Source organism: Staurois parvus, unplaced genomic scaffold (assembly GCF_062004578.1).
Source record: "Staurois parvus isolate SC_StPar_1 unplaced genomic scaffold, SC_StPar_1.0 ptg001525l, whole genome shotgun sequence".
In the NCBI taxonomy this organism is placed as follows: Eukaryota; Metazoa; Chordata; class Amphibia; order Anura; family Ranidae; genus Staurois; species Staurois parvus.
In genome coordinates this window covers 278077-409994 of record NW_028319321.1, presented here as the reverse complement: position 1 = coordinate 409994, position 131918 = coordinate 278077, and the positions used below count along the sequence as shown (strand labels likewise).

Here is a 131918-nt window from a genome sequence, read left to right as displayed (position 1 = left end):
GATCATACCTCCTCTGAATTCAGTTCCCGCAGGAAGATGGATGACAATTGCTGATCGTACCTCCTCTGAATTCAGTTCCCTCAGGAAGATGGATGACAATTGCTGATCGTACCTCCTCTGAATTCAGTTCCCGCAGGAAGATGGATGACAATAGCTGATCGTACCTCCTCTGAATTCAGTTCCTGCAGGAAGACGGATGACAATCGTTGATCGTACCTCCTCTGAATTCAGTTCCCACAGGAAGATGGATGACAATCGCTGATCATACCTCCTCTGAATTCAGTTCCTGCAGGAAGATGGATGACAGTCGCTGATCATACCTCCTCTGAATTCAGTTCCTGCAGGAAGATGGATGACAGTCGCTGATCATACCTCCTCTGAATTCAGTTCCTGCAGGAAGATGGATGACAGTCGCTGATCATACCTATTCTGAATTCAGTTCCTGCAGGAAGATGGATGACTGTCGCTGATCGTACCTCCTCTGAATTCAGTTCCCGCAGGAAGATGGATGACAATTGTTGATCGTACCTCCTCTGAATTCAGTTCCTGCAGGAAGATGGATGACAATCGCTGATCATTACTCCCCTGAATTCAGTTCCTGCAGGAAGATGGATGACAATCGCTGATCGTACCTCCTCTGAATTCAGTTCCCCCAGGAAGATGGATGACAATCGCTGATCGTACCTCCTCTGAATTCAGTTCCTGCATGAAGATGGATGACAGTCGCTGATCGTACCTTCTCTGAATTCAGTTCCTGCAGGAAGATTGATGACAATACTCTCTAGGAGGTGTTAGGAATGACGGGTCCGGGGCCTATTCCTTACATCAGCCAGGTGACCATACTGCCATATATCATTGTATTATATTGTAATCCAAACAGGGAGGAGGAAGGGGGGAGAGTTCATGGACAGTCCATAGAGGGATAAAACAGGGGTGCAGACACTCATGGTTCCAGCAGGGATGTTCTGGTTCACAGCGAATGACAGGGGTGACCCTGCTCAGCACACAGCAACAGCGGGTAATCCGGGCCCCAGAGTATTAGGCAAAGTATAGTGAGGCCCCCCAGCAGATAGTCCTGACCCAGGGTATTAACACAGTGTCAGCGATACTGCCAGCCCTGGAGTATTAGCAGAGTGTCAGCGGTACTCCCAGCCCTGGATTATTAGCAGAGTGTCAGTGGTACTCCCAGCCCTGGAGTATTAGCAGAGTGGAGGTGGTACTCCCAGCCCTGGAGTATTAGCAGAGTGGAGGTGGTACTCCCAACCCTGGATTATTAGCAGAGTGGCAGTGGTACTCCCAGCCCTGGAGTATTAGCAGAGTGGAGGTGGTACTCCCAGCCCTGGAGTATTAGCAGAGTGGAGGTGGTACTCCCAGCCCTGGAGTATTAGCAGAGTGGAGGTGGTACTCCCAGCCCTAGAGTATTAGCAGAGTGGCAGCGGTACTCCCAGCCCTAGAGTATTAGCAGAGTGAAGGTGGTACTCCCAGCCCTGGAGTATTAGCAGAGTGAAGGTGGTACTCCCAGCCCTGGAGTATTAGCAGAGTGGCAGCGGTACTCCCAGCCCTGGAGTATTAGCAGAGTGGCAGCGGTATCCCCAGCCCTGGAGTATTAGCAGAGTGGCAGCGGTACTCCCAGCCCTGGAGTATTATCAGGGTGTCAGCGGTGCTCCCAGCCCTGGAGTATTAGCAGAGTGTCAGCGGTACTCCCAGCCCTGGAGTATTTGGAGTATGAGCAGAGTGTCAGCGGTACTCCCAGCCCTGGAGTATTAGCAGAGTGGCAGCGGGTGCTCCAAGTCCTGGGAGTCTTAGTTCTGACCTGTTCAGGGGGGAAGAAGAGTCTCTTGCAGAGTGCCCAGCGGTTATTTTGGCAGAGGTCTGGTCCCCACTCGGACCTCCCAACGAGCAGCGGTGGCGGCAGGCAAAGAAGACTCCGGCCGGGTCCTGCGATGGCCCTTTTAAGGCCGCCCAGGATGCTTCCCGGTTGCCCCGGCAACGTCCAGCCCAGCCCCACGTTGCCAGGGCAATGAGGCACGCCCCTTTGACTCAGGCCACACTCTCATGAACGCGGCCTTTGTCTTTGGCGGTGCAGAGTGCGGGAAGCCCCTCTGACTGCACTCTGCCCATCGGGGTTGCGCGGAGACATCCTGGTGGGCTGCCACCGGGGTCTCTTGGTGGGGGATCACAGCTCCCCTGCCTAGATTTCCGGAGGGGCTGTGATCCTTGCCGCAGGGGTCCCCTCCCCTCATCCTGCACGGCCTGCTTTAAAGGCTGTGTGCAGGATGGGGGGGATGCAGCGAGGGGGAGGGAGAGCACAGGGACAGCCAGTCCACGTGACGGGGTGTTGGGGTGATAAAACACATGGGAAATCTTATATACAGTCAATGTCCACTTAGAAAGTGCAGTTTCGGGAAGTTGCAGGAACTGAGACTTCTGTCAAAAGTTCACAATGATGGTAAAAATTATTGTAGGCCCAAAATATCTATCACACTAGTAACAAAAATACAATTCCAGTATCTATCCCGCCATTTGTAGACGCTGTAACTTTCACAGAAACCGATTCATTTACACGGATTGGGATTTTATTTTTAGCAAAGACAAGGAGCAGAATACATTCTGGCCGAAATTTATGGCAAAATTTTTTTTCACATTTTTTTTTACTGCACATGATTAACCACTTGCCCTCCAGAGGATTTACCCCCTTCCTGACCACGCCTCTTTTTGCTATTTGGCGCTGCACTAATTCAACTGATAATTGCGCGGTCATGCAATGCTGCACCCAAACAAAATTTACGTCCTTTTTTTCACACAAATAGAGCTTTCTTTCGGTGGTATTTGATCACCTGTGCGCTTTTTATTTTTCATGCTACAAACAAAAAAAGACCGAAAATTTTGAAAAAAAAACTAAATTTTTTTAATTTCTGCTATAAAAAATATACAGTAAACTCAAAGTTAGTCATAAATTTAGGCCAAAATGTGTTCTGCTCCATGTTTTTGGTGAAAAATCTCAATAAGTGTATATTGATTGCTTTGTGTGAAAGTTATATCTACAAACTATGGGATAGATAATGGAATTTACACCATTTATTTGATATACAGCTCTGTGCTAGTTTGACTAACAATTGCGCGGTCATACAATATGGTACATAAATGAAATTTACGTCCTTTTTTCACACCAATAGAGCTTTCTTTCAGTGGTATTTTATCACTTGTGCTCTTTTTATTTTTGCCACTATACACAAAGGAAGTTTTGAAAAAAAAAACAATATTTTCTCATTTCTTTCATAAAAAATATCCAAAAAACTAAAATGTTGTCATAAATTTAGGTCAAAATGTATTCTGCTCCATGTTTTTGGTTAAAAATAATCCCAATAATTGTATATTGATTGCTTTGTGTGAAAGTTATAGCGTCTACAAACTATGGGAGAGATAATGGAATTTACACAGCTTTTACTTTCTGACTGCCCATCATATTTCCTGAGGTGCTAACATACCAGGATAGTACAAACACCCCCAAATGACCCCTTTTCAGAAAGTAGACACCCTAAGCTATCTGCTGAGAAGATATTGAGTCCATGAAAGATTTATTTTTTTCCACAAGTTTTTAGAAAACTACGAAAACATTTTTTTAACCCAAAGTTGTCATTTAAATGATATATTTGTCACACAAGCCATGGGCATATGTGGAATTACACCCCAAAATACATTCTGCTACTTCTACTGAGTATGGGGGTACCACATGTGTGAGACTTTTACAGAGCCTAGCCACATACAGGAGCCTGAAATCCAATGACCACTTTGAAAGCCTGAAGGTGCATAGCATCCTCATTTCACTTCCTCACTACCTATCACAGTTTCAAAGGCTCTGACATGCAGGATAGCACCAACCCCCCCAAATGACCCCTTTTTGGAAAGTAGACACCTGAAGGAATTTAAAAAGAGCCATGGTGAGTATTTTGCAAATCTCATTTTTTCTCACAAGGTTTTTAAATATAAAAAAAAAAAGAAAAAATATGTTTTTGTTTTTTTTTCTTCAATTTTCAAAAACTTGTGGCAACAAACGAGATCTGAAAAATACTCACCATGCTTCCTATCAAATTCCTTGGGGTATCTGCTTTCCAAAAAGGGGTCATTTGGGGGGAGGTTTGGTGCTATCCTGGCATTTCAGGGCCTCCAAAACTGTGACAGGTAGTCAGGAAGTGTAATGTGGAAATAAAGCCCTTAAAACCCCATTTTGGGGTCCTGTACTTGGCTAGACTGCCAAAACGTCTCTCACATGTGGTATCCCCATACTCGGGAGAAGTAGCAGAATGTATTTTGGGGTGTAATTCCACATATACTCATGGCATGTGAGCAATAAATCATTTAAGTGACAATTTTGTGTAAAAAAAAAAGTTTGTTTGTCAAACACCCTAGTGAATAAAATGGTAGGTGCTGCAATTTTTTATGTCACATAGTACTGAAATTTTCTGTCACATTGTACTCGCGCAGCAATCTTTCAAACACAATTTAAAAATAAAAATACACTTTTTCTACTTTTAATGCACAAAAACACAATATATTGTCCAATTATTTGGTAAAATATAAAAGATGATAGTATGCCGAGTAGATACCAAACATGACATGCTTTAAAACTGTGCATGCCCCGTGCAATGGTGACAAACTGCATACGTTTTTAATATCCATAGTCAACTCTTTAAAAGCCTTTACAAGCTACCATTTTAAATTTACAGAGGAGGTCTAGTGTTAGAATTACTGCCCTTGATCTGACGTTCGTGGTGATACCTCCCATGCATGGTGCAACTGCTGTTTCCATACTGACACAGGGTCAATGCTCACAAACGCAGGTGCGCGTGTGTGTGATAGTATTTTTTTTTTTGTAACTTATTTTGATTTTTTTAATTATTTTTACACTGTCCCTTTCATTTTTTTATCACTTTTAATGCTATCACAGGGAATGCAAATATCCCCTATAACCTCAATGGGCATTGTCATATATTCTTTTTTGAGAAATCTGGGGTCTATCAGACTCTGGATATCTCCTCTGCCCTTACATTATCTAATCAAACCAAGATCAGTGTGATCGGATACTTTCCCAATTTACAAATGGCGCTGTTTATAACCTGCGAAACTGAAGTGATGAAATGCTCATAGCGTCCGATTTCTTAGACTATAGAGATGATTGGCATCATTCTGGTCTCCAATCAGCTCTATGGTCAGCTGGCAGAAACACCGGCTGCATTCTCAGGTTCCCTCAATGGCACGGGACTGCCAAAGAAGGCTGTGGAAGGCAGCAGGGGAGGGGGGGGCATCATCTCCTGATGCTTGTTAAAGAAAACCTGCAGCTAATTAGCCACTAGGATTGCTTTTACATGAAAACCAATCACTGGCTGAAAAAATTGATACCAGGATGAGGCCTGCAGCTGTAAGCATTATCCTGGTATAACCAAAGTCCAGTGATATACCAGTACATCGCTGGTCCTTGTTGGGTATATATGCTATGTTCTTTTTTTTGTATGTAGACTGTGGGCTGAATGAAAAAAAGAGAAGAAATCTCTGCCAGAAAAAGTGTATGGTATGCCCACCATTAGAATATACCGCCCTGCATCCACCCACTTCTAATGGTGGGCACACATTAGGTCACATAGTGCCACATGCCTCAATTCCAAGATTGAACAAATGTCTAAATAGTGGCACGCTTGAATAAAAATTGTCCACGTATAAGTGGTACCCCATATGGAAAAAGGATGACACCAAGTCCCAAACTATCTTGCCACTGCTCCTCATGTAGTCTGGGCATCCAGGGGGCTCCACATGACTATCTTTTCCTTCGTACATCTGAAACTTATAAGTATAGCCTGTTGCCCTCTCACAGGTCTTCTACATCTTGACCCCATATCTGGCACGCTTGCTGGGGAGAAATTGTTTGAATGCAAGGCGGCCAGAAAAATTAATGAGGGACTCATCAACGCAGATGTTTTGCTGGGGAGTATAGACATCTGCAAATTTTTGGTTAAGGTGATTTGCGACGGGCTGAATTTTGTGGAGCCGGTCAAATTCAGGGTCACCTCAAGGACAACTCAGTGTATTGTCATTGAAATGCATAAAACACATTATACTCTCATATCTATGCCTGGCCATGGCAGCAGAGAACACGGGCTATGATGAATCGGGTCTGTAGACCAATACAACTGCAAATCGTTTTTCTTTAGTAATGCCCATGTTGAGGGTTAGGCCCAAAAATGTTTTAATTCGGAAACTGTATTGAGCTTCCATGCGAATGGTCTGGCAAGGTTTGAATTTGGGTTGGTGGCGATAAATTGTTTCTGCATATAAATTGCTTTGATCCACAATCAATGCATACAGATCTTCTGTGAAAAACAGCTCCAAAAATCAAGGGGAGTTGTCAGGGTCCTGTCCACGGCAGGAGTTCTGGAAGATCTGGCATTTCTGCCAATACTCTACATGGCCGCAGAAGGATACATCAGCCTCAGTCTGGTGCCAGATGGCCTTTATAAGGAGGCTCATCACTTCCTCTGGTTGCTGGATGATCTCTAGCTCCCCGTGCCCTATTCCTGTGTTTCTGACTTGTGATCTCCTGTTACCGACTTGGTTTGTTCCTGGACCTGTCTACTCTGATTTACCCCTGACTTCGGCTTGGCTTACGAATACTCTCTTTCTCACTCCTCTGTGAATGACCTTGGCTTTCCCATCTGTCTACGTCTGCTCTGATTCCCAGCTCGTACCTGACCTTGGCTTGAACCGACTATTCCGTAAACATCCAAATCCCGGAAGGGCTTGCATACCACGCACAGGCACCTCCTGTCTGCAGACCTATCTCCGTGCACCAGCTGTGCTTCTGAGTGGACCACCAACCAGCACTCCTACAGGTGACCTGTGCCACTTTGGGCCTGACTCCCGCTGTCCCACTCTCAGGGGAGTCCAGAAGTTAGCTGCAAGGGAAGCCCTCTCTCCATTGGCCTCCATCACCAGGTATGTGATAGGAGTAGTTAAATTTGCTGTTTCCACCTGAATTCCGAGTTGGGCAGTGAATGGGGGAAGTACGAGTGCTGCAGAATTTGTGTGCTGCTAATCGGGATTTCAAGCACATCTGGAAGGACACCATGGGTTCTACAGGCCTGTGTTCAACTTTGGTTGTGCTCGCCACTGCACCAGCTTGTACTGTACTTATGGGACTTGTGTCTTGGAAATTCGCTTTAACGAATTTCTCCTTACCGTGAGTACTCGCAGTTGGATGCGCAGAAATCCCCCATAAAGCTGTGCGAATCTCGTTTACCACGACTGCAGCCAAACTACACGATTCCTGCCCATCCAAATACTTTGGTTCTGTTGAATTTGTGGGTGATGGAGCTCCGTTACCCTAGAATGATCACACGACACTCTAAGGCTGGTTGCAACTCACATAAGGGCCGGCTTTAGGCTCCGCTCTCTGTTTTTATTAAGAATACACACATGCCCCCCACATGAATAAAGTCAAACCCTCCCACCGAACAATACAATGGGGATTGCCTATACAGAGGATATACATTCCAATTGGAGCATAGCCTTTGCTATTATCTATCACTGGTCCTCCCCCATGAGTCTTCTGAGGTCAGCAGACTTCCTCCCCTTCCCCCCTATGAGCCATCTGAGGTCATATTTCCTGTCCTACTAGCTTCTATTGGTATGCAAAATTCTCTGCACAAGCACTCCCTAAAAATATCAGTCTGTACCTGGATGGGCCCGATACGATCTTTATTAAAACACATCCATCCGAGATACAGTTCAGATTAGTAATGGGTTGTAAGATATGCATAAGCCTACACGTGGAGTTCACACCGCTTGCGCATTGCGTTATGAAGCCCACGCGGTACCATGCTGCTGATATGTGGATACAGGCCCACGGTCTACTGACAGCAGCATTCGCATGGAATGCCGTGGTGGTATACACGCCGGTCTATAAGCGCAGATCTGCCATCTCATCCATTACCAAGCCGAGTACTGTAATACATACATTGTACATGCGCATGGCCCAATTGCAGCCTTCAGAGCTTTAATTAAGCCACACGAGAGACATATGAATAACACGAATACATGACACATTTAAAGTTCGACCAACAATACAAAATTTCCATGACATTCCCTCCTGTTTTATCATATTCTCCTCGTGTCCCTTCTTGATCTTCTTCAGCTTGATGGGTGTAGTCTCAAACTTCAAAGAGTTCCTGTAGTTGTCCCTGAGAATAAAGCTCCACGGGGTACCTGAAACAACAAGACCCGACGCAGACTCGACGCAAACAGGCTTGATTGAAGCGATGATCCTCAAGAGCGTTGGAACCTTCACTACAGGAAGGCTCTTGCAAAAACCACAAACAGACTTGTGGTATGAATAAAGCTTGTGATCCCACGGTGGTCTGGGGAGATCCAGCAACAGATTCTCAAATTGCCCCTGCAGACGGGGCCACACAAGGCTGGTCTCGACCCAGACAGTTTTCCAAATCGCAGACACAAACAATGATGAGGCTTGAAGCTTGCTTGAAGGTCTTGGAGAATGTGGTCTTCAGAGAGATAAATTAGAGGGAAGCCAGGACGTAATCTGTAGAGAAGGTGGATGGTTGGTGAGGTCTTCCTCCGATCAGTGGTTGGAGTGGGATCCCAGGAGCGGGCATGGAGATGTGGTCGTCTGCCCGAGCTTGGTTTACACGGTCGATGAGGCAACAGGAACATCTCACCGCGGCATATAAAAGGCAGATGAAAAAGAGAAGCATCAGGATATACACTCCCACTTCCTTCAACCAAGATCCGATGGAGAACAGGAAATCTCCCAATCCTCCCAAACCCTTGAACGGATTCCAACCCTCACTAGCTATAGCTCTAGATTTTCCCTGTAGTTCACTAACTTTGTCCATATGGGCCTGGACCTTGTCATCGGTGTCTTCTATCCAAGTACAACAATCCTCTCCGATGAACTCACAGAACCCCCCTTTGGCGGCTAAAAGATAATCGAGGGCCATCTTCTCCTGAAGCACTAAAATTCCCATCTGCCGTTGTTCTTGGGCAATTTCTCTGACAGCCTCTACGGTCTCGTTAAACATACTATCCACGATGACAGAAAAATTGTTCAGGCGCTTCATAAGTTCTATTCCCCATCCTGTCCATGAGGGGAACCAAGCCCATGCCTGGTCGCCCTCAGAGAACAGCTCCCTGCGAACTCTCCCTGCCATCCTTACCTTCTTGTGGACCATCAACTCTTCATGGTCCATCACTACATAGGATGCGGGGACTAGCTTTATGAGGGCACACGAACCTTTCGCGTTCTGGGGGAATGTTCTATAGGCTGCCGAACCACACAGAAAATAGTATGGACCTGTCAGAGCAGAGCAGGAAGAGTTCCTCGTTCGGCCTCTGGTACTGAGCAACAGTTGCACAGACTGGGGGATTGCTCCCTCAGTCTGCACATCACATCCGTCCTTCCAACACACGTGGTCTGGTCGGTCAGTGTGGTTACTCAGAAGGGAAGTCTGGTTAGTCAGATTGACAGTTATACCTCCCTCGCAGGTGGTAATCCCAACAAACTTGTTACCTGTGCCAAAGCTGATGTTAAAGCACACCTGAGGGCTGCCTAGCTGCCCAGTTACCCATAATGGACTGGTGAGGGCCCTACAGGAGCTAGAGCTAATATTGGTGCTGAAACTGATGTTACCTGCTAAAAATGTGTCATTAAGTTCTACCGACAAATGTCTACGTGGGGGCTGACCAGGGGTCCCTTGCTTTTTCATGCCGACGCGGATGTCATATAGGGTATGAACAGCGGCCATTGCGGACATGTGATGACTGGGTGGGGGCTTAGAGCATACCCAACAGTTGGTTTTGTTGGCGGTTCTGGCTAAACGCAGGTGCATTTTAAATAAAAGGTTGGGGTATCTGCCGTCTTTTCCTCCGTTCACACACATGTATGACATACAAACAAAAAGAAAAAGGAAAATGACACCCCTCATTCTCTGGTGTAGCTGAGAAGCTTCTTGCAGTGGCTTGCGTGCACCCAGTTGTCTCGTCCCTCGAGCTTGAGTGAGGTAGGTGTCGTCAGCTGGACTTGGTATGGTCCGGTGAACCGTGGCTCGAGTACGGTTCTTTGATGTTTCTTTAGGACGACCCAATCACCTGGCTCAATAGAAAGAACACCTGTTATTGTATTTGGATCGGGGAGCGATTCGCGAACCCGATGGTGTATCTTCTGCAGCTCCCGTTGCAGAGATTGCACATAACCTGTAAGCTGTGAATGCAAAGACGACAACTGTTGAGGAAAGTACAACCCTGTTTTGGGAGGTCCCCCAAACAACACCTCGTAGGGTGACAGCCCATGTGGTTGCCGAGGGGCATTCCGGATGGAATAGGGGGCAATGGGGAGACACTCAGGCCAAGGTTTTTGGGTATCGGAAGACGTTCAACCTTACCGCTACTCTCGGGGTGATATGGGGTGTGTCGCCGCTGACTCCAGTTCCACCAAAGAGATGCAGTCGTGTCCTTTGGAAGAGAGATTAGTAGTGGACAAAGAAGACATGTTAGCAGAAGAGGTGTTAGTATTGTTAGTCGTGTTGCAAAATTCAGCACTGTCATTGCTGTCCTCCCCCCCCTTCTCATCTTCCGACACAGGAAGAAGAGAAGCTGGGTTAAGAATAGTGCATCGTTTGATAGTGAGGTTAGTAGGGGTTAGGAGGGTTTTCCCCTGAGAGGGGTACCTTGCCTTGGATGTCCTGTTTTCGCAGGACCGTTCTTGCTGCACCGGTGTCAGTGAGGCAAGGGAGGGGATATTTTAATTCCTCTAGAAAAAGATGGATCTGGGCCGACACCGATTTGTCAACTTCCTATGAGAATTCATAGGAGTTACTTACCATGGTGGTCATAGGGGCGGAGGACTCATCAGGAATGAACTGCCACCGACCTTTAGGTAATTGGGGACAGCTCCTCCTCATGTGCCCCGTTTGGTGGCACTGGAAGCACCTGGGTGGGGGCCTATCCTTCCTGTGACCCAGATCCCTTGGTTTTTCGTGTGGGGTCTGGGACATAAGAACTTTGGCCTTGTCTTGTTTTCTTCTATCCATTTCCCTCTCTATTGCCGCAAGAGTGGAAAGGATAGCAGGGATAGACATCTCATTATATTCGGGTCGGGCCAGAACCAGCCTTTCCCGAATTTTAGTATCGATGCCTTCCAAAAATTTGGCCCGCAACAGAATGTGCGTCGCGGTCACCTTTACCCCTTCAGTTGGAGCATCAGGTCCAACTTCCAGATCCGCATCCAGTGCCGCCTGCTTGAGACGGCGCCAGAAGCAGGCGCTTTCCTCATTAGGACCCTGGGTGAGCTTCATCATGTCCGTAGTAGAGGTAGCACCATACATTTCTGGAAGCTTTGCCTTTAGCTGTGTACAGAACTCTTTGCCCCCTGAAGTCATCTCCTCATGCGTGGTTATAGAGCACCCTGCAATCACTGTACTGGCCACTTCCATGCCCACCTTTGCCCGTAGGATCTGTGCACAATCTGACCCGCTCATACCATAGCTGAACTGGTTTTGTCCAAACATTCGAGCAAATCCTCTCGGATTGACTCGATAGTCCGGGAGCTCAGCCAGAATAGTGCGGATCTCTGCCGGGGTGAAGGGGACATGCCAAACTACCCGTTCCCCTAAAGTCCGTTCCCCCCGTGCATTGGGAGGACCTTCAAATTGCTGCACCCTGACTGGATAGGCCTCGGTCCGGGAAGAGTGCAAGGGCTGACCCAGCATCATCGGTGGGCTTAGATTAACCACCTCGCTTACTGCACCTTCAGGTTTGAGGTCCCTCAGATCAGGGTATAGCTGGGGGGCAGGGGTCTGATCAGTGGTTCGTAGCGCTTTGATGCAATCCGCCCTGTTTTTTAACCGGGTGTCTATTCCCCTTGATTCACAGATAGTCTGCAAATCGGTTGTTGAGAAGGCTTCATAGTTGGAAACAGAAGGAGCTGGGGTGAAGCAGGGAGAAGGGAGAGGTAGAGGCAGAGGCATAGAGACAGAAGACACAGAAGGTATGTCAAGAGTGACGTCACTAACAGAAGAGACAGGTGCAGTTATACTTATCTCAGCCACTGTTGGTTGTTGGGGAACCCCAGCAGACCCTGATCCTGCCTGCCTTAGTAGAGTCAGCCCTGAAAGAGCTTCCTCCACCTCTGACACTGGATCCTCCTGTTTTATTCCCTCTGGAGGCCAGGTATACATCACCTGGTTCTTCCGGACAGACACCAGTTTATGTATGCCCTGCTTCCCTAATCGGATTGACCTGTGAAGCCATAGCTGTGCGATCTCTAGTTCTGACGCCTGCATCCGTGGTTCAAATTCAGAGATGAATTTTTCCCACCTCCATGCGTCAAATGTACCTTCCCGGGGAATTTCCCATCTGGTACCCTTCGACCATTTATTCCACCTTTTGAGGGGTTCTGTAGACTTCCCCCCCAAACTCACCTTCATCAGTTGTGCAGCTGTCCTTACCCTGAAGAGGGCTGGTTCCCCCTCTCTCTTCATGGACTGACTACTGCCCATCGTGACTAGTCACTGGTATATATCCCGCGTCCGGGTACCTGTTTACCCCCTGGAGCACTCGGTGGGATCCTACCGAGAGGCCTGATTCCACCACTTTCCCAGCACAGCGTAATTTATGTGATACTTATCGATCACCCGAAGCGCATCAAGTGGCGGTCAGACTGAGAGCACACCTCCCACTCCCACAGCGCAATTTGTGTGATCCTGACCACCCGAAGTGTTTGTGGTAACCAGGCTAAGCGTTACACTTCCCTGGACCGCCCACTCACACAGCGCAATTTATGTGGTTCTCATCACCCACTGTGTTTGGCAGGCCACACCGCACAATGATGAAAGTGGCTTTTCTCTCCCTGCACACAGTAGCTAACACAAGTCAAAACAAAAAGAGGGGTTCTTGGATGTTACTTAGGGGTCACTGGTTGGGCAGAAACCTGCTAACTGACCTTTAGGAAATTTGTGTAAAAAGAAAAAAACTTTCCTAATACACACAGAAAAACCCTTTTTCAACCTGAAAAACTGTTAAAAAGGACAAAGTGGATCCTTATGAAAAACACGGGACGTTTCACAGTAAAACAATTACACAGAGGTAAACCGAAAAACTGCGCCAAAAGTAACCTTGTTGCTGACTCAAAAATCACTCCTATCAGCACCGCTAAACGATCCACGTTATACACGCAATCTTTACTGCAACCACCTAGAACCGTTTACACAAAAAGTCTGCTGGACGTGAAACACGCGACACAGCAGCTTAAAACAAACCCGCTTTACAATAAGGAACTACTTTTAACAGGAAAAACACAAGAAAAACATAATCACTATACAAGAAATCTATGTGCAAAAACCCAGACTACACCGCGATCATTAAATGTGGAACACATGAAGGGAAAACTCGCTTAATACACTTTAAATTGGCAGGCAATACGCAAATTTAAAGCTAAAAGCAAACAAATGAAACTGTAAAAAATTTGGATTAAAAACACAATATGGGTCAAATGCATATAGGAAACTTCATGCACATTGCATAGAGATTACTGCACATTTGGTAGCCAACAAAATGGCCACCAAACAAAAGGAGTCCATGTGGTTTGTCAAGAAGATGACCCCCCACAGAGGAGCACATTGCAGATACTAGAATGACCCCCCACAGAGGAGCACACGGCAGACTCTAGCCTCAAAATTGCCTCTTACATAAAACAGACTTTTAGACAGAACATACACTGGACAATTACACAACAATATGAAGTACACATACAACACAATTTGGGCACAATCACAGAACGGACATAAAACACCAACATATCACACTAACATGCACATGTAACAAAAAGGACCCCCTGCTGCATGCTTGCTGGGAGCAGTGGTACCACAAAACATTGTACAGATCACATACACACAGAGATCTTACAACAGTTAACAATTAACCTAAGCCTTTCAGCACTGTAATAATTACCTCACGTGGAGGGGGGTAAAGCAATCACCACAGTACCTACAGCCCACAAATACTTACCTAACACTATGCAACAACTTTTACCCACTAAAACATATACCCGTTTAATTTTTGGTTGGAAGATTTTTAAACTTGACCAAATCCAGCCAACCAAAACCCACCCCCCCTGCTGCTCTCAGCAGAGACAAACCCTCGTCTTTTCACCCACAAATCAAGAGTTTAGGACAAAAAACGAGGTCCTTGTTAAGCGGTATTTCTTGTTAGCTAACAGAGAGCGAAATCAGCCACACGAACACGCAAAAAGCGATCCTCTTAATGGCAGAGAGACCTGAAATGTGCCGGCATACTTTTTGCTAGTTCATGATGGCCATTCCCCCCTCGTTCTAGGTTAGCTACGCAAGAATACGCGTTAGTATCCACCAGGCTCGCCAAACTGTCTTGGAAATTCGCTTTAACGAATTTCCCCTTACCGTGAGTACTCGCAGTTGGATGCGCAGAAATCCCCCATAAAGCTGTGCGAATCTCGCTTACCACGACTGCAGCCAAACTACACGATTCCTGCCCATCCAAATACTTTGGTTCTGTTGAATTTGTGGGTGATGGAGCTCCGTTACCCTGGAATGATCACACGACACTCTAAGGCTGGTTGCAATCCACATAAGGGCTGATTTTAGGCTCAGCTCTCTGTTTTATTAAGAATACACACATGCCCCCCACATGAATAAAGTCAATCCCTCCCACCGAACAATACAATGGGGATTGCTTATACAGAGGATGTACATTCCAATTGGAGCATAGCCTTTGCTATTATCTATCACTGGTCCTCCCCCATGAACCTTCTGAGGTCAGCAGACTTCCTCCCCTTCCCCCCTATGAGCCATCTGAGGTCATATTTCCTGTCCTACTAGCTTCTATTGGTATGTAAAATTCTCTGCACAAGCACTCCCTAAAAATATCAGTCTGTACCTGGATGGGCCCGATACGATCTTTATTAAAACACATCCATCCCAGATACAGTTTCAAGTTGGTAATGGGCTGTAAGATATGCATAAGCCTACACGTGGAGTTCACACCGCTTGCGCATTGCGTTATGAAGCCCATGTGGTACCATGCTGCTGATATGTGGATACAGGCCCACGGTCTACTGACAGCGGCATTCGCATGGAATGCCGTGGTGGTATACACGCCGGTCTATAAGCGCAGATCTGCCATCTCATCCATTACCAAGCTGAGTACTGTAATACATACATTGTACATGCGCATGGCCCAATTGCAGCCTTCAGAGCTTTAATTAAGCCACACGAGAGACATATGAATAACACAAATACATGACACATTTAAAGTTCGACCAACAATACAAAATTTCCATGACAATCTGCTCACCATCCTCCACCATGTATCTGCTCACCATCCTCCGCCATGTATCTGCTCACCATCCTCCGCCATGTATCTGCTCACCGTCCTCCACCATGTATCCGCTCACCATCCTCCACCATATATCTGCTCACCATCCTCCACTATGTATCTGCTCACCATCCTCCACCATGTATCTGCTCACCATCCTCCACCATGTATCTGCTCACCGTCCTCCACCGTATATCTGCTCACCATCCTCCACCATGTATCTGCTCACCATCCTCCACCATGTATCTGCTCACCATCCTCCACCATATATCTGCTCACCATCCTCCACCATATATCTGCTCACCTCACGCAGTGTGATTATACAATGTTACGGTCTAACTGCACTTTTGGTCCCATATGGACTCAGAAGATCAGCTTGCTGAATGAAGACTCCAAAGTAATCTCCCTCCTGATATGCGTCTTTGTATCAGCCGTATTCCTCATTAATAAGAACTCCACATGGTGCTTTATCCTTTTACACTTTTATTCATCAATTACACATAAGAAATGCTCTCACGTTCCGGAGGTCTATATTGCACCAGGTATGATGAACATCCAGTGATGTACTGATCAGACACAAGGTGGCAGTATCATCTCAGCAGCAGAGTCCTGCACATGCTCAGAACAGACACCATCCATCATGTGATGCAAGGCAAAGCACGGGGCCCCTTAGTGAATGCTATTGCCTGCTGTAATGTCCTTCCAAGGGCCGGATAGAGAGTACTACAACCGCTGTCCCGATGAATGGCAACATCATGACGTCATCCGCACACTCCTCCCCGATGGATGGTGTCTGTTCTGAGCATGTGCAGGACTCTGCTACTGAGATGATACTGCCACCTTGTGTCTGATCAGTACATCACTGGATGTTCATCATACCTGGTGCAATATACACCTCCGGAACGTGAGAGCATTTCTTATGTGTAATTGATGAATAAAAGGATAAAGCACCATGTGGAGTTCTTATTAATGAGGAATACGGCTGATACAAAGACGCTTATCAGGAGGGAGATTACTTTGGAGTCTTCATTCAGCAAGCTGATCTTCTGAGTCCATATGGGACCAAAAGTGCAGTTTGACCGTAACATTGTATAATGTGCAGTCACACTGCGTGAGGTGAGCAGATACATGGTGGAGGATGGTGAGCAGATATATGGTGGAGGATGGTGAGCAGATACATGGTGGAGGATGGTGAGCGGATACATGGTGGAGGATGGTGAGCAGATACATGGTGGAGGATGGTGAGCAGATACATGGTGGAGGATGGTGAGCAGATACATGGAGGATGGTGAGCGGATACATGGTGGAGGATGGTGAGCAGATACATAGTGGAGGATGGTGAGCAGATACATGGTGGAGGATGGTGAGCAGATACATGGAGGATGGTGAGCGGATACATGGTGGAGGATGGTGAGCAGATACATGGTGGAGGATGGTGAGCAGATACATGGTGGAGGATGGTGAGCAGATACATGGTGGAGGATGGTGAGCAGATACATGGCGGAGGATGGTGAGCAGATACATGGTGGAGGATGGTGAGCAGATATATGGCGGAGGATGGTGAGCAGATACATGGTGGAGGATGGTGAGCAGATACATGGTGGAGGATGGTGAGCAGGTACATGGTGGAGGATGGTGAGCAGATACATGGCGGAGGATGGTGAGCAGATACATGGCGGAGGATGGTGAGCAGATACATGGTGGAGGATGGTGAGCAGATACATGGTGGAGGATGGTGAGCAGATACATGGAGGAGGATGGTGAGCAGATACATGGTGGAGGATGGTGAGCAGATACATGGTGGAGGATGGTGAGCAGATATATGGTGGAGGATGGTGAGCAGATACACGGCGGAGGACGGTGAGCAGATACATGGTGGAGGATGGTGAGCAGATACATGGTGGAGGATGGTGAGCAGATACACGGCGGAGGATGGTGAGCAGATATATGGTGGAGGATGTCTCTGCACGGGAATTCATAACAGATGCACATATTTTTCATTATCCAAAAGGAGGGCTCACTGAATGAACACTTTATTGATTGAACTTGATTTTTTGAATGACTTTTTTTTGATTCTTTATTTTTTGTGTTTTTTGTTTATATATATATATATATTTTTTTTTTTTTTTTTATTTCAATATTAATATTTTTTTCTACTATTTTATCTTATAATATATATTTTTTTATTCTTTCACTTTGTTTTTTGGTTATATAAGGATTGTGCCATTGTTTCATGTAGCGCAGCATTTTTTCACTTCACATTATGATTGTATAATTTCCCGCACTGAGACATGGGTTGTGTGCACTAGCGGCTACAGTATTTAATTGTAATTTTTGTTGTTTTCATTTCACCATAGTTAGCGCTAGAGTTATTCAATTTATTTTAGATATCACTGCTCATGAGATTGGTCTCTTTCAGTTGGGTTTTGGGGGTGGTAAAAATGGACAGCTGAGCCAGTGTTTCTGCTCTCAAACTGTAAAATAACAGCCAGATGGGGCTATTAACAGGCCGTGTCTGCAGCATTATTAACTCGGGGTGCAGAGTCTGACAAGCAGCACCTCTTATCAAGCTCCCCCACTGGGCCCAATGGGGCCACACCACCACTACGTACAATGCACACAATTACAATGTGGTAGTGAGCCATTGTAGGGTGAAATCAGGTGGTGGGGGTGGTAATAACATGTCCTCATTCCCTGTCAGATGTCCTCTGAAAAGTCCTGTGAATGGAAGGAGAGAGCCTGAGATGGGCACAGGGGGGATTTCTGGGGGTCCTGGCTTGGAGTGAAGGACAGGTGAACATCTCCTGGGTTTGCAGAGTGGAGGCGCTAACACAGGAAGGACTTGGCTGGGTAGCAGAGTGGAGGCGCTAACACAGGAAGGACTTGGCTGGGTAGCAGAGTGGAGGCGCTAACACAGGAAGGACTCGGCCGGGTAGCAGAGTGGAGGCGCTGACACAGGAAGGACTCGGCCGGGTAGCAGAGTGGAGGCGCTGACACAGGAAGGACTTGGCTGGGTAGCAGAGTGGAGGCGCTAACACAGGAAGGACTCGGCTGGGTAGCAGAGTGGAGGCGCTAACACAGGAAGGACGTGGCTGGGTAGCAGAGTGGAGGCGCTAACACAGGAAGGACTCGGCTGGGTAGCAGAGTGGAGGCGCTAACACAGGAAGGACGTGGCTGGGTAGCAGAGTGGAGGCGCTAACACAGGAAGGACGTGGCTGGGTAGCAGAGTGGAGGCGCTAACACAGGAAGGACTCGGCTGGGTAGCAGAGTGGAGGCGCTAACACAGGAAGGACTCGGCTGGGTAGCAGAGTGGAGGCGCTAACACAGGAAGGACGTGGCTGGGTAGCAGAGTGGAGGCGCTAACACAGGAAGGACTCGGCCGGGTAGCAGAGTGGAGGCGCTAACACAGGAAGGACTTGGCTGGGTAGCAGAGTGGAGGCGCTAACACAGGAAGGACTTGGCTGGGTAGCAGAGTGGAGGCGCTAACACAGGAAGGACTTGGCTGGGTAGCAGAGTGGAGGCGCTAACACAGGAAGGACTCGGCCGGGTAGCAGAGTGGAGGCGCTAACACAGGAAGGACTCGGCTGGGTAGCAGAGTGGAGGCGCTAACACAGGAAGGACGTGGCTGGGTAGCAGAGTGGAGGCGCTAACACAGGAAGGACTCGGCTGGGTAGCAGAGTGGAGGCGCTAACACAGGAAGGACGTGGCTGGGTAGCAGAGTGGAGGCGCTAACACAGGAATGGAATGGAAGGAGAGAGCCTGAGATGGGCACAGGGGGGATTTCTGGGGGTCCTGGCTTGGAGTGAAGGACAGGTGAACATCTCCTGGGTTTGCAGAGTGGAGGCGCTAACACAGGAAGGACGTGGCTGGGTAGCAGAGTGGAGGCGCTAACACAGGAAGGACTCGGCCGGGTAGCAGAGTGGAGGCGCTAACACAGGAAGGACTTGGCTGGGTAGCAGAGTGGAGGCGCTAACACAGGAAGGACTTGGCTGGGTAGCAGAGTGGAGGCGCTAACACAGGAAGGACTCGGCCGGGTAGCAGAGTGGAGGCGCTGACACAGGAAGGACTCGGCCGGGTAGCAGAGTGGAGGCGCTAACACAGGAAGGACTCGGCTGGGTAGCAGAGTGGAGGCGCTAACACAGGAAGGACTTGGCTGGGTAGCAGAGTGGAGGCGCTAACACAGGAAGGACTCGGCTGGGTAGCAGAGTGGAGGCGCTAACACAGGAAGGACTCGGCTGGGTAGCAGAGTGGAGGCGCTAACACAGGAAGGACTCGGCTGGGTAGCAGAGTGGAGGCGCTAACACAGGAAGGACTCGGCTGGGTAGCAGAGTGGAGGCGCTAACACAGGAAGGACTCGGCTGGGTAGCAGAGTGGAGGCGCTAACACAGGAAGGACTCGGCTGGGTAGCAGAGTGGAGGCGCTAACACAGGAAGGACTCGGCTGGGTAGCAGAGTGGAGGCGCTGACACAGGAAGGACTCGGCCGGGTAGCAGAGTGGAGGCGCTGACACAGGAAGGACTCGGCCGGGTAGCAGAGTGGAGGCGCTAACACAGGAAGGACTTGGCCGGGTAGCAGAGTGGAGGCGCTAACACAGGAAGGACTCGGCTGGGTAGCAGAGTGGAGGCGCTAACACAGGAAGGACTCGGCTGGGTAGCAGAGTGGAGGCGCTAACACAGGAAGGACTCGGCTGGGTAGCAGAGTGGAGGCGCTAACACAGGAAGGACTCGGCTGGGTAGCAGAGTGGAGGCGCTAACACAGGAAGGACTCGGCTGGGTAGCAGAGTGGAGGCGCTAACACAGGAAGGACTCGGCTGGGTAGCAGAGTGGAGGCGCTAACACAGGAAGGACTCGGCTGGGTAGCAGAGTGGAGGCGCTAACACAGGAAGGACTCGGCTGGGTAGCAGAGTGGAGGCGCTAACACAGGAAGGACTTGGCTGGGTAATCATATACAGTAAATTGTTCCTATGCTGATTCACAATTGTGTAAATATGGTGATAAGGTGGGTAAGCAAAGGGTCTTTTCAACCAACTCATGTAGCCTCCCTAAAGGATACTTCTGCTGCCCTTGTCTCCTCCCCAGAAGAAACCAATAAAATACTGGAAGATATTTGTGCCACTCTATATCTAGATCCAAGACCTTCAGGTGACCACAAAATTCCTAGACTCACTTCATTTACTCACTATTGGCCCCTCCCACCTGCAATCTGTAAATGCCCCTATTTCATTAAAGGAAGAGTCTGAGGTGATTAAAGGCTTACCTAGTGGGAAATCACCTGGTCCTGATGGCTACACACCAGCATTGTATAAGATGATGGACTCTCTTCATCCCTCAACTACTGACAGTATATACGAGGTTTGGGAGGGGGGCCCATACCTTCCAATGGGTCACCAAGACAATATAAAATTGATTTCTAATAAGGGCAAGGACCCACTTGAACCGGAGGCATACCGACTCCTATCCCTCCTAAATGTGAACACTAAAATACTCTCTGAAATAGTAGCATCCCTCTTGGCTGCAATATTACCCTCCCTTACCCATACTGCCCAGGCTGGCTTTATTAATGGTAGACCAGTGGCTTCCAACATTCAGAAAGTTATTGCAGTGCTGGAACAAGGCAAGGTACACCCGTCTGAGGATCGAGCTATTATTACATTGGATGCTGGAAAAGTCTTGGATAATGTCAGCTATCATTGGCTTGCTCTGGTTCTTCTGATGGCTTTTCAGCAGTATGGATTCTGCACCTTCACCCAGGGTGGTAGCTGCAGGTCTCATATCAGGTGAAATATTGCTGCACGAAGGGTACTCACCAGGGTTGCCCCCCCTTCACCTCTTCTTTTCAACCTTGCCCTGGAACCTTTCTCCCGTTACCTTTCCTCCAGAGCCCCAATACATAGGATTCAGACAGGTCAAGAAGAACTCTGTGTAGTCCTATTTGCCGATGATATTCTTATATTTTATGGCGGATCCTGTGGCAGATATTCACATTCTCCATCAGGTCTTCACAAGCTGCCTACAGTGCTCTGGCCTTCCAATCAATTCTGCTAAGAGTGGAATACTTTCCTTTTCTCAAACCAACACCCTTCCCTGGGCCCAGCAGTCTCTCTTCACGTAGCAAATGTTCAGATCACATATTCAGGCATTACGATAGGGAAGCAGCCATCCTCGGTCTATCATTACTACCCTCCACTGATATCTAAAATAGGAAATGAGATGGAAACATGGATGTACCTTCTCCTATCGCTTTTTGGGGGATGCCACCTGTTCAAAATGGTGAGCTTTGCTCTCCTATTGTACCCTCTTCAAACAATTTGGTTACTGCTTAAACAAGGGGAGCAAAAAAAGAGGGTGGAGCAAACTTTCCCAATATTCGATTGTATGACCTTGCCTGTTTATTGTGTATAGGGACAGATTGGATACTTCAGGCTTCCTCATACAACAATTATGATTTGGAGTTGGCAGTGAGGCAACCATATGACTTAGCTGCACTCCTGCATTGCAAAATACAATTGTTCCCCACAAGTATTCAACACAACCTTCTGATACGGGATCTGATTCTTACATGGAGGGACATACAGAGCAAACTGGGCCTGTCACCCCATGTCTCCCAATATTTGCCCATAAGAGGCATTACAATGTTTCCAGAAGCTGTTCAATATGCGGCTTTCAACATTTGGAGTTCTAAGGGGCTCTCCTGCGTTGCCTCCCTGTATGACGCATATTTGAACCATCAGGAACTTTGAAATCTTTCCCAACCCTTGCATCAACTTATGCCCTGCCAAGCCATCCCTCTCTCTACTACCTACACCTCTCAGGTTGTATAAACTGGTGCTGCCCAGCCAAACAACAATGTTCTCAAACTTCCATATCGGATCGCTTCCTACAGGAATGGAAATACTCCATATCTGACATCTATCGACCTTTAAACTCTCTCTTTACTAAACCTCTACATCCCACATCTGTGAAATCTTGGAGCAAGGTCATACCGGGGGAGAACCTGGTGGGCAACATACTGGAAGGATAGAACAAAGTGCAAAGACTTGTGGTGAATGAATCCTGGAGAGTCTCAATGTAAGCCCTTCCATGGGACCATCATCCCATTTCTATCCACTAAGAACTCTCCACAAATCCACTATATAGCGAGCACCGCCCTCTCTCTTCCACCGATTTCAGGAATGGCCCCGCATCTCAACCTTTTGGGAACAAGTGTTAGCCTACATCTCAGGAGTTTGTGGCTGCTCACTCCCCATGGCCCATGGACCCTGTTCTTCTACTCTTCGTCTCCGCTACAACTCTCCATTCAGCTCAGAAAACCCACATTCACAAATCCCGCAGGAGCTTGCGGTGGATATTATTATGTTTACTGGTGGCCCACAGGGCTATTCGTAAGAAATGGACTATCACCTTGTCCCCCACCATCACAGACACTGAAAAAGATCTACGTCTTCTGATTTACAGAGGGAAGGTAGACATGGAGCTCAACAACCAAGCCTCAGTCAGACATTTCCATAATAGATGGGACACTTTTATTGCAGCAACACTTACATCCTTGGAGCAATCCTCTATGTTGTCTTCTTTTACTTCTATGGATGGGTTGGTGAAGGTGGTTACATTGTAGAGATCAGACAGCCGTGTATGGAACACGCATTGAGGACACGCATACATACCAGGTGTTACTTGCTCCCCATCTGGCCGTGTATACCTTGGTTTTCTGGTTCATGACGTTGTCATTCTTTTGCTCTCCTGATGTGTCTGTGCGCACTCATGGCCGAACCTTACTTCCTTGGCTTTATCATGACATCTAGGAACATTATGACATTCTGCTCCTCTCACTTATTGGAGTTGGGAACAAAGTCTCAGGAGAGAGTCCATCCATGTTTTCTGATCAGGTATCACACCCGGTCACACCTCCAGGTCAGTTCCTGCCAGAAGATTCCTTCCTCTTTCTTTATTGGAGAGATTATAATTATTTCATTGGTTACTGTGATTTATCTTTTATTCAGAAGTCATGGCAAGAAGTATGAGCTACTCGTCTCCTCTTTCACCCCAGACATATTGCTTCTTTGTATATCTCTTTAGAAAACTCAATAAAGAATGTTAAAAAAATGTACTCAGCCAATGACAGGTAATGACTCCATTTTTATTCTTCTCCTGCTATCAATGGCCAACCCGGTCCTACACTTCATCCATGTCTTTGGGGACCTCTGATCTCCTTATGAACTGTTCCTTCCATGATGAAGATCAGCCATAGAGTATATCTGAGGTGTATATCAGGGTGTGCTCTTCCCCACATGAGAGCTGGGATGTCCAGCAACATTCATCTAGAAGACATTTCCCGCACTCAAGGCACTAATACACCTCCAGGGTTGTGTGGGGCCCCTGATGTACAGGAAGACAGGACTTCCGTGAGGAACATTTCCCTCACTCAGGACAGGAATGTGGCTTCTCCCCCATGTGAGTTCTCTGATGTCTGTAAAGATCAGACTTCTGCAAAAAACATTTCCCGCACTCAGAACAAGAATATGGATTTTCTCCTTTATGAAATCTCTGATGTGTGTTAAGGCCGGATCTCCCTGAAAAAAATTTCCCGCACTCAGAACAGGAATACGGCTTCTGTCCAGTGTGCAATCTCTGATGTGTGTAAAGATGGGACATCTGTGAAAAACATTTCCCGCACTCAGAACAGGAATAAGGCTTCTCCCCAGTGTGAGATCTCTGATGTATGTAAAGATGGGGCTTCTGTGAAAAACATTTCCCACACAGAGGACAGGAATGTGGCTTGTCCCCAGTGTGCAATTTCTTATGTCTGTAAAGATTAGACTTATCTGAAAAACATTTCCCGCACTCAGTACAGGAGAACCTCTTCCCTGTGCCGGCTCTGTCCCGCACAGTCTGAGGTTCCTCAGGATACGAGGAATCCGATGGTCCATCTACACTGGGTGGTGCCGGATGGACATTGGAGGGAGCCGAGTTTTCTCCTGGACTATACTGTGTGATGTCCTCATCTTCTACTTTCCAGTCTGGAGACAAAGTGAGACAATCCTCGGAGGTTTTCCTCATCTCCCGGCCATGGACTAAAATACAAAGACAAAGAGGATTACTAGACAGGAGCTGATTGGTTCCCCCAAACCAGGACTCCGCCCACATCAGGCAGCTTGGTCTCTGAGGAGCTTACAATTCCACCCTCACGGGAACTAGGAAATGGCTCCTCTGATCTCCTACCAGGTCATTTCTTTATTCATGGACCTTAGTCAGAGAGTGAGGAAACAACCAGAACTGTCTTTTATAGGAGGGACAGTGATGAGGGGATTATAGGACGAGGGTCCCCACCCCCTCTATCACTCATCGCCATCTTCCCAACACAAGAAGTACTGCACTTCCTTATTTAGTCCATGATTTAGTCATGAAGAACAGCGGGGCTGAGCCCCACCAGAGGTCAGAGAGTGAGGATGGGGGGAGAACAACCAAGATGAAGACTGGACTGATCCTGAAGACCACCATCATTGGGGTATTGACTCCTCCCTCATTATCACTTTCTGTTTAAGGGTCCAAAGTTGGAGGATGTTATCACATTATTATCACCATGTAAAAGTCTGTGCTCCAATCACATCATCCGATATAAAATGTCCAGCTGGGAGGAAATGGGGGGAACAGAGGAGAAGACATATTATGTGTATATATAGCAGTGGGGGGAGGGGGAGAGCAGAAGTCAGGACTATGGAATGTACAACATAGAGTATATAGTGCAGAGGTCAGGAGTATGTAATGTACAACATAGAGTATATAGTGCAGGGGTCAGGAGTATGTAATGTACAACAGAGTATATAGTGCAGGGGTCAGGAGTATGTAATGTACAACATAGAGTATATAGTGCAGGGGTCAGGAGTATGTAATGTACAACATAGAGTATATAGTGCAGGGGTCAGGAGTATGTAATGTACAACATAGAGTATATAGTGCAGGGGTCAGGAGTATGTAATGTACAACAGAGTATATAGTGCAGGGGTCAGGAGTATGTAATGGACAACATAGAGTATATAGTGCAGGGGTCAGGAGAATGTAATGGACAACATGGAGTATATAGTGCAGGGGTCAGGAGTATGTAATGTACAACATGGAGTATATAGTGCAGGGGTCAGGTATATGTAACATGCAATATACTATTTAATATACAGTATAAGGGTCAGGAATCAAATTATAGGTATTTAGAGGGAGTTTAAATGTTTACTGTAGACAAGTTGCAGAGATCCCACACCGCTGCCTCCCATCTCCTGAGACTGCACTCAGTGACTTGGGTCTGAGACACTACAGACATATCCCTCCACCCAGCACAGCCAGCAGACAAGCAGATCTTGCTAGATCCGGCCATTGGTAAGAACCCCAAGACACATGCCCCAAGTGCCTAGGTAGAGCAACACCTATGAAGAAGATGAACATTTTGCTGCCAGCTGAACCCCAGAATCAATATAAAAGCAGTCTAGATACATAAATTGTGTCCCATGTGCTGATATTGCAGTGGTTACTCTACTCTGGACCAATCAGAGAGCAGTACTGTCACGATCAGAGCAGAAGACCACCTGGGACTGTAACCTCAGGATCTATAGTGGACCAGTGGAAACAACTAAACAGGTGTAGCTGGGTACCGGTCCTCACATATACAGGAGCAGTGTGACCGCACACAAGAGTTGCAGGATCTAAGGGGCCATCCGGTCTTCACCAGAGCCACTGGAGGGGTGGATGTTGTGCGGCATGGCAGCCCCCAGGTTGCGGCTCTCTAACACACCCGTGCAGGCACAGTGCAACCAAATAGCATGCTGGAAGGACACGCGGTACACACAGGATACTAGGAACCAAGGTCACCTACTGCAGCAACCTAGGAAGGGGCTCCGGGGAGAGGATGCAGGGAACACGTGTAAAGTGCAGGAGAGGGAGGGATGCTGAGCAATGGTGCAGAGAGAGAGACTCAGCAAGATGGAAAGGGCTGCAGGCAAACAACAGGAAACAATGCTGAGAAGGACACACACAGCAACAGGAAATGAGGGGATCCACGGACAGAAACCAAAGGGAATATAACTGCACAGCCAGAGGGAAAACACAGAGAACAAAGACAGGATCCAACAGCACACAGAATATGGGAATACTCAAGCAGCAGTGAACACCACAGGAACCAGAGGGGTCCGGCTTCCACATGAAGACACGTTGCTGGAACACTAACACACAGGTGCAAAGACTTGATAATACCTAGGTTCAGGGGGGATAGGCAGGAACCCGAGCAACACGGACAGGAGGCAAAACCTGGTGCTGGATCAATGTGAAGGGAAGCATGACAAGTATGGGTGGAGGAATGGATTTAGTGTTCATGACCCACCTGTGCTGATCTCTGTAGGAGTGTCCTCCTCTATAAATGTCCCCGTTATTCCATCCTCCTCCATAGACTGCTGATCATCCCTCACATACGCCTCTTCTTCTTCTGCTTTCACCTCAACTTTTATATCTATCAGATCTTCACCCTAAACCAAGAAAATGATAGAAGATGTTCTCTGTAAAATATAAGGTCACATAAAAACTCCATATATTGTCCCAAGTCCATGCTCCCCGCCCCACCAACCTTGTAATGGTGAGGGATGGTGTGACCTCCCTGTGTGGAATCCTGGGAATACAGAGGACGGGGACATCTCTCTGGTGGGTTCCTGGTATTAGGTGGCTCCATCATATCCTTGTGTCCTTCTGAAAACTCCTCCATCACTCCATACTCCTCATCCTCCTCTTTATACTCTTCTTTAACATCAATATTATCATCCCCGAGGATTCCACTCTGAAAGATATAATAAAACATTCATTGTAACAAACATGCTGTGTATAAATCACAACTACCAATAATTGTCATCATCTACCTGATGATGGTGAGGGATGGTGTGACCTTCCTGTGTGGAATCCCGGGAATACAGAGGACGGGGACATCTCTCTGGTGGGTTCCCATGACTGGATCCATCTGTAGGAAACACACACACTGACTGAATCCATTGTTTCTATGTGTTTATCAGATGATGGGGGATCTAGGTGGATCCTCCGTACTGCTCTCTCCTTTACAATAAAGTCTCCTCTTACCCGGTGATGTGAGGGGCGGCTGATTGTCCATCATGACGTCCTTGTAGAGATCCTTGTGTCCTTCTAAATACTCCCACTCCTCCATGGAGAAATAGACAGTGACACCCTGACACCTTATAGGAACCTGACACACACAATGATACAGTCACCATCCAGACACATCCCTTGTCTGTTACTGGAGAATGTCCCAGAATTCCCGGCACCGCTCACCTCTCCTGTCAGCAGCTCAGTGATCTCTCTGGTGACTTCTAGAATCTTCTTCTTCTTTCTCTCTTCTATCAGGGAGGGAGGTGGAGGCAATGTGATGTCATATGATCTCCAGACTTCACAGGAGGAAAACTCTACATCTGAACACAAAGAGTCACATCAAATGATATTCCCAGAATCCTCCTTACCTCTCCATTCAGGTCTCCATTTATTAAAGCCCCACTTCAGGCTGAGGTATAATTCCCCCCACAGGACCCCCACACTACGCAGGGTATAGGCTTGTTGCAGCATTCTGATGTCATTACATACAACGCAGGACCAACAGTCCCATTTTACATGTGAGGATACCAAGGGGCCCCACATCCTAAGAGCATCAGAAAAAATCAGATGGAGGGACATTGGGAGGAGGAGCTGTGAGGTCAGTGTGATGTCATAGGATTCTCTGACTCTGGATGGAGGGACATTGGGAGGAGGAGCTGTGAGGTCGGTGTGATGTCATAGGATTCTCTGACTCTGGATGGAGGGACATTGGGAGGAGGGGCTGTGAGGTCAGTGTGATGTCATAGGATTCTCTGACTCTGGATGGAGGGACATTGGGAGGAGGAGCTGTGAGGTCAGTGTGATGTCATAGGACATATAGACTCTGGATGAAGGGACATTTGGATGGGGAGATTTGAGGGGTCCTCTATATGCGGCTTCCATACAAACCAAATCCTTGTTCCTGGGTGCGTCCTACCTCTCCTAAACTGAAGAGTGACCTTTGACCTTTACCATCCAGAAATCTGTCCGGAATCTGTGGAAGTAAGCTGTCATGTGATCAGGTGACGTGCGGAGGAACGGAGTGTAAATAGCAGACAATTGTCTCCAGAGCCCCTAATGGTGGGGATGGATTTGGTGGCGTGCTGGTGCCAAGTTTCCTCCCCCCAGGGTCACTGCAGGTGTGGAGAAAAGCTGTGTAAGAGGATATGGAGGAGAGATGAGGAGGAGATCCAGGAATCAGGAGAAAGGTCAGGGCAAGCAACAGACGAGCGCATCCAAGAGACCAAGCCGGGGTCACTACACAGAAAATCAATCCAAGGAAACAACAGGCAGGACGAGGAATAGCAAGAAGGAGCTGAGAGACAAATGAGAATATTGCTCAGCCAATGGGAGATGATCTCAGCATGACTTCCATCATGAAGGAGATGAGGGGGAAGTCACTGAAGGTGACCATAGATCCATGGAAATTCAGCTGGTTCAGCAGGGATCGCTCACATTTCCATCCATGTGTAGCCACTGCCGGATAAAAGCCACTCCCCCAGCAGCTGCAGCCAATAGCTTCAGTGCTGATCTGTGTATTCTGAGAGCGGAGGAGTCCCCCATTGTCAGAATACAAGAGTGCAGCGGGGAGGATTCCCCCATCCACCTCCAATGTGTGGATGGGGGAATCACTTCAGTTTTTATGGTCATCCCGCTGGCTGAACGATAAAACTGAACCATGTAGGCCAGCTTTGGGAGCAAATATATTATCATCAACTCCTCCCCCTGAAGGGGTTCATCTACGTATTACCTCCTCTGCCGCCAGATCCAGGAATGTCTCCTATATGGTATAGGATATATGGAGGTATATATGTAACGGAACGTTTTGGGCTGAGAAGAGGATGTTCTATAATTCATGTGATTTCATGTTTTCTGTGTGGCTAATGTCTATGTTTTCTATCATGTGATGACGTTGTTACCGATCCAGAAAGGTTTGTTACATAGTTGTTTAAAATGCATTTGAGAAAGGAACTTATAAGGACGGTTTTGCCCTTATTGAAAATGGCCGACATGGCCTCTGGCTATTGAGAGGCATTTAAATAAAAGAGCGGCTGAAGAGACGTCCGTATCCCTTCAGATGAAGTCCGGAAGAGACGAAACACGTTAGGGGATGTGACGTCAAGACGCACACACGCTAACCGGAAGTGTCACCGCGGCCATTTTGTTGGTTTGAAACATATGGTTTTCAGCCATTGATTGCTGGTTATATTAGAGAGCTACTGAAAGAGCTGGAAGTTCCTTTTTTCAGATGTAAGTTGCTGATAAATGTGTCCCGTTGCCTTGGTGATCCGTCTAAAAGAGTCTTCTTATCTTTGTGAGGACCTTGGAAGTCTCATCCCGGAATGAAGGAATGGGAGGAGTTTTCATTCCAGAGTATTGAATAAGCGTACAAATACTATTGTTTGTTGGGTCACGGAGTGCACAGTGTAGGAACGGTCACGGAGTGCGCACAGTGTTGGAATGGTCACGGAGTGTACACAGTGTTGGAACAGTCACAAAGTGCACACAGTGTTGGAACAGTCACGGAGTGCACACAGTGTTGGAATGGTCACGGAATGCACACAGTGTTGGAACGGTCACAGAGTGCACACAGTGTTGGGACGGTCACGGAGCGCACACAGTGTTGGGACGGTCACGGAGCGCACAGTGTTGGGACGGTCACGGAGCGCGCACAGTGTTGGGACGGTCACGGAGCGCGCACAGTGTTGGGACGGTCACGGAGTGCACACAGTGTTGGGACGGTCACGGAGAGCACACAGTCTTGGGACGGTCACAGAGTGCACAGTGTTGGGACGGTCACGGAGCGCACACAGTGTTGGCACGGTCACAGAGTGCACACAGTGTTGGGATGGTCACGGAGCACACAGTGTTGGGACGATCACGGAGCGCGCACAGTGTTGGGACGATCACGGAGCGCGCACAGTGTTGGGACGGTCACGGAGCGCGCACAGTGTTGGGACGGTCACGGAGCGCGCACAGTGTTGGGACGGTCACGGAGCGCACAGTGTTGGGACGATCACGGAGCGCACAGTGTTGGAACGGTCACGGAGTGCACACAGTGTTGGAACGGTCACGGAGCGCACACAGTGTTGGAATGGTTACGGAGTGTTCACAATTTGTGTATTATATATATATATTTTTTTTTTTTTTTTGTGTTTTTGCACATTTTTGAATGTTTGTGATTTGCAGGAATTAGAGGATTATTTATGTATATAAGGGGAATGCACTATATAGTTTATTTCTTTGTTTTGAGGTTTTTCGTGGAACAATTAGGATTATTATCCTTCTTACTGGAGGGAAGTCTGGAATTTGGACTTTTGGATTTTGTTGGACACATTTGAATTGGACATTTTTTGATTGTAATTGGTGATCATTTTTAATTATTTTAATTGTATTTGAATTTTACACAAAAAGTTATTTTATTATATTGTACTTTCTGGGGAGAAAGTGTGACTTTTTGGTGGGATTTAGTTTAGGAGTCACGGATTTATTTTGTTATATATTGAAGAGGACTGTCATTGCCAAGTCAGCTCTGATGAAGAAGGGACTCGAAACGCGTCGACTCTGAGAAACTTCCCTCGTGTTTAGACTCACGCTGGTCTCTGATTGGTCAAGTCTCACCAAGGACTTTACACGCGTGTTATACTTCTCTGTGAGGATATTTTCACATCCAATAAAATCACATTTTACTGAGGTAATGCACAAGGTTGGTGCGCTTTTTGTTTCACTTTCCAGTATTGGTGGGGCTTCCCCAGCCTTGTTTAGAGCCGCACAACCTTTGATGCCTTGGTGGGGAATTTCTTCAAGTTCCGGGTCCATCTATCCACCCTTGTTCTGGGCCATAGAGGGCAGGAGGGGTTGTTTTGTGTTTACACCTGCAGTCCCATTACTCCAGTCACTTTCCGGGTCGTTACCATCCCCCATTATTATCACTGTCCCAGCCCTTTCCATATGTGGGAGGAGCTGAGTCTCCACCTCCTCATTAACAGTGGGAGGCCTATAACAAACTCCAATGATGACCTTTGTAGTACCGCCCCCCATGTGCAGTTCCACCCATAATACTTCAGCCTCATCACACTCTCCATCAACTAGGTCCTCTTTCACACTCGCTCTGAGATCACTTCTCACATAGAGACAGACTCCACCCCCTTTCCTATTTCCCCCGTCTCTCCGAAAGAGAACCTAGCCAGGAATATGAATGGCCCAGTCATGTGAGGAATGAAGCCAAGATTCAGCAATACCAATTCAATCCTAGTTCTCTTCATGCACCAAACCTTCCAACTCACCTATTGTGCTGGGCACACTTCTGGCATTGGGGAACAAACACTTTCATTCACTGACACCTTGTTCATTCACTGACACCTTGTTCATTCACCGACACCTTGTCCATTCACTGACACCTTGTCCATTTACTGACACCTCGTCCATTCACTGACACCTCCTTCATTCACTGACACCTCCTTCATTCACTGACACCTTGTTCATTCACTGACACCTTGTCCATTCACCGACACCTTGTTCACACGGATTTTGTGTATTTTTTTATTTTCATACAAATGGTACCAATTCCACTGGTTGTAACATGGGAACCTTCTTACCATCTGCCATAGCCCTCCCCCCATCTTTCCCCATTCCACCCCCCAATAAGTACTGTCATGTCTGATCTGTCTACCCCATTTTAACTGAATTCTCCCTCCCCCCTCCATCCTAGTTTATATACTCCTTCAGTCTTCCCATAAACCCCTCCCCCAGCACAGCAGACCCCCTTCCATTTAGGTGCAAACCATCTCTAGTATATAGGCTGCACCCCAATGAGAAGTCAGCCCAGTGCTCTAGGTCAGGACTTCATTTTTATTCTTCCCCTGCCATCAATGGCCGACCCGGCCCCACACTTCATCCATGTCTTTGAGGACCTCTGATCTCCTTATGAACTGTTTCTTCCATGATGAAGATCAGCCATGGAGTATATCTGAGGTGTATATCAGGGTGTGCTTCTTCCCCACATGAGAGCTGGGATGTCCAGCAACATTCATCTAGAAGACATTTCCCGCACTCAAGGCACTAATACACCTCCAGGGTTGTGTGGGACCCCTGATGTACAGGAACATAGGACTTCAGTGAGGAACATTTCCCTCACTCAGGACAAGAATACGGCTTCTGCCCCGTGTGAGATCTCTGATGTCTGTAAAGACTGGACTTCACTGAAAAACATTTCCCACACTCAGGGCAGGAATACAGCTTCTCCCCTGTGTGAGATCTCTGATGTGTGTAAAGATGGGACTTATCTAAAAAACATTTCCCACACTCAGGACAGGAATACGGCTTGTCCCCCGTGTGAGATCTCTTATGTTTGGAAAAACTGGACTTATCTGAAAAACATTTCCCGCACTCAGGACAGAAATACGGCTTCTCTCCTGTGTGACATCTCTGATGTGTGTGCAGACTGGACTTCAATGAATAACATTTCCCACACTCAGGACAGGAATACGGCTTTTCCCCCGTGTGAGATCTCTGATGTCTGTAAAGATGGGACTTCTCTGAAAAACATTTCCCACACTCAGGACAAGAATACGGTTTCTCCCCCGTGTGAGATCTCTGATGGATGTAAAGAATGTGCTTCAGTGAAAAACATTTCCCACACTCGGGACAGGAATACGGCTTCTCCCCTGTGTGAGATCTCTGATGTTTGTGCAGACTGGACTTCTCTGAAAAACATTTCCCACATTCAGGACAGGAATACGGCTTCTCCCCCGTGTGAGATCTTTTATGCACATTAAGATTGTATGTAGAACTGAACCTCTTCCCGCACTCAGTACAGGAGAATCTCTTCCCTGTTGGAAGGCCAGCCGGGTCCCGCACAGTCTGAGGTTCCTCAGGATACGAGGAATCCGATGGTCCATCTACACTGGGTGGTGCCGGATGGACATTGGAGGGAGCCGGGTTTTCTCCTGGACTATACTGTGTGATGTCCTCATCTTCTACTTTCCAGTCTGGAGACAAAGTGAGACAATCCTCGGAGGTTTTCCTCATCTCCCGGCCATGGACTAAAATACAAAGACAAAGAGGATTACTAGACAGGAGCTGATTGGTTCCCCCAAACCAGGACTCCGCCCACATCAGGCAACTTGGTCTCTGAGGAGCTTACAATTCCACCCTCAAGGGAACTAGGAAATGGCTCCTCTGATCTCCTACCAGGTCATTTCTTTATTCATGGACCTTAGTCAGAGAGTGAGGAAACAACCATAACTGTCTTTTATAGGAGAGACAGTGATGAGAGGATTCTAGGACGAGGGTCCCCACCCCCTCTATCACTCATCACCATCTTCCCAACACAAGAAGTACTGCACTTCCTTATTTAGTCCATGATTTAGTCATGAAGAACAGTGGGGCTGAGCCCCACCAGAGGTCAGAGAGTGAGGATGGGGGGAGAACAACCAAGATGAAGACTGGACTGATCCTGAAGACCACCATCATTGGGGTATTGACTCCTCCCTCATTATCACTTTCTGTTTAAGGGTCCAAAGTTGGAGGATGTTATCACATTATTATCACCATGTAAAAGTCTGTGCTCCAATCACATCATCCGATATAAAATGTCCAGCTGGGAGGAAATGGGTGTAACAAAAGAGAATCCATATTATGTGTATATATAGCAGTGGGGGGAGGGGGAGAGCAGAAGTCATGACTATGGAATGTACAACATAGAGTATATAGTGCAGGGGTCAGGGGTATGTAATGTACAACATAGAGTATATAGTACAGGGGTCAGGAGTATGTAATGTACAACATAGAGTATATAGTGCAGGGGTCAGGAGTATGTAATGTACAACATAGAGTATATAGTGCAGGGGTCAGGAGTATGTAATGTACAACATAGAGTATATAGTGCAGGGGTCAGGAGGATGTAATGTACAACATAGAGTATATAGTGCAGGGGTCAGGAGTATGTAATGTACAACATAGAGTATATAGTGCAGGGGTCAGGACTATGTAATGTACAATATAGAGTATATAGTGCAGGGGTCAGGAGTATGCAATGTACAACATAGAGTATATAGTGCAGGGGTCAGGAGTATGTAATGTACAACACAGAGTATATAGTGCTGGGGTCAGGAGGATGTAATGTACAACATAGAGTATATAGTGCAGGGGTCAGGAGTATGTAATGTACAACATAGAGTATATAGTGCAGGGGTCAGGAGTATGTAATGTACAACATAGAGTATAGAGTGCAGGGGTCAGGAGAATGTAATGTACAACAGAGTATATAGTGCAGGGGTCAGGAGTATGTAATGTACAACAGAGTATATAGTGCAGGTCACATGACAGTTGTATACAATGGATGGCTTAATTTTTTTCCCAAAAGAAGAACAAAAATTTTGAAAAAAAAACCCCACATTTTTCTTTGTTTCTGTTATAAAAGTTTGCAAATAAATAATTGTTCTTCATAAATTTAGGCCGAGATGTATTCTGCTACATGTCTTTGGTGAAAAAAATCCAAATTAGTATTTATGATTTAGTCTGAAGGGAAGTTATAGAGTTCACAAACTATGGGAGATATCTGAAAATTGATCGATCCTGAAGTACTGACGGCCAATCTAATTTCTAGAGGTCTAAGATTGTCAGGACAGTACAGATATCTCCCAAATGTCAGGACAGTACAGAAATCCCCCAAATGTCAGAACAGTACAGATATCCCCCAAATGTCAGGATGGTGCAGATATCCCCAAATGTCAGGAGGGTGCAGATATCCCCCAAATGTCAGGACGGGACAGATATCCCCCAAATGTCAGGACGGGACAGATATCCCCCAAATGTCAGGACGGGACAGATATCCCCCAAATGTCAGAACGGTACAGATATCCCCCAAATGTCGGGACGGTACAGATATCCCCCCAAATGTCGGGACGGTACAGATATCCCCCAAATGTCGGGACGGTACAGATATCCCCCAAATGTCAGGATGGTACAGATATCCTCCAAATGTCGGGACGGTACAGATATCCCCCAAATGTCAGGACAGTACAGATATCCCCAAATGTCAGAAAAGTACAGATATCCCCCAAATGTCAGGACAGTACAGATATCCCCCAAATGTCAGGACAGTACAGATATCCCCCCAAATGTCAGGACGGTACAGATATCCCCCAGTTTTTACTTTGGGTACAATGTTGTATGATCGCGCAGTTGTCATGCAAAGTGTGAGAGCGCTGAAACCTGAAAAATGGCCTGGGCAGGAAGGGGGAAAAAGTGCCCGGTATGGAAGGGGTTAGTGGGGTACCCCAAGGTACAGTGTTGGGACCCCGACTTAATAATATATTTATAAACAATATAGGGTCTGATATTAAAAATCCCAAGGGGGATATGATCACCATGTATAATACATAAGGGGGGATATGATCTCCATGTATAATACATAAGGGGGGGATATGATCTCCATGTATAATACATAAGGGGGGGATATGATCTCCATGTATAATACATAAGGGGGGATATTATCTCCATGTATAATACATAAGGGGGGATATGATCTCCATGTATAATACATAAGGGGGATATGATCTCCATGTATAATACATAAGGGGGGATATGATCTCCATGTATAATACATAAGGGGGGATATGATCTCCATGTATAATACATAAGGGGGATATGATCTCCATGTATAATACATAAGGGGGATATGATCTCCATGTATAATACATAAGGGGGATATGATCTCCATGTATAATACATAAGGGGGGATATGATCTCCATGTATAATACATAAGGGGGGGATATGATCTCCATGTATAATACATAAGGGGGGATATGATCTCCATGTATAATACATAAGGGGGGATATGATCTCCATGTATAATACATAAGGGGGATATGATCTCCATGTATAATACATAAGGGGGATATGATCTCCATGTGTAATACATAAGGGGGGATATGATCTCCATGTATAATACATAAGGGGGGGATATGATCACCATGTATAATACATAAGGGGGATATGATCTCCATGTATAATACATAAGGGGGGATATGATCTCCATGTATAATACATAAGGGGGGGATATGATCTCCATGTATAATACATAAGGAGGATATGATCTCCATGTATAATACATAAGGGGGGATATGATCTCCATGTATAATACATAAGGGGGGGATATGATCACCATGTATAATACATAAGGGGGATATGAACACCATGTATAATACATAAGGGGGATATGATCTCCATGTATAATACATAAGGGGGGATATGATCTCCATGTATAATACATAAGGGGGGGATATGATCTCCATGTATAATACATAAGGGGGGATATGATCACCATGTATAATACATAAGGGGGATATGAACACCATGTATAATACATAAGGGGGATATGATCTCCATGTATAATACATAAGGGGGATATGATCTCCATGTATAATACATAAGGGGGGATATGATCTCCATGTATAATACATAAGGGGGGATATGATCTCCATGTATAATACATAAGGGGGGATATGATCTCCATGTATAATACATAAGGGGGGGATATGATCTCCATGTATAATACATAAGGGGGGATATGATCTCCATGTATAATACATAAGGGGGATATGATCTCCATGTATAATACATAAGGGGGGATATGATCACCATGTATAATACATCACCTGAGCTCCGACCTCACTGACAACAACCTTCTTGACCCTTTACAGTCTGGATTTCACTCTCTACACTCCACTGAAACTGCCCTACTAAACCTCACTAATGATCTACTAATTGCTAAAACCAATGGCCACTACTCCGTACTCATCCCAACCAATGGCCACTATTCCATACTCCTATTACTTGATCTCTCTGCAGCTTTTAATATGGTTGACCATCCCCTCCTCCTCAAAAAACTCCACTCTCTTGGCCTTCGAGACTCTGCTCTCTCCTGGTTCTCCTCTTACCTATCCCAATGCTCCTTCAGTGTTACCAATAACTCTGCCTCCTCCTCCTCACTCCCTCTCTCTGTTGGGGTCCCTCAAAGTTCCGTCCTTGGGCCCCTGCTCTTCTCCATCTACACCTCCTCCCTTGGTCACTTGATAAACTCCCATGGCTTTAAGTACCATCTCTATGCTGACGACACACAAATCTCTCTTTCTACTCCTCACCTCACCCCTTCAGTCTCCTCCTCACCTCACCCCTTCATTCTCCTCCCGCATTACTAACCTACTAAGTGACATATCGACATGGATGTCACTCCACTTCCTCAAACTCATTCTTTCCAAAACTGAGCTCTTAGTATTCCCTCCAGCCCGTGCCCCCTCCCCTGACTTCTCCATCAAGATCAATAATACAACCATCATTCCCTCCCCTCATGCCAGGGTACTAGGTGTAATCCTAGACTCCCATCTGTCCTTTCACCCCCAAATCCAATCACTGTCCAAATCTTGTAGACTTCACCTCCGCAACATCTCCAACCTCCGCAACATCTCCAAGATACACCCGTTCCTAACCTCAGAAACCACTAAGCAACTTATACACCCCCTTGTTATATCTCAACTTGACTATTGTAACTCCCTCCTCATTGGCCGACCTCATCGCAGGCTATCCCCTCTTCAGTCTATCATGAATGCTGCTGCCAGACTCATCCACCTTACTAACCGTTCTGTATCTGCACCCCTCTCTGCCAATCCCTCCACTGGCCTCCATTCAGTGTCCTCCACCCCTCTCTGCCAATCCCTCCACTGGCCTCCATTCAGTGTCCTCCACCCCTCTCTGCCAATCCCTCCACTGGCCTCCATTCAGTGTCCTCCACCCCTCTCTGCCAATCCCTCCACTGGCTTCCCATTGCCAAATGGATAAAATTCAAAACATTAACAATAACGTATAAAGCCATTTATAACTCCGCCCCAAGTTACATCAGCAATCTTGTCTCCAAATATCACCCAAGCCGTACTTTCCGCTCCTCGCAAGACCTCCTACTCTCTAGCTCCCTGGTCTCCTCCTCCCATGCTCGTCTCCATGACTTCTCCAGAGCTTCCCCCATCCTGTGGAACTCTCTACCCCAATTTATCACACTATCACCTACTCTGCCCACTTTCGGCAATGTCCGAAAAACCTCTCTCTTCAGGGAAGCCTATCCTGCCCTCAGCTAATACTGGAATCTTCTACTCTTCCAACCAGTCCATCCCCCACAGTTACTACCTTTTGTACCACTAGCCCCTCCCTCCTAGATTGTAAGCTCCAAGAAGCAAGGCCCTCTTAACCCTCTTGTATTGAACTATTGTTGCTGCATTGTCTCCCATTATATTGTAAAGCGCTGAGCAAACTGTTGGCACCATAAATCCTGTATAATAATAATAATAATAATAATAATAATAAATGACCCACCTGTGCTGATCTCTGTAGGAGTGTCCTCCTCTATAAATGTCCCCGTTATTCCATCCTCCTCCATAGACTGCTGATCATCCCTCACATACGCCTCTTCTTCTTCTGCTTTCACCTCAAATTCTATATCGATTGGATCTCCACTCTAAATCAAGGAAATGAGAGAAAATATCATCTGTAAAATGTAAGGTCACATAAAATATCCACACATTGTCTTTACAAGTCCATGTTCTAGATGCTCCATCCCACCAACCTTGCAATGGGGAGGGATGGTGTGACCTTCCTGTGTCGAATCCCGGGAATACAGAGGATGGGGACATCTCTCTGGTGGGTTCCTGGTATTAGGTGGCTCCATCATATCCTTGTGTCCTTCTGAAAACTCCTCCATCACTCCATACTCCTCATCCTCCTCTTTATACTCTTCTTTAACATCAATATTATCATCCCCGAGGATTCCACTCTGAAAGATATAATAAAACATTCATTGTAACAAACATGCTGTGTATAAATCACAACTACCAATAATTGTCAATCATCTACCTGATGATGGTGAGGGATGGTGTGACCTTCCTGTGTGGAATCCCGGGAATACAGAGGACGGGGACATCTCTCTGGTGGGTTCCTGTAGCTGGATGACTCCACCATGGTGTCCTGGTACAGATCTTTGTGTTCTTTTAGAAGCTCTGACTGCTCCATCCCCCCATCCTCATCCTCCTCCTCTTTTATCTCTTCTTTAGCCTCAACTTTAGGATCTCTCAGGTTTCCACTCTGAATATATAATAAAAATGACATCAATGGTAACAATGCAGATAATGTACAGATCCTAATGATACTATCAGTGATTGTTCCTCATCTACCTGATGATGGTGAGGGATGGTGTGACCTTCCTGTGTGGAATCCCGGGAATACAGAGGATGGGGACATCTCTCTGGTGGGTTCCCATGACTGGATCCATCTGTAGGAAACACACACACTGACTGAATCCATTGTTTCTATGTGTTTATCAGATGATGGGGGATCTAGGTGGATCCTCCGTACTGCTCTCTCCTTTACAATCAAGTCTCCTCTTGTCTTGGAAATTCGCTTTACCGAATTTCTCCTTACCGTGAGTACTCGCAGTTGGATGCGCAGAAATCCCCCATAAAGCTGTGCGAATCTCGCTTACCACGACTGCAGCCAAACTACACGATTCCTGCCCATCCAAATACTTTGGTTCTGTTGAATTTGTGGGTGATTGGAGCTCCGTTACCCTGGAATGATCACACGACACTCTAGGGCTGGTTGCAACTCACATAAGGGCTGATTTTTGGCTCAGCTCTCTGTTTTATTAAGAATACACACATGCCCCCCACATGAATAAAGTCAATCCCTCCCACCGAACAATACAATGGGGATTGCTTATACAGAGGATGTACATTCCAATTGGAGCATAGCCTTTGCTATTATCTATCACTGGTCCTCCCCCATGAACCTTCTGAGGTCAGCAGACTTCCTCCCCTTCCCCCCTATGAGCCATCTGAGGTCATATTTCCTGTCCTACTAGCTTCTATTGGTATGTAAATTCTCTGCACAAGCACTCCCTAAAAATATCAGTCTGTACCTGGATGGGCCCGATACGATCTTTATTAAAACACATCCATCCGAGATACAGTTTCAAGTTAGTAATGGGTTGTAAGATATGCATAAGCCTACACGTGGAGTTCACACCGCTTGCGCATTGCGTTATGAAGCCCACGTGGTACCATGCTGCTGATATGTGGATACAGGCCCACGGTCTACTGACAGCAGCATTCGCATGGAATGCCGTGGTGGTATACACGCCGGTCTATAAGCGCAGATCTGCCATCTCATCCATTACCAAGCCGAGTACTGTAATACATACATTGTACATGCGCATGGCCCAATTGCAGCCTTCAGAGCTTTAATTAAGCCACACGAGAGACATATGAATAACACGAATACATGACACATTTAAAGTTCGACCAACAATACAAAATTTCCATGACATTCCCTCCTGTTTTATCATATTCTCCTCGTGTCCCTTCTTGATCTTCTTCAGCTTGATGGGTGTAGTCTCAAACTTCAAAGAGTTCCTGTAGTTGTCCCTGAGAATAAAGCTCCACGGGGTACCTGAAACAACAAGACCCGACGCAGACTCGACGCAAACAGGCTTGATTGAAGCGATGATCCTCAAGAGCGTTGGAACCTTCACTACAGGAAGGCTCTTGCAAAAACCACAAACAGACTTGTGGTATGAATAAAGCTTGTGATCCCACGGTGGTCTGGGGAGATCCAGCAACAGATTCTCAAATTGCCCCTGCAGACGGGGCCACACAAGGCTGGTCTCGACCCAGACAGTTTTCCAAATCGCAGACACAAACCATGATGAGGCTTGAAGCTTGCTTGAAGGTCTTGGAGAATGTGGTCTTCAGAGAGATAAATTAGAGGGAAGCCAGGACGTAATCTGTAGAGAAGGTGGATGGTTGGTGAGGTCTTCCTCCGATCAGTGGTTGGAGTGGGATCCCAGGAGCGGGCATGGAGATGTGGTCGTCTGCCCGAGCTTGGTTTACACGGTCGATGAGGCAACAGGAACATCTCACCGCGGCATATAAAAGGCAGATGAAAAAGAGAAGCATCAGGATATACACTCCCACTTCCTTCAACCAAGATCCGATGGAGAACAGGAAATCTCCCAATCCTCCCAAACCCTTGAACGGATTCCAACCCTCACTAGCTATAGCTCTAGCTTTTCCCTGTAGTTCACTAACTTTGTCCATATGGGCCTGGACCTTGTCATCGGTGTCTTCTATCCAAGTACAACAATCCTCTCCGATGAACTCACAGAACCCCCCTTTGGCGGCTAAAAGATAATCGAGGGCCATCTTCTCCTGAAGCACTAAAATTCCCATCTGCCGTTGTTCTTGGGCAATTTCTCTGACAGCCTCTACGGTCTCGTTAAACATACTATCCACGATGACAGAAAAATTGTTCAGGCGCTTCATAAGTTCTATTCCCCATCCTGTCCATGAGGGGAACCAAGCCCATGCCTGGTCGCCCTCAGAGAACAGTTCCCTGCGAACTCTCCCTGCCATCCTTACCTTCTTGTGGACCATCAACTCTTCATGGTCCATCACTACATAGGATGCGGGGACTAGCTTTATGAGGGCACACGAACCTTTCGCGTTCTGGGGAAATGTTCTATAGGCTGCCGAACCACACAGAAAATAGTATGGACCTGTCAGAGCAGAGCAGGAAGAGTTCCTCGTTCGGCCTCTGGTACTGAGCAACAGTTGCACAGACTGGGGGATTGCTCCCTCAGTCTGCACATCACATCCGTCCTTCCAACACACGTGGTCTGGTCGGTCAGTGTGGTTACTCAGAAGGGAAGTCTGGTTAGTCAGATTGACAGTTATACCTCCCTCACAGGTGGTAATCCCAACAAACTTGTTACCTGTGCCAAAGCTGATGTTAAAGCACACCTGAGGGCTGCCTAGCTGCCCAGTTACCCATAATGGACTGGTGAGGGCCCTACAGGAGCTAGAGCTAATATTGGTGCTGAAACTGATGTTACCTGCTAAAAATGTGTCATTAAGTTCTACCGACAAATGTCTACGTGGGGGCTGACCAGGGGTCCCTTGCTTTTTCATGCCGACGCGGATGTCATATAGGGCATGAACAGCGGCCATTGCGGACATGTGATGACTGGGTGGGGGCTTTGAGCATACCCAACAGTTGGTTTTGTTGGCGGTTCTGGCTAAACGCAGGTGCATTTTAAATAAAAGGTTGGGGTATCTGCCGTCTTTTCCTCCGTTCACACACATGTATGACATACAAACAAAAAGAAAAAGGAAAATGACACCCCTCATTCTCTGGTGTAGCTGAAAAGCTTCTTGCAGTGGCTTGCGTGCACCCAGTTGTCTCGTCCCTCGAGTTTGAGTGAGGTAGGTGTCGTCAGCTGGACTTGGTATGGTCCGGTGAACCGTGGCTCGAGTCCGGTTCTTTGATGTTTCTTTAGGACGACCCAATCACCTGGCTCAATAGAAAGAACACCTGTTATTGTATTTGGATCGGGGAGCGATTCGCGAACCCGATGGTGTATCTTCTGCAGCTCCCGTTGCAGAGATTGCACATAACCTGTAAGCTGTGAATGCAAAGACGACAACTGTTGAGGAAAGTACAACCCTGTTTTGGGAGGTCCCCCAAACAACACCTCGTAGGGTGACAGCCCATGTGGTTGCCGAGGGGCATTCCGGATGGAATAGAGGGCAATGGGGAGACACTCAGGCCAAGGTTTTTTGGTATCGGCCATGATTTTGGAGATCCTGTTTTTAAGGATTCCGTTGAGACGTTCAACCTTACCGCTACTCTCGGGGTGATACGGGGTGTGTAGCCCTTGGTTGATGTGAAGGGCTTTACATACCTCTGCAAAGATCTGTCCAGTGAAGTGTGACCCCCTATCGGACTCGATGGTTTCAGGTAGACCCCAGCGGCACACAACCTCAGACAGGATTTTCTTCGCCGTGGTACTAGCGTTGGCACATGTGACGGGCCACGCTTCAGGCCAGCCTGAAAACATATCTACACAGACCAAGGCGTATTCGTACGGCCCACTCTTTGGTAACGAGATGTAATCGATCTGGATGCGTTGGAAGGGGCGTTCAGGTTTTGGTGAGTGCCTTTGGGGTATTACTACCGTTCTGCCAGGGTTGTGTAGGGCACAGACTAGGCAAGAAGCTGCAAAGGTAGCTGCAGCAGTACTGAACCCAGGTGCAATCCAATGCTCGTCTACCAACGCACACATAGCCGTCTTAGATTGGTGCCCAGGGTAGTGAGCCAAGTGGGCCATCATGGGGAAAAGGGACTTTGGCAAACACCATCTTTTGTTCAGGCACCAAATGTCATTCGACCCTTGGGAGGCTCCTGCTGCTGTCCATCTAGCCTTCTCCTGCAAACCCGCCTGTGATTGCAGTTTTTTAAACTCGTCTAATGAAACCTCTGAAGGGATGGCCAGCATCAGAACCCCCGTTTCCTGAACCAGTGCACCGGCCTTTGCGGACCGATCTGCCAAAGCGTTTCCACATGCCTCCACACTAGTCTCAGTGGTATGAGCTTTCACCTTAAGAACAGCAATCTCCCGTGGCAGGCCGAAGGCAATGAACAACCTGTCAATCAGTTCTGCATGCTTCACCGGTTTACCTGAACTTGTGAGAAATCCCCTCGCTTTCCAGATGGGACCAAAGTCATGTGCAATACCAAACGCGTACCTCGAATCCGTATAAACATTAATCCTCTGACCTTCATGTAACTCACATGCCCTGGCCAGTGCCCACAGCTCAGCTTCCTGAGCTGACATATGTGCGTTCAGAGAGCCCTTTTCCACAACGTCACTTTCCGTCGTGACCGCGTAACCAGTGTGTGGCTTACCGTCTTGGGTGTAGTACCTGGACCCATCGACAAAAAGATTTTTCGCTTCCGGTATTGGCGTTTCCTTCACTGGGCTGATCGCCGCTGACTCCAGTTCCATCAAAGAAATGCAGTTGTGTCCTTTGGAAGAGAGGTTAGTAGTGGACAAAGAAGACATGTTAGTAGAAGAGGTGTTAGTATTGTTAGTCGGGTTGCAAAATTCAGCACCGTCGTTGTTGTCCTCCCCCCCTTTCTCGTCTTCCAACACAGGAAGAAGAGAAGCTGGGTTAAGAATAGTGCATCGTTTGATAGAGAGGTTAGTAGGAGTTAGGAGGGCTACCTCGTATTTGGTCAATCTTGCTGCAGAGAGATGTTTAGTTTGGACCTGGTTTAGGATCTCTTGCACCGAGTGCGGAGTGTAGAGTGTGAGGGGTGAATCCAAAACGATGTCACCCACTTTTTGGACAAGGACAGCACAAGCAGCCACTGCCCTCACACAACCCGGGGACCCTTTGATGACTGGGTCCAGAGCGGTCGATAGGTACATGATGGGGCGGTATTTGGTTCCGTGAAGTTGGGTTAGTACTCCGGTTGCATGGCCCTGACTTTCATGACAGAAAAGGTAGAAAGGTAGGTCATAGTTGGGTAGACCTAGGGCTGGTGCTATTGAGAGTTCCTGAGTCAAATCTTGAAGAGTTGACCAGTCGTCATCTGACATTTGAAATGGTGTTTTGGATGTCAGCTCATACAGGGGACCAAGTTTGTCCGAGATGTTGGGGACCCAATCTCTGCAGTAGTTGATAAGGCCGAGGACGGCTCTCAGCTGACGGTGGTTTTTGGGTCTCTTTAGGTCTTGCAATGTCTGCACTCTTTGGGTTGTTAGGTGCCTGGTGCCCTGAGAAATACAATGCCCCAAGAAGATGACTTTTTCCTGGCAGAGTTGTAATTTCTCCTTGCTGGCCTTGTTGCCCGTTGACGCCAGATGGTTGAGTAATGAAACAGTATGTTGATAACAATCCTTTTTAGTGGGACAGCAGAGGAGCAAGTCATCAACATACTGTAACAACACCACCTCTGGATTCATTGGGGTCCACTGATCTAACACGATTTTCAGCTTGCAGCTGTATTCCGAGGGACTGGTTACTGCTCCCTGGGGGAGACGGGTCCAGGTAAGTTGTCGGCCCTGGAAGGAGAAGGCAAAAAGGTACTGACACTGGGGATCCAGGGGTACCGAGAAAAACGCGTTTGACAGATCAATGACGGTAAAAAATTTTGCATTGGGTGGTACGGTTGCCAGCAGGGTGTGTGGATTGGGCACCAAAGGGGCATCACTGATGATGATTTTGTTTACCGCTCTCAGGTCATGTACCAGCCGGTAGGTGGTCGGTTGACCAGGTGCTGTCTTTTTTGCTACTGGGAATAATGGTGTGTTACATGGCGACTGGGTTGGGGTGAGGACCTTTATCTGTAGATAATGGTCGATCTGGGTTTTTAGGCTGTCCATTTGAGCTACACTTAAAGGATATTGTGGTAGTTGTGGTAACACGCTTCCTGGTCTGATGTTGACTGTAGTTGGAGGTACCGGCAAGAGACCCACATCATATTTATCTGCTGCCCAAACTTTGGGGTCAACTTCAGCCAATACGTCCAACTCCAGACAATATGTAGCCTCGGTGAGATAAGGTAGGGCCAACAATGTGCACAGTCTTTCTTCCGACAGGGCACTACTCACCACAACACCCGATGGGGTGAACTCAATGACAGCTTGAATGTCTGACAAGATGTCCGCTCCCAAAAGATTGATGGGGACGTCATCTGAGACCAGCACTGACCTGACAGCCTCAGTGTGCAGACCTAACCTGAAATGGAGTGGTTTGGTGGACTGTAGAGACACTGTTTGACCTGTGAGACCTACCGTCGGTGTGTTTGCCCCTGAGAGGGGTACCTTGCCTTGGATGTCCTGTTTTCGCAAGACTGTTCTGGCTGCACCGGTGTCGATGAGGCAAGGGAGGGGATATTTTAATTCCTCGAGAAAAAGATGGATCTGGGCCGACACCGATTTGCCAACTTCCTATGAGGATTCATAGGAGTTACTTACCATGGTGGTCATAGGGGCGGGGGACTCATCAGGAATGAACTGCCACCGACCTTTAGGTAATTGGGGACAGCTCCTCCTCATGTGCCCCGTTTGGTGGCACTGGAAGCACCTGGGTGGGGGCCTATCCTTCCTGTGACCCAGATCCCTTGGTTTTTCGTGTGGGGTCTGGGACATAAGAACTTTGGCCTTGTCTTGTTTTCTTCTATCCATTTCCCTCTCTATTGCCGCAAGAGTGGAAAGGATAGCAGGGATAGACATCTCATTATATTCGGGTCGGGCCAGAACCAGCCTTTCCCGAATTTTAATATTGATGCCTTCCAAAAATTTGGCCCGCAACAGAATGTGCGTCGCGGTCACCTTTACCCCTTCAGTTGGAGCATCAGGTCCAACTTCCAGATCCGCATCCAGTGCCGTCTGCTTGAGACGGCGCCAGAAGCAGGCGCTTTCCTCATTAGGACCCTGGGTGAGCTTCATCATGTCCGTAGTAGAGGTAGCACCATACATTTCTGGAAGCTTTGCCTTTAGCTGTGTACAGAACTCTTTGCCCCCTGAAGTCATCTCCTCATGCGTGGTTATAGAGCACCCTGCAATCACTGTACTGGCCACTTCCATGCCCACCTTTGCCCGTAGGATCTGTGCACAATCTGACCCGCTCATACCATAGCTGAACTGGTTTTGTCCAAACATTCGAGCAAATCCTCTCGGATTGACTCGATAGTCCGGGAGCTCAGCCAGAATAATGCGGATCTCTGCCGGGGTGAAAGGGACATGCCAAACTACCCGTTCCCCTAAAGTCCGTTCCCCCCGTGCATTGGGAGGACCTTCAAATTGCTGCACCCTGACTGGATAGGCCTCGGTCCGGGAAGAGTGCAAGGGCTGACCCAGCTTCATCGGTGGGCTTAGATTAACCACCTCGCTTACTGCACCTTCAGGTTTGAGGTCCCTCAGATCAGGGTATAGCTGGGGGGCAGGGGTCTGATCAGTGGTTCGTAGCGCTTTGATGCAATCCGCCCTGTTTTTTAACCAGGTGTCTATTCCCCTTGATTCACAGATAGTCTGCAAATCGGTTGTTGAGAAGGCTTCATAGTTGGAAACAGAAGGAGCTGGGGTGAAGCAGGGAGAAGGGAGAGGTAGAGGCAGAGGCTGAGGCATAGAGACAGAAGACACAGAAGGTATGTCAAGAGTGACGTCACTAACAGAAGAGACAGGTGCAGTTATACTTATCTCAGCCACTGTTGGTTGTTGGAGAACCCCAGTAGACCCTGATCCTGCCTGCCTTAGTAGAGTCAGCCCTGAAAGAGCTTCCTCCACCTCTGACACTGGATCCTCCTGTTTTATTCCCTCTGGAGGCCAGGTATACATCACCTGGTTCTTCCGGACAGACACCAGTTTATGTATGCCCTGCTTCCCTAATCGGATTGACCTGTGAAGCCATAGCTGTGCGATCTCTAGTTCTGACGCCTGCATCCGTGGTTCAAATTCAGAGATGAATTTTTCCCACCTCCATGCGTCAAATGTACCTTCCCGGGGAATTTCCCATCTGGTACCCTTCGACCATTTATTCCACCTTTTGAGGGGTTCTGTAGACTTCCCCCCCAAACTCACCTTCATCAGTTGTGCAGCTGTCCTTACCCTGAAGAGGGCTGGTTCCCCCTCTCTCTTCATGGACTGACTACTGCCCATCGTGACTAGTCACTGGTATATATCCCGCGTCCGGGTACCTGTTTACCCCCTGGAGCACTCGGTGGGATCCTACCGAGAGGCCTGATTCCACCACTTTCCCAGCACAGCGTAATTTATGTGATACTTATCGATCACCCGAAGCGCATCAAGTGGCGGTCAGACTGAGAGCACACCTCCCACTCCCACAGCGCAATTTGTGTGATCCTGACCACCCGAAGTGTTTGTGGTAACCAGGCTAAGCGTTACACTTCCCTGGACCGCCCACTCGCACAGCGTAATTTATGTGGTTCTCATCACCCACTGTGTTTGGCAGGCCACACCGCACAATGATGAAAGTGGCTTTTCTCTCCCTGCACACAGTAGCTAACACAAGTCAAAACAAAAAGAGGGGTTCTTGGATGTTACTTAGGGGTCACTGGTTGGGCAGAAACCTGCTAACTGACCTTTAGGAAATTTGTGTAAAAAGAAAAAAACTTTCCTAATACACACAGAAAAACCCTTTTTCAACCTGAAAAACTGTTAAAAAGGACAAAGTGGATCCTTATGAAAAACACGGGACGTTTCACAGTAAAACAATTACACCGAGGTAAACCGAAAAACTGCGCCAAAAGTAACCTTGTTGCTGACTCAAAAATCACTCCTATCAGCACCGCTAAACGATCCACGTTATACACGCAATCTTTACTGCAACCACCTAGAACCGTTTACACAAAAAGTCTGCTGGACGTGAAACACGCGACACAGCAGCTTAAAACAAACCCGCTTTACAATAAGGAACTACTTTTAACAGGAAAAACACAAGAAAAACATAATCACTATACAAGAAATCTATGTGCAAAAACCCAGACTACACCGCGCTCACTAAATGTGGAACACGTGAAGGGAAAACTCGCTTAATACACTTTAAATTGGCTGGCAATACGCAAATTTAAAGCTAAAAGCAAACAAATGAAACTGTAAAAAATTTGGATTAAAAACACAATATGGGTCAAATGCATATAGGAAACTTCATGCACATTGCATAGAGATTACTGCACATTTGGTAGCCAACGAAATGGCCACCAAACAAAAGGAGTCCATGTGGTTTAGTCAAGAAAATGACCCCCCACAGAGGAGCACATGGCAGATACTAGAATGACCCCCCCACAGGGAAACACACGGCAACGCTAGAATGGCCCCCCACAGGGAAGCACACGGCAGCCTCTAGCCTCAAAATTGCCTCTTACATAAAACAGACTTTTAGACAGAACATACACTGGACAATTACACAACAATATGAAGCACACATACAACACAATTTGGGCACAATCACAGAACGGACATAAAACACCAACATATCACACTAACATGCACATGTAACAGAAAGGACCCCCTGCTGCATGCTTGCTGGGAGCAGTAATACCACAAAACATTGTACAGACCACATAACACAGATCTTACAACAGTTAACAATTAACCTAAGCCTTTCAGCACTGTAATAATTACCTCACGTGGAGGGGGGTAAAGCAATCACCACAGTACCTACAGCCCACAAATACTTACCTAACACTATGCAACAACTTTTACCCACTAAAACATATACCCGTTTAATTTTTGGTTGGAAGATTTTTAAACTTGACCAAATCCAGCCAACCAAAACCCACCCCTCTGCTGCTCTCCGCAGAGACAAACCCTCGTCTTTCACCCACAAAATCAAGAGTTTAGGACAAAAAACGAGGTCCTTGTTAAGCGGTATTTCTTGTTAGCTAACAGAGAGCGAAATCAGCCACACGAACACGCAAAAAGCGATCCTCTTAATGGCAGAGAGACCTGAAATGTGCCGGCATACTTTTTGCTAGTTCATGATGGCCATTCCCCCCTCGTTCTAGGTTAGCTACGCAAGAATACGCGTTAGTATCCACCAGGCTCGCCAAACTGTCTTGGAAATTCGCTTTACCGAATTTCTCCTTACCGTGAGTACTCGCAGTTGGATGCGCAGAAATCCCCCATAAAGCTGTGCGAATCTCGCTTACCACGACTGCAGCCAAACTACACGATTCCTGCCCATCCAAATACTTTGGTTCTGTTGAATTTGTGGGTGATTGGAGCTCCGTTACCCTGGAATGATCACACGACACTCTAGGGCTGGTTGCAACTCACATAAGGGCTGATTTTTGGCTCAGCTCTCTGTTTTATTAAGAATACACACATGCCCCCCACATGAATAAAGTCAATCCCTCCCACCGAACAATACAATGGGGATTGCTTATACAGAGGATGTACATTCCAATTGGAGCATAGCCTTTGCTATTATCTATCACTGGTCCTCCCCCATGAACCTTCTGAGGTCAGCAGACTTCCTCCCCTTCCCCCCTATGAGCCATCTGAGGTCATATTTCCTGTCCTACTAGCTTCTATTGGTATGTAAATTCTCTGCACAAGCACTCCCTAAAAATATCAGTCTGTACCTGGATGGGCCCGATACGATCTTTATTAAAACACATCCATCCCAGATACAGTTTCAAGTTAGTAATGGGTTGTAAGATATGCATAAGCCTACACGTGGAGTTCACACCGCTTGCGCATTGCGTTATGAAGCCCACGTGGTACCATGCTGCTGATATGTGGATACAGGCCCACGGTCTACTGACAGCAGCATTCGCATGGAATGCCGTGGTGGTATACACGCCGGTCTATAAGCGCAGATCTGCCATCTCATCCATTACCAAGCCGAGTACTGTAATACATACATTGTACATGCGCATGGCCCAATTGCAGCCTTCAGAGCTTTAATTAAGCCACACGAGAGACATATGAATAACACGAATACATGACACATTTAAAGTTCGACCAACAATACAAAATTTCCATGACATTCCCTCCTGTTTTATCATATTCTCCTCGTGTCCCTTCTTGATCTTCTTCAGCTTGATGGGTGTAGTCTCAAACTTCAAAGAGTTCCTGTAGTTGTCCCTGAGAATAAAGCTCCACGGGGTACCTGAAACAACAAGACCCGACGCAGACTCGACGCAAACAGGCTTGATTGAAGCGATGATCCTCAAGAGCGTTGGAACCTTCACTACAGGAAGGCTCTTGCAAAAACCACAAACAGACTTGTGGTATGAATAAAGCTTGTGATCCCACGGTGGTCTGGGGAGATCCAGCAACAGATTCTCAAATTGCCCCTGCAGACGGGGCCACACAAGGCTGGTCTCGACCCAGACAGTTTTCCAAATCGCAGACACAAACCATGATGAGGCTTGAAGCTTGCTTGAAGGTCTTGGAGAATGTGGTCTTCAGAGAGATAAATTAGAGGGAAGCCAGGACGTAATCTGTAGAGAAGGTGGATGGTTGGTGAGGTCTTCCTCCGATCAGTGGTTGGAGTGGGATCCCAGGAGCGGGCATGGAGATGTGGTCGTCTGCCCGAGCTTGGTTTACACGGTCGATGAGGCAACAGGAACATCTCACCGCGGCATATAAAAGGCAGATGAAAAAGAGAAGCATCAGGATATACACTCCCACTTCCTTCAACCAAGATCCGATGGAGAACAGGAAATCTCCCAATCCTCCCAAACCCTTGAACGGATTCCAACCCTCACTAGCTATAGCTCTAGCTTTTCCCTGTAGTTCACTAACTTTGTCCATATGGGCCTGGACCTTGTCATCGGTGTCTTCTATCCAAGTACAACAATCCTCTCCGATGAACTCACAGAACCCCCCTTTGGCGGCTAAAAGATAATCGAGGGCCATCTTCTCCTGAAGCACTAAAATTCCCATCTGCCGTTGTTCTTGGGCAATTTCTCTGACAGCCTCTACGGTCTCGTTAAACATACTATCCACGATGACAGAAAAATTGTTCAGGCGCTTCATAAGTTCTATTCCCCATCCTGTCCATGAGGGGAACCAAGCCCATGCCTGGTCGCCCTCAGAGAACAGTTCCCTGCGAACTCTCCCTGCCATCCTTACCTTCTTGTGGACCATCAACTCTTCATGGTCCATCACTACATAGGATGCGGGGACTAGCTTTATGAGGGCACACGAACCTTTCGCGTTCTGGGGAAATGTTCTATAGGCTGCCGAACCACACAGAAAATAGTATGGACCTGTCAGAGCAGAGCAGGAAGAGTTCCTCGTTCGGCCTCTGGTACTGAGCAACAGTTGCACAGACTGGGGGATTGCTCCCTCAGTCTGCACATCACATCCGTCCTTCCAACACACGTGGTCTGGTCGGTCAGTGTGGTTACTCAGAAGGGAAGTCTGGTTAGTCAGATTGACAGTTATACCTCCCTCACAGGTGGTAATCCCAACAAACTTGTTACCTGTGCCAAAGCTGATGTTAAAGCACACCTGAGGGCTGCCTAGCTGCCCAGTTACCCATAATGGACTGGTGAGGGCCCTACAGGAGCTAGAGCTAATATTGGTGCTGAAACTGATGTTACCTGCTAAAAATGTGTCATTAAGTTCTACCGACAAATGTCTACGTGGGGGCTGACCAGGGGTCCCTTGCTTTTTCATGCCGACGCGGATGTCATATAGGGCATGAACAGCGGCCATTGCGGACATGTGATGACTGGGTGGGGGCTTTGAGCATACCCAACAGTTGGTTTTGTTGGCGGTTCTGGCTAAACGCAGGTGCATTTTAAATAAAAGGTTGGGGTATCTGCCGTCTTTTCCTCCGTTCACACACATGTATGACATACAAACAAAAAGAAAAAGGAAAATGACACCCCTCATTCTCTGGTGTAGCTGAAAAGCTTCTTGCAGTGGCTTGCGTGCACCCAGTTGTCTCGTCCCTCGAGTTTGAGTGAGGTAGGTGTCGTCAGCTGGACTTGGTATGGTCCGGTGAACCGTGGCTCGAGTCCGGTTCTTTGATGTTTCTTTAGGACGACCCAATCACCTGGCTCAATAGAAAGAACACCTGTTATTGTATTTGGATCGGGGAGCGATTCGCGAACCCGATGGTGTATCTTCTGCAGCTCCCGTTGCAGAGATTGCACATAACCTGTAAGCTGTGAATGCAAAGACGACAACTGTTGAGGAAAGTACAACCCTGTTTTGGGAGGTCCCCCAAACAACACCTCGTAGGGTGACAGCCCATGTGGTTGCCGAGGGGCATTCCGGATGGAATAGAGGGCAATGGGGAGACACTCAGGCCAAGGTTTTTTGGTATCGGCCATGATTTTGGAGATCCTGTTTTTAAGGATTCCGTTGAGACGTTCAACCTTACCGCTACTCTCGGGGTGATACGGGGTGTGTAGCCCTTGGTTGATGTGAAGGGCTTTACATACCTCTGCAAAGATCTGTCCAGTGAAGTGTGACCCCCTATCGGACTCGATGGTTTCAGGTAGACCCCAGCGGCACACAACCTCAGACAGGATTTTCTTCGCCGTGGTACTAGCGTTGGCACATGTGACGGGCCACGCTTCAGGCCAGCCTGAAAACATATCTACACAGACCAAGGCGTATTCGTACGGCCCACTCTTTGGTAACGAGATGTAATCGATCTGGATGCGTTGGAAGGGGCGTTCAGGTTTTGGTGAGTGCCTTTGGGGTATTACTACCGTTCTGCCAGGGTTGTGTAGGGCACAGACTAGGCAAGAAGCTGCAAAGGTAGCTGCAGCAGTACTGAACCCAGGTGCAATCCAATGCTCGTCTACCAACGCACACATAGCCGTCTTAGATTGGTGCCCAGGGTAGTGAGCCAAGTGGGCCATCATGGGGAAAAGGGACTTTGGCAAACACCATCTTTTGTTCAGGCACCAAATGTCATTCGACCCTTGGGAGGCTCCTGCTGCTGTCCATCTAGCCTTCTCCTGCAAACCCGCCTGTGATTGCAGTTTTTTAAACTCGTCTAATGAAACCTCTGAAGGGATGGCCAGCATCAGAACCCCCGTTTCCTGAACCAGTGCACCGGCCTTTGCGGACCGATCTGCCAAAGCGTTTCCACATGCCTCCACACTAGTCTCAGTGGTATGAGCTTTCACCTTAAGAACAGCAATCTCCCGTGGCAGGCCGAAGGCAATGAACAACCTGTCAATCAGTTCTGCATGCTTCACCGGTTTACCTGAACTTGTGAGAAATCCCCTCGCTTTCCAGATGGGACCAAAGTCATGTGCAATACCAAACGCGTACCTCGAATCCGTATAAACATTAATCCTCTGACCTTCATGTAACTCACATGCCCTGGCCAGTGCCCACAGCTCAGCTTCCTGAGCTGACATATGTGCGTTCAGAGAGCCCTTTTCCACAACGTCACTTTCCGTCGTGACCGCGTAACCAGTGTGTGGCTTACCGTCTTGGGTGTAGTACCTGGACCCATCGACAAAAAGATTTTTCGCTTCCGGTATTGGCGTTTCCTTCACTGGGCTGATCGCCGCTGACTCCAGTTCCATCAAAGAAATGCAGTTGTGTCCTTTGGAAGAGAGGTTAGTAGTGGACAAAGAAGACATGTTAGTAGAAGAGGTGTTAGTATTGTTAGTCGGGTTGCAAAATTCAGCACCGTCGTTGTTGTCCTCCCCCCCTTTCTCGTCTTCCAACACAGGAAGAAGAGAAGCTGGGTTAAGAATAGTGCATCGTTTGATAGAGAGGTTAGTAGGAGTTAGGAGGGCTACCTCGTATTTGGTCAATCTTGCTGCAGAGAGATGTTTAGTTTGGACCTGGTTTAGGATCTCTTGCACCGAGTGCGGAGTGTAGAGTGTGAGGGGTGAATCCAAAACGATGTCACCCACTTTTTGGACAAGGACAGCACAAGCAGCCACTGCCCTCACACAACCCGGGGACCCTTTGATGACTGGGTCCAGAGCGGTCGATAGGTACATGATGGGGCGGTATTTGGTTCCGTGAAGTTGGGTTAGTACTCCGGTTGCATGGCCCTGACTTTCATGACAGAAAAGGTAGAAAGGTAGGTCATAGTTGGGTAGACCTAGGGCTGGTGCTATTGAGAGTTCCTGAGTCAAATCTTGAAGAGTTGACCAGTCGTCATCTGACATTTGAAATGGTGTTTTGGATGTCAGCTCATACAGGGGACCAAGTTTGTCCGAGATGTTGGGGACCCAATCTCTGCAGTAGTTGATAAGGCCGAGGACGGCTCTCAGCTGACGGTGGTTTTTGGGTCTCTTTAGGTCTTGCAATGTCTGCACTCTTTGGGTTGTTAGGTGCCTGGTGCCCTGAGAAATACAATGCCCCAAGAAGATGACTTTTTCCTGGCAGAGTTGTAATTTCTCCTTGCTGGCCTTGTTGCCCGTTGACGCCAGATGGTTGAGTAATGAAACAGTATGTTGATAACAATCCTTTTTAGTGGGACAGCAGAGGAGCAAGTCATCAACATACTGTAACAACACCACCTCTGGATTCATTGGGGTCCACTGATCTAACACGATTTTCAGCTTGCAGCTGTATTCCGAGGGACTGGTTACTGCTCCCTGGGGGAGACGGGTCCAGGTAAGTTGTCGGCCCTGGAAGGAGAAGGCAAAAAGGTACTGACACTGGGGATCCAGGGGTACCGAGAAAAACGCGTTTGACAGATCAATGACGGTAAAAAATTTTGCATTGGGTGGTACGGTTGCCAGCAGGGTGTGTGGATTGGGCACCAAAGGGGCATCACTGATGATGATTTTGTTTACCGCTCTCAGGTCATGTACCAGCCGGTAGGTGGTCGGTTGACCAGGTGCTGTCTTTTTTGCTACTGGGAATAATGGTGTGTTACATGGCGACTGGGTTGGGGTGAGGACCTTTATCTGTAGATAATGGTCGATCTGGGTTTTTAGGCTGTCCATTTGAGCTACACTTAAAGGATATTGTGGTAGTTGTGGTAACACGCTTCCTGGTCTGATGTTGACTGTAGTTGGAGGTACCGGCAAGAGACCCACATCATATTTATCTGCTGCCCAAACTTTGGGGTCAACTTCAGCCAATACGTCCAACTCCAGACAATATGTAGCCTCGGTGAGATAAGGTAGGGCCAACAATGTGCACAGTCTTTCTTCCGACAGGGCACTACTCACCACAACACCCGATGGGGTGAACTCAATGACAGCTTGAATGTCTGACAAGATGTCCGCTCCCAAAAGATTGATGGGGACGTCATCTGAGACCAGCACTGACCTGACAGCCTCAGTGTGCAGACCTAACCTGAAATGGAGTGGTTTGGTGGACTGTAGAGACACTGTTTGACCTGTGAGACCTACCGTCGGTGTGTTTGCCCCTGAGAGGGGTACCTTGCCTTGGATGTCCTGTTTTCGCAAGACTGTTCTGGCTGCACCGGTGTCGATGAGGCAAGGGAGGGGATATTTTAATTCCTCGAGAAAAAGATGGATCTGGGCCGACACCGATTTGCCAACTTCCTATGAGGATTCATAGGAGTTACTTACCATGGTGGTCATAGGGGCGGGGGACTCATCAGGAATGAACTGCCACCGACCTTTAGGTAATTGGGGACAGCTCCTCCTCATGTGCCCCGTTTGGTGGCACTGGAAGCACCTGGGTGGGGGCCTATCCTTCCTGTGACCCAGATCCCTTGGTTTTTCGTGTGGGGTCTGGGACATAAGAACTTTGGCCTTGTCTTGTTTTCTTCTATCCATTTCCCTCTCTATTGCCGCAAGAGTGGAAAGGATAGCAGGGATAGACATCTCATTATATTCGGGTCGGGCCAGAACCAGCCTTTCCCGAATTTTAATATTGATGCCTTCCAAAAATTTGGCCCGCAACAGAATGTGCGTCGCGGTCACCTTTACCCCTTCAGTTGGAGCATCAGGTCCAACTTCCAGATCCGCATCCAGTGCCGTCTGCTTGAGACGGCGCCAGAAGCAGGCGCTTTCCTCATTAGGACCCTGGGTGAGCTTCATCATGTCCGTAGTAGAGGTAGCACCATACATTTCTGGAAGCTTTGCCTTTAGCTGTGTACAGAACTCTTTGCCCCCTGAAGTCATCTCCTCATGCGTGGTTATAGAGCACCCTGCAATCACTGTACTGGCCACTTCCATGCCCACCTTTGCCCGTAGGATCTGTGCACAATCTGACCCGCTCATACCATAGCTGAACTGGTTTTGTCCAAACATTCGAGCAAATCCTCTCGGATTGACTCGATAGTCCGGGAGCTCAGCCAGAATAATGCGGATCTCTGCCGGGGTGAAAGGGACATGCCAAACTACCCGTTCCCCTAAAGTCCGTTCCCCCCGTGCATTGGGAGGACCTTCAAATTGCTGCACCCTGACTGGATAGGCCTCGGTCCGGGAAGAGTGCAAGGGCTGACCCAGCTTCATCGGTGGGCTTAGATTAACCACCTCGCTTACTGCACCTTCAGGTTTGAGGTCCCTCAGATCAGGGTATAGCTGGGGGGCAGGGGTCTGATCAGTGGTTCGTAGCGCTTTGATGCAATCCGCCCTGTTTTTTAACCAGGTGTCTATTCCCCTTGATTCACAGATAGTCTGCAAATCGGTTGTTGAGAAGGCTTCATAGTTGGAAACAGAAGGAGCTGGGGTGAAGCAGGGAGAAGGGAGAGGTAGAGGCAGAGGCTGAGGCATAGAGACAGAAGACACAGAAGGTATGTCAAGAGTGACGTCACTAACAGAAGAGACAGGTGCAGTTATACTTATCTCAGCCACTGTTGGTTGTTGGAGAACCCCAGTAGACCCTGATCCTGCCTGCCTTAGTAGAGTCAGCCCTGAAAGAGCTTCCTCCACCTCTGACACTGGATCCTCCTGTTTTATTCCCTCTGGAGGCCAGGTATACATCACCTGGTTCTTCCGGACAGACACCAGTTTATGTATGCCCTGCTTCCCTAATCGGATTGACCTGTGAAGCCATAGCTGTGCGATCTCTAGTTCTGACGCCTGCATCCGTGGTTCAAATTCAGAGATGAATTTTTCCCACCTCCATGCGTCAAATGTACCTTCCCGGGGAATTTCCCATCTGGTACCCTTCGACCATTTATTCCACCTTTTGAGGGGTTCTGTAGACTTCCCCCCCAAACTCACCTTCATCAGTTGTGCAGCTGTCCTTACCCTGAAGAGGGCTGGTTCCCCCTCTCTCTTCATGGACTGACTACTGCCCATCGTGACTAGTCACTGGTATATATCCCGCGTCCGGGTACCTGTTTACCCCCTGGAGCACTCGGTGGGATCCTACCGAGAGGCCTGATTCCACCACTTTCCCAGCACAGCGTAATTTATGTGATACTTATCGATCACCCGAAGCGCATCAAGTGGCGGTCAGACTGAGAGCACACCTCCCACTCCCACAGCGCAATTTGTGTGATCCTGACCACCCGAAGTGTTTGTGGTAACCAGGCTAAGCGTTACACTTCCCTGGACCGCCCACTCGCACAGCGTAATTTATGTGGTTCTCATCACCCACTGTGTTTGGCAGGCCACACCGCACAATGATGAAAGTGGCTTTTCTCTCCCTGCACACAGTAGCTAACACAAGTCAAAACAAAAAGAGGGGTTCTTGGATGTTACTTAGGGGTCACTGGTTGGGCAGAAACCTGCTAACTGACCTTTAGGAAATTTGTGTAAAAAGAAAAAAACTTTCCTAATACACACAGAAAAACCCTTTTTCAACCTGAAAAACTGTTAAAAAGGACAAAGTGGATCCTTATGAAAAACACGGGACGTTTCACAGTAAAACAATTACACCGAGGTAAACCGAAAAACTGCGCCAAAAGTAACCTTGTTGCTGACTCAAAAATCACTCCTATCAGCACCGCTAAACGATCCACGTTATACACGCAATCTTTACTGCAACCACCTAGAACCGTTTACACAAAAAGTCTGCTGGACGTGAAACACGCGACACAGCAGCTTAAAACAAACCCGCTTTACAATAAGGAACTACTTTTAACAGGAAAAACACAAGAAAAACATAATCACTATACAAGAAATCTATGTGCAAAAACCCAGACTACACCGCGCTCACTAAATGTGGAACACGTGAAGGGAAAACTCGCTTAATACACTTTAAATTGGCTGGCAATACGCAAATTTAAAGCTAAAAGCAAACAAATGAAACTGTAAAAAATTTGGATTAAAAACACAATATGGGTCAAATGCATATAGGAAACTTCATGCACATTGCATAGAGATTACTGCACATTTGGTAGCCAACGAAATGGCCACCAAACAAAAGGAGTCCATGTGGTTTAGTCAAGAAAATGACCCCCCACAGAGGAGCACATGGCAGATACTAGAATGACCCCCCCACAGGGAAACACACGGCAACGCTAGAATGGCCCCCCACAGGGAAGCACACGGCAGCCTCTAGCCTCAAAATTGCCTCTTACATAAAACAGACTTTTAGACAGAACATACACTGGACAATTACACAACAATATGAAGCACACATACAACACAATTTGGGCACAATCACAGAACGGACATAAAACACCAACATATCACACTAACATGCACATGTAACAGAAAGGACCCCCTGCTGCATGCTTGCTGGGAGCAGTAATACCACAAAACATTGTACAGACCACATAACACAGATCTTACAACAGTTAACAATTAACCTAAGCCTTTCAGCACTGTAATAATTACCTCACGTGGAGGGGGGTAAAGCAATCACCACAGTACCTACAGCCCACAAATACTTACCTAACACTATGCAACAACTTTTACCCACTAAAACATATACCCGTTTAATTTTTGGTTGGAAGATTTTTAAACTTGACCAAATCCAGCCAACCAAAACCCACCCCTCTGCTGCTCTCCGCAGAGACAAACCCTCGTCTTTCACCCACAAAATCAAGAGTTTAGGACAAAAAACGAGGTCCTTGTTAAGCGGTATTTCTTGTTAGCTAACAGAGAGCGAAATCAGCCACACGAACACGCAAAAAGCGATCCTCTTAATGGCAGAGAGACCTGAAATGTGCCGGCATACTTTTTGCTAGTTCATGATGGCCATTCCCCCCTCGTTCTAGGTTAGCTACGCAAGAATACGCGTTAGTATCCACCAGGCTCGCCAAACTGTCTTGGAAATTCGCTTTACCGAATTTCTCCTTACCGTGAGTACTCGCAGTTGGATGCGCAGAAATCCCCCATAAAGCTGTGCGAATCTCGCTTACCACGACTGCAGCCAAACTACACGATTCCTGCCCATCCAAATACTTTGGTTCTGTTGAATTTGTGGGTGATTGGAGCTCCGTTACCCTGGAATGATCACACGACACTCTAGGGCTGGTTGCAACTCACATAAGGGCTGATTTTTGGCTCAGCTCTCTGTTTTATTAAGAATACACACATGCCCCCCACATGAATAAAGTCAATCCCTCCCACCGAACAATACAATGGGGATTGCTTATACAGAGGATGTACATTCCAATTGGAGCATAGCCTTTGCTATTATCTATCACTGGTCCTCCCCCATGAACCTTCTGAGGTCAGCAGACTTCCTCCCCTTCCCCCCTATGAGCCATCTGAGGTCATATTTCCTGTCCTACTAGCTTCTATTGGTATGTAAATTCTCTGCACAAGCACTCCCTAAAAATATCAGTCTGTACCTGGATGGGCCCGATACGATCTTTATTAAAACACATCCATCCCAGATACAGTTTCAAGTTAGTAATGGGTTGTAAGATATGCATAAGCCTACACGTGGAGTTCACACCGCTTGCGCATTGCGTTATGAAGCCCACGTGGTACCATGCTGCTGATATGTGGATACAGGCCCACGGTCTACTGACAGCAGCATTCGCATGGAATGCCGTGGTGGTATACACGCCGGTCTATAAGCGCAGATCTGCCATCTCATCCATTACCAAGCCGAGTACTGTAATACATACATTGTACATGCGCATGGCCCAATTGCAGCCTTCAGAGCTTTAATTAAGCCACACGAGAGACATATGAATAACACGAATACATGACACATTTAAAGTTCGACCAACAATACAAAATTTCCATGACACTCTTACCCGGTGATGTGAGGGGCGGCTGATTGTCCATCATGACGTCCTTGTAGAGATCCTTGTGTCCTTCTAAATATTGATATGTATCATCAACATGTGTGTATCATCATCTGCTGGAGATAAAAAAACATCACAGTGACAATGGAGGAAGAGGACGGACATGACGGGGGGTTACTGGGTGTAAATAGAACATAACATCTTATTACCTCCTCTGCTGCCAAATCCAGCAATGTCTCCGATCTGCTTCGCACCATATGGAACTTCCTGTCTTTATTCCAGATGACTTCCTGTCTGTTCCTGACATCACTTCCTATCAGTACCTGACATCACTTCCTGACTGTACCTGACATCACTTCCTATCTGTATTCCATAGAGAAGTCCTGTCTGGGTAGTAGAAATGAGATCCCCATCTTGTGGAGTTTAGAGGAACTGCAGCCCCGATAAACGTCCCCTAACCTCTTGCCGAACAGCCACTGCATTAAAATGGTGGCAGGGTGGCACAGCTTTTTTTTAAAACGTGCTCCACACTCCCAAGGTTTTTCTCGGGCAGGGGGGGTGTACGCACGCCCCCGCCAACTCGCGGCTGTCACCATTTGATCCCCGAGGGATCAATCATTCAGTTTCAGCCAGTGATGTCCGGCTGAAATCGGATGATCGGTCCCTGTCCTATCCTGTCCTTTGTTGACAGTTACACAGGACAGGATATGATGTCATTCTTCTCTGCCTGGGCACATTCCTTACCAGAGAGAGAAGACATACAAATTGTAAGTAAAACAGCACATACCCACAGTTAGAACACACCTAGGTCACATTTAACCCCCTGATCGGCCCCCCAGTTAACCCCTTCACTGCCCTGTCACCAGTGTCATTGATTATAGTGAACAGATTTTTACTGATCACTGTATTAGTGTCACTGGTGACTTCAGATAGCATTAGTGTCAGTTAGCGCCCCTCCCAGATAGCGTCAGATTGCCGCTAGTACACCAGTAATCACATTTGACCCCTTTATTGCCAGGAACACGCTCACTTGCACTCTAAACCTCCATTGCTAGTATAGTGTCTGAGCGGATCAATATCTTTGATCAGATTAGCGCTATACCAGCGTTCACACTACTATAGTATCCCCAAAAATGCAGCGTTAGCGGGATCAGCCCCGGCACCTGCCAGCACCTGCCTTTATCCCCTATGCCCCCCCTTCTCCCCCAGCAAGTGCAGTGTCAGTAGATAACTGTCACTTGATACATTACACACAAAACCGCAGTGTTCACAGAGTCAGGCCTGATCTCTGTTAGCACTTGTCGGTAAATTTTTTGTAGCGGTTCAAGCAGTCCCTGACAGCCAGGCGCTCTTTTTCCCGTGAGTCACACTAGGTACCTATAAATTTAGTGGCCAAAATGTCCAAGCAAAGGTACACTAGTGACGAGGCCTACAGGATTCTGAGCATGTCAGATGAGAGCGAAAGGGAAGACTCCCTGACAGAATCAGGCTCAGAATACAAATCTGTAGACAGCAGCGGCACCCTGACAGATCACTCAGATGACGGAGAAGAGGTTCCTGCTAAGGTCAGGCATACCCAACCCCGTTTCTCAGGTTGCTGAGGTGATACAAACGCATGATGACTCTCATATGCAGCAGAGTGCCAGTACTAGTGCCACACTACTTTTTGGTGAACTGGCGAGCACCAGCGGCCTAGTACATCCTGGTCTTTCACATACCAGCACTGCAGTATGACTTGGTGACATGGCGAGTCCCATAAGTGCAGTACAAGCTGGTGTGGTGGTGAGCACAAGTATTGTCCCGCAGCCACCAAAAATTTGCACACAGGCCCGTAGAGCCGATAGTATCCTTCCGGGTGTGCTTGCAAATCCTGATTGGCAGCCCACAAATTCTGCAGCACCCGTACTTCCCCAATTCACTGCCCAACCCAGAATTCAGGTGGAAACAGCAAATTTAACTCCTCCCCTTGATTTTTTGGAGCTGTTTTTCACGGAAGATCTCTATGCATTGATTGCGGATCAAAGCATTTTATATGCACAACAGTTTATCACCACCAACCCAAATTCAAACCTTGCCAGACTGTTCACATGGAAACCTATTACAGTTTCTGAATTTAAGTTTTTTTTGGGCCTAACCCTCAACATGGGTATTACTAAAAGAAATGAATTGCAGTTGTATTGGTCCGCAGACCCGATTCATCATACGCCGTGTTCTCTGCTGTCATGGCCAGGCATAGATATGAGAATATAATGCGATTTACGCATTTCAATGACAATACAATCTGTCATCCTCGGGGTGACCCTGAATTTGACCGGCTCCACAAAATTCATCCCCTTGTAAATCACCTTAACCAAAAATGTGCAGATGTCTATACTCCCCACCAAAAAAATCTGTGTTGATGAGTCCTTCATTCATTTTTTAGGCCACCTTGCATTCAAACTATTTCTCCCCAATAAGCTGGCCAGATATGGGGTCAAACCTGTATATCAGACCTGTGATTTGGGGGGGTTGGTGCTATCCTGGTATTTCAGGGCCTCCGAAACTGATAGGTAGTGAGGAAGTGAAATGAGGAGGTTATGCACCTGCAGGCTTTCAAAGTGGTCATTGGATTTCAGGCTCCCTGTCATGGAGTGCCTGCTCCTTGTCCAAACCCCCCCCGGTGCCTGTGTCTTTCCCGTGTCCCCTCACCCTCTCCTCATCCTGTTGCAGCCTTTGAAGATGGGCTGCACAGGATGAGGGGGGTCACCTCACCCCCCTGCCCCTCGTCACCTCCTCACATCCTCACGCAGCCTGTGAAGGCAGGCTGCGCAGGATGAGAAGGAAGTGACCCCTGTGGCGGACCTCTCACCTCTATGGACATATAGACAGAGAGAAGTGACACCCCACTGAGGGATTCTGGTGCGGGGCCGCTAACCCAGCGCTGCACACCCCTGGTGAGTGCAGTGCAGGGCACAAGAGTTTCCCGTGACTGTACTCTCAGACAGACAAAGGCTCTCAAGAGCATGGCCCCTGTCAAGGGACGTGCCTCATTGCCCGGCAACACGGCGTTGGGCTGGCCATTGCCGGGGCAACCTGGAAGCATCCCGCACAGCTTTTAAAAGGTCAGCTTGAGACCAGGCTTGCTCTCTTCCTCCCGCTGCTGTCCCTGGGGCCACCACAGTCATGGGAGGTCTGGGTGGGGCCCGGGCCTCTGCAGGCATCCCCACTGCGTGCTCTGCATGAGCCCCCTTACCACAGGTCAGACCCCATGGCTAAGACTCCTGCTGCTGTCCCTGGAGCCACTGTGGTTGTGGGAGGTCCGGGTGGGGCCTGGGCCTCTGCAGGCATCCCTGCTGAGTGCTCTGCATGAGCCCCCTCCTCAAAGGTCAGACCCATGGCCATGACTCCCGCTGCTGTTCCTGGCTGCTACGAGGGCCCCTGCTGCTGATTGTTGGGCCCTGGAGAAGCTGGCCACTGTGAGGGCCGCTGTCTGTTGCTGAGGGTCCCTGGGAAGCCATCCTGTCTGCAGATCACTGGTCCCCTGGGAAGCTGTCCCATCTGCTGATCATTGGGCCCCTGGGAAGCCATCCCATCTGCTGATCGTTGGGCCCCTGGGAAGCCATCCTGTCTGCTGATCGTTGGGCCCCTGGGAAGCCATCCTGTCTGCTGATCGTTGGGCCCCTGGGAAGCTGTACTGCCTGCTGACCGCTTTGTCCCTGGAAGCTGCCTGCTGCTGAGCGTCTGCAAGTCGCCTATCCCTCTGGAAGCCTCCTGCTGTTGAGCACCTGCAAGACACCTATCGTAAGTGTCCCTAGAAGCCATGAACTGTCCCTGTTGTGCGCACAGACCACCCGTGTCTTGAACTGTCCCTGGTGTGCGCACCGACCCCCGTGTCCTGAACTGTCCCTGTTGTGCGCACAAACTACCCGTGTCCTGAACTGTCCCTGTTGTGCGCACCGACCACCCGTGTCATGAACTGTCCCTGTTGTGTGCACAGACACCCAGGTCATGAACTGCCCCTACTACACGCCTAGACTACCCTTACTTGAACTGCCCCATGGCGTGCCCAGAGTATAGCTAACTGTGATGCCCCTGAGTGCTTGAGCCATCGCTACCCATTGAGTCCCCATGAGCCCGATGTCCCTAGAAAGCTGGGTGGGAACTGTGCTAGGCCAGACTCCACAGTTGGAGTCCCTTTGAGTCCCCGTGAGCCCGATGTCCCTAGAAAGCTGAGTGGGAGCTGTGCTAGGCCAGACTCCACAGTTGGAGTCCCGTTGAGTCCCTGTGAGCCTGATGTCCCTAGAAAGTTGGATGGGAGCTGTGCTAGGCCAGACCCCACAACTAAAGTCCCATTGGGTCCCCGTGAGCCTGTTGTCCTTAGTATGCTGTGTTGAGGCCAGACGCCAAAGCCAAGCTCCCCTTGAGTCCCCGTGAGCCCACTTACCGTGGGTGTCCCTACAAGCCGCATGTCGCGGAGTGCCATGAACTGTCCTGATTGAGTGTCTTTCAGAGTTCAATAAAGCTTTGTGTGTTTCCCATCTTCTTCATGGGTTCTGTCCTGCCTACGCTTCCGTTACACTCCCGTATGTAGCTAGGCTCCCAAAACGTCTCTCACATGTGGTATCCCCATACTCGGTAGAAGTAGCAGAATGTATTTGGGGTGTAATTCCACATTTACCCATGGCTTGTGGGAGCAGTATGTCATTAAAGTGACAATTTTGTGTAAAAAAAAAAACTTTTAGAAAAAAATAAATCTTCCCTGGACTCAACATGCCTTTCAGCAGATAGCTTAGGGTGTCTTCTTTCTGAAAAGGGGTCATTTGGGGGTGTTTGTACTGTCCTGGTATTTTAGCACCTCAAGAAATGTGATGGCAGTCAGAAAGTATAAGTTGTGTAAATTCCATTATCTATCCCATAGTTTGTAGATGATATAACTTTCACACAAACCAATTAATATGCAGTAATTGGGATTTTTTTTTACTAAAGACATATAGCAAAATACATGTTGGCCTAAATTTATGACAAAATTTGAGTTTATTGGATATTTTTATAACAGAAATGAGAAAATATTTTTTATCCAAAAGATAGAGAATTAAAGTTCCGATTTCCAGAATCCCATGGTTGGGAGTTTGGTTGTATGAGTTTGTTTTTGGAGTAGGTGGTAGAAGGTAGAGAGATGGGAGCTGGAAGGTGTAGAGCTGTTGAAGAGTGTTATGAGGCCCATGGGCTGAGTGTTCTCACACCAGTGCAGGTGAGGTAGCATATGTCTAATTCTGAGGAATTTGTAGAAATCTTTCTGGTCCAGAAAATAAGTGAGGCTGGGATCCTGAAACGTTCTTATGTACAGTAAGTGTTGTTCAGCAGATCTTTGACAGAGTAAATGCCCTTTGTGTACAAGTTTACAGGTATATATCTTCAGATAGGAGTTCCAATGTGAGAAGAGAAGGCATTGCAGAACTTTTTGCGGTATGTCCAAAGAGGATTACGCCAAAGAGTTCCACATTCATATGATTGGTGTTTTGGTGTCCAGGAATTCTGGTCAGTTTCTATCATTGCACCATGGAGAGTATTCTTCCCATCCACACTGCAGTGTAGTATGATGGCTGTAGGGTGGAGGATAGGAAGTGTCGGTCTCGGGAGGAGAAATAAAGCACAGCGGATCATAGGTACAGATCTATTGAATTTGGACACAGCTATGCCAGCAGACTAAAAAAGAGAGCAAATGGCAGAGTGATCCATCCCGGTTACAGTGTGTTTGTATCTATGATAAATGACAGGCTAAACCCACCTGGAGACTTTCTCCACACCTGGAGTGTGCTGAGTTCTTGGAGAACGTCTACACAGTGTTTCCAGATTGGCTTTATCACCCCAACGAGCTCGCTCCAGTTCATGGATGTCATCATTATGTTTGGAGGATCTCACCAGTCAGGAGCCTTTCCTGTCATCCTACATGTTCCCTTCTGAGGATTGTTCTATCCTTCCAAACAAATGTATGAAATCATGGATGAGTCCTCCTTCTATGTGATCTAGAAGATCTTCAATCACAATGTCTTTATGGATGAAGTGGATGGCCCAGTTTATATATTATTTATTGCTTTACAGCTTTATTCCCTCCAGGATTCATTCTTTATTTATAGAACCATTCAAGGAAGTGTTCTTACTGTGAGAGATCTCCACCACCATTCCTCTGTGACCATTACATCCTTGTCATTTATGTCTAACATCTTCATTATGAGTGGATTGATAGATATTTTTATGCATTAAAGAATATTTTTACATTTTCTTCACCAAAAAGATTTGATTTCAGAGGGAATCTGTTTTAATTTGTCTTCTATATGTAATAAAATATCTTTGTTAAAGTGTTGGTTCCATAAGAACTAGAATGATTTGTTCTTCCTTATCTTGTGTTATATTTGAATTTCCCTGGTAGCCGTGTAAGGCAGATATTTTACAGGAATGATTATTCAGGCTCCATTCACACCAATGCATTTTTTTTAGTGCTTTTTGCTTTTCTCAGAAACGCACAACAGTCCACTTAACATGGTTTCCTATGGGCCATGTTCACATCTAGGCTTTTTTGAGCTGCTGTGTTTTTGGAAAGGGCCCGGGACATTTTAAAAAGCAAAATGCAATATATATTTTCTACAATAGAGTTCAATGGAGAATCTCTTGAATTGTATGGTTGTGCATTTTTGCATTTTTATTCTGCCCAGGAAAAAAAAAATCCACTTTGAAAACTGAAAAAAACGCAAAATGCGCCACAAAGGTATCACAAACGTATCAAAGTGCAAGTGTACAATCCAAACGCACACGTTCCTGCATTAAAAATGGCTGTGCGTATAAGTGGGTGCTGCAGTGACCATCGGCTGGAACCAAACAGAATCAGCGAGGGAGAATGTCACCAGCACACCGAGGATCACCAATATGGGGCCAAACGTTTTAACAAATGATCACATAGTTACAGCAAGGCAATGCTTTGGAGACTCGCATGACTCCTCCGTCACATGCCTGATGAAGGCTTCCTGCGAGACTCTGATACATTGCCTTGCAGTAACTATGTGATCGTTCATTAAAACGTTTGGACCCATATTGGTGATCCTCGGTGTGCTGGTGACATTCTCCCTTGCAAACATATCAAAAACACATAAAAAACTCAAAATGAACTGCGAAAAGCACTGCAAAAAGAACAAAAAACAAACTACAAAGCTGTGAACAGAGCCTTACAGATGTTTCTCGGGGCTGCAGTTCCTCTGAGTTCCAGAAGGTGGTGATCTCACTTCTTCCCAGACAGGACTTCTCTATGGAAGACAGACAGGAAGTGATGTTAGGTAAAGACAGGAAGTGATGTCAGGCAGGAAGTTCCAGGTGGTTTTGAAGTATAAAATAGACGTTACCAGAAGTGGCAGCAGAGGAGGTAATAAGATGTTATTTCCTATTTACACCCAGTAACCCCCCGTCATGTCCATCCTCTTCCTCCATAGTCATGTCTGTCCTCTTCCTCCATAGTCACAGCTGTCCTCTTCCTCCATAGTTATGTCCATCCTCTTCCTCCATCATCATGTCCGTCCTCTTCCTCCATAGTCACGTCCGTCCTCTTCCTCCTTAGTCACGTCCGTCCTCTTCCTCCTTAGTCACGTCCGTCCTCTTCCTCCTTATTCACGTCCGTCCTCTTCCTCCATAGTCACGTCCGCCCTCTTCCTCCATAGTCACGTCCGTCCTCTTCCTCCATAGTCACGTCCGTCCTCTTCCTCCATAGTCACGTCCGTCCTCTTCCTCCTTAGTCACGTCCGTCCTCTTCCTCCATAGTCACGCCCGTCCTCTTCCTCCATAGTCACGTCCGCCCTCTTCCTCCATAGTCACGTCCGCCCTCTTCCTCCATAGTCACGTCCGCCCTCTTCCTCCATAGTCACGTCCGCCCTCTTCCTCCATAGTCACGTCCGCCCTCTTCCTCCATAGTCACGTCCGTCCTCTTCCTCCATAGTCACGTCCGTCCTCTTCCTCCATAGTCACGTCCGTCCTCTTCCTCCATAGTCATGTCCATCCTCTTCCTCCATAGTCACTGTGACATCTTTTATCTCCAGCAGATGATGATACACACATATATAGTGTGGGAACCCAGATGAACCCCTTCAGGGGCAGAACATTCCCCCACTTCCGGGGCCGGAACATTCTCCTCATTGTGGAGATAAATTCTAGTAATATGGTCCTCTAAACAAACAGCACTGACAATAAATAGACAAGACAAGGACCATCCTGACCATACATGGCCTACAAAGGGCAATGATGACACTACACAGGCAGCCAATGGGCAATCATTACACTATGCAGCCAACACAATGATGGAGTGCCGGGGTCAGGAGTATGGAGCATAGAGCCCCTTACATTGCTGCTCAGGAGGAAGGAAACATTCCCCAGCCGGCCATGAAGAATATGTTCCATCGTTGGTGTCAGAGGTAGGAAAATACTGAGGGGTCTGAGGGAAGTAGAGGAGCTGAGGGGTCTCTGAGGAAGTAGTGGGACTAAAGAACTCTGGATCCTCTGAGGGTTTCCTGCATCTGAAGGACTCTGGGACCTCTGAGGAGGAGGAGCTGAAGAGCTTTGGGATCCTGTTAGGAAGTAATAGGGCTGAACAACTCTGAGAGGTTAGTGGGGCTGAAGGACTGTGGGGGCCTCTGAGGGGGTATTTAGGCTGCAAGGCACTGAGGTAAGAGGGGGCTTTAGGTCTCATAGGAACTCTTGGTCTCTGATGGTCCTCCCACCCCACCTTCACTTACTTTTCTGACCTCCTTAAAGATCTCCTGCCAGCACGTGTAGGAAGTCTTCACCTCTCCATCTCACTGGTCAAGACACAAAATAGAACAAAGAAGGACACTTGGTCCTTGGGGAGGTCTGTATGCATAGCATTAATGCTTAATGGGCGGACAGTCCAATACCTTCCCATACCACAGAATCTGGCAGTGCCCGGTGTTGGAAGTCAGAGCCAGAAAAAGCCACTGCGACTGTACAATGTCCTGGAAATGTCAGAATACTTGGCAACAAAGAGATCAAACCCTTCCCCCTGCTGTCCTCCTCCTACCCACACATAGATGAGATGAGAACAGGCTCCTCCCCCACAGCTCTCTACTCCACCAGCACCATCCTCCTGCTACCCAATCCCTTCTCTTACTGAAGAGAGTGACAGTGACATCACTCCTGTCAGTCAGCAGGCTGCCGGAGATTGGAGCCTTGCAGCTGGAGTTCTGCCAATTATCCTGATTATCCAGCAACTCCGGCCAAAAGTCATCAAGTTCCCCTTCCTGGACCTCATGATGAGCCGACATTGACCTCACAGCACTGCCTCAGAGCAAACTAGTCAAAGGAAGGATCAGATTTATCATTCCTTGTCTGCAGATCTAAAACTCATCAAAACCAGTTCAGAGACCAAACAAACCCAACAGAGAAAAGGGGATTTCTGATCTGACAGGTCAAGAGGGTCCCGGGACCTTGAAAATTTAGTAAACCCTAAACAGTCCAAACTAAATGTCTTCCCATGGGGGGAGTAGTTCTTCAATGTCTAGCAACCCTCCTATTCCCCCCTCACATCCACATCCTATTATTGTGTGACCAATACCATCCAAATCATTCTTACTTTCATTTCCCAAAGTTATCCGTCTACAAGGAGACCTGTATAGATCACATGATGGCACCAATGAGGATGGAGGAGGACCGGAGTCACATGACTGAGAAGATACTAAACCTCACCCTGGAGATCATCTACCTGCTGACCGGAGAGGTGAGGAGGATTCTGGGAGGTCACATGACATCACTCTTATCTCTATTAATAAAACACAGACCTGACCGGAGAGGTGAGGAGGATTCTGGGAGGTCACATGACATCACTCTTATCTCTATTAATAAAACACAGACCTGACCGGAGAGGTGAGGAGGATTCTGGGAGGTCACATGACATCACTCTGATCTCAATTAATAAAACACAGACCCGACCGGAGAGGTGAGGAGGATTCTGGGAGGTCACATGACATCACTCTTATCTCTATTAATAAAACACAGACCTGACCGGAGAGGTGAGGAGGATTCTGGGAGGTCACATGACATCACTCTTATCTCTATTAATAAAACACAGACCTGACCGGAGAGGTGAGGAGGATTCTGGGAGGTCACATGACATCACTCTGATCTCAATTAATAAAACACAGACCCGACCGGAGAGGTGAGGAGGATTCTGGGAGGTCACATGACATCTCTCTTATCTCTATTAATAAAACACAGACCTGACCGGAGAGGTGAGGAGGATTCTGGGAGTCTAACATGATATTCCTATTGGTTCCCCAATACAGAGATTTCCTCCTCTGAAGTCAGGTGATCATATGACCATCACAGTGCCTCCATGTGACTCCCTAAAGCCTGAGAGACACAACATGCAGAAGATTCTAGAAGTCACCAAGAAGATGATGGAGCTGCTGACAGGAGAGGTGAGCGGTGCCGGGAATTCTGGGACATTCTCCAGTAACAGACAAGGGATGTGTCTGGATGGTGACTGTATCATTGTGTGTGTCAGGTTCCTATAAGGTGTCAGGGTGTCACTGTCTATTTCTCCATGGAGGAGTGGGAGTATTTAGAAGGACATAAGGATCTCTACAAGGACGTCATGATGGACAATCAGCCGCCCCTCACATCACCGGGTAAGAGGAGACTTTATTGTAAAGGAGAGAGCAGTACGGAGGATCCACCTAGATCCCCCATCATCTGATAAACACATAGAAACAATGGATTCAGTCAGTGTGTGTGTTTCCTACAGATGGATCCAGTCATGGGAACCCACCAGAGAGATGTCCCCGTCCTCTGTATTCCCGGGATTCCACACAGGAAGGTCACACCATCCCTCACCATCATCAGGTAGATGAGGAACAATCACAGATAGTATCATTAGGATCTGTACATTATCTGCATTGTTACCATTGATGTCATTTTTATTATATATTCAGAGTGGAAACCTGAGAGATCCTAAAGTTGAGGTTAAAGAAGAGATAAAAGAGGAGGAGGATGAGGATGGGGGGATGGAGGAGTCAGAGCTTCTAAAAGAACACAAAGATCTGTACCAGGACACCATGGTGGAGTCATCCAGCTACAGGAACTCATCAGAGAGATGTCCCCGTCCTCTGTATTCCCGGGATTCCACACAGGAAGGTCACACCATCCCTCACCATCATCAGGTAGATGATGACAATTATTGGTAGTTGTGATTTATACACAGCATGTTTGTTACAATTAATGTTTTATTATATCTTTCAGAGTGGAATCCTCGGGGATGATAATATTGATGTTAAAGAAGAGATAAAAGAGGAGGATGAGGAGTATGGAGTGATGGAGGAGTTTTCAGAAGGACACAAGGATATGATGGAGCCACCTAATACCAGGAACCCACCAGAGAGATGTCCCCATCCTCTGTATTCCCGGGATTCCACACAGGAAGGTCACTCCATCCCTCCCCATTGCAAGGTCGGTGGGATGGAGCATCTAGAACATGGACTTGTAGAGACAATGTGTGGAGTTCTTTTATGTGACCTTACATTTTACAGATGATATTTTCTCTCATTTCCTTGATTTAGAGTGGAGATCCAATCGATATAGAATTTGAGGTGAAAGCAGAAGAAGAAGAGGCGTATGTGAGGGATGATCAGCAGTCTATGGAGGAGGATGGAATAACGGGGACATTTATAGAGGAGGACACTCCTACAGAGATCAGCACAGGTGGGTCATGAACACTAAATCCATTCCTCCACCCATACTGCTCACTGATTGGTCCAGAGTAGGGCGGGGACTGGGTGATATCAGCCTGTAATCCCCTGGTCACTTTCCTGAGCTGTGTTCCCCGTCCTGTATTCCTGGATTTCTCTCGGATAATCTTCCTTCTCTGTGCTGCAGACACAATTTATGTATCTAGACTGGATTTATGGAGGTTCTGGGGTTCAGCTGGCAGCAAAATATTGATTTTCACTATAGACATTACTAGACCTAGACACCTGGGGTATGAGTCTACTGTCTTCTTCCCCATGTCTGGGTCTAGTAAGATGTTTGACAGAATATTTCTCCCAGGGTTCCTTGCTCTGTTGTCTGCTGGCTGTGCCGGGTGGAGGGATATGTCTGTAGTGTCTCAGACCCAAGTCACTGAGTGCAGTCTCAGGAGATGGGAGGCAGCGGTGTGGGATCTCTGCAACTTGTCTACAGTAAACATTTAATCTTCCAATGATTACTGAATACCAATATTATGAGTCCTGAGCCTTACACTGTATAATTTATATTGTACATTACATACTCCTGACCCCTGCACTATATACTGTATGTTGTACATTACATACTCCTGACCCCTGCACTATATACTCTATGTTGTACATTCCATACTCCTGACCCCTGCACTATATACTCTATGTTGTACATTCCATACTCCTGACCCCTGCACTATATACTCCATGTTGTACATTACATACCCCTGACCCCTGCACTATATACTCTATGGTGTACATTACATACTCCTGACCCCTGCACTATATACTCTATGGTGTACATTACATACTCCTGACCCCTGCACTACATAATTTACAGTTGTGTTCAAAATAATAACAGTCAGACATCACTAACCGGATCAGTCACTGTTTTTCGTAGAAATGATACTTCTACATGGCAAATAATTTCCTAGCAGGTGTAGTAGAGTCATAGAAATCCAACAGACCCAACAGTCATGACATGCATGCTGCTGATTCTGTGTCATTGAATCACTCATTGAAAGGGACATGTTCAAAATATTAGCAGTGTGGAGTTCTATTAGTGAGGTCATTCATTCTTTGAAAAACAGGTGGCAATTATTGCCCTTATTTAAGGAAGGAAGGCAGCAAATGTTGCACATGCCGGTTACAGTGCATTTCTCTCTGAAATTCTGAGGAAAATGGGTCGTTCTAGACATTGTTCAGAACAGCGTACCTTGATTAAAAAGTTGATTGGAGAGGGGAAAACATATAAAGAAGTGCAGAAAATGATCGGCTGCTCAGCTAAAATGATGGCAAATGCTTTAAAATGGCAACCAAAACCTGAAAGACGCGGAAGAAAGCGAAAAACTACCATTGGAATGGATAGAAGAATAGCCAAAATGGGGCGGACTCAGCCAACAATCAGCTCCAGGAAGATGAAAGAAGGTGTGACGTTCCCTGTGAGGACTCAGCCAACAATCAGCTCCAGGAAGATGAAAGAAGGTGTGACGTTCCCTGTGAGGACTGTTACAATTAGAAGACGCCGATGTGAAGCCAAGCTATCTGCAAGAAGTCCCCGCAAAGTTCCACTGTTGGGAAAAAGACGTGCTGAAGAGGTTACAATCTGCCAAAGAGCACATTGACTGGCCTAAAGAGAAATGGGGCAACATTTTGTGGACTGATGGAAGTAAGATTGTTCTTTTTGGGTCTAGTGGGCGGAGACAGTTTGTCAGACGACCCCCAAACACTGAATTCATCCACAGTACACTGTGAAGACCGTGAAGCATGGTGGTGCAAGCATCATGATATGGGGATGTTTCTCATACTACGGTGTTGGGCCTATTTATCGCATACCAGGGATCATGGATCAGTTTGAATCCATCAGAATACTTGAAGAGGTCATGCTGCCTTATGCTGAAGAGGAAATGCCCTTGAAATGGGGGTTCCAACAAGACAACGACCCCAAACACACCAGTAAACGTGCAACATCTTGGTTCCAGACCAACAAGATGGACGTTATGGAGTGGCCAGCCCAATCCCCGGATCTTCATCCAATAGAAAACTTGTGGGGTGACATAAAAAATGCCGTTTCTGAGGCAAAACCAAGAAATAGAGAAGAACTGTGGAATGTGGTCCAATCATCCTGGGCTGGAATACCTGATCACAGGGGCCAGAAGTTGGGTGACTCCATGCAACACAGATGTACAGCAGTTCTCAGAAACAGTGCGACTACAACCAAATATTCATGAAGTCATTCAAAGGAAAGCAAAATCTTCAAACATTTCTCAGTTTATATAGTGAATGTTGGAGTTTGTAAAGAAGAATACAAACACTGCCATTTTTTTGAACCGTCTAATATTCACTTTTCTTCCATTTTTTTAGAGGAACACAAATTTGATGTATTTTTCTTCATGTTGTGATTTGGAATAGAATGTGTCGTGTTCCCAATGCATTTGTGTGGATGGAAATAAAAGGATTAGAAGGATTTTCAGCTTTAGTCACTTTTTTCAACACACTGCTATTATTTTGTACACAACTCTATGTTATAAATTGCATACCACTGCTATATATTCTCTTTTGTTCCCCCCATTTCCTCCCAGCTGGACATTTTATATCGGATGATGTGATTGGAGCACAGACTTTTACATGGTGATAATAATGTGATAACATCCTCCAACTTTGGACCCTTAAACAGAAAGTGATAATGAGGGAGGAGTCACTACCCCAATGATGGTGGTCTTCAGGATCAGTCCAGTCTTCATCTTGGTTGTTCTCCCCTCATCCTCACTCTCTGACCTCTGGTGGGGCTCAGCCCCGCTGTTCTTCATGACTAAATCATGGAATAAATAAGGAAGTGCAGTACTTCTTGTGTTGGGAAGATGGCGATGAGTGATAGAGGGGGTGGGGACCCTCGTCCTATAATCCCCTCAGCTGCCTGATGTGGGCGGAGTCCTGGTTTGGGGGAACCAATCAGCTCCTGTCTAGTAATCCTCTTTGTCTTTGTATTTTAGTCCATGGCCGGGAGATGAGGAAAACCTCTGAGGATTGTCTCACTTTGTCTCCAGACTGGAAAGTAGAAGATGAGGACATCACACAGTATAGTCCAGGAGAAAACCCGGCTCCCTCCAATGTCCATCCGGCACCACCCAGTGTAGATGGACCATCGGATTCCTCGTATTCTGAGGAACCTCAGACTGTGCGGGACCAGGCCAGCCTTCCAACAGGGAAGAGCTTCTCCTGTACTGAGTGCGGGAAGTGGTTCTATTATAAATCTCATCTTAATTTGCATATAAGATCTCACACGGGGGAGAAGCCGTATTCCTGTGCTGAGTGCGGAAAATGTTTCCATTATAAATACAATCTTAAAGTTCATAAAAGATGTCACACGGGGGAGAAGCCATATTGCTGTTCTGAGTGCGGGAAATGCTTTTCACAGAAGTCACATCTTTACACACATCAGAGATCTCACACGGGGGAGAAGCCATATTCCTGTCCTGAGTGTGGGAAATGTTTTGGATTAAAATCACATCTTGTCACACATGAAAGGCTTCACACAGGGGAAATAAGTTATTCCTGTCATGTGTGTGGAAAATGTTTTACACAGAAGTCTAATCTTTACAAACATCAGAGATCTCACACAGGGGAGAAGCCGTATGCCTGTCCTGATTGCGGGAAATGTTTTTCAGTGAAGTCCCATCTTTACAGCCATCAGAGATCTCACAAGGGGGAGAAGCCGTATTCCTGTCCTGAGTGCGGGAAATGTTTTTCACAGACGTCCATTCTTTCTAAACATCAGAGATCTCACACAGGGGAGAAACCATATTCCTGTCCTGAGTGTGGGAAATTTTTTTCACAGAAGTACCATCTTTCTAGACATCAGAGATCTCATACGGGCGAGAAGCCATATTCCTGTTCTGAGTGTGGGAAATGTTTTTCAAGGAACTTCAATCTTTCCATTCATCAGAGATCTCACACGGGGAAGAAACAACTTTCCTGTCCTAAGTGAGGGAATTGTTTGTCACTTAAGTCCTGTCTTCCTGTACATCAGGGGTCCCACACAATCCTGGAGGTGTATTAGTGCCTTGAGTGTGGGAAATGTCTTCTAGATGAATGTTGCTGGACATCCCAGCTCTCATGTGGGGAAGAAGCACACCCTGATATACACCTCAGATATACTCCATGGCTGATCTTCATCATGGAAGAAACAGTTCATAAGGAGATCAGAGGTCCCCAAAAGACATGGATGAAGTGTGGGACCGGGTTGGCCATTGATGGCAGGAGAAGAATATAAATGGATTGTGAAATGCTCTGTAATGATGGAAAACATTCCCCCGGCTCAGCAAATCTAATGACATCGGTGTTTTAGCCCCATTCACAGAGAAGGAATGGACAGGAGATAAAATCTCTCATACAGACAGAATGGTCATGTGACTTTATAAAGAGGAACGCCAGAAAATCACATCAATCAAATCTTCCAATGTGTTCTGTGCAATCTGCGTACACATGGGGGGAGGGGCAGACCCAGGGGCATCCAGTGAGAACACAGAGGGGGGCTGGCTTACCATGGTAGGCAGGAAGTGTCATAGACCCGAGCACCAGCATGTCCACCGGCTTCCATAAACAAGGGAGCTGGCCCAGCACAGAACTCCTGAGAAGACTTACTTGACGCCACTTTCCTGCTCCACTTTCCATCCAGCCAGTGATGGTCCTGCCGCCATTTGTTTTATTATTGGTGTATACTCTGATCAGCAGGAATCATTTCTCCTGAAGAAGTGAGCGCTGCACCACGAAACGCGTGGAGATGGATGACGCTGCTGGATCCTCCTTATGGTGCTCAGAATTCTGTCCCACGGTGATTGTTGTCCAGGAATTGTCCATTGATGGACTTTGTGAGAGATTTCATGGCCTTGTACACCTGCTGGGAGGGTTGTATGATTTCTACGCTGATTGGGAAGAAAACATTGGAAGATCTTTATTGATGTTTTTCTGGAGTTCCTCTTTATAAAGTCCCATGAGTCCCATTGTGTCTGTATGAGAGATTTCATCTAGGGTAAGGACTGACCTACACCCCATCCATGCACACTTACCTCTCTGGATCTGCTAAGGAATGGACATGCACTTTCACCAGGTGAATCGTTCTACACATTCTTTATGAATAGACCCCCAAATGTCAGGAGACGTTTCTATAAAGACGGGAAGTATGGAGCAGAGAAATGAAGAGACCTCCCAGCAATGTTATTACCAGGCTGCAGCTAGGGGGAGCTCTAATGTCACCCCAGCAGAGTGATCCCATCTAGCCCACATTAACCCTCTCACTGCCAGAGCTGTTTCTGCATGATTTTGCACACATGGGAAAATGCAGATTTTGGTCCTGAAGATGAGATAAACCCCCAAACATCTATTCTGTGACATCAGAGGCCCTGGAGAATAAAATGGTGGTGATTGTTAAGGTGTTCCCCGTACACAGATTCCCCTTCATATCCGCCTTTATTTCCTCCTTTCCCCCATTTTCTATGTTGGGATCTTTTCTACAATACTTTGTTATAATAATGGAACACGTTGTGTATTGTATTGTACACCAATAATAATGACTCCGCCCCCACATTCCAGACAAGGGATCTTCCTGACCAATCGGATTCCTTCCTTTACTATTTCCTGATTTTTATGCTTCAATCTTGTTAAATGTAAAATTATAATAAAACATTTATTGAACAAAAACTATTGTGTGTGTCGGTGCAATGAGGGCAAACTTCAATATAGAACATTGCTCCTCGGTGACACCTCACACCCTTCAATAATGGCGCAGAGTGCGGGGGTCAGCAGTATATCATATACAGCCCACCATACAGAGTGCAGAGGGGGGCTGTAGTGTGCCCCCCCTCCTGATCCATACCAGGCCACATGTCCACAACATGAGGGTCACCTTACCAGGGGTGATTCCCCCAGGCATAGCACCTTGTCACCTTGGCTGGTGATCTGTAGGTGGGGGTCATATTGGATTCTGGAAACCCCCTTTAATAACAAGGGGCCCCCATATACCGTCCCCCATGTGAATGAGTATGGGGTATATAGTACCTGACAATAGCACCAGCCCAATGACAGCTCCCTAAACTGTCATCATCTACATAAGTGAAGGGACAGGGATGGTGGGACCTTATTACCCAAATGTGACCAGTGACCATATTTGGTCAGTGATGTCACTGCTATCCCCGCCCCCTTCCTTACGTGACAGAGATTCCCAATGACATCACTGATTCCTGGGGGTGTGGCCGCTGTACCCATCCATGTCTTCCTCAGGCACCAGTGACAGCGGGAAGCTGTTATATATAGAAGTGGTAGAAATGTCTCTTCTACATGTGATGATCGGCTCCTGCAAAACACGGGACCGGAACAGGCAAAGTTTGGTTTGTACTGTCGTCTCATCCCTACTCTCCGACAACTAAACCCAGAGATCATCCCAAGTGGTCATTGTATTTGTCCCTTACATTGGTGACCAATGGGAGAAGGACCCCTTATATCAGTGGTTAGTGTAGTGGTCCCTTACATTGGTGACCAATGGGAGAAGGACCCCCTTATATCAGTGGTCAGTGTAGTGGTCCCTTACTTTGGTGACCGATGGGAGAAGGACCCCATTATATCAGTGGTCAGTGTAGTGGTCCCTTACTTTGGTGACCAATGGGAGAAGGATCCCCCTGATATCAGTGGTTAAATTATTGGAACTTTACATTAGGGACCAATGGGAGAATTCCCTTATATCAGTGGTCAGTATAGTGGTCCCTTACATTGGTGACCAATGGGAAAAGGACCCCTTATATCAGTGGTCAGTGCAATGGTCCCCTACATTGGTGACCAATGGGAGAAGGACCCCTTATATCAGTGGTCAGTGTAGTGGTCCCTTACTTTGGTGACCAATGGGAGAAGGACCCCATTATATCAGTGGTAAGTGTAGTGGTCCCTTACTTTGGTGACCAATGGGAGAAGGATCCCCCTTACATCAGAGGTTAAATTATTGGTACTTTACATTAGGGACCAATGGGAGAATTCCCTTCTATCAGTGGTCAGAGCAGTGGTCCCTTACATTTGTGACGGATTGGAGAATTTCTGACTGATTGGAAGACCTCAGTTATGAGGAATGACTACAAACATGACATGTATTCTCCTTGGAGACGAGATGCTTCAGAGGAGATATGATAATGATATAGAAATATATTTGTAACATAAATGTGGGAGTCGGGTAGTTCTGCCAGTAGCTGAGATGTGACGTGATCTGTAGAAGGATGTGATTGTAGATCTAGTTTCATTCCGTGTTATTAGAGATTCAGTATTCAGTCATCAGTCAGAGACATATGGTCACCAATTAGCATGTGAAAGGACAGAGCTGCTTCTAGGCCAGGAGAGACACCGAGATGCCAATAGAACTCATCCATGTAGACATGGATTTCCCACCTTCCTGAACCTGAAACAAGAGCTGTAGGCTGATCAGGAGAAGGCTCCAAAATGTCTGCCAGCTCTGATTTATACCAACAGATCAGAGGAATCTATTTCATCTCTCATAAAAGCTAAAATATTAGTTGCAGAGAGATGAAAATACTTCTGATTGGACACATTTTAGGCTCCATGTCCATATAAAACTGAATATGTATTCTCTGTAGAATCCCGGGGAAACACACAAAAATGGCACCTGATTGTGACAGCTGAACAGTGATTGGTACTGTCACGATCAGACTGATGCGCTGGTGTCAAAAATCCTATCTCTGACCCAACGATCAGAGTCATTCCTGGCCCATTGGATCCAGGTCACTTCAGAACACAGAACGTCCTGTAGGCTGATACAGAAACATCCCCCAGGGTTGATTGGACAAGGGCTAAAGTCCCACCCACATTAAAATTTCAATAAATTGAGGAGCCTGAGATATGGACGGGGTGATTCCTATGGAACCAGTACAATTGGGGAATTGCAGACAATTCTGACATGCTTCTGTCACAGGATAAACCTCGATAACGTTTATTTCTGTTTTTATCCCTTTTATTTTCCTAGTGAATAGCCAACTCTGTGGGTCTTCTTGTCTTTTTTGTAATTCCTTTTCTTTGTATATATTTTATGCACCGCTCACTTCCAGGATAATAAATCTAAAATTAATAAGTGACATGGGGGAAGTGTGGGTGCTGCAGAATTTGAGGACTGTCAATCAGGATCTGCAAACACACAATCCGGAAGGACGCTATGGGCTCTACGGGCCTGTGTGCAAATTCTTGGTGGCTGCGGGATGCTACTAGTGCTAGTCGCCTCACCAACTTGGACTGCTCTTCTGGGACTCACCACATCCTCATGAGATGCTGCAGTGCTGGTGTGTAAAAGGCCAAGATATACTAGGCTGCTGGTGCCCAGCAGCTCACAAACAGGTAGTGCAATAGTTGTTCTGGCACTCTGCTGCATATGACAATAATCATGCATTTTTAGCAGCTCAGCAACCTAGGCAGGGAGTCGGGTACACCTGACCTTAGCAGGAACCTCTTCTCCATCATCTGAGCTATCTTTCAGGATGCCACAGCTTTCTACAGGTTTGTATTCTGATCCTGATTCTGACAGTGAGAACCCCCCTTCATTCTCCTCTGACATGCTCGGAATCCTGTAGGCCTCTTCACTAGTGTACTTTTCTTTGGACATTTTGGCCACTAAAGTTATAGGTATGTAGTGCGACTCGCAGGAAAAAGAGCACCTGGCTGTCAGGGACTGCTTGAACCGCTACAAATAAAATTTACCTGCAAGTGCTAGCAGAGATCAGGCCTGATTCTGCTAATGCTGCGGTTTTGTGTGCAATGTATCAGAGGGGACAGTGATCTATTGACACTGCACTTGGGGGGGCTGAATGCAAGTACTGGAGGGTATCAAGGCTGATCCTGCAAACGCTGCATTTTTGGGGACACTATACTATTGTGGATGCTAGTATAGTTCTGATCAAAGATACTGATCCCTTCAGACACTATACTAGCAATGGCAGTTATAGTGTGTCTGTGATAGTGGGTCAGGCAATCAGAGAGATAGCTGTGGATGGTGGTAATGTGGTGGACAATCTGATGCTATCTGGGAGGGACACTGATGCTATCTGACATCACCTGTGATACTAATACAGTAAAACAAAATCTGTAAACTGTACTAATGACACCGGTGACAGGGCAGTGAAAGGGTTAACTGGAGGGTGATCAAGGGGTTAAATGTGCTTGCCTAGGTGTTAGTAAGTGTAGGTGTGCTGTTTGTACTCACACAGGTCTGCTCTCTGGGGGGCTCCAGGAGTGAAGATCCGTGCAGTTTTGCCGTGTCTGTGTTTACATATATGGGGACACTGGCTGATCTGTGATTCGGTACAGGTGATCAGCAGGTCTAGGCCAAACATCATTGGCCCGTACATGATAATCATCTTATGCTGTACCGAATGACAGCACAGTGAGGGGCTCGTACATGTACTGTATGTAATCTGGAGCAGCGGGGTTGCCCTAACGCAGTATAAGTGTGGTGGGCGATCCTGAACTGGATAAAGTGAGTTTGTTTGCTGACGATCTTTTGATTGTTTTTGTCCAACCCAACACCTCCCTGCCAGTCCTATTCTCTGTACTCCATACATTTCCCTTTCCAATGCAGCGGTCATCTCTTTACAACAGAATTATAGTTTCTTTGGCCCACCTCCTACCTGGATTATTTGGGCATTCATCTCCCTCGCTCGTACAACACACTCCATGAGGCCAACTACATCCCCACTTTCAAATACCTGAAAGTCCTACTATTGTCCCGGACCCATCTTCACCTCTCCTGGATAGAGAAAATCAGTGATGAAAAATTGTCAATTTTACCAAAACTCCTTTACTTATGTAGCCCTACCAGATAAAGTTTTAGGTCCCTCTATAGTCCTGCACAGCCAGGCAACACACATTTTCACATAGACTTGCATGCAGGAGTCAGTTTTTGTGATTTTATTAGGGGATTGTAACTTGGTTAGGGTAAGGGGTGTACAGGATGCCCAATGGAACTGCGGAAATGAGGACAACTTCCTGAACTACGTACAAGTCTTTACACAAAAAAAATCCTTTTCTTGTTAAGCTAGCCAGCATCTTGTACCACCCTAGACTTCAGATGAATTCTCCTCCCATCCAGCTATGTGAGGGAAATCCCTGAGCTGGGGATCCAGTGCCTGCCATGTTAGAGTAAGGCAGTCCTGGATAGTTGCTAATCTGGATTCCCTCTAGAGTGCTCCTTCCCCTATCTGGTCCAGGGGGTGCAGGTTTACTCACTTGGGCCTTCTCCTTTGCTGCTGGTGGGTCGTTGGCTGCTATCAGGCCTTCTATATTTTTACTTTAACAAGACTGTAGTCATAAAACTAAGGAAATAGTAAAGCTGGAAATCTGATTGGTCAGGAAGCCTCTAACAGCATGAAGAGTTGATCATCCAAGGGGGGGCTCTAAAACACCCCAACCGAGCCTAAATACTAGTACAATAAGTAACCATATTCATTACTTCTACTATTTTGTTCTTCCTGGGTATTCCCATTTGGGGTAATGTGGGTACAAACCATCTGAAGCAAGATTTTCTCTCTATACCCTTCCCCCCCTCCTCAGATTCCCTCCCCCCTCCTCTTTCCCCCCAATCCACCCCATCCCTCCCATTCTTACCTAACCCTTGGTCCCATTCTAGCCCTGGAATCAGTCGTGGTACATTACCTCTCGATTCCTTGCCTGAGGTGTATATCAGGGTGTGCTTCTTCCCCACATGAGAGCTGGGATGTCCAGCAACATTCATCTAGAAGACATTTCACACACTCAAGACATTAATACACCTCGAGAGTTTTGCGGGACCCCTGATGTACAGGAAGACAGGACTTCAGTGAGGAACAATTCCCTCAGGACAGGAAAGTGGCTTCTCCCCCATGTGAGATCTCTGATGTTTGTAAAGACTGGACTTCCATGAAAAACATTTCCCGCACTCAGGACAGGAATATGGCATCTCCCCCGTGTGACATCTCTGATGTGTGTAAAGATTGAACTTTTGTGAAAAACATTTCCCGCACTCAAGACAGAAATAAGGCTTCTCCCCTGTGTGAGATCTCTGATGTGTGTAAAGCATAGACTTCTGTGAAAAACATTTCCCGCACTCAAGACAGGAAAAAGGTTTCTCCCCTGTGTGAGATCTCTGATGTGTATAAAAATGTGACTTGTGTGAAAAACATTTCCCACACATAGGACAGGAAAATGGCTTCTCCCCTGTGTGAGATCTCTGATGTGTATAAAAATGTGACTTATGTGAAAAACATTTCCCACACTCAGGACAGGAAAATGGCTTCTCCCCTGTGTGCAATCTATGATGTGCAGAAAGATTGGACTTGTCTGAAAAGCATTTTCCGCACACGGTACAAGAATACGGCTTCTCCCCCGTGTGAGATCTTTTATGCACATTAAGTTTGGATTGAGAACGGAAACCTTTCCCGCACTCAGTACAGGAGAAGCTCCTCCCTGTTGGAAGGCCGGCCCGGTCCCGCACAGTCTGAGGTTCCTCAGGATTCGAGGAATCCGATGGTCCATCTACACTGGGTGGTGCCGGATGGACATTGGAGGGAGCCGGGTTTTCTCCTGGACTATACTGTGTGATGTCCTCATCTTCTACTTTCCAGTCTGGAGACAAAGTGAGACAATCCTCGGAGGTTTTCCTCATCTCCCGGCCATGGACTAAAATACAAAGACAAAGAGGATTACTAGACAGGAGCTGATTGGTTCCCCCAAACCAGGACTCCGCCCACATCAGGCAGCTTGGGCTCTGAGGAGCTTACAATTCCACCCTCAAGGGAACTAGGAAATGGCTCCTCTGATCTCCTACCAGGTCATTTCTTTATTCATGGACCTTAGTCAGAGAGTGAGGAAACAACCAGAACTGTCTTTTATAGGAGGGACAGTGATGAGGGGATTATAGGACGAGGGTCCCCACCCCCTCTATCACTCATCCTCCGTACTGCTCTCTCCTTTACAATAAAGTCTCCTCTTACCCGGTGATGTGAGGGGCGGCTGATTGTCCATCATGACGTCCTTGTAGAGGTCCTTGTGTCCTTCTAAATACTCCCACTCCTCCATGGAGAAATAGACAGTGACACCCTGACACCTTATAGGAACCTGACACACACAATGATACAGTCACCATCCAGACACATCCCTTGTCTGTTACTGGAGAATGTCCCAGAATTCCCGGCACCGCTCACCTCTCCTGTCAGCAGCTCAGTGATCTCTCTGGTGACTTCTAGAATCTTCTTCTTCTTTCTCTCTTCTATCAGGGAGGGAGGTGGAGGCAATGTGATGTCATATGATCTCCAGACTTCACAGGAGGAAAACTCTACATCTGAACACAAAGAGTCACATCAAATGATATTCCCAGAATCCTCCTCACCTCACCATTCAGGTCTCCATTTTATTAAAGCCCCACTTCAGGCTGAGGTATAATTTCCCCCCACAGGACCCCCACACTATGCAGGGTATAAGGAATTCTGACATCATTACATAGAATGGAGGATCTACAGTTCTGCTTTGGTTGTGAGGATGCAAAGGGTCCGCCCACATCTTAAGAGTACCAGAAAAAAAGAAAAAAGAGCTGGATTGAAGGACATTGGGAGGAGGAGCTTTGAGATCAGTGTGATGTCATAGAATTCTCTGACTTCAGATGGAGGAACATTGGGAGGAGGAGCTGTGAGGTCAGTGTGATGTCATAGGATTCTCTAACTCCGGATGGAGGGACATTGGGAGGAGGAGCTGTGAGGTCAGTGTGATGTCATAGGATTCTCTGATTCTGGACGGAGGGACATTGGGAGGAGGAGCTGTGAGGTCAGTGTGATGTCATAGGACATATAGACTCTGGATGAAGGGACATTTGGATGGTGAGACTTGAGAGGTCCTCTATATGAGGCTCCCATACAAACCAAATCCTAGTTCCTGGGTGCGTCCTACCTCTCCTAAACTGAAGAGTGACCTTTGACCTTTACCATCCAGAAATCTGTCCAGAATCTGTGGAAGTAAGCTGTCATGTGATCAGGTGACGTGCGGAGTAACGGAGTGTAAATAGCAGACAATTGTCTCCAGAGCCCCTAATGGTGGGGATGGATTTGGCGGCGTGCTGGTGCCAAGTTTCCTCCCCCCAGGGTTACTGCAGGTGTGGAGAAAAGCTGTGTAAGAGGATATGGAGGAGAGATGAGGAGGAGATCCAGGAATCAGGAGAAAGGTCAGGGCAAGCAACAGACGAGCGCATCCAAGAGACCAAGCCGGGGTCACTACACAGAAAATCAATCCAAGGAAACAACAGGCAGGACGAGGAATAGCAAGAAGGAGCTGAGAGACAAATGAGAATATTGCTCAGCCAATGGGAGATGATCTCAGCATGACTTCCATCATGAAGGAGATGAGGGGGAGGGGAAGAAGTCACTGAAGGTGACCATAGATCCATGGAAATTCAGCTGGTTCAGCAGGGATCGCTCACATTTCCATCCATGTGTGGCCACTGCCGGATAAAAGCCACTCCCCCAGTGGCTGAAGCCAATAGCTTCAGTGCTGATCTGTGTATTCTGAGAGCGGAGGAGTCCCCCCATTGTCAGAATACAAGAGTGCAGCGGGGAGGATTCCCCCATCCACCTCCAATGTGTGGATGGGGGAATCGCTTCAGTTTTTATGGTCATCCCGCTGGCTGAACGATAAAACTGAACCATGTAGGCCAGCTTTGGGAGCAAATATATTATCATCAACTCCTCCCCCTGAAGGGGTTCATCTACATATTACCTCCTCTGCTGCCAGATCCAGGAATGTCTCCTCTCTACTTCCTCATTCATGGAACTTCTGTCTATACCTGACATCACTTCCTGTCTGTACCTGACATCACTTCCTGTCTGTCTTCCATAGAGACTTCCTGTCTTGGTAGAAGTGAGATCCCCACCTTGTGGAGCTCAGAGGAACTGCAGCCCCGAGAAGCGTCTGGTAGTGTGACCCCGGCCTTGTGCTGGGTGTGTATGGACTGTAGATCCTTATAGAGGGGTCACCTCCACTCCCACCAAGGGGGACATAAATATATGACTGCTCGGGGGAGGGGTTTTGGCCCCTTTGATTTTGCAGTAACATTGATTGCAGATTTAGTCCTGTAGAACATCTGGTATATGGATACAAAGCCCCCCAGCTGGGAGTAAAGGGTGGAAATGGCTGGTGACCCCCAGATTTGGGCAATGATGTCATCACTATAAATGGATAAAACCCACGCTATGTGTAACAACTCCAAACCTACAAAAACCTTCTAGCGGACTGCTGCTGTAACAAAGGGAAGGATTCCCTGTCATCTAGAAGAGCATTATGTGTCACAGCGCTGTCCTATTGTGTGTGCACAGAAATCATCACAAATACACTACAAATATGTGGAGACATTCAGAGATAAAGAGCTCGGGGCTCCAAATCCTATTCTCTGCACATCCACTGCTTCCACTTTACACCCACTTCATTGGTCTTATGGGGTTTATCAATAAATGAAGGAAATTGAACCGTGTGCAAATCCATCCACAACATAAAGTGCTTTGTGCTCAAGATGCTGCTCCCTGCACATCCCCTGCTTCCACTTTACACCCACTTCATTCATCTCATCAGATTTGCTGCTATAGGAAATCATTTAAAATGATCATAAAAACAATTCTGCAGCTAATTGGCCACTAGGATTACTTTTACATGAAAGCCGCCCACCAGCTAATAAACCAGCACTAGAATGATGCCTGTAGCTGCAAGCATCCTCCCGGTATAACCACTCCAAGTCCAGCGACGTTCCAGTACATTGCTGGTCCATGTTGGACATATATGTACCAGCAGAGAACACGGACATACCATGAATCGGGTCTGCGGACCAATATGACTGCAATTCATTCTTTTCTGTAATGTCCATGTTGAGGGTTCGGCCCAAAAAAGGTGTAATTTCATAAACGGTGATAGAGTTCCATGTGAATTGTGTGACAAAAGCTGAATTTGGGGGGCGGCCATGTATTGTGGTGTATAAATTGCCTTGGCCCACAATTGGTACAAATCTTCTGTGAAGAACAGTGGAGGGGCTGAACACTAGTGCTGGCAGTGACCGGGCCGATCCGGCTAACACTGAGTATTGGGGACACTATACAAAGCCGGCACTAGTATAGTTCTGTTCATGATCAATATATTGATCCGTACAAACACTATACTAGTAATGGCGGTGATCAGCGACCTATAGCGTGAGTGCGGCAGTGTGCGGCCAATCTAACGCCAGCTGACCCTGGCTGGGAGGGGCTTACTGACCCTGACACGATGTGATGTCACTAGTGGCAGGAATACAGTGATCAGTGATACATTCTATATACTGACACTGTACTAATGGCACTGGCTGGGTGATAAGGTGTGGTCATGGTTCCCTACCTACACGGGATGGGTGATAAGGTTTGGTCATGGTTCCCTACCTACACGGGATGGGTGATAAGGTGTGGTCATGGTTCCCTACCTACACGGGATGGGTGATAAGGTGTGGTCATGGTTCCCTACCTACACGGGATGGGTGATAAGGTGTGGTCATGGTTCCCTACCTACACGGGATGGGGAATAAGGTGTGGTCATGGTTCCCTACCTACACAGGATGGGGAATAAGGTGTGGTCATGGTTCCCTACCTACACGGGATGGGGAATAAGGTGTGGTCATGGTTCCCTACCTACACGGGATGGGGAATAAGGTGTGGTCATGGTTCCCTACCTACACAGGATGGGGAATAAGGTGTGGTCATGGTTCCCTACCTACACGGGATGGGTGATAAGGTGTGGTCATGGTTCCCTACCTACACGGGATGGGTGATAAGGTGTGGTCATGGTTCCCTACCTACACGGGATGGGGGATAAGGTGTGGTCATGGTTCCCTACCTACACGGGATGGGTGATAAGGTGTGGTCATGGTTCCCTACCTACACGGGATGGGGAATAAGGTGTGGTCATGGTTCCCTACCTACACGGGATGGGGAATAAGGTGTGGTCATGGTTCCCTACCTACACGGGATGGGTGATAAGGTGTGGTCATGGTTCCCTACCTACACGGGATGGGGAATAAGGTGTGGTCATGGTTCCCTACCTACACGGGATGGGGAATAAGGTGTGGTCATGGTTCCCTACCTACACAGGATGGGGAATAAGGTGTGGTCATGGTTCCCTACCTACACGGGATGGGTGATAAGGTGTGGTCATGGTTCCCTACCTACACGGGATGGGTGATAAGGTGTGGTCATGGTTCCCTACCTACACGGGATGGGGGATAAGGTGTGGTCATGGTTCCCTACCTACACGGGATGGGTGATAAGGTGTGGTCATGGTTCCCTACCTACACGGGATGGGGAATAAGGTGTGGTCATGGTTCCCTACCTACACGGGATGGGGAATAAGGTGTGGTCATGGTTCCCTACCTACACGGGATGGGTGATAAGGTGTGGTCATGGTTCCCTACCTACACGGGATGGGGAATAAGGTGTGGTCATGGTTCCCTACCTACACGGGATGGGGAATAACACTCATGATAAATAATGACACAAACATTATTGATGATATACTGGAGAGGAACTCTAAGGACACGGGGTTGCTAAATACTGAGACCAGAGCTATTAGAGAACAGCTGGAGATGCCAGAATTAGCTATGGAAAGCATGAGTGCTGCTCTGACAGGTCTGTGTGAGATGACAGAGGACATCTATCAGTCAGGGATACGCCAGTAGGAGGAGCTCGAGCGGCAGCGCAATGACGTCATATCTGGCATCGACGCCATCTTGGTGCACCCGGATATATCCACACATGCAGTACACCCATGCTGTAGTGGAACTAATGCTGTGAAAACATCTACAGATGTGAGTAGATCCAAGTCTTTATATTTTAACAATAAAAGGTTTCACACTATATCGGATTTTCTTACTTCATTGGGGACGAGTTTGGAAGGTCATTGGCCCTGAGAAGCAGGAGAGTTCAGGGGAGACCCCGGTACAGAGGAGGAGAGAGTCCCAACATTACTACTAACAAGGAAGCTTTCCTGTGGAACAGCAATACTGCAAGGCTCATTGGCCCTGTGGGGCCGGGGCAGGAAGGTGAGGGGGCACCCCAGCCACTGAGGACTGTCACTGATTGGTTGCACACCGGCATGAAGATCATAATTATTATCATGAATTGATTGTTTCCATTAAGGACACTTTATTATTGTGTTGTGCATGCCACACACTATTAGGGGTTTATGCCCCCATGTAGCATGTATTGAGGGACACAAGGACTATTGCACTTTATAGGCCATCTGGAATATTGGGGTTTTATTTACTTCTATACACTTATGTGTTTATATCACATCCTTGTAGAGTTTTCTATATGTGCTCACATCAGTTTATTTGTATTATTCCATTATATTTGTCTCTGTGATATTATTGTCTAGCGCTGCACTACCTATATATTCATCTCAGCCCCCCTGACCACATTGTGACCCCTCTGGCTATCACACCTCAGCTGCTAAGCAGCTTCTGACCAACCATTAGGGTGTAGATCCCCCTGGCTGAACTAGGAGGGCGCTACAATGTATAATCTTCTACCTCAAAAGTCCAATTTTACTAGACATACAAAAAGTATATGTGAGCTAGAAGGAATCACTCTCCTGTGGGAACACTTCAAACATTAGAGCTCCCCCTAGCTGCAGCCTGGTAATGACATTACTAGGAGGTCTGTTCATTTATCTGCTCCATACTTCCCGTCTTTATATAATTTAACATAACATAATACAATATAATAGAATATATTATATCTCCTGACATTTAGGGGTCTATTCATAAAAAACATTTGTATAGCAGTGCGCTCAGTGACAAAGCATGTACATTCCTTCTGAGTGAATGGGGAACAATTTAAAATGAATTTTGACTTAAAATGGAAAATGTTGCCTTTTGTTAGAATTTCTATGAGGAAGATCATATTTTCATCGTTTCCCCGGGTTGAACCATGGGAGTTATTATATCAAATAATAGACAAGGGTCATTTTCAGGTCTCAAGTCCCGCAAGGGACACACTTTTCCCCAACTGAAGTATTTAGTTCTGTGTATAGAGAAGGAATGGAAGCCGGGACCCCTCAGTGCTGGAACAAGGGGGGGGGGTGATTACAAACACCAAATAATCCCGTGGTGGTCCCCACATCCTCTAGTCTAGCTGAGATGTCATTGTTCTGCCAACGAGAAGGATGAACAAGATGAAGAGACGCGGTATATGGAAGTATTCTCTATGTTTCTGCAGATACAGGGGACATTATTCCAAGCTGAGGGATTCTGGGAGAGCTCGGGAATAAATGTCACAGTGGAAGAATTTCTGTACTCCAATGTAATGAGGACAAGAGAAGTCCCACATCATGGATTATACACTGTGTCACGGATAAAATGCATGCCCGACGACTAGCTAACCAAGGCGTGGTCCGCCCGTGACTTGGGGTAAAGAGGGAATGAGGGGGACTTTCAGCATATAAGACTGGTCAGGATACCCTTTCACAGCCCGCACTACCTCTGGCCACCACTAGAGGGAGACTCCACTCCAATCCAGCTGGCTGACCACACACAGGCAGATATGAATCTTATATACAATCTGGTGCACGCTAAGAATTGAGGAGCAGTCTAGAAATTGGAACACCCTTCTAAGATTCCTCCAGCTATCCTACAAGCTAGAACCCCGGTGTTAATCACTCTTCAACTGTCCACACACCTCCACACCAGACACACAACAAACGGTAGCTTGCCACCACCCAACAGTTTGTCCACAGACTGGTCTACTGGGCCACCACACACACACAGATCTCCGTCTGGCAGATCTATGTTACAATCTGCAGGCAATCTGCCAACACACAGTACAATTGCATACAGATTGGCAATGAACTTAGACCGAGCACATAGACTCTACAATACAAGAATCTCTCCGGAGATATGAGCCCGAGCTTAGTACACAGAAGTCACTTATTCATTTTATGATTTAATATCTCAAAAGTGGGCAGTGTATTAAATATGTACAAAGAAAAAAAGTTGCAGAAAATACAAAAAGACACACAATTGGCTATTCACAATAAAATAAAAGGGAATAAAAACAGAAATAAAACTTTTACCAAGATTTATCCTGTGACTGGAGCAAGTCAGAGAAAGTCCACGATTCACCAGTCACATGGAACCGGCTCCATACAAATCACCCCGTCCATATCTCAGGGTCCTCAATTTATTGAAATATGGATGTGGGCTGCACATTAGCCCTTGGCCAATCAACCCTGGGGGGTGTTCCTGTAGCAGCCCATTGGATGTTCTGGGTTCTGAAGTGCCCAGAGCTGAATGGGCTAGGAATGGTTTGGATCACTTGGTCAGGGATAGAATTTCCGACACCAGTGTGTTAGTCCAATCAGGCACCATAGAACCGTTTCCTGTGTTTCTCTGGGATTCCACAGGGGCTACAAATACAGTTTTACATGCAGATGTAGCCTACAGTGTGTCCAATCAGAAGGAAGTATTTTCATCTCTCTGCAACAAATATTTTAGCTTTTATGATAGATGAAATACATTCCTTTGATTTGTGGATATAAATCAAAGCTGACAGACACTTCAGAGCCTTCTCAAGGTCTCCTGCTGACTCTTGTAGCCGAAATGACTAGGATTCTTCTTCTAGGTTCAAGAAGGTGGCAAACTCTGGCTACATAGGTGACAACATTGTATTGGCATCCAGGTGACACCTCTACCCTAGAAGCTGCTCTGTCCTTTCAGATGCTAATTGGTGAACATATGTCTCTGACCGAATACTGAACACTTATCTGTAACAACATGGAATAAAACTAGATTCACAATTACATATTTCTACTGATCACCTCACATCTCAGCTACCCAACCCTTACATTTGTTACGCACTGCTCCAAAAAATGAAAGGAACACTTTGAAAACACATCAGATCTCAATGAGGAAAAATCTCCTGCTGGATCTCTATACTGACATGGGCTGGGTAATGTGTTAGGAATGTAAGGATGCCCCATTGTTTGATGGAATAGAAAATGATCGACCTACAGAAACTGAATTCAAAGGCACCCCAAAAATCAAGAAAAAATGATGCAGCAGGCGAGTCCATTTTACCAAAATTTAATTGCAGCAACTCAGAATGGTCCTCGGTAGATTGTATGGCCCCCATATGCTTGCTTGCATGCATGCCTGACAATGTTGAGGCATGCTCCTAATGAGACCATGGATGGTGTCCTGGGGGATTTCATCCCAGATCTGGACCAGGGCATCACTGTGCTCCTGGACAGTCTAAAGTGCAACCGGGCAGCTTGGGTGAATCTAAACATGACATCCCAGAGGTGTTCTATTGGATTTAGGTCAGGCCAGCATGGGGGCCATTCAGTGGTATTAATTCCTTCATCCTTCAGAAACTGCCTGCACACTTTTGCCACATGAGGCCGGGTATTGTCGTGCACCAGGAGGAACCAAGGACCCAATGCACCAGGAGGAACCCAGGACCCAATGCACCAGGAGGAACCCAGGACCCACTGCACCAGTGTAGGGTCTGAAAATGGGTCCAAAGATTTCATCCCAATACCTAATGGCAGTCAGGGGGCCATTGTCTAGCCTGTAGAGGTCTGTGCGTCCCTCCATGAATATGCCTCCCCAGACCATCAGTGACCCACCACCAAAACTGTCATTCTGAATGATGTTAAAGGCAGCAGAATGTTCTCCACGGCTTCTCCAGACCCTTTCATGTCTGTCACATGTGCTCAGGGGGAACTTGCTCTCATCTGTGAAAAACACAGGGCACCAGTGGTGGACCTGACAATTCTGGTGTTCAATTGCAAATGTCAATCCAGCTCTATGGTGCTGGGTAGTGAGCACAGGGCCCACTAGACGATGTTGGGCCCTCAGGCCACCCTCATGAAGTTCCTCCTTGCACAAAGGAGCATATACGGTTCTGCTGGTGGGTTAAGGAACTTCTACGGCCCTTTCCAGCTCTCCTAGAGTAACTGCCTGTCTCCTGGAATCACCTCCATGCTCTTGTCTCCTGGAATCTTCCCCATGCTCATCTCCTGGAATCTCCTCCATGCTCTTGTCTCCTGGAATCTCCTCCATGCTCTTGTCTCCTGGAATCTCCTCCATGCTCTTGTCTCCTGGAATCTCCTCCATGCTCTTGTCTCCTGGAATCTCCTCCATGCTCTTGCTGGGAGACACAGCAAACCTTCTTGCAATGGCAAGTGTTGAAGTGCCATCATGGAGGAGTTGGACTACCTGTGCAACCTCTGTATGGTCCAGGTATAACCTCATGCTACCAGTAGTGACACTGACCCGAGCCAAAAGAAAAACTAGTGAAGAACAGTCAGTAAAGATGAGTAGGGAAAAAAATGTCAGTGGCTTCCACCTGTAAATTCCTGTTTTGAGGGTTGTCTCATTGTTGCCCATCTAGTGCACCTGTTGTTAATTTCATTAACACCAAAGCAGCTGAAACTGATTAACAATCCCCTCTGCGACTTCCCTGACCAGATCAATATCTCAGGAGTCTCATTGACTTGATGCTAGACTCTGATTAATAAGTCTTTCTTTCATTTTTTGAGCCGTGTATTATGAATGCTAACTCTACAAAGCTGCAGATCTGTGAGAGTTCTTTTCTGGATTCTTCTGTTTATAGATTACTGAGACCTTTACAGTAAGATGTGCATTTCCTCATGTAATGTTCTATTTGTGTGTTTTGTTTTTTATGTTTCACTTCCCTCCACCCATCAACCAATAAGTTTGGAGACCACTGCTCTAGTGGGACCAGGGAAAAGAAAGAAGAGATGCAGCAGAGCACAGCACTGGATCAAGAATAAACTCAGGGTAAACGGATCCACCTTGCATTAGAGTGGAAAGCCAGCTGTGATGACATTTGCGTGCTGCTGCCCAGAATCTCTGGCGAGAAGGGGGAGTACTTTAGTCCACAGACACACTCCCGGGATGGATTACTGCTACCCAGCCTAACCAGAGGGATACCACCTACCAGGAGCTCATAGGGGGACCCCTAGTGGAAGAGGACCATCAGCCTCATACCCAACAGAGGGAGGACCACCCACTATCAGATGACATCAGGATTATTTATACACAAAACCGCATTTATTATGCGCGTCCGGTGAGTGCGCATTGCCTTATCATTACCACACGGGTACCGGATCTCTAAGTCACCTGAGCACTTATATCTTTATATTGATTTGCTGGACTATCTTCTTCGGCTTTTGAACTTTTATTTATATATATTTACAATTTAATAAGGATTTCTTTTCTTTTCTTTACACACATTGGTTTTAACATCGAGCGCTGCACTTTATATATACATTGCTATTTCCTAGGGTGATATTGGTACCTTTTTTGTGCATAGCAGCTTGTTACCTATATACTTAGGCGCTTGTACTACTTACTGCATACATTTTTGTTTTTTCTGTTGGTTGGACTGGATGGATTGGTGTCTTTTTTCCATCCAGATGAACTCTGTAACTATGTAACAAGGTGACTCCAGTAACACTGCTGAGACTCATTTCGTTTTGGTGAAAAGGTACAAAAAGGAACCTCCGTTTCCATATAATTCATGCTATATGAAAAGACCTGATGGGGATAAAATACCAGATTGTCTCATAAGAATGTAGGACGTATATTATGGTATGTTTGCTGATTTGTAATCCCATGATATATATTTAGTGTGTTGGAGTTTATCGGTATTGTTAGGAATATTGTATGCATGCTACCAAAGCCGTAATCAATCAGTAGATCAGTATACAAATTATTCTTTTATTATCTCTCCTCTGTGTGTACAACTATTATTCTAATCGCTTTATGTAATCCAACCTCCTGATAGTTACAATTCTCCATTTAATCGCTGTTACACCAAAACGTAATGATTGTAAATGAGGAATAATATCTACTCTCCAAGGCATTCTATAGATTTCACAAGGGCCAACTTGTTATAGTGAAATATTCATTTTTCCCGATCACAGATTAGTTACTTCCATCCCGAAATAAACTCAGACCAGACAATTCTTATCCAAGGATGACACCCAGTGGCCATGGGAGGTAATGCTTGAGTAAACATGGGTTAGATAATCAGATTTCCCAATCACAGAGAAGGTTCCACCTCCTGGTCAGGTTTATTCAGATTTTAAGAGTGTATTAGTCATAACTAGATAAAACCGGCAGGAACACTCACAGAGGGAGGACCATCTACACAGCCATCTGGAAGGTAGACATCATCTCAGACTCAGATCATCTAAAGACACTCATCAACTGAAGAAGAAACACCATTTTGTGGAAGCTCAACCCCAACCATTAATCAGCAGCCATCTTTGAGTCTGATCATCAGTTCTCCAAAAAGATTACCTGATACTTGGAGGGTAATTATATATTTTCTGTTGATTTTGCTTGCTTAGACTAGTAAGTCAATTGCCACATTCCTTTGTGTAACCTAATAACTCTCCCCATGATAACATCACTTCAAGTTAAGTCATTTATAAAAATGTTCCTGTTCTTAGGCCATACTGGTGGACAATTCTGCATAGTTTATTCCTTCTGCAGGAGACAGATTATTGTCCGTTTTTATTGGTTATGATGTTTACAGGGAGACTAATTATTGAATTTAATTCACTCTATTTTAGAATTTTTACAGAAACATCTTAGTGTCAGTGTAAATCACAATCTGACTATTATTTATGGTGTTTGTAAGTGACTTATGTAAATAAATATTGATTTTCATACTCTGCAGTCTATACCTACACAGATCTTGTTTGAGTTCTTAAAGAATTTTTCAGATTAAGTTATTTTTATAAATCATTTTTTGTATTGCAGACACTGCGATTAAAACCAAAAATACCTCATTTGGCCTTTAGATGACACTAAGTATCCTAGCAATTAGCACCATCTAGTGTCCAAAGTGTCAGTGAACTCCTGAACAATTGATTTAGTCAGCTAAATCAATTGTTCAGGTGTTCCCTGACACTTTGGACACTAGATGTTGCTAATTGCTAGGATACTTAGCGTCATCTAAAGGCCAAATGAGGTATGTTTGGTTTTAAATCAATGGTTGGTTTAATTCTGTGGTTTTATGTAATTTATATCTTCAATGTTTGAAAATGTATGATCTCAGGTATTTGTACGAAATTACCCCTAACATAGTAAACTAAGGGGTCTATGCAAAATATATATTGAGGAGTGTGACAAGCATGTGTCCAGCTGTGACAAATTCTGGCCATATTTTAATAAACTCAGTGACTTCCTATAATCATCAGCTCCCTCTAGTGGCCATAATGATGTATTACTTCCAAAATACCTCAATCAGGAAAAACAGTTTAATACCACATTATGGCCACTAGATGGAGCCAATGATCATAGGAAATCCCTGTATGAAAAGATCCCAACATGTGACATGGCTGAATGAATGCTGGTCATATTAGTTCATCTATTCTCTAAGTGGGGCGGTATCTATTGGGCCAATCCCTTTTACAAACCACACATAATATCGCCCTTCAAAGTGAAAACAGAAACGATTTGCACAAAATCAAAGAGTAGAAATATTTTCCGGTGGATCCCCTCTACCCAGACCCCATATGTAGACATAGAACAACAAGCTGTGTTCCCTCTCGTGCCGCACTCCTCCAACCACCCAAACCCACACAGAAGCCAAGGTTAATAATGAGAGGAAAGTTCCCCCCTAGTTTAGGGTGGAGTTCTCCTTCCCTCCTGTTGGGGGATGGGAGAAGGATGGACTAAAGACAGAGAGACGCTTCGGGGTCACCACTGTTCTGTAGAGCCTTGAAATGAAGGACATCAACTTCAGAAGTTCTTGTTGTCTGTGTAAAGTTCCCCGATAACGAGATCTGGGCTCTCCCGGCTTCTAGCTCTGTAACCCGCTATATCATTATCAGGAAACGCAACTCCGACACCCAAGAAGGGCTGAAGTTGTGTCCTTCATTTCCAGGATCTACTGACCACTCTGCACCCCGACATTTACTGCACTTCATCCATGTCTTTGGAGGCCTCTCATCTCAACTGTTCCTTCCATGATGAAGATCAGCCATGGAGTATATCTGAGGTGTATATCAGGGTGTGCTTCTTCCCCACATGAGAGCTGGGATGTCCAGCAACATTCATCTAGAAGACATTTCCCGCACTCAAGGAACTAATACACCTCCAGGGTTGTGTGGGACCCCTGATGTACAGGAAGATAGGACTTCAGTGAGGAACATTTCCCTCACTCAACACAGGAAACTGGCTTCTCTCCCACGTGTGAGATCTCTGATGTTTGGAAAGATTGGACTTCTGTGAAAAACATTTTCCACACTCAGGACAGGAATACGGCTTCTCCCCTGTGTGCGATCTCTGATGTATGTAAAGATCGGACTTCTGTGAAAAACATTTCCCGCACTGAGGACAGGATAGTGGCTTCTCCCCAGTGTAAGATCTCTGATGTCTGGAAAGATGGGACTTCTCTGAAAAACATTTCCCGCACTCAGGACAGGAATACGGCTTCTCCCCCGTGTGAAATCTCTGATGTATGGAAAGATGGGACTTAGTTGAAAAACATTTCCGGCACTCAGGAAAGGGAAAATTTCTTCTCCCCCGTGTGAGATCTCTGATGTGTGTAAAGATTGGACTTCTGTGAAAAACATTTCCCGCACTCAACACAGGAATATGGTTTCTCCCCCGTGTGAGATCTCTGATGTGTGTAAAGATAATCCTTCGTTGAAAAACATTTCCCACACTCAGGACAAGAATGCGGCTTCTCCCCCGTGTGAGATCTCTGATGTATGGAAAGATGGGACTTAGTTGAAAAACATTTCCCGCACTCAGTACAGGAATAAGGCTTCTCCCCCGTGTGAGATCTCTGATGTGTGTAAAGACTGGACTTATCTGAAAAACATTTTCCGCACTCAGGACAGGAATACGGCTTCTCCCCCGTGTGAGATCTCTGATGTGTGTAAAGACTAGACTTCTCTGAAAAACATTTTCCGCACTCAGGACAGGAATACGGCTTCTCCCCCGTGTGAAATCTCTGATGTATGGAAAGATGGGACTTAGTTGAAAAACATTTCCGGCACTCAGGACAGGAAAATTTCTTCTCCCCCGTGTGAGATCTCTGATGTGTGTAAAGATTGGACTTCTGTGAAAAACATTTCCCGCACTCAACACAGGAATATGGCTTCTCCCCCGTGTGAGATCTCTGATGTGTGTAAAGATAGTCCTTCGTTGAAAAACATTTCCCACATTCAGGACAGGAATACGGCTTCTCCCCCGTGTGAAATCTCTGATGTATGGAAAGATGGGACTTAGTTGAAAAACATTTCCCGCACTCAGGACAGGAATAAGGCTTCTCCCCCGTGTGGGATCTCTGATGTGTGTAAAGATAGTAATTAGTTGAAAAACATTTCCCACACTCAGGACAGGAATACGGCTTCTCTCCCGTGTGAGATCTCTGATGTGTGTAAAGATGGTACGTAGTTGAAAAACATTTCCCACACTCAGGACAGGAATACGGCTTCTCCCCCGTGTGAGATCTCTGATGTATGGAAAGATGGGACTTAGTTGAAAAACATTTCCCGCACTCTGGACAGGAATACGGCTTCTCCCCCGTGTGGGATCTCTGATGTGTGTAAAGATAGTACTTAGTTGAAAAACATTTCCCACACTCAGGACAGGAATACGGCTTCTCTCCCGTGTGAGTTTGCTGATGTGTGTAAAGATAATACTTAGTTGAAAAACATTTCCCACACTCAGGACAGGAATACGGCTTCTCCCCTGTGTGAGACCTCTGATGCCTATTAATATCGGATTTATAACGGAAACCCTTCCCGCACTCAGTACAGGAGAACCTCTTCCCTGTTGGAAGGCCGGCCTGGTCCCGCACTGTCTGAGGTTCCTCAGGATACGAGGAATCCGATGGTCCATCTACACAGGGTGATGCCGGATGGACATTGGAGGGAGCCGGGTTTTCTCCTGGACTATACTGTGTGATGTCCTCATCTTCTACTTTCCAGTCTGGAGACAAAGTGAGACAATCCTCGGAGGTTTTCCTCATCTCCCGGCCATGGACTAAAATACAAAGACAAAGAGGATTACTAGACAGGAGCTGATTGGTTCCCCCAAACCAGGACTCCGCCCACATCAGGCAGCTTGGGCTCTGAGGAGCTTACAATTCCACCCTCAAGGGAACTAGGAAATGGCTCCTCTGATCTCCTACCAGGTCATTTCTTTATTCATGGACCTTAGTCAGAGAGTGAGGAAACAACCAGAACTGTCTTTTATAGGAGGGACAGTGATGAGGGGATTATAGGACGAGGATCCCCACCCCCTCTATCACTCATCACCATCTTCCCAACACAAGAAGTACTGCACTTCCTTATTTAGTCCATGATTTAGTCATGAAGAACAGCGGGGCTGAGCCCCACCAGAGGTCAGAGAGTGAGGATGGGGGGAGAACAACCAAGATGAAGACTGGACTGATCCTGAAGACCACCATCATTGGGGTATTGACTCCTCCCTCATTATCACTTTCTGTTTAAGGGTCCAAAGTTGGAGGATGTTATCACATTATTATCACCATGTAAAAGTCTGTGCTCCAATCACATCATCCGATATAAAATGTCCAGCTGGTAGGAGATGGGTGTAACAAAAGAGAATCCATATTATGTGTATATATAGCAGTGGGGGGAGGGGGGAGAGCAGAAGTCAGGACTATGGAATGTACAACATAGAGTATATAGTGCAGGGGTCAGGAGTATGTAATGTACAACATGGAGTATATAGTGCAGGGGTCAGGAGTATGTAATGTACAACATAGAGTATATAGTGCAGGGGTCAGGAGTATGTAATGTACAACATAGAGTATATAGTGCAGGGGTCAGGAGTATGTAATGTACAACATAGAGTATATAGTGCAGGGGTCAGGAGTATGTAATGTACAACATAGAGTATATAGTACAGGGGTCAGGAGTATGTAATGTACAAGTTATATAGTATAAGGGTCAGGACTCACAGTATTAGTATTCTGTAATCAGTGGAAGCTTAAATGTTTACTGTAGACAACATGTAGAGGTGAGCTGGGATTAAACCATCAAGAAACAGGTTAGTTTGGAGGTGAGCAAATCCTTAGACAAAGAGGTGGCGGTGGACGTGGTACACTTGGACAGAGGGATGGTGGTGGACGTGGTACACTTGGACAGAAAGGTGGCTGTGGACTTAGTACACTTGGACAGAGGGGTGGTGGTGGGGGTGGTATACTAGGACAGAGGGGTGGTGGTGGACGTGGTATACTAGGACAGAGGGGTGGTGGTGGACATAGTATACTTGGACAGAGGGGTGGCAGCGGACGTGGTATACTTGGACAGAGGGGTGGCGGTGGACGTGGTATACTTGGACAGAGGGGTGGCAGTGGACGTGATATAGTTGGACAGAGGGGTGACGGTGGACGTGGTATACTTGGACAGAGGAGTGGATGTGGTATACTTGGACAGAGGGGTGGCGGTGGACGTGGTATACTTGGACAGAGGGGTGGCGGTGGATGTGGTATACTTGGACAGAGGGGTGGCCGTGGACGTGGTATACTTGGACAGAAGGGTGACTGTGAACTTGGTATACTTGGACAGAGGAGTGGCGGTGGACGTGGTATACTTGGACAGATGGGTGGCAGTGGATGTGGTATACTTGGACAGAGGGGTGGCGGTGGATGTGGTATACTTGGACAGAGGAGTGGCGGTGGACGTGGTATACTTGGACAGAGGGGCGGCGGTGGACGTGGTATACTTGGACAGAGGGGTGGCGGTGGACGTGGTATACTTGGACAGAGGGGTGGCGGTAAATGTGGTATACTTGGACAGAGGGGTGGCGGTGGACGTGGTATACTTGGACAGAGGGGTGGCGGTGGACGTGGTATACTTGGACAGAGGGGTGGCGGTGGACGTGGTATACTTGGACAGAGGGGTGGCGGTGGACGTGGTATACTTGGACACAGTTCCCCACACATGGCTAATGTGTAAGGTAAAGTCTACGGGCTGGAAAAATCTGAATGTAAATGGATAGAAAACTGGCTAAAAGATCGTTCTCAGAGAGTAGTGGGTAATGATTCATACTCTGAATGGTCTGGGGGTGTCAGTGGGGTACCCCAAGGTTCAGTGTTATTAGTGGGGTACCCCAAGGCTCAGTGTTATTAGTGGGGTACCCCAGGGTTGTGTGATTAGTGGGGTACCCCAAGGTTCAGTGATATTATTGGTGTACCCCAAAGTTCAGTTTTATTAGTGGGGTACCTCAAGGTTCAGTGTTATTAGTGGGGTACCCCAAGGTTCAGTGTTATTAGTGGGGTACCCCAAGGTTCAGTGTTATTAGTGGGGTACCCCAAGGATTCAGTGTTATTAGTGGGGTACCCCAGGGTTCAGTGTTATTAGTGGGGTACCCCAGGGTTCAGTGTTATTAGTGGGGTACCCCAAGGTTCAGTGTTATTAGTGGGGTACCCCAAGGTTCAGTGTTATTAGTAGGGTACCCCAGGGTTCAGTGTTATTAGTGGGGTACCCCAAGGTTCAGTGTTATTAGTGGTGTACCCCAGGGATCAGTGTTATTAGTGGGGTACCCCAAGGTTCAGTGTTATTAGTGGGGTACCCCAGGGTTCAGTGTTATTAGTGGGGTACCCCAAGGTTCAGTGTGATTAGTGGGGTACCCCAAGGATTCAGTGTTATTAGTGGGGTACCCCAGGGTTCAGTGTTATTAGTAGGGTACCCCAGGGTTCAGTGTTATTAGTGGGGTACCCCAAGGTTCAGTGTTATTAGTGGGGTACCCCAGGGTTCAGTGTTATTAGTGGTGTACCCCAGGGATCAGTGTTATTAGTGGGGTACCCCAAGGTTCAGTGTTATTAGTGGGGTACCCCAGGGTTCAGTGTTGGGCCCCTTACTTATTAATATATATATAAACAATATGGGGTGTGAGATTATAAACCCCATTCCAGTCTTTGCAGATGACACCAAGCTGTGCCGGGGAATAACGTCCTTACAGGATGTCTCCAACTTACAAGCCGACCTCAATGCTCTGTGTAATTGGGGGACTATGGGGCCAATGAGGGCTAATGGTGATAAATGTAAGGCTCTGCACTTGGGGGCTAAGAATATGCATACATCATACATACTTGGGGGGGTACAACTGGGGGGGGTCAATGGTGGAGAAGGATCTGGGGGGTCAATGGTGGAGAAGGATCAGGAGGAGTCAATCTTGGAGAAGGATCTGTGGGGGATCAACGGCGGAGAAGGATCTGAGGGGGGTCAATGGGGGAGAAGGATCTGAAGGAGTCAATGGTGGAGAAGGATCCAGAGGAGTCAATGGTGGAGAAGGATCTGTGGGGGGTCAATGGTGGAGAAGGATCTGTGGGGGGTCAATGGTGGAGAAGGATCTGTGGGGGGTCAACGGTGGAGAAGGATCTGGGGGGGGGTCAATGGTGGAAAAGGATATGAGAGACTGTCAGGGATCGCGGCGGCAAGCGGGTTTGCGCAAGCGCAGAATGCCGATTCATTCTATCCGGCAGGCACTAGGACCTGGGTGGCCGCACATGTGCACTCCTGATCGCAGACGCTCGCCTGGCACCAATGACAGGGCGCACTATTTAAACCTGCCCTGCACAGACTCTCATTGCCGTATGGTCTTGTATCCTGTGTATCTGCTGATTGACTTGTTACCGACCCTACCTGATCCTGACCTCTGCTGACTTCTCCTGCTCTGACCCCTGCTGACTTCTCCTGCTCTGACCCCTGCTGACTTCTCCTGATCCTGACCTCTGCTGACTTCTCCTGCTCTGACCCCTGCTGACTTCTCCTGCTCTGACCTCTGCTGACTTCTCCTGATCCTGACCTCTGCTGACTTCTCCTGCTCTGACCTCTGCTGACTTCTCCTGATCTCTGCTGACTTCTCCTGATCCTGACCTCTGCTGACTTCTCCTGCTCTGACCTCTGCTGACTTCTCCTGATCCTGACCTCTGCTGACTTCTCCTGATCCTGACCTCTGCTGACTTCTCCTGATCCTGACCTCTGCTGACTTCTCCTGATCTGACCTCTGCTGACTTCTCCTGATCTGACCTCTGCTGACTTCTCCTGATCCTGACCTCTGCTGACTTCTCCTGATCCTGACCTCTGCTGACTTCTCCTGCTCTGACCTCTGCTGACTTCTCCTGATCCTGACCTCTGCTGACTTCTCCTGATCCTGACCTCTGCTGACTTCTCCTGATCCTGACCTCTGCCGACTTCTCCTGCTCTGACCTCTGCCGACTTCTCCTGCTCTGACCTCTGCCGACTTCTCCTGCTCTGACCTCTGCCGACTTCTCCTGCTCTGACCTCTGCCGACTTCTCCTGCTCTGACCTCTGGCTCATTTGACTTCTCTCCTGGATATCCCTATTTGATCTGACCTCCTGTTACTGAACTCGGCGAGTGACCCGACTACTCTTTGCCTGCTGCCTTGTATCACGCTGACCCCACTGTTACCGATCCGGCCCATCTGACCACGCTCACTACTCTGCCATCCATCCATCCTGCACAGATCCAGTCATCACGGCTCCAGCCTTCCAACCTCTTCACGTCAGGCTCTCTACCTGCATATACCTCTGGCAGATCCCTCTACCACGGGCAGGTGTACTCAGGGGCCGCAACCTGGTCACTGTCTGCTCCAAGTCCATCCCCACCATCAGGGACCCTGGTGAACAAGTAGACTGGGACTTAGACTCCGCGCTCTGGGGAATCCTGTCCTGTGGACTGCTAGAGGTACTGCCAGGCGGTGTTTGACAGGGACAGTGGTGGAGAAGGATCTGATGAAGGTCAATGGTGGAGAAGAATCTGGGGGGCAATTATGAAGAAGGATCTGGGGGGTCAGTGGTAGAGAAGAATCTAGAGGGGGGGTCAATGGTGGAGAAGAATCTGGGGGGGGTCAATGATGGAGAAGAATCTGGGGGGGGGGGGTCAATGATGGAGAAGGATCTGTGAGGAATCAATGGTGGAGAAGTATCTGTGGGGAATCAATGGTGGAGAAGGATCTGGGGGTCAAGGGTGGAGAAGGATGTGGGGGGGTTAATGGTGAAGGATCTGGGGGGGTCAATGGTGGAGAAGGATCTGGGGGGGATCAATGGTGGAGAAGGATCTGGGGGAATCAATGGTGAAGGATCTGGGAGGGTCAATGGTGGAGAATTGGGGGGTTCTGGTAGATTACATGCAATGCAAAGCTATGGGTTCTAAAGCGAGCAAAATCCTCTCTTGTATTAGGAGAGGTATAGACTCCAGAGAGAGAGATATCACCCCCCTCCCCCCCCCCCGGGTACAAATCATTAGAAAGACCTCATCTGGAATATGCAGTTCAGTTTTGGGCTCCAATTCACAAAAAGAACATTGGGGAACTGGAGAAAGTACAGAGAAGGGAAACCAAACTGATACGAGGCATGGAGGAGATCAGATATGAGGAAAGATTAGAGGAACTGAATGTATTCTCTACTGAGAAGAGGAGATTAAGGGGGATATGATCTCTATGTATAATACATAAGGGGGGATATGATCTCCATGTATAATACATAAGGGGGGATATGATCTCCATGTATAATACATAAGGGGGATATGATCTCCATGTATAATACATAAGGGGGGATATGATCTCCATGTATAATACATAAGGGGGGGATATGATCTCCATGTATAATACATAAGGGGGGGATATGATCTCCATGTATAATACATAAGGGGGGATATGATCTCCATGTATAATACATAAGAGGGGATATGATCTCCATGTATAATACATAAGGGGGGATATGATCTCCATGTATAATACATAAGGGGGATATGATCTCCATGAATAATACATAAGGGGGGGATATGATCTCCATGTATAATACATAAGGGGGGATATGATCTCCATGTATAATACATAAGGGGGGATATGATCACCATGTATAATACATAAGGGGGGATATGATCACCATGTATAATACATAAGGGGGGATATGATCTCCATGTATAATACATAAGGGGGGGATATGATCTCCATGTATAATACATAAGGGGGGATATGATCTCCATGTATAATACATAAGGGGGGATATGATCACCATGTATAATACATAAGGGGGGATATGATCTCCATGTATAATACATAAGGGGGATATGATCTCCATGTATAATACATAAGGGGGGATATGATCTCCATGTATAATACATAAGGGGGGGGGGGATATGATCTCCATGTATAATACATAAGGGGGGGATATGATCTCCATGTATAATACATAGGGGGGGATATGATCTCCATGTATAATACATGGGGGGGATATGATCTCCATGTATAATACATGGGGGGATATAATCTCCATGTATAATACATAGGGGGGATATGATCTCCATGTATAATACATGGGGGGGATATGATCTCCATGTATAATACATAAGGGGGGGATATGATCTCCATGTATAATACATAAGGGGGATATGATATGCATGTATAATACATGAGGGGGGATATGATCTCCATGTATAATACATAAGGGGGGGATATGATCTCCATGTATAATACATAAGGGGGGATATGATCTCCATGTATAATACATAAGGGGGGATATGATCTCCATGTATAATACATAAGGGGGGATATGATCTCCATGTATTATGCATAAGGAGGGGATATGATCTCCATGAATAATACAGAAGGGGGGATATGATCTCCATGTATTATACATAAGGGGGGGGATATGATCTCCATGTATAATACATAAGGGGGGATATGATCTCCATGTATAATACATAAGGGGGGGGATATGATCTCAATGTATAATACATAAGGGGGGGATATGATCTCCATGTATAATACATAAGGGGGGATATGATCTCCATGTATAATACATAAGGAGGGATATGATCTCCATGTATAATACATAAGGGGGGATATGATCTCCATGTATAATACATAAGGGGGGGATATGATCTCCATGTATAATACATAAGGGGGGATATGATCTCCATGTATAATACATAAGGGGGATATGATCTCCATGTATAAGGGGGGGGATATGATCTCCATGTATAATACATAAGGGGGATATGATCTGCATGTAGAATACATAAGGGGGATAATACATAAGGGGGATATGATCTCCATGTAAAATACATAAGGGGGGATATGATCTTAATGAATAATACATAAGGGGGGATATGATCTCCATGTATAATACAAAAGGGGGGGATATGATCACCATGTATAATACATAAGGGGGGGATATGATCTCCATGTATAATACATAAGGGGGATATGATCTCCATGTATAATACATAAGGGGGGGATATGATCTCCATGTATAATACATAAGGGGGATATGATCTCCATGTATAATACATAAGGGGGGGATATGATCTCCATGTATAATACATAAGGGGGGGGGGGGGGGGGATATGATCTCCATGTATAATACATAAGGGGGGGATATGATCTCCATGTATAATACATGGGGGGGATATGATCTCCATGTATAATACATAAGGGGGGATATGATCTCCATGTATAATACATAAGGGGGGATATGATCTCCATGTATAATACATAAGGGGGGATATGATCTCCATGTATTATGCATAAGGAGGGGATATGATCTCCATGAATAATACAGAAGGGGGGATATGATCTCCATGTATTATACATAAGGGGGGGGATATGATCTCCATGTATAATACATAAGGGGGGATATGATCTCCATGTATAATACATAAGGGGGGGGATATGATCTCCATGTATAATACATAAGGGGGGGATATGATCTCCATGTATAATACATAAGGGGGGATATGATCTCCATGTATAATACATAAGGAGGGATATGATCTCCATGTATAATACATAAGGGGGGATATGATCTCCATGTATAATACATAAGGGGGGGATATGATCTCCATGTATAATACATAAGGGGGGATATGATCTCCATGTATAATACATAAGGGGGATATGATCTCCATGTATAAGGGGGGGGATATGATCTCCATGTATAATACATAAGGGGGATATGATCTGCATGTAGAATACATAAGGGGGATAATACATAAGGGGGATATGATCTCCATGTAAAATACATAAGGGGGGATATGATCTTAATGAATAATACATAAGGGGGGATATGATCTCCATGTATAATACAAAAGGGGGGGATATGATCACCATGTATAATACATAAGGGGGGGATATGATCTCCATGTATAATACATAAGGGGGATATGATCTCCATGTATAATACATAAGGGGGGGATATGATCTCCATGTATAATACATAAGGGGGATATGATCTCCATGTATAATACATAAGGGGGGATATGATCTCCATGTATAATACATAAGGGGGGATATGATCTCCATGTATAATACATAAGGGGGGATATGATCTCCATGTATAATACATAAGGGGGGATATGATCTCCATGTATAATACATAAGGGGGGATATGATCTCCATGTATAATACATAAGGGGGGATATGATCTCCATGTATAATACATAAGGGGGATATGATCTCCATGTATAAGGGGGGGGATATGATCTCCATGTATAATACATAAGGGGGGATATGATCTCCATGTATAATACATAAGGGGGATATGATCTGCATGTAAAATACATAAGGGGGGATATGATCTGCATGTAAAATACATAAGGGGGGCTATGATCTTAATGAATAATACATAAGGGGGGATATGATCTCCATGTATAATACATAAGGGGGGGATATGATCACCATGTATAATACATAAGGGGGGGATATGATCTCCATGTATAATACATAAGGGGGATATGATCTCCGTGCATAATACATAAGGGGGATATGATCTCCATGTATAATACATAAGGGGGGGATATGATCTCCATGTATAATACATAAGGGGGATATGATATCCATGTATAATACATAAGGGGGATATGATCTCCATGAATAATACATAAGGGGGATATGATCTCCATGTATAATACATAAGGGGGGATATGAGCTCCATGTATAATACATGGGGGGGATATGATCTCCATGTATAATACATAGGGGGGGATATGATCACCATGTATAATACATAAGGGGGGATATGATCTCCATGTATAATACATAAGGGGGGATATGATCTCCATGTATAATACATAAGGGGGGATATGATCTCCATGTATAATACATAAGGGGGGGATATGATCTCCATGTATAATACATAGGGGGGATATGATCTCCATGTATAATACATGGGGGGGATATGATCTCCATGTATAATACATAAGGGGGATATGATCTCCATGTATAATACATAAGGGGGATATGATCTCCATGTATAATACATAAGGGGGGATATGATCTCCATGTATAATACATAAGGGGGATATGATCTCCATGTATAATACATAAGGGGGGATATGATCTCCATGTATTATGCATAAGGAGGGGATATGATCTCCATGAATAATACAGAAGGGGGGATATGATCTCCATGTATTATACATAATGGGGGGGATATGATCTCCATGTATAATACATAAGGGGGGTATGATCTCCATGTATAATACATAAGGGGGATATGATCACCATGTATAATACATAAGGGGGATATGATCTCCATGTATAATACATAAGGGGGGATATGATCTCCATGTATAATACATAAGGGGGATATGATCTCCATGTATAATACATAAGGGGGGATATGATCTCCATGAATAATACATAAGGGGGGATATGATCTCCATGTATAATACATAAGGGGGGATATGATCTCCATGTATAATACATAAGGGGGATATGATCTCCATGTATAATACATAAGGGGGGGGATATGATCTCCATGTATAATACATAAGGGGGGATATGATCTCCATGTATAATACATAGGGGGGGATATGATCTCAATGTATGATACATAAAGGGGGGATATGATCTCCATGTATGATACATAGGGGGATATGATCTCCATGTATAATACATAAGGGGGGATATGATCTCCATGTATAATACATAAGGGAAGATATGATCTCCATGTATAATACATAAGGGGGATATGATCTCCATGTATAATACATAAGGGGGATATGATCTCCATGTATGATACATAAGGGGGGATATGATCTCCATGTATAATACATAAGGGGGGATATGATCTCCATGTATAATACATAAGGGGGGATATGATCTCCATGTATAATACATAAGGGGGATATGATCTCCATGTATAATACATAAGGGGGGGGGATATGATCTCCATGTATAATACATAAGGGGGGGGGATATGATCTCCATGTATAATACATAAGGGGGGATATGATCTCCATGTATAATACATAAGGGGGGGGATATGATCTCCATGTATAATACATAAGGGGGGGATATGATCTCCATGTATAATACATAAGGGGGGATATGATCTCCATGTATAATACATAAGGGGGGGGGGGTATGATCTCCATGTATAATACATAAGGGGGGGATATGATCTCCATGTATAATACATAAGGGGGGATATGATCTCCATGTATAATACATAAGGGGGGGATATGATCTCCATGTATAATACATAAGGAGGATATGATCTCCATGTATAATACATAAGGGGGGATATGATCTCCATGTATAATACATAAGGGGGGATATGATCTCCATGTATAATACATAAGGGGGGATATGATCTCCATGTATAATACATAAGGGGGGATATGATCTCCATGTATAATACATAAGGGATATGACCTCCATGTATAATACATAAGGGGGGATATGATCTCCATGTATAATACATAAGGGGGGATATGATCTCCATGTATAATACATAAGGGGGGGATATGATCTCCATGTATAATACATAAGGGGGATATGATCTCCATGTATAATAAAAAGGGGGGGGGATATGATCTCCATGTATAATACATAAGGGGGGGATATGATCTCCATGTATAATACATAAGGGGGGATATGATCTCCATGTATAATACATAAGGGGGGATAAGATCTCCATGTATAATACATAAGGGGGGATATGATCTCCATGTATAATACATAAGGGGGGATATGATCTCCATGTATAATACATAAGGGGGGATATGATCTCCATGTATAATACATAAGGGGGGGATATGATCTCCATGTATAATACATAAGGGGGATATGATCTCCATGTATAATAAATAAGGGGGGGGGGGGGATATGATCTCCATGTATAATACATAAGGGGGGGATATGATCTCCATGTATAATACATAAGGGGGGATATGATCTCCATGTATAATACATAAGGGGGGATATGATCTCCATGTATAATACATAAGGGGGGATATGATCTCCATGTATAATACATAAGGGGGGATATGATCTCCATGTATAATACATAAGGGGGGATATGATCTCCATGTATAATACATAAGGGGGGGATATGATCTCCATGTATAATACATAAGGGGGATATGATCTCCATGTATAATAAATAAGGGGGGGGATATGATCTCCATGTATAATACATAAGGGGGGGATATGATCTCCATGTATAATACATAAGGGGGATATGATCTCCATGTATAATAAATAAGGGGGGGGGGATATGATCTCCATGTATAATACATAAGGGGGGGATATGATCTCCATGTATAATACATAAGGGGGATATGATCTCCATGTATAATACATAAGGGGGGATATGATCTCCATGTATAATACATAAGGGGGATATGATCTCCATGTATAATACATAAGGGGGGGATATGATCTCCATGTATAATACATAAGGGGGGATATGATCTCCATGTATAATACATAAGGGGGGATATGATCTCCATGTATAATACATAAGGGGGGATATGATCTCCATGTATAATACATAAGGGATATGACCTCCATGTATAATACATAAGGGGGGGATATGATCTCCATGTATAATACATAAGGGGGATATGAACTCCATGTATAATACATAAGGGGGGATATGATCTCCATGTATAATATATAAGGGGGGATATGATCTCCTTGTATAATACATAAGGGGGGGATATGATCTCCATTTATAATACATAAGGGGGATATGAACTCCATGTATAATATATAAGGGGGGATATGATCTCCATGTATAATACATAAGGGGGGGATATGATCACCATGTATAATACATAAGGGGGGATATGATCTCCATGTATAATACATAAGGGGGGATATGATCTCCATGTATAATACATAAGGGGGATATGATCTCCATGTATAATACATAAGGGGGGGGATATGATCTCCATTTATAATACATAAGGGGGATATGAACTCCATGTATAATATATAAGGGGGGATATGATCTCCATGTATAATACATAAGGGGGGGATATGATCACCATGTATAATACATAAGGGGGGATATGATCTCCATGTATAATATATAAGGGGGGATATGATCTCCATGTATAATACATAAGGGGGGGGGATATGATCACCATGTATAATACATAAGGGGGGATATGATCTCCATGTACAATACATAAGGGGGGATATGATCTCCATGTATAATACATAAGGGGGGGATATGATCACCATGTATAATACATAAGGGGGGATATGATCTCCATGTATAATACATAAGGGGGATATGATCTCCATGTATAATACATAAGGGGGGATATGATCTCCATGTATAATACATAAGGGGGGATATGATCTCCATGTATAATACATAAGGGGGGGATATGATCTCCATGTATAATACATAAGGGGGATATGATCTCCATGTATAATAAATAAGGGGGGGGGGATATGATCTCCATGTATAATACATAAGGGGGGGATATGATCTCCATGTATAATACATAAGGGGGATATGATCTCCATGTATAATACATAAGGGGGGATATGATCTCCATGTATAATACATAAGGGGGATATGATCTCCATGTATAATACATAAGGGGGGGATATGATCTCCATGTATAATACATAAGGGGGGATATGATCTCCATGTATAATACATAAGGGGGGATATGATCTCCATGTATAATACATAAGGGGGGATATGATCTCCATGTATAATACATAAGGGATATGACCTCCATGTATAATACATAAGGGGGGGATATGATCTCCATGTATAATACATAAGGGGGATATGAACTCCATGTATAATACATAAGGGGGGATATGATCTCCATGTATAATATATAAGGGGGGATATGATCTCCTTGTATAATACATAAGGGGGGGATATGATCTCCATTTATAATACATAAGGGGGATATGAACTCCATGTATAATATATAAGGGGGGATATGATCTCCATGTATAATACATAAGGGGGGGATATGATCACCATGTATAATACATAAGGGGGGATATGATCTCCATGTATAATATATAAGGGGGGATATGATCTCCATGTATAATACATAAGGGGGGGGGGATATGATCACCATGTATAATACATAAGGGGGGATATGATCTCCATGTACAATACATAAGGGGGGGATATGATCTCAATGTATGATACATAAAGGGGGATATGATCTCCATGTATGATACATAGGGGGATATGATCTCCATGTATAATACATAAGGGGGGATATGATCTCCATGTATAATACATAAGGGAAGATATGATCTCCATGTATAATACATAAGGGGGATATGATCTCCATGTATAATACATAAGGGGGATATGATCTCCATGTATGATACATAAGGGGGGATATGATCTCCATGTATAATACATAAGGGGGGATATGATCTCCATGTATAATACATAGGGGAAGATATGATCACCATGTATAATACATAAGGGGGGATATGATCTCCATGTATAATACATAAGGGGGATATGATCTCCATGTATAATACATAAGGGGGGGGATATGATCTCCATGTATAATACATAAGGGGGGGGGGATATGATCTCCATGTATAATACATAAGGGGGGATATGATCTCCATGTATAATACATAAGGGGGGGATATGATCTCCATGTATAATACATAAGGGGGGGATATGATCTCCATGTATAATACATAAGGGGGGATATGATCTCCATGTATAATACATAAGGGGGGGGGGGTATGATCTCCATGTATAATACATAAGGGGGGGATATGATCTCCATGTATAATACATAAGGGGGGATATGATCTCCATGTATAATACATAAGGAGGATATGATCTCCATGTATAATACATAAGGGGGGATATGATCTCCATGTATAATACATAAGGGGGGATATGATCTCCATGTATAATACATAAGGGGGGATATGATCACCATGTATAATACATAAGGGGGGATATGATCTCCATGTATAATACATAAGGGGGATATGATCTCCATGTATAATACATAAGGGGGGATATGATCTCCATGTATAATACATAAGGGGGGATATGATCTCCATGTATAATACATAAGGGGGGATATGATCTCCATGTATAATACATAAGGGGGGATATGATCTCCATGTATAATACATAAGGGGGGGATATGATCTCCATGTATAATACATAAGGGGGATATGATCTCCATGTATAATAAATAAGGGGGGGGGATATGATCTCCATGTATAATACATAAGGGGGGGATATGATCTCCATGTATAATACATAAGGGGGGATATGATCTCCATGTATAATACATAAGGGGGGATATGATCTCCATGTATAATACATAAGGGATATGACCTCCATGTATAATACATAAGGGGGGATATGATCTCCATGTATAATACATAAGGGGGGGATATGATCTCCATGTATAATACATAAGGGGGATATGAACTCCATGTATAATACATAAGGGGGGATATGATCTCCATGTATAATATATAAGGGGGGATATGATCTCCTTGTATAATACATAAGGGGGGGATATGATCTCCATTTATAATACATAAGGGGGATATGAACTCCATGTATAATATATAAGGGGGGATATGATCTCCATGTATAATACATAAGGGGGGGATATGATCACCATGTATAATACATAAGGGGGGATATGATCTCCATGTATAATATATAAGGGGGGATATGATCTCCATGTATAATACATAAGGGGGGGGGATATGATCACCATGTATAATACATAAGGGGGGATATGATCTCCATGTACAATACATAAGGGGGGATATGATCTCCATGTATAATACATAAGGGGGGGATATGATCTCCATGTATAATACATAAGGGGGATATGATCTCCATGTATAATACATAAGGGGGGGATATGATCTCCATGTATAATACATAAGGGGGGATATGATCTCCATGTATAATACATAAGGGGGATATGATCACCATGTATAATAGATAAGGGGGGATATGATCTCCATGTATAATACATAAGGGGGGATATGATCTCCATGTATAATACATAAGGGGGGGATATGATCTCCATGTATAATACATAAGGGGGATATGATCTCCATGTATAATACATAAGGGGGGATATGATCTCCATGTATAATACATAAGGGAGGATATGATCTCCATGTATAATACATAAGGGGGGGATATGATCTCCATGTATAATACATAAGGGGGGATATGATCTCCATGTATAATACATAAGGGGGGATATGATCTCCATGTATAATACATAAGGGGGGATATGATCTCCATGTATAATACATAAGGGGGGATATGATCTCCATGTATAATACATAAGGGGGGGATATGATCTCCATGTATAATACATAAGGGGGGGATATGATCTCCATGTATAATACATAAGGGGGATATGATCTCCATGTATAATACATAAGGGGGGATATGATCTCCATGTATAATACATAAGGGAGGATATGATCTCCATGTATAATACATAAGGGGGGGATATGATCTCCATGTATAATACATAAGGGGGGATATGATCTCCATGTATAATACATAAGGGGGGATATGATCTCCATGTATAATACATAAGGGGGGATATGATCTCCATGTATAATACATAAGGGGGGATATGATCTCCATGTATAATACATAAGGGGGGATATGATCTGCATGTATAATACATAAGGGGGGATATGATCTCCATGTATAATACATAAGGGGGGATATGATCTCCATGTATAATACATAAGGGGGGGATATGATCTCCATGTATAATACATAAGGGGGGATTGCTGTAGGAAAGTCCTGGATTCTTTCTTGGATACACAGAATATAACTGGATATAACATTTATAGGGAAAGTTGATCCAGGGAATATCCGATTGCCTCTCGGGGGGATCAGGAAGGAATGTTTTCCCCTGTAGGAGCTGATTGGATCGTTCTTTGCTGGGTTTTTGCCTTCTGGTGGATCAGCTGTGGGTGTCGGATTATAACTTTTATTTTTAATGGTACAACTAGATGGATGTCTTTTTTCGGCCAGACTAACTATGTAACTATGTAGGTCCCACACCGCTGCCTCCCATCTCCTGAGACTGCACTCAGTGACTTGGGTCTGAGACACTACAGACATATCCCTCCACCCGGCACAGCCAGCAGATAACAGAGAAGGCCCCCTGGAGGAGTCAGGCACAAGGCAGGAGACCCCAGTCACATGTCCTGGGTGCCTACATTGTGCAATGCTTAGAGTAAAAATCAACATTTTGCTGCCAGCTGATCCCCAGAACCTCCATAAATCCAGTCTAGAGACATAAATTGTGTCTGCAGCACAGAGAAGGAAGATTATCCGAGAGAAATCCAGGAATACAGGACGGGGAACACAGCTCAGGAAAGTGACCAGGGGATTACAGGCTGATATCACCCAGTCCCCGCCCTACTCTGGACCAATCAGTGAGCAGTATGGGTGGAGGAATGGATTTAGTGTTCATGACCCACCTGTGCTGATCTCTGTAGGAGTGTCCTCCTCTATAAATGTCCCCGTTATTCCATCCTCCTCCATAGACTGCTGATCATCCCTCACATACGCCTCTTCTTCTTCTGCTTTCACCTCAAATTCTATATCGATTGGATCTCCACTCTAAATCAAGGAAATGAGAGAAAATATCATCTGTAAAATGTAAGGTCACATAAAAACTCCACACATTGTCTCTATGAATCCATGTTCTAGATGCTCTATCCAACCAACCTTGTAATGGTGAGGGATGGTGTGACCTTCCTGTGTGGAGTCCTGGGAATACAGAGGACGGGGACATCTCTCTGGTGGGTTCCTGGTATTAGGTGGCTCCATCATATCCTTGTGTCCTTCTGAAAACTCCTCCATCACTCCATACTCCTCATCCTCCTCTTTATACTCTTCTTTAACATCAATATTATCATCCCCGAGGATTCCACTCTGAAAGATATAATAAAACATTCATTGTAACAAACATGCTGTGTATAAATCACAACTACCAATAATTGTCATCATCTACCTGATGATGGTGAGGGATGGTGTGACCTTCCTGTGTGGAATCCCGGGAATACAGAGGACGGGGACATCTCTCTGGTGGGTTCCCATGACTGGATCCATCTGTAGGAAACACACACACTGACTGAATCCATTGTTTCTATGTGTTTATCAGATGATGGGGGATCTAGGTGGATCCTCCGTACTGCTCTCTCCTTTACAATAAAGTCTCCTCTTACCCGGTGATGTGAGGGGCGGCTGATTGTCCATCATGACGTCCTTGTAGAGATCCTTGTGTCCTTCTAAATACTCCCACTCCTCCATGGAGAAATAGACAGTGACACCCTGACACCTTATAGGAACCTGACACACACAATGATACAGTCACCATCCAGACACATCCCTTGTCTGTTACTGGAGAATGTCCCAGAATTCCCGGCACCGCTCACCTCTCCTGTCAGCAGCTCAGTGATCTCTCTGGTGACTTCTAGAATCTTCTTCTTCTTTCTCTCTTCTATCAGGGAGGGAGGTGGAGGCAATGTGATGTCATATGATCTCCAGACTTCACAGGAGGAAAACTCTACATCTGAACACAAATAGTCACATCAAATGATATTCCCAGAATCCTCCTCACCTCTCCATTCAGGTCTCCATTTTATTAAAGCCCCACTTCAGGCTGAGGTATAATTTCCCCCCACAGGACCCCCACACTACGCAGATAAAAGGAATTCTGACGTCATTACATAGAATGAAGGATCTACAGTTCTGCTTTAGTTGTGAGGATGTAAAGGGTCCGCCCACATCCTAAGAGCACTGGATAAAAAGAAAAAAGCTGGATGGAGGGACATTAGGAGGAGGAGCTGTGAGGTCAGTGTGATGTCATAGGATTCTCTGACTCTGGATGGAGGGACATTGGGAGGAGGAGCTGTGAGGTCAGTGTGATGTCATAGGACTCTCTGACTCTGGATGGAGGGACATTGGGAGGAGGAGCTGTGGGGGGCGCTCTGTGAGGTTTCTGTACATTGCTCCCAGGTGCATCCCACCTCTCCAAACATGAAAGATGAACTTTGTCTTTGGGTTTTGCCAGGACACATCATATTTCTCAGATCTCTGTGTAATCCGGAGACTTTACTGATCATATTTTAGGCTGAATATCTGTGACTAGCATCATTATGGAGAAATATGCTTTCAGGACATTATTATTATTATACAGGATTTATGGCGCCAACAGTTTGCTCAGCGCTTTACAATATAATGGGAGACAATACAGCAACAATACAGTTCAATACAAGAGGGATAGGAGGGCCTGATCCTGGGAGCTTACAATCTAAGAGGGAGGGGCTAGTGGTGCAAAAGGTAGTAACTGTGGGGGATGGACTGGTAGGAGGAGGAGAAGATTCCATTATTAGCTGAGGGCTGGATAGGCTTCCCTGAAGAGAGAGGTTTTCAGAGATCACCTAAAAGTGAGTAGAATAGGCGATAGTCTGATAAATTGGGGTGGAGAATTCCAGAGGATGGGGGAAGCTCTGGAGATGAGCATGGGAGGAGACAAGGGAGCTAGAGAGCATGAGGTCATGGGAGGAGAGGACGGTTTGGGTGATATTTGGAGACAAGATCGGTGATGTAATTTGGGGCGGAGTTATAAATGGCTTTACATGTTATTGTTAATGTTTTGAATTTTATCCATTGGGCAATGGGAAGCCAGTGGAGGGATTGGCAGAGAGGGGTGGAGGACACTGAATGGAGGCCAGTGGATGGATTGGCAGAGAGGGGTGGAGAATACTGAGTGGAGGGATTGGCAGAGAGGGGTGGAGGACACTGATTGGAGGCCAGTGGAGGGATTGGCAGATAGGGGTAGAGGACATTGAGTGGAGGCCAGTGGAGGGATTGGCAGATAGGGGTGGAGGACACTGAATGGAGGCCAGTGGAGGGATTGGCAGAGAGGGGTGGAGGACACTGAATGGAAGCCAGTGGAGGGATTGGCAGAGAGGGGTGGAGGACACTGAGTGGAGGCCAGTGGAAGGATTGGCAGAGGGGGGTGGAGGACACTGAATGGAGGCCAGTGGAGGGATTGGCAGAGAGGGGTGGAGGACACTGAATGGAGGCCAGTGGAGGGATTGGCAGAGAGGGGTGGAGGACACTGAATGGAGGCCAGTGGAGGGATTGGCAGAGAGGGGTGGCAGATACAGAACGGTTAGTAAGGTGGATGAGTCTGGCAGCAGCATTCATGATAGACTGAAGAGGGGATAGCCTGCGTTGAGGTCGGCCAATGAGGAGGGAGTTACAATAGACAGCAGTGGCCAGGTCAGGGCAGGACAGGGGAGAGATTCTGTCATAGAGTTGGTCAGTTGCAGAGTGGAAAGGAGCCGGGTTCAAGTTGTGAAGGTTTCTGCGGGTAATTGTTGGCTGCTTGAAAGGAAAGATGTTTGAAGACGAGGAGACTGTGAAGGTGATGAGATTGTGATCAGAGAGAGGAAAGGGGGTGTTTGTGAGGTTGTAGGGAGTGCAAAGATGGGAGAAAACAAGGTCTAATGTATTCCCATCACAGTGAGTGGAGGACGTGTCCATTGTGTTCAGGACATTTACTACAAATGACATTTTTCTCTCTTTCTTCCTATTTGAATCTTATGAAACAAAGACACAGATATTCCAATCCCCCTAAATATCCCCCCATCCCCCGCCACTAATTAAAGTCATAAAATCCTTTAGTATAGAAGGATGAGGTGAGAAGGTGACACCTCTCCACAATGAGGAGAATGTTCCGGCCCCAGAAGTGGGGGGATGTTCTGCCCCTGAAGGGGTTAATCTGGGTTCCCACACTATATATGTGTGTATCATCATCTGCTGGAGATAAAAGATGTCACAGTGACTATGGAGGAAGAGGCCGGACGTGACTATGGAGGAAGAGGACGGACGTGACTATGGAGGAAGAGGACGGACGTGACTATGGAGGAAGAGGACGGACGTGACCGTGGAGGAAGAGGACGGATATGACGGGGGGGTTACTGGGTGTATATAGAACATAACATCTTATTACCTCCTCAGCTGCCACTTCCAGCAACGTCTCCTCTCTACTTCCTGCCTGTACCTGACATCACTTCCTGTCTGTACCTGACATCACTTCCTGCTTGTCTTCCATAGAGACTTCCTGTCTAGGTAGAAGTGAGATCCCCACCTTGTGGAGCTCAGAGGAACTGCAGCCCCGAGAAGCGTCTGGTAGTGTGACCCCGGCCTTGTGCTGGGTGTGTATGGACTGTAGATCCTTATAGAGGGGTCACCTCCACTCCCACCAAGGGGGACAGAAATATATGACTGCCTAGTCCAGCCTTTCTCAGCCAGGGGTCCTCCAAAGGTTTCTAGGGGCTCCTTCAGCAATGAACAATTCCTGTCTCTTAGTAACAAATGTCATCAATGATCTGTAAAATCCATTTCTTGGAATACATCACAGGACACGAAGCATCTTTATAAATCCTTCCTAACACTGTTATGCCCACCTACAGGTGATCGGACATTGGCAAACAATAGACAGGACGTCCCCTTGTAGAGCAGATCTCCGACATAGGAAAGGTTTGTAGCAAGCCATAGCCCATAACAGGAGGGGACGGATCTCTGGGATTCCTGAGGGACTCCAAGAAATGGATTTTACAGGTAAACCAAAAATTATCATTTTCTTTGTCGCTCATCACAGGACACAGAACATCTTTTACATTCCTTACTAACAGGGATGTCCCACCTAGAACATGAGGGGAGGACAACAAGCCAACAGGTCCCAAAAACAACCAGAAATAGGAAAGAACCTCATGCAGCAGCCTGCAAAAACCAATGTGTCCAAAGGGAAGAGTCCTTAGTGACTCCAACATCCACCTGGTAACATCATAAAGAGTGCACCGAAGACCAGGTAGAGGCTTCACCAACATGATACACTGAAGGTAGGTAGTGTCATCCCTTATAAAGGGGGAACCTGTCCTTTCATACTGGAAACTGGAGCAACAAGCCGACAAATTCAGGGAATAAACGTAGACATGGAAGCTGCGGGATCCTTCTATTCGGTCCTCAGGAGCCACAAAGAGAAATCCTGTTGCCAAACTGCGGCTGTCAACTACAGGTAACCTGATAGACAAACAAATACCCAACGTGATAAAAACCTATTCCCCCAGTTACTGAGCCTGAGGGCAAAGGGAGGTAATACGCTGTCCTGGCTGAGATGAGGGTAAAGGAAGGTAATACGCTGTCCCGGCTGAGATGAGGGTAAAGGGAGGTAATACGCTGTCCCGGCTGAGATGAGGGCAAAGGGAGGTAATACACTGTCCTGGCTGAGATGAGGGTAAAGGAAGGTAATACGCTGTCCCGGCTGAGATGAGGGTAAAGGAAGGTAATACGCTGTCCCGGCTGAGATGAGGGTAAAGGAAGGTAATACGCCGTCCCGGCTGAGATGAGGGTAAAGGAAGGTAATACGCTGTCCCGGCTGAGATGAGGGTAAAGGAAGGTAATACGCTGTCCCGGCTGAGATGAGGGTAAAGGAAGGTAATACGCTGTCCCGGCTGAGATGAGGGTAAAGGGAGGTAATACGCTGTCCCGGCTGAGTTGAGGGCAAAGGAAGGAAATACACTGTCCCGGCTGAGATGAGGGTAAAGGGAGGTAATACGCTGTCCCGGCTGAGATGAGGGTAAAGAGAGGTAATACGCTGTCCCGGCTGAGATGAGGGTAAAGGAAGGTAATACGCTGTCCCGGCTGAGATGAGGGTAAAGGAAGGTAATACGCTGTCCCGGCTGAGATGAGGGTAAAGGAAGGTAATACGCTGTCCCGGCTGAGATGAGGGTAAAGGAAGGTAATACGCTGTCCCGGCTGAGATGAGGGTAAAGGGAGGTAATACGCTGTCCCGGCTGAGATGAGGGCAAAGGGAGGTAATACACTGTCCTGGCTGAGATGAGGGTAAAGGAAGGTAATACGCTGTCCCGGCTGAGATGAGGGTAAAGGGAGGTAATACGCTGTCCCGGCTGAGATGAGGGTAAAGGAAGGTAATACGCTGTCCCGGCTGAGATGAGGGTAAAGGAAGGTAATACGCTGTCCCGGCTGAGTTGAGGGCAAAGGAAGGAAATACACTGTCCCGGCTGAGATGAGGGTAAAGGGAGGTAATACGCTGTCCCGGCTGAGATGAGGGTAAAGAGAGGTAATACGCTGTCCCGGCTGAGATGAGGGTAAAGGAAGGTAATACGCTGTCCCGGCTGAGATGAGGGTAAAGGAAGGTAATACGCTGTCCCGGCTGAGATGAGGGTAAAGGGAGGTAATACACTGTCCCGGCTGAGATGAGGGTAAAGGGAGGTAATACACTGTCCCGGCTGAGATGAGGGTAAAGGGAGGTAATACGCTGTCCCGGCTGAGATGAGGGTAAAGAGAGGTAATACGCTGTCCCGGCTGAGATGAGGGTAAAGGAAGGTAATACGCTGTCCCGGCTGAGATGAGGGTAAAGGAAGGTAATACGCTGTCCTGGCTGAGATGAGGGTAAAGGGAGGTAATACTCTGTCCCGGCTGAGATGGAAAGGTACAAACCGCTTTATGTAAAAAACATAATAAATAATGAGCTAAGGTAAAAAATCCATCTTTGTGAAAGAACAAAGGGAACAAATGGAAGGTCCTGAATGGGCTCAGAGTATTCTGTAAAAACAGAAAGAGATCCCAATGACAGGCTGACCGGAGGAACAACATACATGACATCTAGTACCAACGCATGCAACTAGAAAGTGTAATGTAATCAGCCCCTGAAAGAAGGGACTGCCAAGGCTGAAATCTGACTCTTGATTATACACAAGGCCAGGAACACATTCACCCCCCACCCCAAGAAGGAAACCAAGACATGGACCAAAACAAGGAGGAAACCTCTTAGGTCAACAAAACACAAAATATGATTGTAAGGACCTGGGGGAAGTCTCCCTAAGTTAGAATTCCTAGCCTTCAAAAGAGCAGAAACAACAAAAGGCCTAGATACTTCTGTCTCTCAAAACCTTTTTGGCTGCAATAGTCAATCCAGTATGCCCACTGACACCATAAGGCTGGAAAAATCAGGCTTTGTAACAGCAGGGCTTGACTATCTGGAGATCCAAGAACTTGTGTAGAATCAAAGAAAAAACATGAAGCGTGAAGTAAGGAGGGGAACAGTTCCAAAATTCTAGGGCCTGGTTCACACTGCAATGAACAGCTGCCTGAGGTCTTTACCTTTCAGCCTTTGGGCTGGGAACATTCCCCTTGCCGTACCATCTGGTAGCCTGGTGTAGCGATTCCTCAGTTTGCTGGTCCATCCTATGTGGACAATCTGTGTGGTATTACATTGCTACCCAGAGGACTATTTGGTTGCACTGTGTCTTGTTATCCCTACTCTGCCTTCATGTTCCCTAATAAACACTAATATGTTGGGTTTTGTGTGATCTGCCTCCATTTGCTCTCTCTCTGCCTTCTTAGTTCATCACAAACTGCCAGCAGTGGGACAAGAGCACTGGAGATGGATCACAAGAATCTGCACATCATGGTTAGATGTCCCAGCCTACAAGAAAAGGCTGGAGAGTTGGGTCTCAGCTACAAGGGACTTTCTAAAAAAAAGCTGGTCTGGATACTGGAGGAAGCTGGCCAACAGGAGTTGAGCACCAACATGGGTCAGGCACCACCCTGGGAGTATGTACCAGAGCTACCCAGGAAAGCCAGTAAGAGCCCATGGGTTATCTGGTACTTGAGATGGCCATTTTGGGGGAGGGTGCCACAACAGAAAGGAAACTTGCAGTCACTGAAAATACACAAAAGAGACAAACAGAGTAGGAGGCTACAAAGAACAGAGAAGCCACCTCTGTCCCTGTCCCTGTCCCTGTGGTAAGGGAAACCCAAAGAATCTCCAGCAAATACTTTAAGTCTTACAAAGAACATACTAGAGATGAGGAAGGGTTCGTTCAGGACTTTGAACACCAATGCAAGCTGCTGGAAGTACCTCCCATGTGGCAGGTCTGCTAGATGAAGGGGCCGCTGAGGCCTATCACATGATGGATCCCATAAAGAAATGCAGCTATGAGTAAATAAAAAGGGCAGGGATGGAAGCGGTATCACATAGTCTTATTGGGACCAGTTTCAGACTACCCCTCACCTCCCAGAGACCTCTTTCAAAATGTTTGTGCATAAGTTGTGTTTAGCCTGTCGTCGATCACTGGCAGGGGATAAAGGGACCTCCCTTTGAGGAAATTATTCATGTGATCCTGAAGGAGCAGTTGTTGTTCAAGTGTCCCCCTGAGCTCCAAAAGTGGGTGTGTGAATGGAAACCCATCACTCTAGAGGAAGCAGCAACCTCCCCACTGCTGGATGAGTCCCCAGATAGCGCTGCTTCCTCAACCAAATCTCTCCGACAATCCAGTTCCCCCACAGAAGGTCCCCAGGCCTACTATAGAGAGACTCTGCTTTGGCTGTGGACAAACCGGTCACTACCAGGCCAGCTGCCCTGTTAGAAAAAGACTCTCAGGTCCACCTCTCCCAAGCTGGTACACTATGTGGATATGTACCAAACTTCTGAAGAAATGCCACTCGAACCCCAGCCCTCTGGTCACCCTTGGACCACCCATGCTACAGATGTGGACAACGCAGGCATCTCCAGGCTAGATTCCCAAGGAACTTCACCCTCCCCAGACTCAAAACACCTGTCCTGATCCCAGTGTAGCTCTGGTGCCAGAAGGAAAGAGCCTTTCACCATCTTAAAGTGAATTGATGCTTCCAACAACAACTGGTGCCCTTCTAGGAGTTTATGGAGTCCAGCCACTTACCCCAAGATAAGGCAGCAGCTGTTACAGGAGCTCTGCATAGATGTACAAAAAGTCATTGGTTTCTGTGATAGAGGTGCTTTCCTGACCATCATTGATCTGTGTGGTGAATTCGACAGGGGATTTCGTCTGTTGGGGTAATGGCAGGACTTTCTGTTGACATTCTCCAAGGGAATAACCTGTGAGAACTTAATAGTCTGTTTCTAAGGAGTGTGACCCAGAGCGCTAGGAGTAGAGCACAAATCTGGGACAGGCTTAATGCAAGACGTAAATTCATCAAGGATCTACCCTGTTAACTATGTAAAGGTTCAGGTCAATCCCACCAACATCCCAAGGTTTAGGGGAGGACCTCTTGGTTTGGAAAACAGGTGGACATAAAGGAAGAGCACCCCAGACTTGATGCTGTAGATGGGGACAGCGGGGTCACATGCAGGCTATCTGTCCCAAGAGTTGTAGGGAGATGTCCAACTTTACAGCTGCAGTTTGGTGTAGAGATAATGTTAGTGGATCAAATTATCCTCCCAGCACTTCAAATGTGTCCCTAAACCAACCACTTCCATACCCCAAAGTGATGTCCTGCTGGAAAGAGCTTTAATAACCATGTGGCCCTCAGATGAAAAGCCATCCCATGGATACTTTTGTAGTTTTGCTGATGAACTGGGACATGTACCTTGCAGAGACATGTTGAGGCCTCTTGCTGGTACATGTTTGGAAGGGGCAGGGGTTGTACATTACTCAGCGCTGTACATTACAATGGGAGACAATACATGAGACAGTACAGTAACAATACAATACACGAGGTGTTCGAGGGCCCTGCTCCTTGGAGCTTACAATCTAGGAGGGGAGGGGGGGATAGTGGTACAGGAGGAAAAGCTGTGGGGGATGGAGTGGTAGGAAGAGTGGAGGAGATCGGCACTTAGCAGGGGGCGGGGTAGGCTTCCCTGAAGAGATGGATTTTCAGGGTGCTCCTAAAGGAGAGGAGAGTAGGTAATATGAGTGTATAACATCTATAAACATTATATAGGAAAAGCAAACCTGTCATAACATGAACTATCCATTACTTATCTTTTGGAAAGGTAAAATTCAAATATTTTAGTAACCCCCTTTATCTCAGTATATACATCCAGAGTGCACCGCTGGTGAAAATATTTCCTCCAAAAATGTCACGTCATATATGGCTATTAAAAGTCCGCAGAGGGCAGAATCCTGGCAGAATCAGATGGTAGAATGTGGCGGAATCAGAATATTAGTACAGACAGCACAGCACAGTTCAGTGGTTTGGGACTCACGCTAACTCATCCTTTAGTTTAACCCCTTCCCGCCGGCACCTCCCGGCCCTTTAAGAGTTCCACAAGCCAGGAGGCGGGGTCTACAGATCATGTGACCGCCATGACGCGTTGTCAGGGTGGTCACATGATTGGGAAAGGTCCCGATTGAAAGAGCAGCCCGGGACCTTGCGTGAGTACCAGACATGTGGGCTGGGAGCGTGCAGGGTGCGTGCAGGGTGCGTGCTCTCAGCACATATGTTTTTTGTTAATTGCACGCAAATGTGCGGCCCGGCGTAAAGGGGTTAATAACCCCTGGTTCACATCTGTGCGGGTGGTGCCGCTGTGGGACTCGCACAAATACCTGCACCACCCACGCAGAGGAATGCGGGACCCGCAGGCGGATACCATTCATTTTAATGGCCTGTCGCCCGCACTGGAAATCCCAACTGTATTGGGAACCTTGGTTCCCGCACGACTGCGATTTCCCAAGTGAATGGACTCCCAGGGCACAGGAGTCCATTCAAATTAATGGTCTCTCGTGCCTGTGCAAACCATGGACTGCATGACTGCACAGATGTGAACCAGGGGTAAAGAGCCCGCTGTTATGAGCAGCAGAAACGTCTATAGCTCTGGTCATCAGAATGAGAAATCCATTAGGATTCCTTAGCAAAATCCAAAAACGATACCGCACTCCATGGAGATCCCACTGGCAAGTCCACCGTGTATAGCTGGAAGCCGACACAGTCCCCACTCTTACACCAGACCCCCCGACATGTTTCACCCATCTTATGGCTTTATCATAGACCTTGGAGGGGCAAAACCTGTTGGCCAGCTTAAGCCTGTATTGCAATATGTGTGAAATATCCCTATTTATTGCATAGTCTGCTTGAAGGGTATATACCAGTGTGCAGAGGGGCCCCAGAATGTCCGGGGTCACACTACCAGACGCTTCTCGGGGCTGCAGTTCCTCTGAGCTCCACAAGGTGGGGATCTCACTTCTACCCAGACAGGAAGTCTCTATGGAAGACAGACAGGAAGTGATGTCAGGTAAAGACAGGAAGTGATGTCAGGTACAGACAGGAAGTGATGTCAGGTACACTCAGGACGTTCTAGGGAGAGGTGAGTCAGGAGGAAGCAGAGAGGAGAATCTGGTGGCAGAGGAGGTAATACGTAGATGAACCCCTTCAGGGGGAGGAGTTGATGATAATATATTTGCTCCCAAAGCTGGCCTACATGGTTCAGTTTTATCGTTCAGCCAGCGGGATGAGCATAAAAACTGAAGTGATTCCCCCATCCACACATTGGAGGTGGATGGGGGAATCCTCCCCGCTGCACTCTTGTATTCTGACAATGGGAGGACTCCTCCGCTCTCAGAATACACAGATCAGCACTGAAGCTATTGGCTGCAGTCTCTGGGGGAGTGGCTTTTATCCGGCAGTGGCCACACATGGATGGAAATGTGAGCGATCCCTGCTGAACCAGCTGAATTTCCATGGATCTATGGTCACCTTCAGTGACTTCCTCCCCTCCCCCTCATCTCCTTCATGATGGAAGTCATGCTGAGATCATCTCCCATTGGCTGAGCAATATTCTCATTTGTCTCTCAGCTCCTTCTTGCTATTCCTCGTCCTGCCTGTTGTTTCCTTGGATTGATTTTCTGTGTAGTGACCCCGGCTTGGTCTCTTGGATGCGCTCGTCTGTTGCTTGCCCTGACCTTTCTCCTGATTCCTGGATCTGCTCTTCATCTCTCCTCCATATCCTCTTACACAGCTTTTCTCCACACCTGCAGTGACCCTGGGGGGAGGAAACTTGGCACCAGGACGCCACCAAATCCATCCCCACCATTAGGGGCTCTGGAGACAATTGTCTGCTATTTACACTCCGTTCCTCCGCACGTCACCTGATCACATGACAGCTTACTTCCACAGATTCCGGACAGATTTCTGGATGGTAAAGGTCAAAGTTCACTCTTCAGTTTAGGAGAGGTAGGACGCACCCAGGAACAAGGATTTGGTTTGCATTTAAGCCTAATATAGAGGACCCCTCAAATCTCCCCATCCAAATGTCCCTCCATCCAGAGTCTGTATGTCCTATGACATCACACTGACGTCACAGCTCCTCCTCCCAATGTCCCTCAATCCAGAGTCTATATGTTCTATGACATCACACTGACCTCACAGCTCCTCCTCCCAATGTCCCTCCATCCAGAGTCAGAGAATCCTATGACATCACACTGACCTCACAGCTCCTCCTCCCAATGTCCCTCCATCCAGAGTCTATATGTCATAGGATTCTCTGACTCTGGATGGAGGGACATTAGGAGGAGGAGCTATGAGGTCACTGTGATGTCAAAGGACATATAGATTAACCAAAATTATTGGTAGTTGTGATTTATACACAGCATGTTTGTTACAATGAATGTTTTATTATATCTTTCAGAGTGGAATCCTCGGGGATGATAATATTGATGTTAAAGAAGAGTATAAAGAGGAGGATGAGGAGTATGGAGTGATGGAGGAGTTTTCAGAAAGACACAAGGAGATGATGGAGCCACCTAATACCAGGAACCCACCAGAGAGATGTCCCCGTCCTCTGTATTCCCGGGATTCCACACAGGAAGGTCACACCATCCCTCACCATCATCAGGTAGATGATTGACAACTGAAGTTCTGCTTTATAAACAGGTTTGTTTGTTACAATAATTTATTTATTTCAGAGTGGAATCCTCGGGGATGATAATATTGTTGTTAAGGAAGAATTTATAGAGGAGGATGAGGAGTATGGAGTGATGGAGGAGTTTTCAGAAGGGCACAAGGATATGATGGAGCCACCTAATACCAAGAACCCACCAGAGAGATGTCCCCGTCTTCTGTATTCCCAGGATTCCACACAGGAAGGTCACACCATCCCTCACTATTACAAGGTTGGTGGGCTGGAGAATCTAGAACATGGACTTGTGACAATTTGTACATTTTTCATGTTAGTTTATATTTTACAGATGATATTTTCTCTTACTTATTTTAGGGTGAAGATTTAATAGATATAAAAGTTGAGGTTAAAGCAGAAGAAGAAGAGGCGTATGTGAGGGATGATCAGCAGTCTATGGAGGAGGATGGAATAACGGGGACATTTATAGAGGAGGACACTCCTACAGAGATCAGCACAGGTGGGTCATGAACACTAAATCCATTCCTCCACCCATACTGCTCACTGATTGGTCCAGAGTAGGGCGGGGACTGGGTGATATCAGCCTGTAATCCCCTGGTCACTTTCATGAGCTGGACTTGAACCCAGGAACTCTACTGTGTGTGGCAGAAACTCTTCTCACTGAGCTACCTGATATAATGGACGGCACTCTGCTTATCCATTGCTGTGTTTTCTGCTGAACCTTGAACTCTTTGCTCCTCCCATGAACTTCCTGATTTAAGCCATGTCTCTGCACTTCCTGTTTGGCAGATTATTGTGCCTTCTCCATCCAATATCTTGCTCTTATCTCTCCTGCTACCGTCTGTAGCTTTGCTATTGACCTTTGGCTTGTTTCTGGTCTATGATTCTGCTTCATCCCAACCTGCAACCACTTGTTACTGACCCTTGGCTTGTTTATTGACTACTACTACTGTGACCTGGTATTAACATGCAGCAAAACCCATACCCACCATCTGGAGCTCTGGTGATACTGGTTAGTGCTTAGACCCCGCACCTCAGGTGAGCCCGCGTCATCTGTCAGGGTGACCTGCCTGTATACCTATCCTGTTGGTTGGTCTTCTGCTATAACTTCTGGTCTCTGAGCCTGACCTCTGACCGGCACAGGAAAATCTGACCCAAACATGGAGGCCGCTGTAGCAAATGCCGTGGCTCCTTTCAGGCACCAACTTTCAGAACTGCAAGAGTTCGGTGTTACCTACTAAGAAAAATGTTCTGGAAAGTGTGTTAAAGGGGCAACCGGAGGAAATCCATGACTGTAAAGACGATTGCTGGACTTATGTTCCCGCGATGTTGCTAACACAGGCATGCCTCTGTCAGTCAAGTTCAATGGAGACCGACGCCATTACAGAGGTCTCCTTAACCAATGCCACATTTTTTTCCAGATGCAACCTGCTGTATTTAATTCTGAGAAATAGAAAGTATTGTTTGTTATAAACCTCCTGACTGAGGAAGCCCTAGCTTGGGCCTCTCCCCATATAGGACATGACTGCATTGAACCAGGACTTTGAGGATCCCAATCACTGTGCTACTGCTGAAGCAAAGCTGCATAGTTTACTGCAGGGTAGACGCTCTGTTTCTGAGTACACAGCTGAATTCTGATGATTGATCTCAGATACCACCTGGAACCCAGCAGCACAAAAGAATCAGTTCTGCCAAGGGCTCTCTGAACAGGTAAATGATGAGCTCACCAGAGTAGAGATTCCTAATGATCTTGAAGCTTTCATCCAATTATGTATCTGAATTGATCAGAGACTTACAGAAAGGAGGAAGGAGAGACTGGGAATGTTTGGAAGTAATGGTGACATACGTTTCTCTACTGATCAGTTCATTCAGAAGGATCTAAATGTTTCTCCAGATTCTAACACATCCAACCTATGCAGGTAGATGCTATTAAGTAATCCATTTCTACTCAAAAGAAAGAGACGACGTTTGGAGAACTTATGTCTGTATTGTGGGGACTCTGGACATTACACAGTTAATTGTCACAGCAAAGTTAAAAGAACAATTGCGATTGATAGTATATTATTATTATACAGTATTTATAAAGCGCCAACAGTTCACTCAGCGCTGTACATTACAAAGGGGGACAGAACATGTGACAGAACAATACCAATACAATGCAAAACATGAGGGGATTGAGGGCCCTGCTCTTTCGAGCTTACAATCTAGGAGGGAGGGGATGGTGGCACAGGAGGAGCGGAGTGTGCGTGTTGGGTGGTACTTGGATACCAGGTCAGTGATGTAGTTTGGGGCAGTATGGTGGACGGCTTTGTACGTCAGTGTTAGGATTTTGAATTTGATCCGTTGGGCAATCGGAAGCCAGTGGAGGGATTGGCAGAGGGGGTGGCGTAAATGGAGCATTTGGAAAGGTGAATGAGTCTGGCTGCCGTATTCAGGATCGACTGAAGCGGGGATAGCCTGTGGTGAGGCAAGCCAGTGAGGAGGGAGTTGCAGTAATCGAGTCGTGATATGATGAGGGAGTGGATGAGCTGTTTAGTGGTTTCTGGGGTTAGGAACGTGCGGATTTTGGCGATGTTGTGGAGGTGGAGTCTGTATGAGTTTGTTAAAGATTGGACTTGGGGCTGGAAGGATAGGTTGGAGTCCAGAATGACACCAAGTACTCTGGCCTGCGGGGCGGGTTTGATAGTGGCGTTGTTTGATGTGACGGAGATGTCAATGGGGGGTGGTGTCCGGGCTGGGGGGGAAGACAAGAAACTCGGTTTTGGAGAGGTTCAGTTTAAGGAAGTGGAGTGACATCCAGTCTGATGTGTCGCTCAGTAGGTGTGTGATTCGGGCGGAGACTGAGGGGGTGAGTTGGGGGGTTGAGAGATTTGTGTGTCGTCGGCATATAGGTGGTAGTTGAAGCCGTGAGAGTGTATGAGTTTGCCAAGGGAGGAGGTGTAGATGGAAAAGAGAAGGGGCCCGAGGACAGAGCCTTGAGGGACCCCAACAGAGAGGGGGAGTGAGGGGGAGGTGGTAGCATTATAGGTAATGCTGAAAGAGCGTTGTGATAGGTAGGATGAGAGCCAGGAGAGAGCGGAATCTCTGAGGCCGAGGGAGTGTAGTTTTTTGAGGAGGAGGGGGG

The 131918-nt window shown here is 46.5% G+C and overlaps 3 protein-coding genes across 3 annotated transcripts; 2 read left to right on the top strand and 1 right to left on the bottom strand.

Moving 5' to 3' along the window:
- Positions 1 to 22729: 22729 nt before the first annotated feature.
- Positions 22730 to 120163, bottom strand: LOC149435381 (uncharacterized). Its single transcript, XM_089662712.1, has 15 exons — positions 120107 to 120163; positions 117519 to 117655; positions 117309 to 117432; positions 117095 to 117192; positions 39432 to 39659; positions 39145 to 39351; positions 38895 to 39036; positions 33367 to 33567; positions 27728 to 27864; positions 27518 to 27641; positions 27304 to 27401; positions 27018 to 27224; positions 26778 to 26919; positions 23895 to 24483; positions 22730 to 22856 (listed from the first exon to the last, which is right to left on the bottom strand). Exons 3-15 carry the CDS (start codon positions 117391 to 117393, stop codon positions 22730 to 22732), a joined length of 2385 nt encoding a protein of 794 aa, XP_089518838.1. The 5' UTR covers positions 117394 to 117432; positions 117519 to 117655; positions 120107 to 120163.
- LOC149435383 (uncharacterized) lies at positions 66114 to 75710 on the top strand. Its single transcript, XM_089662710.1, has 7 exons — positions 66114 to 66188; positions 71275 to 71409; positions 71496 to 71619; positions 71736 to 71833; positions 71923 to 72150; positions 72230 to 72436; positions 75693 to 75710. The coding sequence occupies exons 1-7, from the start codon at positions 66114 to 66116 to the stop codon at positions 75708 to 75710; spliced, it is 885 nt and encodes a 294-aa protein (XP_089518836.1).
- Positions 75707 to 77954, top strand: LOC149435382 (uncharacterized). Its single transcript, XM_089662704.1, has one exon. The coding sequence runs from the start codon at positions 75707 to 75709 to the stop codon at positions 76685 to 76687; it is 981 nt and encodes a 326-aa protein (XP_089518830.1). The 3' UTR covers positions 76688 to 77954.
- Positions 120164 to 131918: the final 11755 nt, after the last annotated feature.

What these genes read in the sequence shown, in the direction of transcription:
- LOC149435383 (XM_089662710.1), top strand. Translation starts at nt 66,114, where the DNA reads ATGGGAGCTGGAAGGTGTAGAGCTGTTGAAGAGTGTTATGAGGCCCAT. An exon ending in GCCGCCCCTCACATCACCGG is followed by an intron (nt 71,620 to 71,735) that starts GTAAGAGGAGAC and finishes TGTTTCCTACAG; the next exon opens with ATGGATCCAGTCATGGGAAC. An exon ending in CCATCCCTCACCATCATCAG is followed by an intron (nt 72,151 to 72,229) that starts GTAGATGATGAC and finishes TATATCTTTCAG; the next exon opens with AGTGGAATCCTCGGGGATGA.
- LOC149435382 (XM_089662704.1), top strand. Translation starts at nt 75,707, where the DNA reads ATGAGGAAAACCTCTGAGGATTGTCTCACTTTGTCTCCAGACTGGAAA.
- LOC149435381 (XM_089662712.1), bottom strand. Translation starts at nt 117,393, where the DNA reads ATGGAGGAGTGGGAGTATTTAGAAGGACACAAGGATCTCTACAAGGAC. An exon ending in CTGAGCTGCTGACAGGAGAG is followed by an intron (nt 27,642 to 27,727) that starts GTGAGCGGTGCC and finishes TGTGTGTGTCAG; the next exon opens with GTTCCTATAAGGTGTCAGGG. An exon ending in GCCGCCCCTCACATCACCGG is followed by an intron (nt 27,402 to 27,517) that starts GTAAGAGGAGAC and finishes TGTTTCCTACAG; the next exon opens with ATGGATCCAGTCATGGGAAC.